This window comes from Scaptodrosophila lebanonensis, unplaced genomic scaffold (genome assembly GCF_003285725.1).
Source record: "Scaptodrosophila lebanonensis strain 11010-0011.00,11010-0021.00 unplaced genomic scaffold, SlebRS2 tig00000001-arrow-pilon, whole genome shotgun sequence".
Classification (NCBI taxonomy): Eukaryota; Metazoa; Arthropoda; class Insecta; order Diptera; family Drosophilidae; genus Scaptodrosophila; species Scaptodrosophila lebanonensis.
The window spans coordinates 13,147,865-13,289,803 of record NW_022060529.1 but is presented as its reverse complement, the minus strand read 5'-3'; the positions used below and the strand labels follow the sequence as shown (position 1 = coordinate 13,289,803).

At 38.1% G+C, this 141,939-nt stretch overlaps 16 protein-coding genes across 19 annotated transcripts; 8 read left to right on the top strand and 8 right to left on the bottom strand.

Moving 5' to 3' along the window:
* Positions 1 to 11,797: 11,797 nt before the first annotated feature.
* Positions 11,798 to 13,123, bottom strand: LOC115633917 (G patch domain and ankyrin repeat-containing protein 1 homolog). Of its 2 annotated transcripts, none has more exons than XM_030531425.1 (2): positions 13,095 to 13,123; positions 11,798 to 12,946 (listed from the first exon to the last, which is right to left on the bottom strand). In XM_030531425.1, the coding sequence occupies exon 2, from the start codon at positions 12,922 to 12,924 to the stop codon at positions 11,902 to 11,904; it is 1,023 nt and encodes a 340-aa protein (XP_030387285.1). In that variant the 5' UTR covers positions 12,925 to 12,946; positions 13,095 to 13,123; the 3' UTR covers positions 11,798 to 11,901. The 2 variants fall into 2 exon arrangements, with proteins under 2 accessions (XP_030387285.1, XP_030387286.1); XM_030531426.1 differs by lacking the exon at positions 13,095 to 13,123 and having other exon boundaries at positions 11,798 to 12,635; positions 12,703 to 12,842.
* A 164-nt stretch (positions 13,124 to 13,287) lies between these two features.
* Positions 13,288 to 14,519, top strand: LOC115633683 (transmembrane protein 183). 3 transcript variants are annotated; one of them, XM_030531140.1, is made up of 3 exons: positions 13,288 to 13,434; positions 13,501 to 14,118; positions 14,183 to 14,355. In XM_030531140.1, the coding sequence occupies exons 1-3, from the start codon at positions 13,371 to 13,373 to the stop codon at positions 14,206 to 14,208; spliced, it is 708 nt and encodes a 235-aa protein (XP_030387000.1). In that variant the 5' UTR covers positions 13,288 to 13,370; the 3' UTR covers positions 14,209 to 14,355. The 3 variants fall into 3 exon arrangements, with proteins under 3 accessions (XP_030387000.1, XP_030386997.1, XP_030386998.1); XM_030531137.1 differs by having other exon boundaries at positions 13,289 to 13,434; positions 13,501 to 14,519; XM_030531138.1 differs by having other exon boundaries at positions 13,331 to 13,346; positions 13,501 to 14,519.
* Positions 14,520 to 15,283: 764 nt separating this feature from the next.
* On the bottom strand, positions 15,284 to 18,927 carry LOC115619986 (sulfhydryl oxidase 1). Its single transcript, XM_030513039.1, has 2 exons — positions 17,222 to 18,927; positions 15,284 to 15,985 (listed from the first exon to the last, which is right to left on the bottom strand). Exons 1-2 carry the CDS (start codon positions 18,665 to 18,667, stop codon positions 15,500 to 15,502), a joined length of 1,932 nt encoding a protein of 643 aa, XP_030368899.1. The 5' UTR covers positions 18,668 to 18,927; the 3' UTR covers positions 15,284 to 15,499.
* Positions 18,928 to 19,110: 183 nt separating this feature from the next.
* On the top strand, positions 19,111 to 20,283 carry LOC115621641 (probable palmitoyltransferase ZDHHC24). The gene is made up of 2 exons (XM_030515344.1): positions 19,111 to 19,376; positions 19,431 to 20,283. The coding sequence occupies exons 1-2, from the start codon at positions 19,139 to 19,141 to the stop codon at positions 20,030 to 20,032; spliced, it is 840 nt and encodes a 279-aa protein (XP_030371204.1). The 5' UTR covers positions 19,111 to 19,138; the 3' UTR covers positions 20,033 to 20,283.
* Positions 20,199 to 22,401, bottom strand: LOC115621628 (protein PTCD3 homolog, mitochondrial). Its single transcript, XM_030515332.1, has 2 exons — positions 21,974 to 22,401; positions 20,199 to 21,918 (listed from the first exon to the last, which is right to left on the bottom strand). The coding sequence occupies exons 1-2, from the start codon at positions 22,289 to 22,291 to the stop codon at positions 20,290 to 20,292; spliced, it is 1,947 nt and encodes a 648-aa protein (XP_030371192.1). The 5' UTR covers positions 22,292 to 22,401; the 3' UTR covers positions 20,199 to 20,289.
* Positions 22,402 to 22,959: 558 nt separating this feature from the next.
* Positions 22,960 to 24,100, top strand: LOC115633800 (glutathione S-transferase E14). Its single transcript, XM_030531283.1, has 4 exons — positions 22,960 to 23,127; positions 23,193 to 23,393; positions 23,531 to 23,653; positions 23,739 to 24,100. Exons 1-4 carry the CDS (start codon positions 22,984 to 22,986, stop codon positions 23,964 to 23,966), a joined length of 696 nt encoding a protein of 231 aa, XP_030387143.1. The 5' UTR covers positions 22,960 to 22,983; the 3' UTR covers positions 23,967 to 24,100.
* Positions 24,101 to 33,363: 9,263 nt separating this feature from the next.
* Positions 33,364 to 34,389, top strand: LOC115629282 (muscle-specific protein 20). The gene is made up of 3 exons (XM_030525720.1): positions 33,364 to 33,402; positions 33,533 to 33,865; positions 33,923 to 34,389. The coding sequence occupies exons 1-3, from the start codon at positions 33,373 to 33,375 to the stop codon at positions 34,112 to 34,114; spliced, it is 555 nt and encodes a 184-aa protein (XP_030381580.1). The 5' UTR covers positions 33,364 to 33,372; the 3' UTR covers positions 34,115 to 34,389.
* Positions 34,390 to 35,704: 1,315 nt separating this feature from the next.
* On the bottom strand, positions 35,705 to 38,126 carry LOC115633782. The gene is made up of 3 exons (XM_030531259.1): positions 36,474 to 38,126; positions 36,316 to 36,412; positions 35,705 to 36,257 (listed from the first exon to the last, which is right to left on the bottom strand). Exons 1-3 carry the CDS (start codon positions 38,061 to 38,063, stop codon positions 35,860 to 35,862), a joined length of 2,085 nt encoding a protein of 694 aa, XP_030387119.1. The 5' UTR covers positions 38,064 to 38,126; the 3' UTR covers positions 35,705 to 35,859.
* A 487-nt stretch (positions 38,127 to 38,613) lies between these two features.
* Positions 38,614 to 40,837, bottom strand: LOC115633725. Its single transcript, XM_030531192.1, has 3 exons — positions 39,214 to 40,837; positions 39,059 to 39,155; positions 38,614 to 39,002 (listed from the first exon to the last, which is right to left on the bottom strand). The coding sequence occupies exons 1-3, from the start codon at positions 40,714 to 40,716 to the stop codon at positions 38,629 to 38,631; spliced, it is 1,974 nt and encodes a 657-aa protein (XP_030387052.1). The 5' UTR covers positions 40,717 to 40,837; the 3' UTR covers positions 38,614 to 38,628.
* A 756-nt stretch (positions 40,838 to 41,593) lies between these two features.
* Positions 41,594 to 43,905, bottom strand: LOC115633387. Its single transcript, XM_030530834.1, has 3 exons — positions 42,265 to 43,905; positions 42,078 to 42,174; positions 41,594 to 42,005 (listed from the first exon to the last, which is right to left on the bottom strand). The coding sequence occupies exons 1-3, from the start codon at positions 43,816 to 43,818 to the stop codon at positions 41,635 to 41,637; spliced, it is 2,022 nt and encodes a 673-aa protein (XP_030386694.1). The 5' UTR covers positions 43,819 to 43,905; the 3' UTR covers positions 41,594 to 41,634.
* A 3,097-nt stretch (positions 43,906 to 47,002) lies between these two features.
* LOC115619980 (cylicin-2) lies at positions 47,003 to 48,550 on the top strand. Its single transcript, XM_030513025.1, has one exon. It carries the CDS (start codon positions 47,153 to 47,155, stop codon positions 48,431 to 48,433), a length of 1,281 nt encoding a protein of 426 aa, XP_030368885.1. The 5' UTR covers positions 47,003 to 47,152; the 3' UTR covers positions 48,434 to 48,550.
* A 2,535-nt stretch (positions 48,551 to 51,085) lies between these two features.
* LOC115629917 (PDZ and LIM domain protein 7-like) lies at positions 51,086 to 55,012 on the top strand. The gene is made up of 5 exons (XM_030526525.1): positions 51,086 to 51,507; positions 53,793 to 53,944; positions 54,019 to 54,110; positions 54,334 to 54,506; positions 54,765 to 55,012. The coding sequence occupies exons 1-5, from the start codon at positions 51,301 to 51,303 to the stop codon at positions 54,894 to 54,896; spliced, it is 756 nt and encodes a 251-aa protein (XP_030382385.1). The 5' UTR covers positions 51,086 to 51,300; the 3' UTR covers positions 54,897 to 55,012.
* A 710-nt stretch (positions 55,013 to 55,722) lies between these two features.
* On the top strand, positions 55,723 to 57,012 carry LOC115619971 (the record flags this gene model as incomplete). Its single annotated transcript, XM_030513007.1, has 3 exons — positions 55,723 to 56,637; positions 56,703 to 56,770; positions 56,830 to 57,012. Coding segments are annotated over 3 exons (1,089 nt in total), but the record flags the coding sequence as incomplete, so codon positions are not given.
* A 3,946-nt stretch (positions 57,013 to 60,958) lies between these two features.
* LOC115624390 (calcitonin gene-related peptide type 1 receptor) lies at positions 60,959 to 109,749 on the bottom strand. The gene is given in 11 exon segments (XM_030519106.1): positions 60,959 to 62,073; positions 62,579 to 62,707; positions 68,176 to 68,299; positions 68,744 to 68,920; positions 68,989 to 69,215; positions 69,275 to 69,401; positions 70,950 to 71,041; positions 71,103 to 71,209; positions 75,404 to 75,514; positions 75,574 to 75,801; positions 109,273 to 109,749. Coding segments are annotated over 10 exon segments (1,815 nt in total). The 5' UTR covers positions 75,701 to 75,801; positions 109,273 to 109,749; the 3' UTR covers positions 60,959 to 61,479.
* Positions 109,750 to 111,291: 1,542 nt separating this feature from the next.
* Positions 111,292 to 112,500, bottom strand: LOC115633695. The gene is made up of 3 exons (XM_030531152.1): positions 111,791 to 112,500; positions 111,537 to 111,733; positions 111,292 to 111,474 (listed from the first exon to the last, which is right to left on the bottom strand). The coding sequence occupies exons 1-3, from the start codon at positions 112,498 to 112,500 to the stop codon at positions 111,380 to 111,382; spliced, it is 1,002 nt and encodes a 333-aa protein (XP_030387012.1). The 3' UTR covers positions 111,292 to 111,379.
* A 2,151-nt stretch (positions 112,501 to 114,651) lies between these two features.
* On the top strand, positions 114,652 to 116,501 carry LOC115619970. The gene is made up of 4 exons (XM_030513006.1): positions 114,652 to 114,928; positions 115,363 to 115,984; positions 116,052 to 116,254; positions 116,312 to 116,501. Exons 1-4 carry the CDS (start codon positions 114,652 to 114,654, stop codon positions 116,416 to 116,418), a joined length of 1,209 nt encoding a protein of 402 aa, XP_030368866.1. The 3' UTR covers positions 116,419 to 116,501.
* Positions 116,502 to 141,939: the final 25,438 nt, after the last annotated feature.

Below are 141,939 nucleotides of genomic sequence, written 5' to 3'. Positions count from 1 at the left end.
GGGTTGGCAGCTACAAAAATGTAATGTACAAGTTGTTGTGGCCATAAACAAAAGTCAAAGTATTTATAACATGCAAACATGCGGTGCGGTGTGCCATTTGCGACCCATAGTCATTTGCATGGCCCAGTCTCAATGCTAGGCCCAGGCAGGACGGGGCGGGCGATGCAAACACCCGACGGCATGTTCACATTCATGGGCGCAACATTCATTCACACACACACACATACACACACATATATATATATAAAGCTGTGAAAGTTAATCACGTGCCGCGCCCGGTATGAAAAGTCACGCATAAAGCTGACCCAACCATGCAGGGCAGCATGAGCGCCTGAAAGTCCCTACAGACAACACTCTACTTACACACAAACATACATACATAAATGTATGCAAATCCAAACTTGGTCACACACACACATACACACACGAATGCACAAGCAGAGCAAGCTGAACATTCTGTAATAAAATTGTAATGAAATGCACGAAACTGACCAAAAGCACGCAAAAATAGGTAATACAGTGCCAAAGTTTCTGAGTTTTAAAGTTTTGGAGGTCAGCAAAGCACATAACCCAACTGAAAATTTGTTAAACGGGAACAACAAATAGCGGTGATTGTGGCGAAAAGTTCAAACACACCGAGTAAATTTCCAATATTTTATTTAGGCATTAAGTCCATTCCCTTTAAAACACTTTACACTATCTTAATGTCTTATATTTGTATTAGATTTAAAAGCCTAATAAAATTTTACAAAATTACAGTTATTTCTCGCTAATCCAGCTTTCATTTGGCATTGTTGCCATTTAAAGCTCTTAAAGTATTAACTTTTCCTGTCACTGAAATAATTCAACTGGGTTGGGATTTATATTAAAAACTGAGTATCAAAGTGGATATTTCCTCGCCATTTGAATAACAGCAATAAACAAATAGAAGAAGTTCTGATATTACAGTTACAAGTACTTGAAATATAAAGTTTCGCTGAGTTCCTTTATATATGTACAAGAAAAATTAGAAAGAAACAAGATATTTGCCTTAGGGAGAAATATAATCCTTATATTTTTTTAAATAATTCGGATTTTAAAGTGAACAGGTAGATGTTCTTTCCACATATGTATTTTTATACTACAGGATTACATATAACACTAATTAACCTAATTAACGCAACAACTTTAAACAAGGATCTGAGGCGAAGAAACATGTAATCTTCGCACTAAAATTTGTTCAAAGATGAATATTATATGCAACTTTTTATCCCGCTAACTACTGAAAGAGTATACCTTAAATATATAAACGAGGCAAAAACATTTTCAGAACAACTGAACTGACTGTAATTAAAAACCAAGGGCTTAAGTAGTTTAATTTGAGAACAAGTTTTTCATTTAGTGGTAATTGAATATACACATGTATAAAATACCGGAGAAAAGTGGAAAGACTGATTTGCCATTGCTTTTAGTTTCATGTTGCAATAATTTCGTACAAATTAAATTAAATTACATCTCATTTAGTCAGCTTTATTGTTAAACTTTCGCAGATATGTACATATATTAGTTGCATATTATTGTTGGGTCTGAATTTAATTTTGGAGCAGTTCAACGGCACAGAAGTAAAATAGATGGCCAGATGGGACAACAAAGGCCAGAAAACTGCACCCAATGGGCAAGTCTGGAACTCAGCACGCCATTTTATGAGCAACATGCCATATAGTACATAAGGCATGTACCTTTATTTTTGAAGCAATATATACAAATGTATGTACTTGTATGTACATACATATGTATGCTAACAATACAAGTAATTTGTCGTTTGCTCAGGCAAGCGTGCGTGCTCTTGGAGCTTCCATTGCTGCCGCATTCACAAAAGGCACATACACACACACACATGTTTAGCCAAGGCAGATACTTAGGTCCAACACATTTCTCATTCATTAAAAATTTAAGACATGCGAAATGGAAGAGAGAAAAAATCAAGGCACATGTTTATGACAAGCGACAAATTTTTTAGCCCACACATGCAATGAAAAGTTGTTGGGGCATTAAAAAATGATAAAGAGGCAAATGATCATAAAATAAGCCACAGAGTAAAAGTAAATAGCGAAGAATTAAGAAAAAAGATTATGCGTCTAGGTCAGATAGTCGGGCACATTACAAGAGCCCACATTGTCAACTGCTTTTTATTGTTTATAGCCTATATTGTGGGGCGCATCTCCATGTGTTCACATTTTTGGCAAGGCTCTGATGTCTGATGTTGGCCTCCAAATGCCAACCACATGCTTACGAAGTCGTGTGTATGTATTATAGGGGCTTGGCTGCAATTCAAAATCAATATAAATAGGGGTCTTACGTGCATAAACAGCCACACAGCAGTTGCCTACCAAACAACATAAATGATATGAGAAGCTAAACGAACTTGGTCGGATCATAAATCGCCAGCGCATGCTTTGATGGCACGACTACATAATATCAGCTTAAAAATTTCAGCAAACACAAATAGCAAATGGGCAATTCACTGAAATTTCAATTCGAGAAATCTAATTTTTCTCTGCAATTGAAACGTTGAAAAAGGCTGCCTTTACGAAAATATTGGTAAATTATCACAAGGAAAACAAACAAGTATATTACTTTTTTATGCTTTCGATATACTCTTAAAAGGGTACATAGTATACGGTTTTGTAGGATGTTCTTAGCGCCCAATAGAATGCGTTACAGACTTTAATTCTTCAATTGCTAAGATGCGAATGGTCTACGATAGGAAAAACTAATTTATCTATCGACAAACAGATTAACCAATGTCCCAAAAACAATTTGAAGAGAATTCGTGAAGTAAAAAGTCAGAAAGCCTATAATATTACAATATTATCTAATAACGAATCCGACTCTTTTGGGGAAAGCACAAGTAATTGAGACACAAAAATAAATTAAGAATGGACACAAATTATGTGAAAAGATAGATCCTATTCTTTTAAACAACAAATAATTATTTATAATTTAAATTAAAATTAATTTAATTTAATGACAAATCAACACGAATAAATTTAAGAGTATTCTCTTCCGCTCTCTAGGACTTCCACCCAAATCTACCATAACTTTTCACTTCTCGATGCATCAATGTACCTGTTCAGATTTGATAACATAAATAGTAGAGTAAACGTAAGGATGTATTGAAAGAACACAAAAATGCGAGAGCATAATTATTAGAGCGTTTATATACTTAGTTATCCAAAGAGTTACAAAATTGAATTAATTTCCATAGCCCAATTTTTGCAACACGAATCGATTACCATCTCATTAATCCAGCCAGGCAACATGCTCAAGGTTGCTTGAACATTCTGATAAAATTACATTTCTATAAAAGTGATGAATATTTAAAATATTATTAAATGGCTTCACCCCCCAGGAATGTTTCTTATTTTTATTAAATTTTTTGAAGCCTTGTTAATTTATTTCTTAAAATCTCAGAAGACACCACTTCTATATATTTACTCACACAAACTAAATACATACGCAGACTGTGTAATGGTCGCCATCACTCGGGGCCAAGACCATTAGGCACAAGTGTCAGATGTTACATGTACGTGTGCATGTATGTGTGTACGTGTATTCCATATAGTATGTCAGATGTTTGTGATGGGGGGCCGGTAAATTGTGAAGAATGGTATTATTGTAGTTTTGACTTTTGGAATAAAGCAGACCTAGGTAGCAATTCATTTCAGTCAGCAAAAGTCAATTGATTTTTTCCTCTGCTTGTCACACTTGGAAAGTATTTTGTGCCGCATCAGCGACATCTGCACCCTACACACACATAGCAGGCAGCATGCAGCACCATCGAGTCATAATCATTAACACAAATGGTCATCAATATTTATGCGACTTACATTTATTTTCGACGGATTTGGCACTTTCTGTTTTTTTTTTCCGTTTTATTCGGTTTGGCCTTCTATCGTCCCAATATATGCTACCATAGGAGCAGTGGCAGTGGCATAAAATGCTAGCTGGTCATAAAACTTAGCAAAGAGATTGGCAACATGTGATAGAATTCTCTGCATTATTTATGTGGTCAGCAGGAGTTGTACTTTGTATGTGTGTCTGTCTGGGAAGACCGTGCGTATACTTATTATGCAAATAAACCAAAATTAAATTTAATTACTCATACGCCATGCACGACAAACAAAAAGTCGATTTTCGTTTTCAGTCAAAAAGAAGCAAAACTTTGCATCTCACATTTCGCATCATTCGTTGCGCTTCACATTTCTTCCACTTGACTTCGACTTGATTTTAAATGTTGACGCAATGGAGCGGAGCAAACACCCACGAGCTCTTGCTTAATATTTGCCTTAGGGCGCATTACACAATTTTTTTATCGCTCTGCTTCTTATATCGGATAAATGAACTTTTATCAGGTTGCACTATAAACAAACGTTTTATATTGTACTCTGGCCCGTTGACGTTAGCAGCAGATTTATGCTGTTTCTTTTTACTCTTGCCTTTTTATCATCTTGTGACTTGAACAGTAAACATCAGACAAATTTTATGGCTTAAACTGGTGGCGCTACAGTGCGTATGCGCGATATTAATTAGCTGCTCAACTGTGTATATTTCAAAACTTGATTAAGTGTACATTCAATGCATACAGGGCTTTTATACATTTAATTGTGACTCGCTGTATTGTTACCATTCCATAGTTGCCCTTTTCTAGTAACAAATATTTGCTTTAATTCCTTAAATTTCCATGGAAATTGTAAGGCATATTGTTTTAGATTCGAAATCATTTCAATCTGTTAGACTTCCTCTTTTTGTGGCAGCTATATGATACAGTTGTAGAGTTGGGAATTTATAAAAGTACAATTCCTGGTATAAAATACCCTGCACCCAAGAAGTAAAGGGGAGATATGAAAAGGTTCCGTTTTTGTACCTTCTTAAAGTATATAGTATATTCTTGAAGCGCATGGCGTCCATGGGTTGTCCAACCATTTGTATGAACGCAAGGATGTTCGGAGGGTATATAAAAGTCGGCCCGCATTCTACTCCTCTGTAGTAGGAAATATTTTCTTTATTGTGAAAACGTGACATTATGAAAACAGCTGGTCTTACAGTTCAATCTTTGGCTAGAAGACTTAAATTCGGGTTCGGATACTCATGCTATGTTTAATTTAAGCCGTTATTCAGTTATCAGCAATAAAAAGGGGTACATTACTTGTATTAGTTCCAGTGCTGACGCAATTTAGTCTGGCACTGACAGTGAAAACACGCTTCAAGTTAAACAAGTAGATCCACTAAATACTTTATCTAAATCACAAAACAGAAAATAAAAAGCTGAACCCACCTCTACCGTGTGCCAGCATTGAGCTGAGCACCTTGAAATTTGTTTGTCTTGTCAGCGCGATTGGTGTTCTCCGTGTATGTGTGTCTAGGGGTGTGCGTACGAGTGCTGTTTGTTTTTATTGTGGCTTGTGGGTGTTTAGGTTGTTGTCGTTTGCAGTCTATCTATCTGCCCGAATAGAAATGAAGCTGTACAATCATGTGCGGTTGCCTCAGTGCGACTTCGGTGCCACTCACACACACTCGCAAATGTGCAATTACTTGCGCTGGTTGTTGAGCTTTTAAGCCACACGAGCGACGAGTCATCAGTTGCAGTTTGAAGCAAGTTGTGCATTGTGGCATTTAAGAAATAAGTGGAAATTGGTGGACATTCGGAAGCTGTAATCCCACCTATTTCACATTTAGACTTGATAAGCCTTGTCTGTATTTCAATTCAAATCACATCATAATGTCGCTGTAGATGTAAATTGATATTTCCACAATATGTATTATTAACATTATTTGCTGTCTGCTTCACATTCGTATAGAATTCAATTGCTAAATTATGAATTGAGTCTCATGAAGCGCAAGTTTTCAAATTTGCACATTATTACTAAAGTATGTAGAGACCAACGTCACAGTCAACAGTCAAAAGCAGTTAATTTTCAATTTTCTTTACAAAACTATGCTTCTATTGATCCGTATGTCATAGTTTTAAATGCTAGCTCCGAAACAATAGACATTGAAAGACAGCTTTGTGCGTACACATGTGTAGGATTGTGAGAGCAAAAATATAAGCACGACTGCACAGACTTTTTTAGCACTTCTTTCCACAACACTTCTCGCATAAGCCACAAATGGTTGCTTTCCGTGCCTTCCTGTGCTTATTTGTGTTTTTGTGCTTTTGCCCGAGGCTTCTGCTTCTTCTAGTCTAATGCATTAAGTCGATTTTGCACTTGAATAGCTTTTGTTTCTCTAACTTTGACATTTTCGACTTGGCTTTTGGCTATAGCTTCTGCACTACTACGCCTTGCTGACGAATATTTTCTCCTTTGAGGCTTTTCTTTACTAGGCCGTAAGCCACTTTTGTACGCTCAATAAAATACTTTCACTTCTCGTACGAAGTAGCATTATTAGTTCTACTCGACGACGGAAAACTTGTGCCGAAAATCAATCGAACGTTAATAAAATGGCCAATTCGATTAAATATGTACTTTTTTGTGTGTACAATTTTCGTACAGGATTCAACACTCACCCAATTTTTTGTATCAAGCCGACAACAACATGAGCTAAATGAATTCATAAAAATAAAAAACAAAAGGAAAAGCCAATCCTTAACAACTGGCTTCTCATATAATGGTTGCCCCTTTCATTTCATTATTTCGTGCAACACAATGTTTATAAGTTTTACAACAACTCTAAAAATGAAAACTAATTAAATTCAAGCCAGCTAATCGAAATGTAACAAAAATAATAAAACCTGAGGCTTGTAAGGAAAAGATTATGCTTAAGATAATATCAGGCACCAAGCCGCAAGGAGACAGGTTGGAAATTAAAGGGAAAAAGTCAAAAGGCAAGCCTAATTAAATTACAAGCATTTCGTTGTTGCCTTTATGTCTAACCTGAATGCCCCCCACTTCATAAAGCAATTAAAATCATTGCCAAATATTGACACAGGGGAGGGAACTTAAATTTGAACTTTAACAAGATTGGTGGGCAAAGTTTGGGTCCTTACCGTAAGGCGTAAACACACAGAGACGCCTTTACAAACATACACACAAGTGCGGGTTACTGTAGACACACACACAGATACATACTTGTACATATTTATATTTAACAACTGGCAAGTTTTTCCATGACTTTTAATGAAGTTGTCATTAAGAGGCAAATTATACCAGAAACACGCCCGAAATTTCAACACAACTGTCAGCAGGTCAACAGTGCTTCTGATTTATTTTGCAATTCGCGGCCTTGTACTTAAGTATTAGAAGAGCTTGAGTGGCGACAAGGCGCCATGTCTAAATTACATGTCTCTCTGTCTAGATATGGGTCTTTGCGTGTCTACATGTGTATTACGCACTAGCTTACACGTTATTAATGTTAATTACTTGTGTAGTAGCACAGCTCTTTATCCCTTTAAGCCGCAAAACACTTTCAAGCTTGGCAACAAACTTCAAGTGTAATTTCAGTTAATTTTTTTGTATTTCAGCACACAGAAATATACATACATTAGAGCATAGAGATATACACATACTCGTACATAATTGAACAAGGGTGTGGACGTGCGACAAATGGCTAAATGCTGCTCAACAACTTAGACTTGGGCATCTATACACCCAGAACAATTTTTTCTTGCATTCTTTTCGTGCCTGTGCTATTTGATTAATTAGTGATGAGTTGGCTCACTTATCCTGAAATAATAATTAAAGAGTTACATCGTGATGCCGATTCGTGGACAGCGCTAACTAAGCACCGTTTGAGTAACAAAAGTTCCAGCAAAAGTCACTGTTAAGGCTGTTTCTATTCATCACCTCTTATGCCGGAGAAGAGTGGTCTCCAGTATTGGTACTATTTAGATATTTTTTGTTAATAGTTTAATTCCTTAAAAGCGTTCAAAACCATTTCGAAAAATTAGAATCGTCTCTCAGTCGGTACCACTATATCTGTCACGTATAGTAAATGGCATTCGGCATTGCCCTTGGCTGAAGGAAGGAGATTGTAAAAAAGAAATTTGAGTCACGTTGCCAAACAATTTAGGTAATTTTTTTCTGTGTACTTATATACGGATACATATTAGGTGTGAGAGTGCGTGTGTGCTTGTATTCGTGAGCCTAATTGTATGCAGTAATTTATGTTAAAAGTTTGGAAAATTTCTCATTTCATGCGCCATTTGGTAGGCAACACTTTCCGTGTTATTAGAAAATTCCACCAGGTATTTGGTATACAAGTATAGTAAGTATATATGTATATACGCCAGCAAGTGAATCAAAAGATTTATGCCAACCATTTGAGTACCAAAACATCACCGAGGGAAGACAGCCCAAATTCCACCTCGCCTTGTGTGCGCTATTTATAGTTAAATTTTCAAGGTGCTGTTGACTTTAGTTTACTTAAAATTTGACTTACCTTTAATAAATGCGAGGCATTTAGTTGGTAAGCCGGTCTAAACAACGTTTTCCAATGTTCTGTGGCGAATATATGGAGAAATTCCTGTTCAAATTCACGAATTTTTGTAGCTGTTGTTATTTTTCTCTGATTTTTTAATACTTTCACAGACGCGGCTGTAGATATGAGAGGTGTTGTATTTATGCAGGTTTGCTTTTAATTTTGTAAATGTTCAATACAGTTCTTTTGCAAACAATAGCTAGATATTATTGTAATCGTTTTTATTGTTATTTTCGCACTTTTCAATGTAGTTAATGTAAACAATGTGGCTTTTGATTTCGAATCGAAAATATTGCATGAAATGAGACTTTGATGTCTAATGACTCGATTTTCCGTTCATTCTTTCAGCGTCAGTATTTTATCGTCAGTTTTTTGCTATTTGGAGTAAATTGGCTTCATGAATGGTTTTCTATCGCTGTGTGCTTAAAATAATGATTTTTACTTGCAGGAACTAAATATATCCGTGCCAGGCGGACCTTGCTTTAAAAAAAACATACAAAATGCCGATTCATCTCATCATGATGCACATATGTATGTCTATAAGTTCAAAATTATATTGATTTTACTTGCAATTGTATTAAAAAAGTTCACTCTATTCTGCATGGTGCTTAATTAAAGTTTTTCCGCATATGGAAACCAAACATTCAAATATACTATAGTATGTACATAAATACATATTGCTCTTTTCCTTCCCTTTACGCTCAAGTGTCTTGTGAAATGCAAGAACATTTCAATTGAAGTGCTTGAAAATAAGGCCAACAAAACAAAAATTCCAAATGATGTGCGGGGGCACGAGGCCATAGGCAATGACCCGGAAATTTTTACCAAAATATTTATCTTACTTTGGAAGCCGCTTTTAAGTGTTTTTTCGCTATACCTGATGAAAGTACATACATATTATATGTATGTGAACATTCATAAAGACAAGTTCTAGTTATTTTTGCTGTTCCGTGTGCCTGCAATTTGTTTCGTTACAACAAATGTAAACAAAATCGTATACATTTCGTGTTTCCTTTTTATTTGCTGTTTCGCTTACAACTTTGAACATTAACTAAATTTCCTTCGAGTATGTACTCGTACATAGGCAAGAAATATATGAACTTAAGAGACTAACTACATACATATGTATGTATGTACATCTAGTTAATGAGCACATAAAGGCATTTATTGAGTGGCCATTCAAAGAATAAAAACACAAATTAAACAAATAAACAAGCTGTTGATGGCAATAATTTACAACAAAACATTTATGAGATTTTTTTATATACTCCTACGTATATGTGTTCCAATTGTTGCTGTTGTTGCTCTAAGCGCATCAATTTATGGTTGAATATAAATTTCGATACGAAACAATTGTGAGAATGCCAATTTATAACAGTAGTAATCACAATCCGTAAAATTATGGCAAATGAAAATGAACAACAATAAATCCCAATACAAATATATTCCAAACGCTGCAAACGACAGACAGCAGACACATTGCCTCTCACCCTGCCCTAAAGTAGAAGTCGCATTACATTTATTTTTTATGCAAATAATCAAATCAAATCGTTACGTGAGCGTCTGGTTTTACAGTAACTTAGAGGGGAGAGATATCGCAGAACTCGAGACATGTTTGCACATCAAGATCAACAAAACGGAAGGGGTAACCTTGTAGAACAGTGCATTTCTCAGTAGATGGTTCAAACGGGTGAAAAATGCTGCTGGATGCTGTGACGAGCGGAATAAACAAAACAGTCGAGGAAAGAGCACTCAAAATCACACACACACACACACACGTTCATATATAAAATATACAGGCGCTCTGAGAGACTGCACGATTATACTATGTTAACATTTTTAATGTAAGCCAAACAAATCACAGAAATAAATGCTGCATGGCTGGTTGTTTGCTACAAAAATAAACCATATACTATTCTATATACATATGTGCATACGTATGTATATATGTAGATATTAACGAGAAGGAAAAAGTAAAAGCACAATAAATATTCAAAATGTTTATTTAATTAAAGACTTTTCAATTGTTCTCATGTTCACAAAAAACCACATGGCGCCATGGTCAAGCCTGGCAACTGAGTATTATACTTTTTGCATACAGATGCAGATGTAAAGATAATGCAAATTGCCCAGCTTTACTAATTCTGATAATATAATTATAATGCATATTTCTACGTAATATTGTTACACTCGTACTTCGTTATTTTATTATGAACTTCCTTGCAGTTTAATTTGCGCCAAGCACAACACACTTTTACTTGTACAAAGCAACAAAAACACACGGAAACACTTTAAAAGCGCGTTTTTGCATCGCATACAATATTTTTAATTAGTTAAAATAAATTTATGTACAAAAAATGCGTCGCAAGCGCAAAATACACCGAACACGTTGAACAATTAAGAACGAATGCGACGCCGACCCTACAGCTCTTTGCAATCAACAGCTGTTGATCCGCAGCCGAAGAGAGCCCACAAGTTATGGTAAGAGTACAACCGCTAAAACACGAACTCTCTCGGAGCAGTGTTGCCCCTATTTAGAAAAATTCGGAATATGTATTTAACTGTTTCTTTTTGAATTTCACTTTCAGCCTTCAAGTTAAATTAATTTCTTCAAGATTCCATATCACTCTTTTATACAAAAGCATATGCTGCACATATAAATTATTTCTGAAATTTAGTTGGTCAAAGGCTGACCTCGATGTGATGTAGGCAATGTTTTATTTTATTCGTTTTTGCTTCTACAATTTGAAACACGAACACGGAATTCGATTATTTTTTATGAGCACAATGCAGTTGCATTTGAAGATGTTGAACAGCCGACACCAGCCAAGCGTCTTGCCACGTCTAAGCATTACCACAGTCCGAACGTGACTGAGTGCCAAAATTAGGAATCACCCTTTAAATACAAGTTGGAAGCTTCGGTTTTGAGGGGGAAAGTTGGTCTGCGCAGGCGCAAAAACCGAAATTGGTGTCACTGTCACTCGTTGCTCCAGGGTGAGAGTGTCCTGCTTCCTTTAAAACTTCAAAGGAAACTCCGGAACAGTCAATTTCCCGCATCGACAGTTATTGGAGCACTCACAATATTGAATCGGTATCGGCACCAATTTGTCAGTGGGTCAGAGTTTTATTTACATATAAGCTCGTACGTATACCTTTGAAGCACGTGGCTTTGCGCAACAGGGGGTGTGTGCATATATATGTGTGTGTGTGTGGTAGTTTATCTACCATGACCTATCACAACCGCCAAAATGTTGACCTCATACTTTTATGGGCAGTCCAAGTCAACAAAAAAATACTATTGATTTTATAATAGTAGTTGCATAAGCTGCAATTCCCATTTGCATATATTTATGAATAACTTACACATACCTATTTAAGAAATTCAAAACAAATTCTTAAATTTCAACATAAAATGCCCTAACTTATATACCATTGTCTCAGTCTTTAACTTAATTCATTGCGTAAACGTCGCTCACGTTTTCTTTCACGCACCTTCTCACGTTGCATATCGTTACGAGTACGTCTCTGCTCCCGCGGAACAGGATTCCGGCGCTTTGTTGCATTTGTATCGAATGCCGAGAAGTGTGTTACGCGCGCAGGAGATTGCTCAATGCCTAAGCCGTTCCGCTCTTTGCGCAAGACCGTCTTTATAGGATATAGACGTCCATTTTGCTGGGGCCCCAAACCGTGTTCGCGATCCCAGCCCTGCTTTACCATTATGCGCAGGCCACGATTCTTCGTGGATATATTGAATTTTTGCAGTTTGTTAAAAATAGCCGGATTAGCATTGAACTGGTGCACAGTAGAGGTCTGATGAGCTCGCCACGTGGATTCACAGTAACTCCTTTGGCAAATATCACAGTAGAAGGGCGTCACAGATGCTTCAGAGGCTTCAGATGCAACTTCCTCATCTTCCATTTCTAAATCATTGCGCTCCTTCTCTAGTAGTTCTACTATGGCTGCGTGTCCCTTTCGTCTAGCCAGCGTTAATGCTGTGTGGCCACTTTTGTCAGCTACTCCGATGTCCGCGCCCATTTCAAGCAACCATGCAGCGATTGTGTCCGCGCCCTCACACGCGGCCATCATTAAAGCCGTCCAGCCGTAACTATCCTGTACATTTAGCTCTGCACTGCTGATGCTCATCTTAGACAGCTCCTCTAGATTGCTGTTGGCCGTTGCTAGGCGGAAAAATTTATTCTTGTCGAAGGGTAGCTGCGGCGACGCTTTCGCTCTCGTTGTGCTTACCGATTGAGGTTTTGGCCGACTCCGACTTGTTGCAGGACTCTCCAGAACTTCCTGGTAAAACTTTTGCACCTCTTCACCATTGACACCGTCTATTTCGTATTTTTGCTGAATACTTTTGGGCTCCTGTCCATTTTCGGCTGCGTGGGTGAAGCGTATAAACGGAATATGGACTTTGGCCAAGCCCTGCCAGTTTGGATGCAACCGCTCACCACTGGAGTCCATTAGCTCGCAATTAAGTTGTCAACTGCAATGTAAATACACAAATGTTAACAAAATGTGATGCTTGTTATTTTAGCTAACCAGTGCTGTACCAACCGAATTTATTATCGGGCTACCGGAGGTTGCACTGAAGTGAGATTTTAACTACTGTTACAATTAGGCGCATAACTTACTTTCTTATTATTCTTAATTAAAATATGGTGCTATGTTATGAATTACAGATAAAACAATATTAGTTTTATGTCGACTTGTAAGCACTGTATGTCAGCTGGGCTGGAATAAAAATTTCTTTCATTTATCAACACTGTATTCGCAACAGAGTTTGCCACGCAAATCAGCTGTTGAGTCAATGGACCAAAAATATAAAATTTGTTTATTTGGATAAATAATAGAATTTAACCTTCAGGAGGCAGCAGTGTCTGCCTGTAAGTTCTGTTAATTCCTATATCATGAATGTGGATGAAGTAGATGATTATATTCATGAAAAATTTCATCGAGGAAGAGGAAAATGCGGCAAGCTTTAAAAATTTATTTTTAGTCCGGGCAATATTTAAAATCGTTTGCTTTTATTTCCAACAGGAATATACGCTCGCGAATCAGATGTCTACGTCGTGGTGAAACAAAAAATCACTGCTGCCCACAGTCCACCTGTTACCACCGTGCTGGCTCAAAGCATGGACTCGGTTCACATAAAACATGATATTTGGTTTCACATATCCATGTATATTGCCCCTGAAGACGTCCAGTCCTTCGCTCTGATTTGCAAGCAGACAGCCAAGTTAGTCAATACACGAGCATTCTGGCGCAATTTGTACACCCGATACTGCCTTTCTGCTACGGGAACAGCCTGGAATCTGGAGCTACCCACTCAACTCCAGCTGGACCAGCTCCGTAACTGTGATACTAAAGCTTTGCGGTCGCTTGTTGTCGAATCACTCTATCATTGCTACCGCCCCTTAAAAGAGCGCATGGATCTAGGCTATAGCCTCGATTGGTTGCTGCAACGTCAGTTTATGTCCTGCTGGCAAATACAGTACCAATGTCTGTGGATTGTGTGTTACAAGTTGTGGAATCAAGAGACGAGACTTGAGGAAATCCCTCTGGAGCAAAATGTGGCTGCGGATATTGTGAGCGATTGGGAAACTCTTGTAGATAATTCTGAGCCCATTGTTAAAACTACTGGCAATTTGAACGAAGGTGTTGTTCTATTAATTGTTTTATGCCGCCAATTTGTGCCCATACCAGCACAGCTTTCTTACAGTTCCCATCAAGCTCGTTACTTTCTAAAGGCAACCCGTGAGCTACTTTCCACCGATATGCGTGCCACAAACCTGGAACTGGACTTTGCCGAAGGCGGCACCAGCAATAACTTCAATAGTAACGTGACTGTGAAATACACGAAAATAGCCAAGTACAGAGTTCTGCCCTGGTGGCATCCAGACTTTAAAAGATTTGTCAAATGATAATATGGTCCAGATTTATGTGAAAATTACAGTTTTAAGACGCAAAACGTTATACAAATTCAGAAAATGTAACATACCCGCTACATTAGCTGGCTAATTCTAATTTATGTAAATAAATTCACTTTTTCAATTTTCCGATTTGCTTTTATACTTTATGCACTAAGGGTAAAATTAATTAAGTATGTAAAACATGTAAAACACTGAAGAAGGCGTGGCAGACCAGTCGAGTCGGTATAGTCATGTCCGTCCGAATGCAACATGCATTTACGATCAATCGAATCTGAACGTGTGAACACCGAAATCACATAAACTTAAGACAACGATATATCTAACTATATTCGGAAACGGATGAAGGGTATACAAGAGTCTGGTGAACGAAACTCTTAACGCTCATTATTCTTACACTTTTATTGCTTTTAAGTCCATTTGCGATTTCTCTCCTCATGGTTAGCTGCTTATTAAGTTCAAGACGTCCGTGCTCTGTCATAATTATAGCAAATAAAATTGTGCATTTATATGGGAATAATATTTGTTGGTTCACTTACAACTTTTAACAATTCTCTATGGTGGGAGGAGTTTCATGGTAATTGTTATCTAGGCGTATGTATCATCATGTTCTCACGATTGTTATCTCTTATCTCGACTACTCACTACACTGTGATTGACAAGTAGCGACATATGTTTATGGCTAGAAACTACTGAATATAAATTCTTGTAACTGCAGATAAACGGACACAGAGGTATTTCATTTATCGATGGTGTATATTTATATGTATGTATGTATATATTTGCGACGCATAGTAAAACAAATCTAATGAGGAAAATAATCACATTTGCGTACATAAAAATCGAATGTCATTGTCATATTATTAATAATACAAAGATCAAAACTGGAAGAATATTATGCATATATGTATGTATGTATGTACACTTTTATCTTAACTATATGTATAATTGCATGTACAACATATGTAAAAACGTTCATAGGTGGTCGTTGTAAATAGCGAATACCAATAGCTGTTGTTCATATGTATGTAGTCGTCGGTGTGCTTGTCTCAGTTGCTTTTGTGATTAAAACTATAAACAATAAAATCCCCATAAAATTGTAGCCGTAATCACACCTTTCCGAGCAGATCGTGTCCGTAAGGCTTCTTGCGGTAGCCCTTGAATGCGAATAGCTTGAACGCAATGACCATCATCACTATGCAGAAGCCATATAGGAGCATTCCCATGCGCATGTCGATGTCCGAGAACACGTTAGCGATTTGACGTTTCTGCCTCAGCTTTTCCGCCGTGGCATGCAACAGTTCCTCACGTTGCAGGCCGTATCGGCTGATGAACTCCGGATTGTATATGTTGTTCAGGAATCCTAGCACAGCATCCTTATTCCAACTGATGTCTAGGTGGGAAGTTGTCGAGCTGGGACCGCGATAGCATTGCGCGCAACTACTGCGAGTGGGAAATTGAGTTTTTGGAAATTCAGGATCCTCTGTGGAATCGCCTGCCAGTCGTTGATTTACTTCGTTGTGGGCTTGCCAGAGCCAGAGTATTGCCTCCTCTTTACTTGGCACGCTCCAGATTTTGCGACGCGAGGCCATTGCCTAGAATCAAAAACAAAAACAAGAGCACGCGTTACAGAAGTATAGCTGTGGGTTGTTGGAACAGCTGCTGAGACAGCGCAACGTTCCGGTTTTCTAAATAGTAAATACAAATGTATGTATGCACATACTTGTTCATACATTCATACATACATATGTTTGTATGTATATATGTATTTTTTATTGCAAGAAGGGGTAAATAAACCGAATATGGCACAAACCCAGACCTATAAGAGGGCTGATTGAAATGTTGTGGCTGTAGAAAAATGTTGAGTCTACAAAAGTTAATACTTTGAGAATGTTTTGACATTATCATACTGTTGTTATCACTGTTGTTTGTGATGTTAAAGAATCTACGGAAACCGATTGATTAAAAAATGCTGTACTGTATGTTTTATCTGAAAAAATTGCAAGCAACGAAAAGTTTGCTGTTCAATCAGGTTCGGCTCTTACTTGTATATTAAAATTATGATCTTTTTCGCCCACTCTTTTCAGAAGTATGTTTTTTATCCCCGTTGTTTTTTATAGACTATTGTACTTATTCTTTCTATGACAGCTATATAACATAGTTTACCTCAGATTATGATGTCGAAATGAACAAGCATCGATTTTAATATTACTGCAGATTATGGAGTGACATTTTTGTTTCCGGTACGAAATTTGATGGTCGCGCTAATCATTCCTATGTTTTAACCTAAATAGGATCTATGAAACCACATAGTTTTGACTTTCAATGTCATGTTTTTGCAAATGTAACAATCGATCCAGCACAAGTCAAGGCAAATATCGAAAATATATAAACGCTCCGCTCCATTGAACTTAGTTTATACTTGTACTTGCGCTATTTTGCAATTCATGTAGATATGTGTGTACATAAATAAATATCTGGTCAGTAAAGTAACAGACGCGAAATAGGCAATACTTATAAGGCTGATTGCGTAATTGAAATGAGCAAAATGAAAAGTTTTGGAACAAAACAAGTTTATGTGTTGCCTTTGTTTTGCTCTGAAAATAGCTCCGAATTCGTATTATTATCAGCCTCCGTGAGCTATTAGCAATTGAGGGTCGCACTGATGTCAGAAATGTGAAAGCCCCGGCGTGAAAATAGTCACAATGCAAACCATTAGCACGTAGCAAAAGCACCCGAGATCTGCCAACGTCTGTCCCCAGCCCCCACAGTCTTTCCTTAATTCAACGATAACCGGTTTTTGAATGGGTCTAGTAGAATTCATGACTCACCTGAAAATGTTCGGCACAATCGGTGCAACCGAAGAAGCCCTTGATGTACCCATGCATGGCTTGCAACACTTCGAGGGGATCTTGTGATTGATCGTTCTGGGCCGCTTGCACCGTCATATAATGGAAGAGCGTCCAGAGCGAGCAGCTAAAGCCGCGGTAATGCTGTTGAGAGCCAGCGCAGCCGATAAACTGAGTGGATGAGTATATGGGGGAATACTGGTGTTCCAGACGCTGCAGTTCTTGTTCGAACTGTTTGCCTGTAATCTGCTGATTAAACTGCACCACAAAGCTACTGAGTTTGGCCACCAGTTCTTGGCCATTGGCGCCCAAGGGATTGTAGCGCTGTAGTACTGCCAAAAAACGTTGCAGCGCCAGCAGACGCTCACCACTAATCTCGTTAATCTTGGGCACTTCGTTGTGCAACACGGTGCGTATGGCCTGCTCCAAATCGGCCTGGTAAACAAAATGTTTGTTCCTATGCACTTCATCAATAATTTTCTTGTGCTCGGCTCCGAATTCATTTAACTTTTCACTGCTTGTCGAGTGTGCGGTTTCAATTAGCTCTGGTCTCGGCGTAAAATGATGTGCCCTCAGAAAATCTTCAATGGTCTTGGAATAGGAGTCACTAGTTTCCTCCGATGGCGCAAAAGGTGTTGCGTTTCCCTTGCGATCGATGAGGGCCAACTTATTTTGAATAGTGTCGATTTTGAATTTTTCGGCTGTTGCAGCATCGTGGACAATACGCACTTGGACAGCTGGCCAATGAAGTAGGAATAGTGCCGTTTCGATGGCAACCGTTGAATTTTCTGGCTCATACACCAGTGCTATGTATTCTCGCTGACTGCTTAGGCCCTCGAAGAGGGAGGACGCACTGTCGTTATCTGTCACCTGCTGGAAGTTCGGCCAGAAGCTGTTGTTGGTGGTCGCTGTCTGATTCTCGGCTGCCACAAATTTGGCCAGCTGTGAGCGAATCTCGTCGGGATTTTGGGTTTGCAAATTTTGGCCATATTGCTTCACGCCAGGCTGGAATCCGGGTCCCATATACCGCATTGTAGGATATCCCATTACCTCGTACATGCGGCATACACCGTTGTTTTCTTCAGCTGCACAATCAATGGCACTAATGAGGACCACATCACGCCATGGTAACAGCTGCTCGGCCACCGCCTTATAAATGGGAGCAAACCTTCGGCAATGTCCACAATACGTATTGTAGAACTCGACCAGAACTGAACGATTCTGCTCCAGCACCGTCTCATTAAAATTTGCACTGGTCATTATAAAAACCTTGTCCTCAACACTATACAGCCCCATGTCTTCGTCAGTTGATTGTTGCTTCATTAACGCCTCATATCGTCCAGGAACGGCAGCCGTTGCCAAATTGGCAATCAGCAATATTAATTGAACTTTTAAAAGTGCCACCTGCGCACGTCGCTGGGTAATCATCTTGTGCTCGTTCCCGATGTACTACAAGACTGAGACGATAACTTCTTAACACATTTGGAATGTGTTGACGGCTTGATTTGCTTTATCGCCTCTCACTTTCTGTTTGTCATTCGCTCGCGGAGCTCTGCTAGTGGAAGATATGCTCAATAATGCTTAGGCAGTCATTTACACGGACTTGCTGCTGTTGTCGCACAGCGGGTTGCTAATAATACCAGTGGACTGCGCTTTCGTCAAATAAGCTGCGTATCTGCTTTTCATTCTCACCAGGTCTCACAGAAATTGTTTAATTACATACATAGTCGCTCTAATAATATGGCTACTCTAGTTTCTTGAGTTGCTGTTGCCAGATCTTCAAATATAGAAACAAAATACAGTTCGCAATGGCCTTGCCAGATAAGTTGCCATAGTATTTGATATTGTAAACACTAGTCAAACCAAACAAATTATGTTATATTTTTAAATTGAAAAACTATGATTTTGCGTCCGTTGAATCGCGTCTTGCCGCGCCGCGTTTCCGATTTGGCATGTTTCCTGCTCGTGGCCATATTCGTGCCGGTAACATATATCTTTCAAACAACAATTGTTTTGCCAGAGCTTCATGATGTCGGAGGATTTTGGTATAGCGCTATATGGGTGGCCGGCCTCTTTCTCGTATTCAACCTGACATCCAATATGCTGGCTTGCATGCTTGTGGACACAACCATAAAGAGCAAGTTTATAATCAGTGCATCACTTACTGGTGATTAAATATTTCCGTTTACAGTTGTTATCCTGAAGCCGCCCATGGAGCCTGACCTGCGCTGCCGCTGGCGCATGTGTGAGGAGTGCCAGGCATTGGTGCCGCCGCGATCGCAACACTGCGATGTGTGCAAGATTTGCGTTCTGAAGCGGGACCATCATTGTCTCTTCACCTGCTGTTGCATTGGCCACTATAATTATCGATATTTCTTCTATTTTCTGGTCTACATGGCGATTGGGTCCCTCTATGTGAGCATAAACACGAGCATCTATTTGTGGTATTTGCATGCTGATGTGTACTGGAGGTTGTACACCTTACTAAAATTAATATTCCCGGCATTGCTGCTTGTCATTGACTCGTCGTGGGCGAATTTTTATCTATTCGTATACGAGCTGAATCTGTTGGCGTTCTCCATGAGCACGCTCTTGCTTCTATTCCATTGGCCGGTGATAGCACATGGGGCGACAGCGAAACAACGACGAGGCAAGGATTTTGATCTCGGCCTACGGGGAAATTTGGAAATGGTGCTGGGCAAGCGCATGTTCTTGACATGGCTGTCGCCCTTCGTGCGCAGCGAGTTGCCTCACGACGGCATAAATTGGATGCCTAATGCTAAAGAAAACTGAATCATCATTTATAGAACTAGTCACCTTTTGGATTTAGTGTTAGTCTTAGAATTGGGAGGGGAAGGCTTTAAATCTAATGCATTAATTAATTCCATTAATTGCATTATATAGCCTGTTGTCTCTTGCGATTTTTGGGCTTTGAGTAAACATAGTCATTAGACATAAGTTGCATCTTGTGGATGTGTAGGAATTTATTTAGATGTACAACAAATATTGCAATATTAAACGTATGTATGTATTGTGTAGCTGTATAAAACTCATTTGTCTAGAAAACTGTCGCCGACCAGCGACTTCAGCTTGGCCAAGTGCCCCTCGTTGAGTGTGAATCCACCATTAATACGTTTTGCTAGTGTAATGGATTCCATGTTATTTTCCACAACATATTGCAGTGCAATGAGCGACTGACTAGGTGATTTGTTCAGTACACACGCATCCACGAATTCCTGTAAGGCGGTCTCGGCGGGCGTTCCAGGTATGCGATGTTGGTTTTTGTCAATGTATGTAAACACTTCGGAAGCCTTCTCGAAATTATCGCCGCGGACCAGCAGCGTCAGAATGTCGCCCAGCATTTGGCCAGTGAATGAGACCTTTTTGATGCGATGTGAAGACTCTTCAATTTTTTTGTACATGTCCAAAGCCACTGAGGCGAATTGGGCAGGCAATTGCTGCTGTTCTGTATTCTCTTTTGGACGATTCTCGATCATAATGCGCAGGAGAATTAGCAACAGACTTTCACGCTGCGTGAGATCGAAGATGACCATATCAGACCACATTCGAGGAACATGTTCCGCCGCAGCATTGATCTCAATTGCCTTTAGTATTTCTTCCATGATGCCCGGTTCAGGAATGTAAATGTTGGGCACTAACAAATCGTAGGTACGCATAAAGTCCTCGATGGCCTCAGTCTGACAGAGCAGCGCTAAATAATTACGATAGTAGATCGACTCTTTGAAAGAGTCACCTATCAGATCGTAGTTCTTGCCAAAGTGTAGTAGCTCGTCGACCTTTTTAGCCAGTGATTTATCGTGCAAGTGATTACGGCACACGTCCATCGCAGTGGCAAAGAAAAAGGTGTCTTTTGGATGTGCAATGCTAAACTCTTTTCCGGCAATATCATTTAAAATGTCCACAATCACGTGTGACACTGGTCCGCGGTCGCGGCAAAATATGATAAGCAGATAATAATATGTGCCCAAGCTAGGGCTCACGCCCAGTTTCTTAAACTCGCTGAGAACCCTCAAGGCATGACTGCGTGCCATTTTAAAGTTGCCAAAGGTGCTAATGCAACCCAGCAATGCATTCAATGTTCCCAGATTGGGGCGGATTTGTTGTTCCGACATTTGCTGGAGTAATTGGGCGCACAACTGCCACCGCTGATCTGCTGTTTCCTTTAGAAAATTAGCAATGCTGATGATGGCATTGAAAGTGTTTGCATCTAGTTCCAATCGCTTTTCGCCAGCTTCTTGAAACAGTGCGTAAGCGCGTTCACACTGGTGATATTTTGCCATGCCACGAATAAGGGCCGCATAAGACTGCGGGGTCTTTGGTTCGATGGCAGCAAAAAGTTTCTCAGCTAAATCACCGTCCTTCCAAGTCTTGCCATGACGTTCGCGTCGCCGACTGTTCTCCATGAACCAGCGCTCTTCTATATATTCTTCTTCCAGAGGCTCCTGATTGTTGTAAAAGCAGACGAGCTCTAGCAGGCTCTGCTTCAGCGACTCACTGATTTCCATGCCCTTCTCTTCCATCACATTGTATACCAAAACTGCGTCCGATAGTTCTCCCTGAGCAATAAGTTGCTCCAGAGTGCTCGCATCCACTTCCGAATTCTCATTGTAGATTACGTTTGGTGCGAACTTCTCAATCGGAGGCTGGGCTTCTTCATGCTACAATGACAGTCAAGTATTGGTGTTGGTTTTAGTAAATAAGGACTCTTTTTACCATAAAAAGTTCTCGGTGTTCCTCCTTGATCCAGCTAGCTGCTTTTCGTCCTGCTTCTTGTGACATGGCGAATGTACGCTTCGCTGCATTGGACATGGGTATCAAGTAGGGATCGTCATGGTATTTGTAGTGCGGGGCGGTTGGATCGCGGCCCACAGTGCTGGCTAGGGCTTGCAGTATGTCTGTGGGCGAGCGCTCTATCCGCTTGGGTATTTCGATCCGCTCTTCCGCAGAATTGGTTGTGTAATGCTTGCGGCACGCGAGTCCACGCACGATGGTAGACTTGGGCAGCTGTCTCAACTGGCGCGAAAGGTACATGGTCAATGTGTTGAGGTCCTATATCTGTTGTAGTTTCAGTTATAATTCCTTGATTCCTCAACTTCAGTTTTAACGCATGGAAACAGGAAAAGTGGCCGTACCTTGCTTACACCAACCACAAAACAGCTGTTACAGAGCTTGCCATAATACGAAAAGATGTTAGCAACGAGACAGTGTTGCCGTACCTTCGTAATTTAATCTATAAAACGTCTGAGAATTCAATTTATTTGAGAGACACCGGTGTTGTTTTAAAAGCAGATTACGTCTTAAACTAAGCAGATGAACAATATATAGAACACCATCACAACGCAATCAGTATCAAATAATGAGTTCATCGCTTGCTTTCGTTTTTATAGAATAACAGAATTCAGTTTCACTTTGTGTGTAGTCCTAAACTGGATTTTAATGTGTAATATACTTATTAGTGTGCCCGCATTTCAGGACGTTGGCTTGATCACACTGCATAATTTGTTCGATAAAGTTTTTTAAAAACACAAATCAGTTGGAGGTATTACATTATTGATATGGAATGGAATACCGTCTGATTGTTCTACATAACTGATATGTTCATTCTAGCTATGCATACCTGTGCAGTTGCCGTTTGTGGGCCTTCGGTTTAGTTGGACGAGGCAAGCCGAGGTAATCAAACGCTTTGCATTTTACCTGAAGCCCCTTTTGTGTGCGAAATAAGCATGTCTAAGCCGCTTTTATATTACGACGATCGTAGTCCACCCGTGCGCAGTTGTCTTATGCTTATAAAAATTCTAAACATTGACGTTGATCTGCATTTTATTGACCTTTTCAAGGGTGCTCAGTTTGAAGCAGAGTTTTTAGCGGTGAGTTGGAATTGTATAGATGGTGTATATATGTATGTACATGATAATATATAAGACGGTTGCAGTTAAATCCGCAACATAGCGTCCCAACTCTAGTGCATGGAGACATTGTGCTTACTGATAGCCATGCTATTCTTATACATTTGGCGGAACTCTACGATGAAGCAGGTACATTGTGGCCCAAAGATCATCGCCGTCGCATGGAGGTGTTGAATCGGTTACTCTTCGAGTGTTCCTTTTTGTTTCGGCGCGATAGTGATTTTATGGTACGTACATACATATATTTCAAGGCAATGTTTCTATTAAAACTAGTGCAGATTTTGGCTTTGAATTACTTACTTTATATGGCATATACATTTTTTAATTAAATAAACGATATAAGACCTAATTTTTCCTATTTTAGTCCGAAATTGTGCGTAAAGGATTTACAAACGTCGATGTCAGTTATCACGAACGTAAGCTATGCGAGGCCTACGGCATCATGGAACAGTACTTGGCAAAGCAACAACACATGGCTGGAGACCAGGTAGGAGGAATCGAAACCGCAAAACCCAAATGCATGTTCCGTAGTTGTTTAATAACGTTTCAAATTTCTGCTTCGGTGTTTTTAGCTGACTATTGCAGATGTTTCCATTGTGACCACATTGAGTACTGTGAATCTCATGTTTCCGGTAACAGGCGCACGTTGGCCAAGGCTGCAGATCTGGTTTGCCGCAATGCAACAATTGGAGGCGTACGAAGTTAATCAGACCGGCTTGAATAAATTGCGGCAAGTAATGGAACACGTTGGCAAGTTCAAGTTTCCCAATCCAGGCAATGACAAAGAAGTCGATATTTAAAGTTCCATTGGCAGGCAATTGATAGAAGTACCAAACATTTGAAATCAATTTTGCTGTAATCGAAACAAGTATTTAAAATAACCTTTGCATATTTTATACATACTACTTATATACACAGATGATATTTAAAGAAATTGATATACCCAAATTGTATAACATCCATCAATTTGTTATTATGCCAACAAGCTTCCTAATAGCACACAATTTGTTTCCGGAAAACTAATAAACGCAAACATTTTGTTACTAAATGTTTTGCGACAGCTTATATGTTATAGTAGTCCGCTTTGGTTTGAATTAAAGTATATTTTGTCTAAATAAGTATCATTAATAAATAATTTTACTATCTGGTATAGGCTATAGATTGTTTATCTATGTGTATCTGCAATGTGGATTCAGCCATGCCTCCTGCTGTGCTTTTCAAACATTAGAGACAGAAAAAGGGCAAAACATATCTATGGGTTGATTAAAAAGAGTTTAATTTTAAAAACTTACCATTATAACTAAATAACCTGTGCACACCCTTATCCCAGCTACATCCATCCAATTAAACAATAGGGTCCGCCACGACCCTTTTTACGTTAAGTTAGCTCTTAGACTTTCTAGTATACCCTTGACCCTTCGGGTACAGTACATAAAATGCTTTATCCACCTCATATGAAATGTATGTTCGATGAGTTTTATATGTTTGACATATTTACGTAGGATAATTATATGCCCAGCCCATTGGAAGCGCGAAGTGCGTTTGTAATCTAAAAGCCGCTAATGATATATCAAACAAATTGTAAACGTTCGCGCCCCTTTCAAGGGTCGTGAAAGCGTTTGTTGGTTTTGACGGTTTCGGGTATTGTTTGCACTTCAAAATGCGTACAGGCCCTTACTAATGACACATGCCACATACCTACCTAATGGCCTAAACGGGCGCCTAGGCAAGGGTAATCAAATCGTTTGACATCACTTGGTGACTACGTTGTTAATTGCATGGACAGTCTAAACAATTTAATGGCTTTCCCAAATACGCCAAACTCAAACAAAGTTATAAGGCACGCATTTCACTGAAGTTGTTCCATTTCCACATAATTCTTGAGGCAAACTTTTCGCGTACGTGCGTTGGATGCAGCAGATCCGTCAGCGGCTGCTCCCCCGACCAGCTAAGGAAATTGCAACAAATGCAGCAACAATTGTTTTCCTAACGACGCGGTGGGCACATGGAAGCAACTTGGCAAGCTGCAAGTTTTTCAATTTTCTTATCAACTTCCCAATACTTTTTCGTATCCAAACGAACCCTGGCGGTGGCAGGACCTTTTCAGATTTGCGCTCTGACATGCAATGTGACAGCTTAGCTTTTCCTGGCAATGTTATTATACCTTGTGTCCAAAAGGCAAGATGGGTGTCAATTTGTTAGATGAAACCTTCCAATGCGGACAGACCAAACAAAATACACCTAATTCTGTGTTTTCACGGTAGATCGGTTCCAGAAACAACCGTGTAAAATAGGTATATAGTATATGCAATTTTTAATTTTCAAACCAAGTTATATCAAAATTGTGTACAAAAAGCTCGTGTAGAAACAAAATTAGGTTTGTTGTATACATATGTATATACGAATATATGAATTCCTTATCTTGAAAATAATTAAAGTACGCAAATTCAAAAAAAAATAAAATAAAATAAATAAAACATAATTTTTTGCAAGACGTTTGAATGAGGTGTTTTTGTTTCAAGATTCCTTTATTGATATCTCGATAAATATTAACAAGAAAATATTGATAAGTGGGGGATAGGTGGGGGAAACATTTGGCAACCCACGTTAAAAAGAGAGCTGGATATAAGAAGAAAAATATATATCTATTAAAGTGGCCAAAATTTTGTGCTGTGTATAAAGTTTATTCGTTTATTTTGTCAACTTTAAACATTTTAAATAAGAAGAAGATAAGATATGTATATGCTGTAATTGTAAAAATGTTGCGATTGCAATTAAAAATTTTTAAAGCTTAGTTGCTTCAAGTATTTGCATGATTTTATCGTAATTTTCGACGAAGGGTCTACCTCGGCGACGACCTTTAACTTAGAAATTCCCGGATCATAATTGTTTAAATCCAAATTGCGCATAATTAGCAGAGACAGTATCGGGGCCATTAACATTTTTCACAAATTCCGCCGCTTTAGTTGCATTTTCTCCCTTATCAAAAAACCATTTGTAAACTATACCAGTTTTTGCTCTTCAAGCTTAACATTTCAAAAATGCCCAAACATGATAGCACACTAATTAAATTAAAGTTGGCTAATTAAAAGAACTGTATGTGTGGAGTAACAACTGCTGATTTAATTTGATTCACATTTGCATTTTGTTTCGAATTTGACTAAAAACATGACAATTTTGATGAATAGCATTACTTCCGTTAATGTGATTTAAATATAAATGTTTAATTCATTCTCGCTATATTTATTAATGAAGTGCTCAGTGCATTTAGGACCAAAGAAAAGATCTATTTTTTACTAAATTGCTGCAATTGGAAACAAAATAAGCATGCGTATATTTTGCAAAAATGCACAGGGCCCATGAATTACAGCCTATTACGAGAACAATGGTACAATGAGGTCGTCATGAAAACAATTGCTGAGTGGGGAAGACGAAAATTTGGCAGCAGGCAAGTCATTGATGTTGCTAATTAGACACATAATGAGGCAAATTAGCATAGCTGTTAAAAATTAGCTGCGTGTGCATACATTAAAACCTAAACAAGTAATCAAGTTATAATGACAAATTTTTAACTTCGGGCCCCGCTTTGGGTCCAAGGAATATAATTTGGCAGCGCAAAACGTTGACGCTCTACAAACTTTTTGGCTACAAAGTTTTTAGCGCTGTTGTCAACGTGAGTTTGAAAAATCTTTGTTTTGATATGCACGCTACCCATGGTGAGTGATTGGGAGGGGAGCGGTTCGGATTGCCATGGCCAGCCTTGTCAATCTATGGCGGCCTGGTTGGGTGTTGAGTTGCGAATGTTGGAAAATACTTTGCACAAATTGATTTACAGAAAATGTTTCTTTGAACTTGGTAGTGCCTGCGCTGATGAAAATGATAGGCTAAAGCTGTATCGCCCCGCATTTGAGCGCTGTCAATCAATTTGCTAAAATTGAAAGTTTTAGCCACTTTTGGAGCGAACGCTTCGGGGCCCAAGTCGGCTGCGAAATCTCATTATGCGCTGCCACAACTAAACACTTAAGTAGCAGAATAGAGGCCAGATTTAAAGTGTTAGCAGGCAAATTAAATTAGAGCGCGCATCCACAGCAGACTACAGATATGGATCGGCAACTGGGCAACTGGGAAGTTCTCCTTGTTTGTTCTGGCCTGTTATTATTACTTTTGGCAATTCTGTGTGTTTCATTTCATGTTCAGTTTTGTCATGGGTCGGATAGGTTTTTCAATTTTTTTTTTTTTCAACAAAAACATTTTCAATGTGGACACAATTTCAGGCACACACATACATATGTACGTACAAGTGCACCAAGAAAAAAAAGTGCGATAAAACTAAGTGGAATGCATTTGCCATTTTTAAAAGTTAAAGCAAAAAAAAAAATGTAAAAAAAAGTTTGAATCGAACATCTCTTATGGTATAATATATATGTAATATATATATATATATATGTAATATATATGTATAATATATATGTACCCACTAATCAAAAAACAATTAATATATTTTTTAACTTATTAAAAATGTAAGCAATTAAATAAAATACCATATAATTATATTTGCATAAGGAAGCATCTCCCTCCCCACGCAGTACAATTTCGACACCATTATCCATAATGCCAAAGCCACATAGACCTCATATTGCACTTGTAATTAATATAGAATTCTCGAGTATAGTCTACAATTTTATCCAAATTAAAAAAATATGTTTTGATTTTGGTAGCTGAACACAAGAAAAAAATAAATAAATGGAATGCAATTCGGAATAGCAAAGAAAAGAGAGTTTATATGATTTTTTTCTGGGTGTATGAGCTGGAAGTGCCAGACATCGTTGAACGAAATTGAAATCGAGGCAGAATTGAATTATTTATTAAACATACGAATGAAATTCAAAGCATTTTACATTTTAGGCTCGTTGTTGGTGTTTCAATTTGCTTTTCGGTTCGGTTTTGTTATCTGCTCGTTTGGTTGGTTAATATACACACTTTTTTGTTCTGCTCTTTGTGGTTTTCCTTCTGTGGACTCCCCCCAACGACTCCAATGTTTTTCAAGGCTGCCTCGTAGACCCTTTTTAAGTGCTTCTATCTGCCGTAGCTGAATTTCTAATTAACCGTTGCTGTTAAGTAAAAGATGAAATAAAAATAACTGGGTCTGATCATTGACGTGAGTGCGAATTTGATGTAAAACGATTTTACCAGTCAAGGGCTTGAGAAGTTGAATGGATTCATGAAGGGTGATGCAAATAAAAAAGAACCTTAAACCGAATTTTGCCAAAAATGGCAAACAGCTCACAAGAAACAAAGAGTACAATATAGTAGAAAAATAATTAATGTAAATAAACGAATGCAAATGAGAGGTGCACGGCTCTTCAAAGTAGCGCCATTAACTTTTTGTTTGGCCCTGGCTCGCTTTTATATTTCGGGCCATTAAAGCTTATACAAATAATTTGTGAAAAATTCAGGCAACTAATGATTGGCCGCAATTAGATATAACCGATGTTATTCATAGGGCCACGTGGCATTTTCAAATTGGAAATTTAATTTGGGCGAGATGTCAATATTCTTTAATTGATTTTTTTTTACATATACTTATGCTGCAAAACGACACAAATGACAAAACAGCAGACCCACGCTATGTCGTCTGTCTAGAAAATGGTGCGAAAATTGTATATAGGTATATGAACATCACATCACACAAACAAAATATAAAGATTAGACATGTTTTCATTTGTTTCGAAGCTGCCGCCAATATTATATAACAAAATGACGACATTGACGCGTGATTTTCCAATTAAATTTTTAAGCTTTTCGCTTTAAGAAATAAATAACATATATAAATGTACGTACGTGTATGTACACATATACACAAATAGTTATTTTTAGACTCTTTCGCACACTATAAAAACTATTTAGACGCTTAAGAGTGGAAAAATTTGGTATTTATAAATAAATGATGTATATACTTGTAATCAATTGAAGATTGCAAAGTCTCTCTCGGTGAGCTAAACTCAATGCTTGACTTAATTTCCGCTTCCGCATAGTCTCTTCCCAAGTTTGTCGCTCTTGTCTGCTCGTGAAGAAAAACGGATATGAAAATGTTAGCATCATTCTCAATCGCGTTGCTTTACAGCTAAGGCATGACTCCGAGGCATGTAGCAAGCTATTACGATTGCAACAACAACAGCTACAAGTGAACCTAAAACTCCAAACGAATCCTTGCTCACTTTCATTTAAATAGGGGCTGTTGAACGACAGCATTTTCGCTTGACCTCATTCTTATATCCGTTGCCATTTTGGTCTCCGCTGCTCGCTTCTGTTGTTGTGTTTTTTTTTTTTTTTTTTTTTTTGTTCATTCTGTGTGTCCTATTGGCATTCATATGAAAACGAACATTTCAATGCCCACCTACTTCTCATTGTGCTTTTTCTCTATTTAAGTACGTCTAGGCCTCGGTGGCCTTTGTTGCGTTTCTGTGTTAATTTATGCGAAAATAATCCTGCCGAATTTAGCATCAAGTGGCTCGACACATTGTTGTCGAGTGCGTCTGCTTGGATGAAGTGCTTCTTATATATATATGTGTGTACATTTACGAACATATACAAGTAGAGTATGCATTATACATAGGGGCTAGTTTGCTTGCTGGCTTTCAGCTTGTAAGTGTAGTATTCACATACATTGCTTGATTCCAGAAAATCAAAATTCCGCCAGCAAACATAAAAGTGTTGAGACTATGTGTAAACATGCAATTTACTTGAACGACATCATAATATTTGATGATGATGATGCACGACTATGTCTGACCTCTCCGAACATGCTCCATTACGAGCTCTCTTTTAGATGAGGGCTTGAGTGGCCGGTCCAGTGTTTGCTTAAATACATCATGAATATAAACAAAGACCGTTGTTTACTCAAAGCATTTTCTCGATTCTATATACGAAAATACCGCACATGGAATGTTTTGTGTGCAGTTTGCCTTCATGCTGCGTATGGGCACACCCCACATACATACATATTTACAAGTACATACATATGTACATTCATATGCACATATGTTCACGCGTGCTAAATAAAATGGCATCATATTGTTTCATATGCCTTTTGTTTATGTTCAAATTACAGTTTCGTTTTGCATTTTCTTGTTCTTTTTCCTTCGAAAATTTAACCTTGTACATTTAGTGCACAACATGGGGGAAAGGAGGACTATACTTTAACGCGATCATTCATAATATAGACCAATAGCTTTATGATGGAGTTATTCTATATGTAACACCTCAAAGAATTCGGCGTAGATTCCACAGGGAATTGTAGATTTGCCTTTCTTTAGTAAGCAAACGATGTCCTTACATTAATTTTACATAAACTAGCTACTTTTCTATATACATAAATTCTCTGGGTTTCATAACAAATATTTACTCCTCCATTATCGTGGCTCGCGAACTATACTTGTATTATCTTCAGTTTTTAACCCACAAGTGGTACAAGTCTAGTCTAATTAGTTATAACTACAATTTTCTCAATATGCAAATATGTTCTTTCTGTAATTTTCGAATTTGCACTTTTAATCAGCTTCTGATTCTTATTCATACGTATTTTATTCGATTTAAACATCAAATTGGATATCTAAACATGGGACAACTACGGATAAAATTTTGGTGATGATTGTTAAAACTTTTTTTTTGGTTTGGTTTTAAGTTTAAAGACTTATACAAGTATACTTAAGCCAACGCTAATGAGACTGATATGCACCATTTTTTTCTGGTCAATTTTTAAACTTTTAAGTCCATTGGTTGACTTAATCTATTTTGTAATACCTTGCCCATTGAAATCTGCAACCATATTATTAAAGTCTCCTATTGGCCATACAGTTTTTCTATGCATAAGTCCTGGCTCATTTTGAATTTATAATAAGTAATATTTAATAATAAGTTTTGCAAATTTAAAATCCCCTTTTCCAATCCTCAATCGTTAAAAAATGCTACGCAAAACACTGTGATCTTGGATGCACCATTTGCTCACAGTGGTGGCCGTTTTGTTAAGGCAAAAATTACTTCAGGTTTTTTTGAAAAAATAAATTTAAAAATGTTTCGCTAGTTGTTTTTTTTTACAATTGTGTATTGGAATAATTTTAGTATAATAAGTGGTGTGCCTGTTTGAATGCATACCATACTTTGTCTGAATTAAGAAAAGGAAATGCAAATTAAATTGTTTCAATTATAATGCTGTGGGCGATTATGAAAAGGAAATCGTCCTTATTCTATGCGGGTGCCGAAACAAAAAAGGACACGAAGAAATTTTAGTTCTGTCACAATGATAGGCCAAATTTTGTTAATTAAAAAATGGCTGCTGTGGGCACTTTTTCATGTCAATCACTGGCCTCTTGCCTTGCTGCTGTCAGAACGCGCTCTTTTAAAAATAAAACAACACGCCATGCTAAGAAAATGCGAAAATGCGGGCAACAACAACACACCGCCACGTTCTGGAAAGTCTCACGTAGTGACGCAGCGCAGCGAATTTCATTTGCCTTTCCACCTGTTCAATGCCTTGAGACTGTGGCATAAAAATAGGCATTACCCAGTCCACATTTTGCGCGAAACGTCGGACGCCCATTTAAGTCGAGCACTGGCCTGCTGATATCGAAATTGTATCTGCTCTAGCGCGAGTTATCGATCACATCTTTCAGAATTTCACATTTTTAGAATGCCATCTGGGTAGTTTTGTCTTGGCAATGCGCGTGTACTTATGTATGCCTGAGTGTTTGTACTTATTTGTTTATGCTTTTCTCGACTGTTAGCCTTAATAATAAATTTGCTGCTTGCTAAGGACAGATGGTTGGCTGGTTCCCCAACATTGAAAATTGTCGTAGTCAGACATGTTTTCAGCTTGTTGTGCTTGTTGCCTTTGGTCATAATTTAAATTTGATGCGCGCTTCATGTCTTTTAGCTGACGTTCCAAATGCCCCGAAGTGGGTTTTGGTATATTAAGGCAGGCATGAAGAGAAAAATAACGCATAAATTTAATTAATAGTATAAAATGAAAAGTGGTTTTGACCTTGCATATCTTAATGTTAATTTATTGAAAATGTGTAGTAATTAAGATAGAATTTAGTTGGTTTCGCCATCAAAGGCCTGGAGAATTTTTTTCACAACTTCATTTCAAATAAACAATTATGCCTGTCTTGGTAAATCATGCTCTTTCCATTGATTCATAAAAACGTGTTGTTTGGGTTCGAAAATTGATGGACGGCATATGTTTGTTAAATGGAATTTGATTGAATGGAATAACATTAAAAATATACCCAAGCAGCCTACTAACACTCTCATGCTAAATTTGATGAGATATTATTAATTGGATTATTGATTAAGTGAATATCTTTCGCTACGTGTTTGTTGGGAATCCATTTTGTTAATAATGGCATTACATCTACATTTTTCACTCTTACGCTTACAGAACTGATCCCAAATATATAACGATCTTGAATATAGTAACCCACACACATGCGACTAGTACTTAGTAGTACATGCAATGCCATTTTTAATTGTGACACACTGCATTCCAATGGAAATAACGAGCCACATTTGCACGCGCAGTGCAAAAATGCATGCCAGCAGCTGTTCGTGGCCAAAGAATAAAGTACAGAATTGGAAAAATGGCACATTTTGTACACAAAATTAATGTGTAACGCATGATGAAATTATGAAATGGACAGCAACGCAAAAAGGATTGTAAAAATTTACTTAGCCAGGCGCGCGCTTCTTGTTTATTATTTTTTTCTTTGCAATATGTGTGAGAATTATTATAAATTTTTGTTGTGGATAGATGGGCTAAAATTAAAACGCACGACTCATTCGCAGAAGCCGTAATGACCAAAATCCCGACGGCGACGACGACGACGACGACGACGACTGCAAAGACGAAGAAGGCGGCCGCACCTATGGCGGATGTATTGCTGCTGCTGAGAAAAAATCATAACACCCACGCCCATAGCGTGAAAATCTCACAGCCTCCAATTTTCACACTACGAGTGCCTATGTATGTATGTGTACAGATGACTCCGAATTCGGAATTATTTTTGGAAAATTCGTGAATATACTGATCGTGCGTTATGCTCTCGCGCTTTAAAAGCGCCATACGCCCCCTAGTCAGGCATCAGTGTAGGCTAGCCATAGCTCTGGTGAAGATCACAAATCCGAAAAAAAAAACAACAACTAAACAAAATGTCTCTTGAGCGTGCTATTCGTGCCAAGGTAAATACAAGTGGTCAACAAAGTGCATTGAAAATGAATAAAATATTAAAGTGAATCAAATAAAAAAAAAACTATAACGTGGAAAGCTTAAAACTTATTGTAATGGGTGGTTGTATGTTTCTGTGTCTAGATTGCCGGCAAGCGCAATCCCGAGATGGACAAGGAAGCCCAGGAATGGATTGAGGCTATTATCGGTGAGAAATTCCCCGCTGGTCAGTTGTATGAGGATGTGTTGAAGGACGGTCAGGTTCTGTGCAGACTCATCAACACTCTGCAGCCCAATGCCGTGCCAAAGGTCAACTCATCTGGCGGCCAGTTCAAGTTCATGGAGAACATCAACAACTTCCAGAAGGCGCTGAAGGAATACGGCGTGCCCGATATTGATGTCTTCCAGACCGTCGACTTGTACGAAAAGAAGGATATCGCCCAAGTTACCAACACCATTTTCGCCCTGGGCCGTGCTGTAAGTAATAAATAGCCATGTGATTGTTCCACTCCTAACTTCAACCCACGTTTGCAGACCTACAAGCATGATGAATTCAAGGGACCCTTCCTGGGCCCCAAGCCTGCCGATGAGTGCAAGCGCGATTTCACCGAGGAGCAGCTGAAGGCTGGCCAAACTGTTATTGGTCTGCAGGCTGGCTCCAACAAGGGTGCCACCCAGGCTGGTCAGAATATTGGCGCTGGCCGCAAAATCTTGATCGGCAAGTAAATTTGGAAGCGCATGTGCGCCAGCAGATCTTGGACTTGTCATTCTTTCATAATTTATTTTAAATATTTTTGTAAAAGAACTAAATATTTTTAAGTTTACAAAACCACATTAAAAAACAACAAAAATATTCCCAATACACCCACACATAAACACAAACACAAAAGGAAAAAAACCGCACACTATAATTACATTAAGTATACGCATAAGTTAATTTATAAAATAAAAAAGATATTGGAGAAAAACGCTTGAAGGAATTAAAAGTTTGTGAAAACATCTATCAAATTGAGAACCAATTAAATATTTTATATTTTTGAATATAATTCATAAAGTTAAACTCTTCTCCGAATGAGCCCCTTAATTGAATTGAATCTTTAGAGTAATGCTAATCACCTCTTTAACCTTCAGCTGCCGCCATATTTTTGCCTTTTGTGTGGGTGTGCTTTTTATTTATAATCATGTCTGATTTTATTTAGAGGCCAGCAACATAAACAACTAATGTGCGCGATTTCGACTGCACGTCGAAGCGATACATATAAACAGATCTAGATAATACATATATTTCTCTTTCATTATACTTATAGTATGTATGTAAGCGTGTATAATGAAATGTTTATTATGAACATCGGCACTTTTTACAAGCGAGTGGGAAAATTTCTACTGTAGCGGGTCGAGGTCATTTTTACCAGCGGAAAAATGCCAATAGAATGCTACAAATTCAACAGAGCTATTCATATGCAAAAGTTATTAAGAAGAAAATTGAATATTTCATTAAAAATAGCCCAAAAGCATTAGTTCTCTGCCCATTCTGACGGCATTTTGCAGGACAATATTTTAGAAAGTACAGGTACTATTTTCGAAATTAAGAGCTGAGACAAATTTTCCACCTGACGTTTATTTCTGTATTTCTTTTTTTGTGATTAATACGCGAGTATTTCTCACATGTGTTTTATTTTTGGCTAATTGAAATGAATTTCAAACGATAATTTCCACAACAAATTTTAAGTCTGTGAAATATTGCTAATTTGAATTTCAAAAATTGAAAATTCATTTTCCACAAATATAAACAAGGAATATTTATAATAAATAGAATGAGACACAACTCTTCGCTTCAAATTCGAACTAATTATTCGGTTTCCCACATAGGACGTTGCGAGAAGATATTTAAAAAGGGGTTTATCTCAATTATGATACATTTATTTGATTTATATTTCTGTTCACCAAGCCTTTCCTATTCATTTAGATACCACTGAGAACTATTTGTATTTTTTTAGTGTACCTGCTTAAAAGGCAGCGCATGCACCTATCTGGAAGTGAGCTTCTTCAGGTTTGAATATGTGTCCTTAGCTTTCAATTATACTCCTTTTATTTATAGTATAACTAAGTTAGAAAATCTTGTCGATTTTTTGTGTAACTTTTTTACAGAAAATATGTAAAGTTTGCTGTGCTTTAAACAGCTGCCAAATATAATTATACATATTATTTTTCAATTTTAATCTAATCAACAATTTCAAATCTAGTGACTTACTAATAAAATATATTTATTATACGATAGTATTTGTATGTTTTATTAATGTATAAATAGTTGTTTTTTTGGTACATAGTTTTTGTGCATTTAATTGTATTAGGGGGAAACTTGATATAAATAAGACTGACACTAATATCACTTTTTATGAAAATCTTTTAGACTGTAAGAAAACTTGAAATTGAACCTCCGCTATCATTCTCATAGCGATTGAAAAATAATGCTATGTAGATGACTTATCTATAATTTGTTTGCTCAACATCTCGGCTCTATTAACACGCTCTATTAATTGCTTCTGTTGCTTCTTTAGTTTCTTCACTATTTCGTACTTTTTTTTTAACTTTTCCACAGTATGGTCGTAGTCGTACATTAGTGAGGGATTGGACAGCAGCCCGCCATTATAGGCTATATCCTGAGATTCATGTCGAGTCTTGCCACGCTCCACTTTCAACTTGAACAGTGTTTCGCGCAATTTGCGTTCATCATTAACAGCCCGATCATATACACCTTTGGCATGCTCCAGAGAGCTCGCGAGCATTGACGATTTTTCCCTCATATGTGCCAAGGCATGCAACTCATTGGTATAGTTGGTACGCATTTTCCTGAGTTCAGTGCTCCGTTCTGAGTTGAACGTGTGATGGGATTATAAATAACATACTAATAATATATTAATTCTTACCCTCTATTTTTTTACTTAAGCTTAGCACTTCAGTTTGTTTAGAAATGAATTGGCTCATTTCGAGTTCATCATTAATATATTCAAATTTTGCAATGCGCTGAGTAATAGAACAAGTTATTTTGAGTAGGAAAAGAAAGCCAATCCGTAATAGAAGTTACCTCATTAAGTCGACCCAAAGTGTGTTTTCTTATAAGAAGATCGTAGCGTGCGTCGCTTATTTCATTACGTACATTGTTCATAAGCCTTAGTTCTCGGTTGACTATTCGACTTAAAAACTCCGAGTCCTTGCGAATTAAGTTCTTGCGAATTGTATTCTCTAAGTCTACTTCGGTGGACATGGCTACGCTTCGTACGGCTGCAAGATCCATTAGTACACTAGACATGAGATAAGAGTTCATTTTCTTAGCCATAGCGGCACATTTTTTAAAATGGTCAAGGGAATTTAGAGCTGAATTGAATCTATCTAACTCCACTCGTTCCTTTTGTTCTGCATTCTTCGATAGCAATCGGAACGATTTTGTCCGTTTGCAATAATCAATAATCTTTGAATGGAGATTTTCATTTATTTGTTTCTCGCAAATAAATAACTGTAATTCCCTAATGAGATTCTTCATTAGTTTCGACTTATCAAGGTTTTTTAAAGCAAACATTTTGGGATCAATACGTTCAGCTCGATCAACAACCTCATTAATAATCCTCTGAAGTAAATCGTTCGCAAGTCTTGCATTCTCTCTGGCTATTCTTCTACTTTCCAAGTCTGTCGTCGATACATATGTAAATTCAACAAAAGATTTGGCCATCATATCAAGAAAATCTTCTGCAGTTTCTTCTGTAGCGACAGGAACTTCAATCTCATCTGGCATAAGTTCCAACTCAGAGCTTTCCTGAACTTGCTCCTCTTCGACTATTTCGGTGACGATTTGTACTTCCACGCTTTCTGAAGATGATGAAGATTCCTGCATACCGGTTAAGGGGTCCACAAAATGGCCGACGTCTACATTTTGAGTTGGCCGTTCTTCTTCGACTTTCAAAATAATAGATTGTGCTGTGTCTAAAACAATTTCTTCTTCAGATATATCTTTCATTTCAGGAAGTTCTGCAAAATCTGTTAAAAATTGTGTCTTAGCTGCAACAGTACATATTTCAGAGTCGGTGGACGAAATAGTCGAAGAAGTTGAAAGTAATGACATTTCTTCCAGTTCTCGCATGAGCTGTTCATCATATGTACCACGAAGAAGCAATTTCCCTCTTTCTTTTAGGAGCTGGTCCTCATCATAATCTTCCTCCATGAGTAGGCTCTTTGTTGTTAAAACTATTGGTTTACTTTTGCGTTCTTTCGACTCTAAATATTTTTGACGGTCTTCGCGTTTCTTTTGCCGAGCTTCTTTACGTTTTTGACGATTTATCTTTTCTACGTACTCAACTGTGATTCTTTCCGGTTCCCCTGTACCTTCTGATAATCCATGATCAGAGGTATTTACCAACTCAGTACTTGTGTTAAACCCCGAAGATCCCTCAACATCGGCCCTGGATTCTGTGGTGGTTTGTGAGGTCGCATCATCCGTGGATGCATCCGTAGATATTCCCACAGTGTCATTTTGCTGAAGGGGAGGATCTCCTCTGGTTTCGACTGTTTCTTCTTGCACTATGGTTTCATTAAATTCTACCTCCCTAATAAATTCAGTACCATCTGAACCTTCTGCTACCTCATCATCCTCTTCTGTTGGCTGCATTTGTTCTTCTTCCATTTCTTTGTGTAGATTGGTTTTTTGTTATATGTTTGTATGTTTGTTTATGTGTATCCTTTGTTTGTAAATGTATTCATTCGATATGTGTTGAGTTTGACATGAAATATATATATGCCCTAAAGCACTTCTCTTGGGTATCTTAGAATATTAAAAAAACCGAAATAACCTCTTCTGCACTTAAACTACACATGGAATCAGTTGCATTTTATTGTGGTCTGTAATGAAACGTTTATGTTGATAAACCACTAACATATACAGTTGTAATAAAGTTACTTTATACTGAAAAAGTAGCTTAAACAAAAATCTATCCCATTCCCATCACTATAATGACAGCTAGTCCCATTGGCCAAATGGTTAAAGCCAACGGCAAAAATATGCAGTTCAAGAAGAGGCTTATCCTACAAAAATCCACACCTACCTGTTTCTGTTTTTTTTACATCACATACAAGTATTGCATCGATGTGGCAAAATTTTCCAAATGGGAGCTTACTATCAATGCATTGCAAATGCGATGCATTTTTCTAACTACTTGTAGTGTTGAAACTTCGAATTGAATGAACCATGTTCAGTTTATTGTCATTGTCACAGTGCCAACACGTTTGGATAGATCTTTGAATGTGTCCCTAAGTTTCTGCACGGAAGCATGCTTCACCTTTAATTTATCCACAGTGTCATCGTAATCGAACATCAGTGTTGGCATGGCCAGTAGGCCGCCCTGATATGTTAGCTCGTTGCATTTTCTTCGAATATCTCCCCGTTCCAATTTTAATTTGAAGAGCATGTCACGCAAGTCGTGTTGTCGTTTTTTCTTCACTTTCAACTCTTCTCTTAGTAGCTGTAGTTTGTTTTCAAATGATAGGGTCTTTTCTCTGTTGTGTGCCAAAAAGTGTAACTCCATATGATAGTTTGAGTGCAGTTTCTTCAACTCAGCGTTTCGCTCTGTAATGGTATGTAAAATAGTTATATTATTTGGATTGCATGACGTAGGCACGTACCTTCGATTTTTTTGTCCAAGGCCTGAACCTCATTCTGTATGCTAATAAAATGGGTCATGCTGAGATCTTCAGTGATTTGCTCAAAGTGTTCAATGCGCTGCGAAATAAATAAATTATACTTTATAGCATTTAACAAATTCCAGCTCAAAACTTACCTCATCCAGACGTCCCAGCGTGTGCTTCCTTGTGATTAAAGCCAATCGCGTATCACTTATCTCGTTGCGCATATCGGCCATCAGCTTGAATTCACGATTAAGCACACGCTTCAAGAAATCGGAGTCTTTTCTTAAGATGCCGTTTCGCATCGCTACTTCAAGATCGACTTCAGTGGACATGGCTATATTTTGAACATATTGTAGATCCATTAGAGTAGCGGAATTAAGGTAGGCGTTGTTCTTCTTGGCAGCTGCTGCTATTTTTTTTGCGTGGTCCACTCGTTGCAATGCATGTATGTATCTGAGTTTTTCGGTGTGCTCTATATCGGGCGGCAGCTTCATAAGTGTTCGGGTGGACTTAATTCTCTTGAAGTAGTCAGTTATCTTTGATAGAATAGCAATATTGATATGTTTTTCAACAATATAGCGCTCTACCACCAGACTTAGTTCATTTATAAGCTTTACTTTATCTAGATTTTTACGTAGACGATTTTGGGGTGCAACTGATTCGGACTTTTTAACAATTTGATCTATAAGTTGTTCTACAGTTTGGTGTGCTATTTCATACAGTTCGAATTCATACTTTAAATCAAGGTTGACGTGTTTCTTTTGTTCGGTTGTTTCCAAAAGACTTTGTGTAAAATTAGTAAAAACATTGAAGTCGTCCTCCTTTTCTATAATGGGCATTGCATGAACGGATTCGGTTTCAGGCTCGAAGAAATCATCTTGCTCCTCAGTTTCCTCTTCCATTTCCTCGAAATGGTGGTCTGATATTTCTGCAGTGGAGTCTGTTGAATCACTCAATATATCTCCAGTCAAAGGATCCACAAATGCACCTTTATCTTCATCTACCTGTTCCGAGTTTCGGTTGGGGCTGGACGGCTTTGATACTGTAAAATCTATACCAATTTCTTCTTCCTCTTCAGATATTTCGGATAAATGAGGGAGCTCTTCAAAGTTGGTTAAGAAATGTTTTTTCATACCGACCGTATCTACTGCTTTATGAGAGTTCGTTGAGTCTGTTGTTTCAGTATTGCTATAGTCTGTTTCTTCAAATGCATCTAAAGCATCATGGGCTACAATATCATTATAATTTTCGTCAAATATCTTAGTATGCCGTGCTTCTTCCATGGCCGAACTCTCAGACCTGATATAGTTTTGACTATCTTCTTCAAACTCTTCGTCCTCGTAATCGCTGTGCACCTTGTGGACTATATTTTTTTTTTCTGAATAACCAACTGAGAATCGAGATTTCAGTGCATCCTTTAAATGGTATCGACGTTTAGGCTTTTCTAGTGTTACATCTTCTTCCATAGGGATATCCATGTAAGTCACCATTTCCGCCGGTGCTTCTTCTTCAATGCCTTCTACCGGCTCAACACTCTCATTTGTAGTTTCTTGTTGTGTTGCCGCCGGTGTATCTTCAATCGGAGTAACTTCCATTGCCAAATTTTCATCCAAATCATTACTTCTAGCATTCGCATCTTCCGTGTTGGTGTCCATGTTGCTGTTGGTGTGCTTGGTTGTCAGTTATGTGTATAACTTCGCCGGATTTTAATGGTGTTTTTATTGTTTTTGTTTTGTTTTTTTTGTGTTTTGTTTTTGTGTACCTAAGTATAAGAAAACTTTAACTTCGAACTAGACATCAAAAACAAAACTATTTGCTGTGTTCATCTACTGTCAACATCAAGCTTTAATAAAAAAATAAAAACTTCTAGCAACGTTGTCGATTTACCAGAAAAAGCAACTCCTACACCTATTTCGCATCTCGCACGAATTGTGGCCAGAATCAATGACATGACGAATGTGTTTTCAGTTCTGTCGATTGCCTGTGCTTGTTCTTCTACTTGTATTTGTGAAACGCGAATCCGGGCCGAATTACATATCTTCTGAAGTCGATTTGCATTACAGCTTCGTTGTGAAATATTCAATCTTCTAAAAATGTTAGAAATATATAACTTTTGCATTGCGCGAGGAAACTTTTTGAGGTCGAGGCGATAAAGAAAAGATATCATAAATAAGACTTTCCATACAAAATGTATGACAAAATGAATTTTCTTCATAAAATTTATTTAAAGAGATTTTCTCATGTTTTTATAGGTTTTCTGCTATTCGAGATGGAGATAAATCCATCGAATCAAAGATCAAGATCAACTGGTTGCGCGATTCTTAGCTTATAAGTGGTTTAACTAACACGAATTTTTGTATATTTATATATACTTAGATTACAAATAATAAAAAAAATAATACCAAAGCCTTGTTTACTTTTGAAAGCTTTTTGTAAAAACGTTTGTTTTGTTTAACGAACAATTAGTTTGGCCAAGTGTGCTTCATACTAAGCTTTCCTCAGAGCTCAGAGAAATTAAAATACATTTAGGGGTTTGATGTTAAAAAATTGTGTTTTTCTGTTATTTCTTTATTTTATATTGTCGTTCGCACAGTACCCACACGTTTGGATATGTCTTTGAATGTATCTCTGAGATTCTGGACGGTAGCTCGCTTTTCTTTTAATTTTTTAATAGTGGCATCATAATCGAACATCAGTGTTGGCATGGCCAGTAGGCCGCCCTGATATGTTAGTTCGTTGCATTTTCTCCGAATAACTCCCCGTTCCAATTTCAGTTTGTAAAGTTTGTCCCGTAAGTCGTGTTGACGTGCCTTCTTGATTTGCAATTCATCTCTAATTAGCTCCAGTTTGTTTTGGAATGAGAGTGTCTTTTCCTTGTTGTGTGCCAATATGTGGAGCTCCCTGTGATAGTTTGAGTGCAGTTTCTTCAAATCAGCGTTTCGCTCTGTTCGTAATTACACCGGATTTATGAATGTATGTTAAATCGTTTAAGTACTGTAATTAAATATGTATGTACCTTCGAGTTTTTTGTCCAAGGCCTGAACCTCATTCTGTATGCTAATAAAATGGGTCATGCTGAGATCTTCAGTGATTTGCTCAAAGTGTTCAATGCGCTGCGAAGTAAAAATTATTATACTATATAGCATGTACTTTAACTTTTTAACTGTACTATATAGCATGTATTTTTCCAGCTCGAAACTTACCTCATCCAGACGTCCCAGCGTGTGCTTCCTTGTGATTAAAGACAAACGTGTATCACTTATCTCGTTGCGCATATCGGCCATCAGCTTAATTTCACGATTAATCATACGCTTCAAGAAATCGGAGTCTTTTCTTAAGATGCCGTTTCGCATCGCTACTTCAAGATCGACTTCAGTGGACATGGCTATATTTTGCACATATTGTAGATCCATTAGAGTAGCGGAATTAAGGTAGGCGTTGTTCTTCTTGGCAGCTGCTGCTATTTTTTTTGCGTGGTCCATTCGTTTCAAGGCAGTTATGTACCTGAGCTTTTCTATGTATTCTACATCAGGCGGTAGCTTCATAAGTGAACGGGTGGATTTTACTCTCTTTAAGTATTCGGTAATCTTGGATAGAGTAGCAATATTGATATGTTTTTCAACAATATAGCGCTCTACCACCCGGCTTAGTTGATATATAAGCTTTTCTTTATCCAGACTACGACGCAGACGATTTTGGGGCTCAACTAATTCGGATCTTTGAACAACGTGTTCAATAAGTTGGGCTACCAGTTGATATACTACAACTCGCAGCTCGTGCTCATGTCTGAACGCTAAGTTTTCTAGTTTCTTTTCTTCGGTTGGCTCCAATAGACTTTGTGTGAAATCGCTAAATAAATTGTATTCGTCTTCAGTGGGAATTGTAGGGGCTACTTCAATATCAGCGTCCAATAAATCATCTTGATCCTCATCTTCCGCTTCCTCTTCCTCGACAACGTGGTCTGAAATTTCCTTACAGCTTTCTGATGATGATGAAGTCAATACATCTCCGGTCAAAGGATCTACAAAGTCGCCTTTATCTTCATCAGGATATTGTGAAACTCGCGTGGAGCTTGCAGCCCTTGACATCAATTTCATATCTGTCTCATCTTCCTCTTCGGAGATCTCGGATATATCAGGGATCTCTTCAAAGTTAATTAAGAATTGTTTTTTCAAATTGACCGTGTCTGCTGGTTTCTCATAATGAATTGAACCTTCTGATTCACTATCGCTGTACATTTCTTCTCCATCGTCTGCTAAAGCGTCATGGGCTAAGATTTCATCATAGTCCTTGTCGAATAACTTGGTGTGTCGTGAATCTTGCCTTGACAAGCTGCCAGTCCTAACATCGTTCCGAGTTTCTTCTTCCACAAAGTCTTCTTCGTCGCACTCTGTATCAAGTGGGGTTCTTACTTCGCTTTTTGAGTCTCCAACTGTGAATCGAGCTTTCAGCGCATCCTTTAAATGATACCGACGTTTGGGTTTTAATATTTTATGGGCACTGTTTTCGTCTTCGCCTTCTCCTTCTTCTTCTTGTTCTTCTTCTGCATTCTTAGGGACATCTGAATCAGTCAACATATCCGTCGTCGGTGGTGCGATTTCTTCAGTGCCTTCCACCTGTTCCACATCTTCAGTTGCAGTTTCTTGTTGTGTTGCTGATGGTGTATCCTTAATCGGAGTAACTTCGACTGCCAAATTTTCATCCAAATCAGTGGTCTTAGCGTTTGTATTCTCCGTGTCCTCTGTGTTAGTATCCATATTGTAAAAGGTGTGTCTTATTGTGGGTTCTAAGTGTAACTTAAGTGTTTTTTAACCTTTTTTTGTTGTGTTATTTTTTATGTTGTGTTTTTTTGTTTTGCTTGTGTACCTAAGCACTGGAATGTACCTAATAATGGAATGACATTATGTACAGAGTTTACTTATACTCTTTTTGGTATCATTGAAAGAATTACGTTACTTTCAAGATACTTCTGAAACAATATGGACTAGCTACATTATTTTAAATCACATATTGCTGAAAATTATTACACCTTCTTGCAAGTTCATTAAAAATCAATAATCGTTTCATTCATAAGGTGTAAATTATAATTGTATTGTACTCCATTGACTTGGAACATAAGTCGGACCTTAATTTTGAACCGATTTCAATATTGAGGGCAGAAAATATTCTGGCACAGTACTAATAGAAAGATAATGCGCAATTAATCGTTGCATACTCTACGGCGGGGGAATAAATTGTATGAACTGCTAAGAAATTTGAATTTGCTGAACCAAGATAACAAATGAGTGTAAAAAATACATCAGGTTAACAAATATGTTTCACCACAATTAATTACAATAACATTGATTGGTGACGCTGTCGAAAACTCTGTGGCATTGGTTAATATTTGATATTTGAATAAAAGCCACACCCATACTTAATATTTTTATTCTTTTCTGTATGTTTTTGTTTTTACTTTTTAGTTATTTTTGCATATTTTGGCAGCAGTTGTCGACTTTGATTCAACTCCTCAGCCAACTGATTTGAATAAAATGCTGCAATGCCGTACCCAGGCTAAAAATCTACTAACGAAATTCGTTTTTGTTTCATAAAAAGAAAATAAGTTGAAGTGTGTATTTAAGCTGTGGGGCCGTGTTACCTTTCGTGTGTTTAAAGTTCAGCTGCTTTGATTTGCGACCTGGCTTAAGAAAGACAAATGCTGTGGTCTCTTTTGTGTCCAATGCCATTGATCCTAATGCTAAGCCTGCCAAGCGTAAAATGTGTAAATTCACTTAAATTATGCATGCGCTTTTGTGTTGCTTAGCTCTCGACTTTGATGTTGCTCCTATAAAATGGAAATATGTATTTGGAGTGAATAACAAACGATTTCAATGAAGCTGCTTATGGAATATAGAGCTTGTGCGTTCATAAATTGGCTTGATTTGACTTATTTCAGCAAACTTACCCTTTCAGTAAAATACTTTTAACAAGTTGCTTTAATTCAAAGAAAAATTTCATATGCATTTCTTTGCTTCATTTTATTGGGCACAATGTATTTTTTTTGACGGCCCATAGTCACAAAAATTTCAGTGCGTTTCGCAAATATAAGCCGCTTGTTATTATTCTGTGCGTCTGTTATTCTTGCCTTCTAAGCGCTTTTGCATTTTACTGGCACTTCCATTCAACACAATGGTGTTGTGCAAAAGGCGTAAAGCTGTAAAATATATTGCGTGCGCAACCAAATAACAATAAAAAGCAACAATGCTCTATGCAGTAGAAGCAAGACACTTGAAACCTTTGCTCCCAATTAAAGTGTTTCACTTAGAGTACAGCTTTGAGTTCTGTCGCCAACGGCACATTAACTGATGTAAGACGTTGAATAAACTGACATATTCCTCGCCATTTTGCATGCACATGTGACCAACTTGAATTTGGCAGGCTGCTCACGTTTTGCATTAAGCTCGCGTTATTTATAATCATTGTGCGCAGGATTGTGTATCCTTTTAGTTTTGTTTTCATTGTGCTCTCGCGCATTATTTCGTTGCCCTTCTCCATGCATTTGACGCCACTGTGTATTAAGTGGTATTTATGGCTTAACAGACTTCCTCTGTTGATGCGTACGAGCTCCGACGAGTTAAGATTGCTATTGGGCTGGCCCATTCAATGTGAACATCGTTCATACGCCCTGTTGCGCAGACATGATAAATTTCGCCTTAAGCTTCATTACAAATATTGTGGCATCTACATGCAAATATTGAGGCACATTTCGCCATTTACAAGGAAGTAGTTCAACCGGCCTTGGATGCTGAAATATTAAAATTATAAATTGCTTTTTATGTTTGATTGTCATAAGCTAGAAAGGCAATTGACGCCAGTTATAAAACGTATTTTTCTCTCTTTGCGGTTTAATTTATATTTTCGTTATTTTTCTTCTTTTTTGTTGTCAATAAGCACAAATTACGCGTCAGACGTTGCTGATCATGTGGATTACAACTGTGCACTGCACAGTGTGAAATTTCTATAAATCCAAGTTGTTATGCTAGGAATATATCTTCTTTTTTTTGCCCAGCTTAAATAGGACCGTGGCTTTTTTTCTTGCAGCATCAACTGCTTGTTACTTAAATCAGTATTAAGAAGTTGAATTTAGCGCGGGCAAGGACTGGCAGAAGGATGCAAATGCAGAGCAGATCCAATCATTTAATCCAATGTTTCTGTTATTATATCTCATTAAAGGAATGTGACTTGATTATCTGAATAACTATTTATTTTTATGTAGACCATGTTATTGTAAGGTGAGATATTTGCCACAGTTTACTTTCTTTTACTCCACATCCACAAAAAAAGAAGAAAAATGTATTTTTTCCATTAGAATATATTTAGAACAAAAACTTGTATAATCGATCTGGAAATCTAGAGGGGAATTCAATGCGCTGTAATCTGGGATGAATGCTTATCAGCTTTGTTTTTCAATGTACGACTATGTGTTTCGCAGAATCCAATTTGTGATAATTATACATACATGTGATTTAATTTGAATAATTTTGCAATCAGAGCCAACTAAATTGCGCAGTCTATAAAAATATGCAAATAAATAAATTGTTCCTACTTAAATTGGGCATGACTGGCACGCAAGTGTTAAATTTAGTTTAAATATAATTTCAGCTTAATTTACACAAATGGCTATCACGTTGTAAGGCCCTTTCTCAACGTTAAAACGTCGGCTTGTGGCAAAATACAAGTATAAATATGTATGTATTTATATGCACGCAATCATGCACCGCATACATATTTGCTTATCAAGAATGATTTGATTTTATAATTACACTTAAAGCCGTCCGCCAGTACGGACTGCTACAACAACAACAACAACAGCTAAATACTACGGAGTGATAATTTGCAAAGCGATTGAGATAGTTCATAAGAAAACGTAGACGACGGCAACGATCGCCAGTTCAAAAACACAAATCGCCGAGCGAGGTTATGAAGAGTGTGCTTAAATAAAAGAAATAACGACATACGAGTAATCATCAGCCGTGACCCACAAACGCAAAATCCAAGGATTAGAAAATAAACGTCATTGTGCAATATAAAACAGTTGCAGCAGCAATTAAAATGCCTAATACTTGGCCCAAGGTGTGGCTGGCAATAGTCCTGCTGGTGGGTGTTGCTTCCACTCTGCCCCTAGGCGGGGACTCCGGGTCCACGGATGCTGCGGAAAGTGATGAACAGCTCTTGGAGCAGTTAGATGGTGCCGCCCCATTGGAATTGGTGGACCAAACTGAGAAAGTTGCGTTAGTTGAATCAGAAGAGGTACTCCATAGAGATGAGGAAGCGCTGAACAGTAGCAGCGGCAGTAGTGATGAGCAAACAGAAGCGAAACGGGATAAAATATATGCCAGCTTGGACCAAATTCGTCGCAAACGCTTCATAGAATTCAAGAAAGTGGACGATGAGTTACGACGCGCAAGGCGCAACCCAATTGAGGATCCTGATCCAGTGTCGACGCACAATCACAATGAGCCTGGTGATCATCCAGACCAAGTGGCACATGAACATCTAGGAGATAAGCATGTGCTAAGATTGCGCCGTGGATCTGATAAAGATGAAAGCGGGTCTTCTGAGGAAAAGGGTGAAAAGAAAAATAAGGATGAAAGCGGGTCTTCTGAGAAAAAGGGTGAGAAGAAAAGTAAAGAACAGGACTCATCAGAGGAGCAAAAGAAGGACGAACACGAACAGGCCAGACGCAGGCGTGCAGCTGAATCAAATGCCAGTGGCTCATCCGAGGAGCCAAGTGACAAGAAAGAAAAGTCGCATAACTCTTCAGAGGAGCAAAATAAGGGGGAATCGGGACAGGCCAGAAGCAGACGTGCGGCTGCAGCAAATGTCAGGGGCTCATCTGAGGAGGTCGATGAAAAGAAAGAAAAGCCGCAGGACTCATCAGAGGAGCAAAAGAAGGATGAGCCTGAGCAGGCCAAGAGCAGGCGTGCAGTCCCAGATCATGCAAGGGGCTCATCTGAAGAACGAGATGACAAGAAAAGTGCCCGTCCTAAACGTGTACCTGATCAGGACTCCAGTAGCTCATCGGAGGAGAATGCTGAGAAAAAAAATAAATCTAATTCAGCAGATTCGTCCGAGGAGCAGCAGAAGCCACAGCAGTTGCAACCAGAAACCGAGGCAGAGACTGAAACTCCGGCCCGACGCAGACGCAGCGTTGAAGTCCAGGATGAACCGGACACACAGACAGACGAAGAAATGCTGAAGGCAATTGGAGAGCCGGGCCATGCCGCAGACGATGAAGAAAAAATGAAGACAAGCATTGAGGACTATGCACAGGGCTGTGAAGTCATGGAGGTGAACTCCAAGGAAGCCAATGAGGCAACCTACATGGAGTAAAAAAAAAGCTACAGGGAACACAATTTTTTATTTTTATTGAGGCAAGAAAATCGCGCAGCTGTACACTTTTGTAAATAAACGAAATAAAAACAAAACCAAATTATGCATATACTCGCACATAACAATGTATATATACTCGTATATATACATACATACATAAACAAATATCAAGCGTTTCGCATCTTTACATTTTGTTTGGCGTACCTTGCTCCTGGGTCTTATCAGTAAATGCCTTTCTGACATGTCTCACCTTTGCAAAGTTTCGGCGTCGTCTTTCGTTTGTTACGAACACAGCGCCCAGAACATTGCTGGGTTATGCTTATCAGCAGCGGCTTTGTCTGTCTGCCTGCAAGGGCTGACAGCCAATTTGATAAAGAGTTTGGCCTTCCTCACTGTACTCTTGCCTTTCAGTGGACAACGTTGAAACTGACATCGACGTTGGCTCCGTATGCGTGTCTGACTCACACCTGTGAACCAAATAATTGTGAAGATGGTCATATAAAAGACACGCTTGTATAATCGAAGTATGCTAGGGCTATTGTTGGCGATATTAGTGCAGTACTGATTGTTAAGATTGAGGAGTACACTTTGATAGCTTATAGCATTATACGTTATAATAACTTAAATGCGGTTAACGAAAGAATCGAATGCTAATTTATTACCATGGACGCTGTATTGTTAACAGAATTAAGAAGGAACTATAGAGCTATTGGTAGAGACTATATATGGGCATTTCTCTAATGTCGATTGAAACATTCGTACGCATTCGAAGTGAAAAAAACATAATTTTATTTTGACAAAAGGCGAAAGTTGTAGCTCTTGACTAGATCTTCTATATAAAAGTAATTGGTGCTTAGTTGGATTATTCCAGATAATTTTAATTCACACGACAAAAACAGAAGTTGCTTTCACGGCGAACACTTCAAACAATGATATCAGCGAAGGAATATTTTAAAAATATATGTGAATATTTTTATGTTATGCATTGACGTATCTTATATAATTTGTTTTATAATTTTTATATATTTTCCTCTTATGTCGACCATCAATTTTTGTCTACATAAAGAAATAAATAATAATATTTTTTATCTTATTCAAAAATATTAAGTAGTTTAATTATTATTTAATTTTAATCACTGTCGCACGTGACATTTTATGTATTTTTTTACTTTACTTGTATATGCAATTAGATGATTATAAATGATTTTAAATATGGCATATATGTAATTAATTTATTTTATCGGAACAGAACGAATGAAACTGGGTTATCGCCTGAAATAATATTTTTTATTTGCCATACCATTACGCTATTTACGAGAAAACTTGTCCAAAATTTTAATCCATATATATATATATTAAATTTGTTTAATAATCTCAGTAAAATGAAAATTTTTGAAACAAGTTTTTTTTTTATACAATTTCCACTAATGATGTCGCATGCGACAAACTTTTAAAATGAGCCAATAGCGAAGCGTTGATTGTTTTTCATTTATTTATAATTTGCAATAAAGATAAATAATAAAAAAATGCGTTTGTAACCAATATTTGGCAGTCTTATACAAATAACTTTGACGCCCTGATAAAAAATGCAACTTTTCATTCCCATTATGAAAACAAAACAAAACGTGTAACAGAAATGTTGAAAACAGAAATTTTGTTCGACTTTCCATTTGAATTTTTCGAAATCTGTTTTGAATTATTGTGCAATTTGTTTACATTAATTAAATTTGATAGATTGTTAAAACATCATACTTTTATAGACTTTGAGTTTCTTTCTGTGGAACTGCCCATATACTTTAATTTAGCAATATAGTATTACAAGTATGTTAGTCCCCATTTATTTTTATTTCGCTGGGTATTGTAAAAAATAACAGACACTATATTTGTTTCCGATGAACAGCGTTTTTCTCCAACTTCAACAAACAATTTACACGCCACGCTGAATTGTAGGAACCAAGGTTCGAAGATTTTACGCCAGCACTGTGAAATGAATAAAAATACACAATCACATAGTACGTACTTATACTATATTTAACCATAATATTTCGTAAAAAGCAGCCACAGCCGGCAAACTTTTCATGGACCTATCCCAATGCCTGGGATGGAGCACGACAAAAAACAGAAACCGCATGCCAACTACAAGTATGAGAACATGCAGCTGAGGAGAACAAAGGCAAACTTCTCGAAATTATTTTGGTTGTGCTTTTTAGTCGCCCGAGTCGAGTGCAGTCGTGTGGAAGCCCAATAAACTGAGTCCGAGGCGTGCCTTTACTTCAGCAAAATAGCTGCTCCAAATATATACATTAAATTTATTTTATGTGTGAAAAAAGGGCTAAATAGTTTTTATCGCCTAATTGAAAGTGCACTTTAATTTAGTTGGGGCGTTATATCTTGAAAATATCTCATGCTCGCCCGTTTTTTTGTTAACAACTAATTCGAATTGTGCAATGCATGACTGATTATATAAGTTGATCACAAAAAACTGAAAGCTTCAACAAAAACTATACCATTGGTGTACTATTCAAATAAAATACTGTTCAACATTTGTGCATCGATGTGTTCGACAAGCCGGCAAATACAAAAATATTTGTGTATACTCGTATGCAAATTTATACAAAAATTTTGACAGCCAGGAAAAAGTTGTGTTGCTGCAAAATAAGATTTGACGCAACAAAGTTGAGAGAGTTGAAGAAGAGAAAAAGAGAAAGAGTATATTATTCAAATTTAAAAATAAAACAAGCAAGAGCGCAGAGCAAGAGCTGCGAACGAAGCAAAAACTTACTTGTACACCTAAGAGCAGCGGAGAAAACATTCTGAAGTAAATATAAGAAAAAACATAAACAAACAGTAAACAGCAGTCAGCCAAAATGCCGGAGCCTTTGGGCCAACTGTGGTCGGTGCCAGAGACGAAAAAGAAAGCGCCCATAATCAAGGTATCCTGCGGAATTGGCGACACCGATGGTTTTCCAGCGTTCGATGTTGACTCTGATGCTTATGCGACAAAGGATGATAGCAAATGGGGATTTCTGATAACTGGTGGCGCCGAATTTCATATGCCTCTAACCGTATTTCAGGTGAGTTAACAATTGGGGTGTGCGTGAGCTCAATTTATAATTTTCATTTATATTTTAATATATATTATAATTTATTTGTAATTTGTTATTGCTACTAACAGGAAATGGCCAACGATGGTCACAATTTAATTTGACTTGAATTTCGGATTCCATGCAATGTAAAAGAAATAACAACTTGGGGCTTCAGTGAACATGCATTATCAGTTTCTTTTTTTGGAGTTTTTGCTGCGAAATCGGCCTGCAGATTTGGCCATAACATGACAGTTTGAATTTTTTTTTTTAGATAAGAGACCACTCTCACAGAATTTTTTTAAGCTGTTAGTAATACTGATTTCTATGATAAGTACTTGGGAACGAACTCACCTTGTAAGGTTCCTAGCAAAAAACACAAACCTTATTTAATATTAGCATTAACAATAAGTTAAATAAATCAATGAAATAGCTATACAGGGTTTGAAAAATGTTGACACTGAATAACAAAAAACACATTAAATAATCGTGCAATGCTTGCTTGAAAGAATTTGCTCACGCCACATCTCTATTGTACAGGGATAAGCGCCATGGCGTACAGCAACAAGAACAACAACTATAAACAAAAGCAAAGCAACAGTTATGAGCGATTTCTTTACGCGCGGTTAAATATGCATGAAGGGCCCGTTGGCTGTGCCACTCCCCTCCAACAGGAGCGTGTGAGCTGCGGCATGTGGCGCTGAAATTAAAAATTGATAAAAAGTCATAATGAAATCTATTTATAAGATATGCACTATACATTGGTACGAGTATGTGTGTAGAAGCTCGTGTACAAGTACATGGGCATGGCAGCTGCATGATTTGTAAACAATTTAAATAAAATTATACACTGCTCTTATAGCCAAAATGTAATATTTGGTTGTTGACGTAGGCAACAGCTGCCACCATTTGCCATCGTCATTGTTAGCGACAGACGCCCCACATAGCCGCACCCGCATCCACACCCGCACCCCGACCCGCATCCGCATCCGCAACAGTGCTCATAAGCATGGGTGGGCCCGAAGCCAATGGCCAATTTGAAATATGCCGTGACGAAAGCGCGCTCTGAAAATTTGTGGGCAATGCGAATGGAAGCGAAGTGAAATGCATGCATATTGGATTATTTTGTGGCTAATGCAACAGGGCGTATGAGTAACAATTGCTGACTTGCGTTTGACAGCCTGCCTGCCGCTCGGGCATTTTTTTCAACTACTGTCGAGTGAATGTACAATATTTGGGTTAGAAAAGTTCTCTATATTTGAAAATATATATATACATATGTGTGCATATGTATTGGTCTTATGTACATATAGATATAAATGTGTAAAAATATATGTAGGCTTGTGGGTATTGCTTTCGGTTTTGTTAAATTTTACTTTTGACGTCTGTGCCATTTGTTTGCTTTTAAGACACACAATTCGTATTTTTTTCTGGGCTAAAAGGCATTGTCGAACGGACATGGTCGACTTCACAAACACTTAGCTATTTGAAGAAAATCGTACTAAACATTTTAGATAGACGATCAACTGATGGTTTTTATTCAGTTATTTTATTCAGTTTCTTGCAGCACTTTAATAATCGTTCATTGTTGGGGGCTAACATTATTGGCTTACATTAGTTTAGCTTAAATGATAACTAGATGTTAAGCAGATGTGAATAATCATAATGAATAATAATAACAAAAACAACAAACAACAATAATTTTATTGTTAAGTATACCTAAATTTTGATAAACAAAAAATAGTAAAAATTAATAATGAATATAATGAACATTTAACTAGAATCTTCAGTCAGTTCTAAGACCGAATAGTTCTCGAGGGAATACATTTGTTTGTGGAAAGCAATTTTCTTTGTAGACATTTTGCATATTCATATATACTGTAGGGTGATCTGCGAGAATATATGACATGATATCGCGCATATGCGTAGCCACTAGCTTGATTCTTTTATATATACATTTTTACATATATATCCACACATTAATCTGTGACTGTCGTTTTCATGTATATATAGTTATGTATATACGAGTATCTATATATATATATAAGTATATATATGTGTTCATATGTACTTTGTTCAATTCGAACTACACAATATTTTGGTCAATTGCGCGTCGACACTCGCGTCGTCTGGTGATCGGTCAGTAAAGCAAGCAAGAAAAGTGAATGACGGCCGAACTTAATATTTAAAATTTAAATAATTTTAAAAATTTAACTATTAGTTATTGTAACTAATATGGCATATTATAACACCTATCGGTTTTCATTGTATGGCAGGTAACACCTGATGGTCTAGCCGATAAATCGGGCATACGTCTGGGCGACATAATTCTCGAAATAAACGAAGAGGACGCCACGCATCTGACGTTGGCCCAGGCACACGAGAAAATCAACGCATCGCCCAAGAAAATACACTTCCTTCTGCGAAAGTAGGTTGCACTTGCACTTATTTGTTGTGTGAGATTCAAATGCGCTTTTTGCTTATATAATGTACTTATCACAGCATGGAGGAGGACGATCCATTGGGAATGTATGAGGCCGGTGAGGAGAAATCGATTGTGATGCGCGTGCCGAAACCAATGCCACCACCTAGTGGTAAGTGTTGCATTTACATACTCCATTTGCATGTGGCCGTTGCCATTGCCATTGCCATTGTCATTTCGATTTCCCATTTTCCATCAACCATATTCAAGTAAGGATCCATGTCTCAGCTAACCGTTTGAATGCCTTATCAGCTTGTCTGAAGCACTAACAAATCGTTATCTCTTTGCACATGCATTTCTCTCTGTACTCACTCGATTGTTATTTCTTTTTGTAGACTTCCACCCAACCCCATTGCTTGGCTCCCGTTGTTGGCATCCAATAATGTGGCAAGAGCCACCAGAGCCACCCAAGCCCAAGAAAAAGAAAACTAAAACCGAAATCGATGAAGAGGGCAACGAAGTGGTGGTCGAATTAAGCGAGGATGAGTCCTCGGACGAGGAAGAGAAGGTGATTGAAATGATATTGCAGTCTATCTGCTACTGCCATTCGCTTACTTGCACACACTCGCTGGCAGCATTTGGCGCTTAACTTAAGTGTTTGGCCAATAACTGCAAGCCCTTTCAGCAACATATTTCATGCCAACAACATTGGAAAGCAATTGAATCAAGCACTCAACCAACTAACACCTTCTTTTCGTTCGTTTCTCATTTCTTGATTTACCAAACCCAACAAACACTTCACCAATCACGATTGGAACCGTCCCAGGAGCTGCCACATCATCGCATTATTAGGAACATAAGGCGCTTCTTTGCGGAGGTCGGCGATAACCAAGAGTTGCGTAGCAGTACCATTGAGAACATGCTTCTCGCCTTGCCCAGTGCCTCGAAGTCGAAGTGATGTGGCGTGCATTGAATCCATTAACCCATTATGCCTGCATAATTAACGTTTCTTTTATATGTACATACTTTGTGCTTAAACCCAAAATGTTTAATAATAAATATCGGAAATGAATATATTGCCATTTGACTATTTAGCCTATGCGCTGAATGAAATGAATATAAATGTACCTAATTCTGTTTTTACGCGGTAGATTGGTTCCGGAAACAACCGTGTAAAAAAAGACGTTGTAAATATGCGTAAATAGGTGATTGGTTCTTTATCTCTACAGAAATATATATGCAAGTTTTAATTTTCAAGCCGTGTTATATCAAAATAGTGTAAAAAAAGACCGTGATGAAAATTAAAAATTGTATATATGGTTGCACGACTTTATTCCATTTAGCACGATTCAAAATAACATATGATCAAGGTTTTTTTACACGACTTTTTCTGGAACCAATATACAGTGTAAAAGCAGAATTAGGTGTAATTCATGTATTTAGAAGAAGCTAGAGTCATTTCATTACATTGAGAGTTGTTGATCAAATTTCATTGGAGCTTAATAATACCCAGTCCTAATAGGAAAACAACAAAGGAAGTTGCAGCAAGAAGTTAAATCTCTGCCAGCAGTTTTGTTACTGCTGCTTTGGTTCAAGTTTGTTCTCCACATATAGGGCTTTAATGTAGCATTCCCTTCTTGTTTAACTACTATTTCTTCAGAAATAATAAATAATAATGGAGAAAGGGGTGCGTATTCGCATGCTGATGTTATATGTAAATACAAGTATGTAAATGTGTTGCATGATGAAACTTATAATCGTTTTGCTTGATTAATCCATGATCTTACTATTTGAAAGGCATAGCAGCTCTTGCATCCCCAGCACTGAAAACAGCACAGTCGGTTCGCGTGACAGCCAGCTCGATTGAGTTTCGGCTCCTTGAGATGCAGCGCAAGTTGTCGCAAATTGCCGAAATACCGAAAATATTGTCGTCAACGTTAGCCACCGTGTCGCAGACCTTCGACAAGTTAACAGCAACGGAACTGGAGGCAGCTGCTTACGTGCGACGCAAGTGCTCCTACGATGAGGATGTCATAGACTATGAACTGAGCGATGTCACGCAAACGGATGTTGAGGCAGCGGAGGACACGGACACGGGCACGGACACGGGCACGGATATGAACACAGATGTGGATGGCAACGACGATGACAACGAAAACGAGCTGAAACAAATCAAGCTGCTAAAGGATGTTACACCGGAATCGGATTATGCATCGGAAGCCAATTACGCGACAAATGAGTCACTGAGCGAGGAGCCAGACACCGCAAGCAGCCTGGCGGGCGACCATGATGTGGACGTCGAAGCGGACGATGTTGACAGTGATAATGCGGTTTACTATATGAAGCTGCCTGCAGTGCCCGCTAATCACGAGGCGGCTTATAGCTCCAACGACGACGAGCATGTGGACTTTGACGATGATGAGGAAGGTGAGAATGATGACTGCGATTTCTTGAGCACCACTTACACGTGGAACCTGCGCAATGTTCCCAAATTGCGTGTAAGCGATGCTGACGAGTACGACGTGTACGATTTGACACTGAGGCCAACAACGCCACCACAAGAGGAGCATCAGACACAGCGGAGCGTTGACAATAGCGCCATCAATGCCGGTGTTCATGACACTTCAAAGGTGCGCGCCGCCACGCCTCTGGCAAGTGACAGCCACGCGCCGCTGGAGACCGAGGTGCCGACGCAGAAGGTAAAGCATAAGGCATTATTATTATAAATCCTGCCATTGACATATTTGTTCGTATGTGTGCACAGCTGCTGTTCAAGCTGGATAACTTGGAACGCAAATGGCCCTGGGCGGACCGTGAGAAAATCATCTACAAGTAAGTGGCGCTATCCAATTGCCATTGATTCATTAATTGTTTCCATTCCTTCTTTGCAGACAATCTACTTGTCATTTGGTGCCTCGCCAGCCCTTGGGTCTTGTAGGACAACGCATTCAGCTACTGGCCAAGAAGAAGTTGTTCGTAGAGCCTAAGACACAATGAGATAAGTGCTATGTTGAAGAATTTTAATGTAGTTCATTAAACATCACATTTTACCTTAATTTATTATTACTTTTGGGAAGATCGATCGTGAATGAGTTTTTAAAATTAAATTTTAAAACATTTGACACCTTTGCTATTTTAACTGTTTTATATTATTACTTGTTAGTGACACAAATACAGGGTGCGCCATCTTTTATGTCGTTATTAGTGAACCGATTGACTTGAGTAGACCAGTGTTGAAAACCTCAGTTCAAGAAATTGTACAGAACCAAATTAAATAAAAATATCTCATACTTGAAAATCGGTTGTTTATTTTCAAAGATATTCAATGTTTACATATCGACATAAAAGATGGCGCACCCTATACTTTTTATTGATTTGTACTCGTATTCTAGAATGTGTTTATTACTTGTATACGCAAAAAGTTTATTAAAAAAATTGAAACTATTTGCTGGTGCTAGGATCATGCAACTGGAATCACACATGTAGTTATGATGGACGCACCTGTAATCTAAATTAAAGCAATGCAAAGCAAAGCAAGGTGTGTGGATGTGAAAAGAGCTGGAAGAATATACATTTCGGTTTCATAATGCGTTTAAAACTTTTGTGTGGAAGATGCTGAGCTGCTTAAAAGTTTCAGTTCTAGTTATTGTTGCCATGTTGAGTGTCTTTTTATGAGCCGAGCCCTGAAGTATGCAACAGTCTCTTGCAGTGCTCGGGTATTTTCTGGAATGAAAGGAGGAATTCACACAAAAATGCGCATCAGAGCGGCAGGCAAGCAAAAGGAATAAAATATGTGTATAAAAGAAACACAAAGGTGCCATGCCAAGTTGCTCAAGTGTAAAGGGGAGTCGCACTTATTGCAATCTGTGTCAATGCTTTGCTATGAAATATACATTTTCTCCTGGTCTTTGAGTAAATCGTCTGATTGCACGCAATTACTTGTAGGCAGCTTAAAGTGCTTAAATATGTGTCTTTTCATGAATAACAAGGCGTGAAAATTATAATTAAGCAGCTCATTTGACGTCTGCCACTTGTGATGAGTACATTTTGCTTGTTACCTACCCAGTTATCCTGCAGTTATCTTTATGAGCTGTGTTGCAGGCAATACAGCCGCTTAAGAAGCACGTAACAGCAATATTTACAAAATATGAAGCTGGCGGCTTGCCTGCTGGTGCTCCTTAAGTACTCATAAACTGCCACTTATCGCACAACTGTACATGCATAAAACATGGCGTCATTTTGTAAGCGTCGCCGACTGCCGTAAAAGCCAAAGTAAGTGAGGCATGCTGCAAAAAACAGAGGCAGCTAGTGGCATATTTCATGTGCCATCTAGAAAAAATTGCATGAGAATGCCACTGCCAAGCTGCAAGAAAAACCATGATGTGCAATAAAAGGCGTTCCTGTGGGGAGCAATGAGGTTGACGCATAGTTGTACTTTAAAATAATGTTGCTTAAGCAAAGTATTCCACATTTGTAGGATCATGCCTTACTTCAGGAGAAAGTTCATATTTTGGAGGTTAAATTAAAATTGCTTTCAATATATTGCTCCATATTGAAATAAAGTATATGATTTTCTAATGTCTCTGTTAAGAGGTCGTGTGTATAGGTCTCAATTCTGATAAATTAAGAAGCTTGCAGCAGAAATCCCTTGGAAAACTTAAGAAGCGGATAACCAGCTATCTTTAGTTGAATTAAGTCGAACTAATAGTCCAAATTTGTAGCCACTTATATGAAAAGTGTTTAGACCGTTGTTTATATTTATATGAGAAATAGAAGATTATCTGCTATTACAAATTTAAAAATTAATTTTTACTTTACAACTTCAACTAATCATTACTTGAGAGCAAAAAAATGAAACTCATAAAATAATGATTATTCTGGGAGTTGTATGATTTTTGATTAAAATTTGAAACAAAACTAAAGCTGTAATTTTGCCTAAAATTTTGTTTAAGGACTTTTTTTTTTAGCAGGGAACTCCATTCTAGTGGTTCGTCTTGGCGTTTTGTTATATGATGTAAATAAATGTTGTCCCTATTCCCTATAAAAAAGGCAGGTACAATTACAAATTCAGGTTTATTTTTGATAAAAAAAAACAAAATTTAAAGAATATTCATTATTTAATGAGTTTTATTTTGTTTGCTCAAATAAACGATTGTTAGTTAAGTTGAAAAGTAAAACCCAAAGTAATTATTATATTGTGAGCGAATGAATAAGATTAAAAAATAACCATTGTTTTGTTACTTTTATAATAGCATTTATAATGATTACAGTTACTAGAATTTTGTGCTCATGGCGACTTAAAAAATACTTTTTGAATGTCACCGGCAATACATATATATTTATTTGCAATTTTTGATTAATAATAGAATCTGGAAAAGAGTTATGTGCTACAAGGCCTTGTACTTCATGAGTACTATACATTCGCGTGAGTTTAAAGCCCTGTTGAAAATAAGTGCTTTAACACAATTCAATGCAGCCTTCTCGCAAACTTTTTTGCTGGCTTTTATATGTGAAGTAGCAAAAGTGGCAGCTGGAAAATGTTGTTGGCGAATTGCAACACAACATCATTAAAATTGCACGTTCAGCCATCCAGGTTGTTATTGTCGCAGTAGTATAATAAAAACAGGTTGAACAGTCGCCGTCAAAGTGGCAAGTGCCAACTTATAGGACAACAAATTTCGCTCAATAAATGTCAACAAATGTCGAGTGGTGCCCATTGTTGTGGTTATCGCTGCCGCCACTGTCGCTTCATTCCCTACTCCCACTACTGTCCTTTTGTTCATTCAACACGAACCTGTTAACAGGAGTCAAATACAGGCTGAATTTATCACTCGTTCATAATAGCGGGCAGCCAACCGGCGAATATCGTTGGGTTGATAGCGCATTGAGATTGTCGAAACAAAAGCTGTAGAGTTCTCGAAACGGCATTCATTAAATCTACATGTGACGCAATTAGCTCGGCGTGCCTGCAACTGCCACCGCCACAAATGTTGGCCTCTGCTCATGAAACCATTTCGTACAGACTCGCCGACCTATACTCGTATATATGTACATGGGATGTATAAATAAAAACATAGACAAACAAACAAAGGAGCATGCTAATTAGCAACAAGCCGCTGTCTGCGACAACTTTTGTGCAAGTTTGTAGCACCGGAATGGAAGTTGACAAAACCAAGCAGACGGCATTGAAGATACATTTTTGGATATGTTTATAACCGCTTATGAGCTGTTAACAACTGTTTTTGTCGCAAAGTCTGCAAAGTATTAAGTGGCTCATAATTAATTAACAGAGACCGTAAAATTTGTTGTAGGATTGCAAGCAAAATAACTTTTCCAAACTACTTAGGTGTAAAGTAACTGATAGAAATGGTAAATTAAATATCATTAAGTTAACGAAAACTGTATTAAATAAAGCAATGCTGTGGATAAATTTAAAAACCTGATTTTCTAGGTAGCAGCTGTTGGGTTCCATAGTAAATTTAAGCTGGTGAACGCTGTGAATGAACTTATTCCCATTGTTGTTGGTTACAAAAGTAATACACAATTTTAATACTTTAACAATTATTTAATGCTCAGAGTTTCTACTTTTTTACGAGCATCAAAAGTTCTTGATAAAAGAATTACTGATTTATTTTATGGGTAGCCGGTTTAAAGGTGCTGTTGGCCTAACTTTTATAGTAGAAAGGATTCACAACCAAATGTGAATTTTTCAATACAAGCTCGTATACACCAGCAGAAGTTACGAATTTCAGGTAGCCTCAAAAACTCAAAACTAACTGCTGATACATTTATTACATTGCAAGAACTGGAACACTGAATGAACAAAGTTGCAAGAGGGTGTTTTGGTTTGAAATAGTCATAAATACAATCCTTTTAATCATGATATTTAAAAAACAAAAAATATATATATATATTCTGGCTTATCTACCCTATGATGGAAAAAATATTATTTTAGCTTACCGTAGGATTTCAAAAAAGAACAATTTTGTTTTTATACATTTATTATTAAAGTGTATTCGTAGTTACATTTCAGCATTTTCTTAAGCGGTCTACTTGTCAGTTTCTTAAGGAGGTGGATCAAGTTGAAATGTGAGAAAGCTAAGCTTACATATCGTAGAAACATGCATGATACTCAAGACGACAACAACATTGATATTTAATATCCACATAAATTCTTAATTTTAACATTTTCATACATTTGGAAAATTCCGCCGTCTGCCCTTATGGGAGGTTCTCTTTAAATACTTGTATTCTGCTAGTGAGTTGTTGAATGGCCTAATTTGTTCTTCATAATGGATAGTTTTATGAGCATGTGCTGTTTCTGGGTCGCCTAGCCTAGCCATTTTGACTTGATTCTGCACTTACACTATGAGATTTCATTGCTGCTTTGTGATTTCATCTAAATGGGCAACGCAAATTAAATATTACATACTATATACGAATATACATATACTACATCTATGTACACAGACATATATAAGAAGTGGAAAAAATTAAAGATGAATTTGTATCTGTGCTGCTTGTTGAGTTAGCTAAGCTAGTTAAAGCGCTTCGTCGGCCATGTGCTGGCCCATTGGCTGTGTGCTGACAATGACAACGCCACTGGGCTGTCGCAATCCATTGTTAATGCTAATCTGTTGGCCAATATGATGCTGTGTCGTTGTTGTTCCTGTTTCAGTTGTTGTGGTTGGGGTTGTTGTAGTTGTGTTGGTTGGTGCCGCTAAAATTTCAGCAGTATCCTCTGCTATTGTCATCATCATTGTCGGCCCGTCTGCGCCCTCTTCGCCATTTCTTACTGTTGGCAATGCATCGGCGGAAGTGGAGCCGCCGCCGGCTGTCAGCGACATGGCCGCTTCCTCCATAAGCGGCTGTCGTATGCGCGAGTTGTCAATGGTCTTGCGGCGCAGTAAATGCATTTTGTTTCGCAAACCATCGATTATGGCGGACGAAGTGGAGGCTGCAGCTCCTCCAGCCCCTGTTGCCATGCTCTGACTCCGCACACGTTTCTGCGTCTGCTGGGACTGCTGTTGATGTTGATGGTGGTGCTGGTGCTGGTGCGAGGCACGCCGTTTGGCCGACAATTCTTTTAGTCATACCTTTTCCTCACCAGGCAGGGGTGGTCCGCAGCGAACGAACTAAAATCAGAAGAACTGAGAATTTGCTATCATGGTGGTATGGTTGGCAAACGGTGCGCTGAATTTATTGGTAGTGTTCTCCACAATTTTGAGGCATATAAGCATACATAAATGCATATACATAATTAAGCGTAAGGTGTTTATGCTTAAGTAAAAGCCACAAGGGCTGCGAAGCACGACGTATGCCTTATATAGTATGGTGTTGCTAACTATGGTCACGTGCGCCCAACAAATGCGCCTGCCAGTTAATTTCGTTTTAATTAAACGCAAATATTTCACCCCCTAGCATCCAATTTAAGCAGAGCAAATAGCAATAACAATATTAGTGTGCAAGCTTGTGAGCCAATTATTTTGTTTTGTGTATGTGTGCGTGTGCGTGTGAGTGTGAGTGTAAGTGTGTGTCAATTTGTTTGCTTCGATGCATTCATTAGTTTGCATTACTCATACGCGCCGTAACCCAGAGAATAGGAAAAATACGCCAAGCACGAAGCACATAAAATCTTACCGAGACCTGAGTAGCTGTGTAGGAGTTCGTACGCGGCCGATTACTGAAGCACAACATTCTCCACTTGCGCTTCACTTGCGCAATCACCTCGCCGTTGAAGAAGCAGAACAGAGTCGCCACACAGAGACCCTGCAATGAGAATGCCACAGTACTTATGTATAGTATAGAGTGCACAATTATAGTTGACTGTGTGTTTATTGGCCTGTCCAGTCCAATGTCTGGCTATCTGGAGGACCAAGGCAAATAATGTAATTTTGTTTATTTTTCATTTGCAGCCTAGCTCAGCACTCAAATAGTACATATAGTCCATGCTTTCCAATTCATTTTATTTCGGTCTGACCAATTCGAAGGACATGACTTTCTGCAGGGTCTAAGCAATGTCACAGCACTACCAATTGACTGGCAAACCCAATTTGCAGCCATTATGAGTGGAACGTGCGTCTAGGATTATCTCTCTCTCTCTCTCTCTCTGTGTGTGTTCCTATTTCTTTTTGGATGACTGCTTTGTTGCATACTATGTCTGGGCTAAGTGTTAGTGCTGCTCATACGCATCTTTACACAGAAAAAAAAAGTTTAAAAAAATAGAAAATGCACTCAAGTTTAAAGCTAAGACATACATTTTTAAAGGAGTAAAGTTGACGCTAAGCCAAATACAAATGATATTGCTGTCTTTTGTAAATAGATGGAAAACATTTTTGTTCGACTTTGTTAGCTTGACAAAATGTTTTTATACTACAAATATATAGCTTACTACCACCACTCTATGTTTATATAGTATACTAGCGTCCTGCTCCTGCGTTTTTTCTTTGCTATTACTTACTAAGAAGGAGTAAAATTTATGTTGGATATTATTATTTTATTGATTTTTTGTTAATTTTTTGTTTTTTTGTTATTCATTATTAGGTCATTCTTTTGTGTCTTGTAAAAGATATTTGATGTTTTATTTTGTGGTAGCAAAATAAATTGATTTTCAGGAGCTCCGACCCTTGATAGGTCAAGATACAGTAAAACGTTGCTTTCGTATGTCGATTCCTACTAATTCGAAGGCTTGGCCTTGGGACTACCGGAAATTGAACCATATAAATGATCAAATGGGATCATCGGTATCCTCGGTATCCTGGTTATATGAGCTAGTTGACCAGTTGCTGGGCCGTTGATAATAGTTGCTACACTTAAATTGTCCTGCAATTCCTTAATAAGCAGTCTCGTCCCATTGCACATACTTGGAAATCTTTAATTTCTCAAAAACATGATTGCAATTCCGAATTTTACCGTGAATTCATGTGGCGGCAGTCCAGAACGGTTTAGTGAATTTAAATGTCTTCAATATCGGTGTCGATCGACTTGTATTTTTTTATTTGGCTGGGAGCTTTTGAATAATATTTAATATTTAAAGTGACAATGTTTCGAGGATGATTATGAACTAACAACATGCTATTCAGGAGTTTTTTAAGGTCATTTTTTTACACCTTTAGTTACATTATTGGCGTTTGAGTAAGGATTCCATTCTTTTTGCAAATATAATATAGCCCATGTTCACCGTCGATAGTGTAGCTTCCCAACAGTGAAAGAATCCATTAAATCCGTCCAGTAGATTCAAACAAACAAACATACAAACAAACAAAGAATCAAATCTTTCCTCTTTATAATATGAGTATAGATTAACTATATATACCAAACAGAGGAATGTGCGACAGCCGAAAACTTTGCCGCAGCTATCAGTCAGTGTTGGCTTTGAAATAAATTTAAATTTTCACCATTCCTAAATTTTTCACAATCAAGACTTTTTTTGGGATTTCCAGTGTACTATATACCTGCAAATATTTGTCGAATCCTATGGCACATTTGTGTCTTGGCCAAATTTAGTTTCGGCTGCTGATTGTGTCTTCTGCGCAAACTTTACATGCATATCAATTGGAATAGGGCTCTTTTGATTGGCAATGCACAAATGGTTTCTTTTTTTGGCATTTTTTATTTACCACAAACAGCTAAAATAAACTTTCGCACATTTACTTGATGCCGCTTTAAGCATTTAAAGCAGACTACTTTGCATTTTTTGTTAGTAGTTGCTAGCAATTTACTTTGTTTTCATTTAATGCTTCTCATGCTGCACACATTTATTTTATTAGCTTGTGCTTTTGTGTTTCTGTCTTAGTTTTAATAATACTGCCAGCTGTGCCCGCTGAGCTCCACGTTTTTGTTATTGTACTCGTATCTGTGGGGCTTAGCAGCATTCTGCATGCATTGTTGTGGTCAGCAGCTGTGCACAGCAGCTATCCAAGGCGGTCAGCACTGACTGCGAGTTGTCTATGCTTGACAGACTTAAGTGTTATAAACCAATTTTTTGCTGCTTGTTAACTATACGTTTCTGAACAACAGAATGGAAATGATATTTAAGAAAGTGCACTGAATATTTTTCAACTAAACACATGCCGTTTATTGCACTTTGGACTTAGGTTACAAATTCTGCGTGTAAATTAACAGATTGCTAAACGGTTTGAAGAAATCATGATGTTTACAGGATATTAGTGCTATAGGTACAAAAATGACGATGGAATAAAGAGCGATGTGCTTATGCTCTCACATGTTTATGTTTCTCACAAGTTGACCAAAAATTGCTCAGAATTCAACTTTTAAAATATATTAGGAAGACAAAAAAGATCAAAGTTTTTTAAACACTATTGTGACTGTTGTTGGATTGTTTTGTTTTCAATTTGAATCAATTTTGAAACCAAGCAACAAAGTGGAAAAACTTGATGAAAAGTCGTTTGTAGAAATCAAAAATGAAGACATAGTTGAAGATTCCTTTATTTTTCAGGAATTCATTCCCCCTGACCAGTTGCTTTATTTTACGTTGGTGGATTGCTTTTGTATAAAGGCTTATACCACCATACTGAAAAAACATTCTAAAACCTCGAACGAAATGCTTTTGTATCGTAAAGAATATTGCATTGCATCGGAATGTCGTTGTTTTAATGAAATTAGTTTAGTTAAAATGTTGAGAAACTAATTAGCAAGACAAACATACGAGTTTGTAGTCTCAGAAATTGAATCGACCTCAAATCACGTCTGTTTTCATTTAAACTTGAAGTCTAAAGCAAATTTCGAGTGTGTGCGTGTGTGTGTTGTGGTGTGAAAATTGCCAGAACATGCTCCTATATTAAAAGTTTGAAAAAGTTGAATTTTAAATTTAATTTAAGCAAGTTATTGTGGCTGCTGAGATGACAAAATGTGTGCTCCCAGTGCTGATGCTTAAAATGTGCACTCCATTTAAAGAAATAGCTTTTTCTTAGAGCGTCGAAAAAGTAGAGCAAATATATTTCTCAATGTTAGTCGGTGCCGTTTTATTAAAATTCCCAGAAGCTGAGGCATTTCATTTGTTAGGCTGCAGAAAATAAATTGAATTTTATTTGTGCAATGCTAGGCAGCAGAATGCGTCGTGGTCAGGATGTTGCCCTCCAGCAGGCTAAGCGCTTCGGGCCAATCTCTTTGTCAGCAAAAATGTCATATCGTTTATTTATCAGTAGTTTACTGCCAATGCCAATTGGCATGTAACCTGCAGCCATTTGCCAATTGCAGAAGAAGATGTGGCAGTAGAAGCAGAAGCCATAAGCATGTTGTCATTGCCAACTTGTTGGGTCTGCCTTCAATTACTGGCGACAAAAGCAGCAGATGCTCTCAACAACAATGACAAGAGCAACAGGAACGACATGTTTGGCTTTTATGTGCACACCAAAACAAAAACATAAATACATAAAAACATAAATTTTCATTTGTCCTAAGCAGAGCTCGGTTTTTCTTTTATTAATGCATTCCGAGCTCAAATTATTTGACATTCGTAGTTATGCCTTTAAGCATCTGCAGATCTTTTTATGACTGCACAATAAAAGCAAATTATATGCGTGACTGAGAATATGCCAAGTTGTTGTTGTTTTTGGCTTTCGTGGGGCGTGACAAACTTTTCACTTTTGTCGTGACGAAAGCTTATTGGATTTTAAATAATTTAAGGGCTTTTCCATTAATTTTTCGCTTTCTCCTGGTCGTTAAAGGGCAAGTTTCTTTTGCCTGCCGCAACAACTGTGGCTGTCGATTTCAAAATGGTTACCAAACTCACAATTTTCGGGCTCGTAGTGCAGTCTGGGTGTGTACGTTTATAGCATTCGTAAAATAATAATTCAACTGCAGCTTAACCACACCCATGTGCCCACAAAACATGCCAGTTTATATTTTTGCATAAACCGTAGCCATAACTCTGCTGTTAGAAGTCAGTTTAGGATTCTCTGCTCTGGTTCTTGTCCTATATAGTATACTCTTTTGTGGCGAAATGGCGGAATGACGAAAGGGCTGGAGTGAGGAAGTAAAATAGTCGCTTTTATGCGCTTACGTTTATTTGCGCTCTTTGCGCTTTGAACTGCTCTTCCCTGCTTTTGTTAGAACTGCATTTTACGCTCAAGTTGTTTGTGGCGTCTTTAGTTTTAAGCGGCAAATTGCACAATGGTGGCTATTTGGAGCGCAAATTGCGCATACGCCATGTTTTGTTTGGAGCAACTTCTTGCAGCACGTGGAAGTAATTTCAGCGTTTTTTATTCGTCAAGGCTCTACTATACTATATACACACATGTTTTTGTGAGCTTTCACTTATTGATTAAATCATTTTGATGTACAAGCATGAGCATTTCAGGACTCTGTTATACGACAGCATGCTGTGCTGCTCTGTGCTGTGTTGTGGGTGATCAGTGTATGTGCCTGGCATTCTAATTAAGTGGCTGTTGCGTATATGATGCCCTGAAAGCTTTCAAATTATCATACCGTACATAGGCTCGAACATATTTATCATAAGGCATAGTGATGGGTATATAGCTTTAGTGCAGACTAAGATCTATCTCGCTTGTAAATTAGATTCAAGTACACAATGTATGGATGCATATAAATAAGGACTTCGTTCGCCGAAAAGCTTCTTCTTTATGCTTCTAAAACTAGGGCCTCCATAGTCACCAATGGATGATTACCAACCTTTGTCCATGACCAAATATGCTAGCACAAAACTATTTCACTGTGCAAACCATTCATGTTAACTATTAATGCCGCACAAGTAGTTCTTGTTGAAGTACTCAGATCATTATATGTTACCAATAAAGTCTATAGGTGCTTGTATTTCTAGAGTATTAACCAGGAACAACAATGTTGGGTATTTAAAAGGTTATTTGTTATAAAAGATTGATAGAATAGATACAATTGTACAGGTGTATAGTTATTGACGAGGGAGAAAACAATTTATATTTTGTTTATTTTGTTATACTAAAAAATATTTTTATAAATACAAATATTCTAAGCCATATCATATTATTTAATAATTTAATAAAATGTTCATCAATGGAACAAAATTAACCTATCAGTTTAATGTAATTAATCTAACAAAATCCACATATATAGTACACAAATATACAAAAATTGTCTCTGATGCTCGTACAACTTCGCCATCCTTATGTCATTTATTTATTTCTGTACAAATAACTACTACTGACATAAAAAAAAGACGAATGCTTTGAAAGCAGGCTTAAGTTGTAAAATAATTTTTTAAAGCGCATTATACTCACTTGAAATGAGGCCGTAAATGCTGAAATGATTTCGTATGTATTCTCCCAGGGATGACCGGGCGCAGGACGAAATGGCGTCACAATGTACTGAAGACCCAGAAGCGGTACCAGAAGCAATGTGGCCCTGTAACAATACTTATGTTGAAAGCGTTGTTGCTGTTGTTGTTGCGTTTATTGCTGCTGTTTTCGTATTAAAATGCAAGTCGACCCGGCGTATGCGTAATTTAAAATGTAAAAACGTAAAATTAAGTAAATTTGTAAGCGAAATGTCGACAGCAAAGCGCCCGTGCGAGCTGTTTGTGAAAGTAAAATAAAATGAATATAATTACGTATACGCCTTGTGGGCCATTATTTTCATTCTTGTTTTTGGTTTTTGTTTCTGTCGCTGTTCAAACTCTTGTTATTGAATTTGCTTTTTGTTTTTAACATGGCTTCCATTCGTGTTGTTCTGCATGTTTTCTCCTATTATATTCGCTTTATCCTGGCCTTGTTGCGATTTCCCATTGTTTTCGAGTTGCTTTTGCTTTTGAATCTGCAATTCACAGTTTCCTTTCATGGAGTAACTTACCGAAATGCCTGCAGCACAGTACGGGAGGGTCCGCAGCTGCCCTGAATGCTGGCTGGTGCATTGAGCTTCAGTAGCACCACACGCACAATGTTGCACAAAAAGAGCAAATTAAGGAACATTGAGATGCAAACGGGCACGACCAGAATGTTGTCAAAGTCCGTGCTGCTCATCCAACAGCTATAGAACAGATATTGCATATGAATGCGGGCATGATTCGATTGTGGCTCGGTTGGGCTAATACTTACTGAACTTTTTGTTCGAGCGTACCGCTCAGTCCACGTGCCATACTGTAGATAAATATGACGATGGCCGGTGAGCCCCAGCCAAAGGCAATCAGCCATTTGACCAGCTTCTTTTCCGAAATAAATGCAGAGACGAGCACTGTATGCAAATAGAAACCCTCACACAGCATCCACGAGTAATTGGTCAGCAGGAAATAGTGCAGGATGATATGAAGCGTCACGCACGAGGCCTATCAAGAGTGAGATGAAATAAACGAATTTTCGTGTGCAATCTAAGCGCCGCTCTTACCGGACTCCGCTGCAGTAACTCAGTGTCCGGCATGACTACCAGATACCATATCAGCCACAGTGAATTGTTTGCGGCAAACGAGGTGAAAAGATTCATGTGAAGCGTAATACGCGCACATTTCAAGGATCTGAAAAATGTAAAGGACATTAGAGTGGTGGTATCCGAGTGAGTAATGTGAAGGTAATTGTGAATACTATGTTTAAAGATGCTGAAGACGAGCTATAATTTCTTTCGGCAATGGGTGTATATTAAATCCACCCGGAGCTTGGGAGAACACAGTTCAGAAGTCGACTCCCCACACACATAACTGCCTATATGTGAGACTTTAGTTGGCCCTCAGGGACGTTGCATAAATTTTGGAAATGAAATGAGTCGAACGTGCAACCATAAACTAAAACACATGCATATGTACATTAATTAATTAAGTGATTATCAGTTGGTACTTGATTAAAATAATGAAAGTAAAACTATGTTATTAAGTTAACATGAACCAAGACAATCATAAAGCTAAAATAGGATCAATAAAAAGTAGGCAAGTTCTTAAGAAAGTTTTTAAGATATCCCAAAAAATAATTTATAGTGAAGAGTTTCTTGATTTAAATAAGGATGCCGTGGACTATGCTAACAATTCTGTTTTCCAATTTCATCTTCATTTACGGAACAAATATTGAAATGCGGATAAGTACATTGATAAGCTACTAACGCAGTAGTTAACGTACGGAACTGCATTTAATTAAAATATAACAGACTGTAAACCAACCGAAAGTGTTTTCCCTGACCGGTAAGAAATGAAATTGTATTTTGAATTACGATGGCTATCAAAGTGCGGTATAAAATCACTTCGAACACTTAATTACTGCAACCGAACAATTTTATTTGCGTTGTCGCACAAACGACTACCAATAAAAAACACTTTCGTTTTATTTCAATGCCACACGTAGACACCTCATCAGTTAAAATGTCACTTGAATGGCTGTCTCCTCTATTTGTTTTTCTGTCTCTATCTCCACCATTGGGCGGTTCTTTTTGTCGAGCTCGATAATAAACAAACCGAAAGCGTACTAATTGCGCTTCAAGCAAGTGGAAATTAATCGATATCCTGCTCGAAGTACTATTACATACACACACTAACACCAACCGATTCCCGCTCGTAAAAAACAATGGCGAAAAACAGCTGCTGCCTGTAGAAAAATACTATTTTCTCATTTCCGTAAACACTCAGACGTCAAATGTGCTCGACTTACTAGCAGATTAAATGCTCGCAAGTAAAAGTCTAATGAAAGTCGAGAGGTGTGACGACACATTCGCACAAATACACACACACACATATATATATATATATTGATTAGATCGCTTGGATATTTGCTGAACAATAAATTTTGGCGCCTCATTTGGCGCCTTTACGGAGCCCGCGGCTTTTTAGTCGTACGTCTCAAACAAATGTCATTCTTCATTACGGCTAAGTGCCATACTACCATGTATGTATATATATAGTATATGAATGTGTGTGTGTGTGTGTGCCAATTTGTAAGCCTGGCAGCTAATTTGTGCAACAGTCTGTTTGCATTCAGCTTGCGTTTGTGCGTTCAAGAGCAAAGATTTTGCATTAATTTTAGTTTAGAGAGTTGCACTTTATTGATGAGTGGATGAGTGGGTGGGAAAATGTATGACTTACTTGAAATAGCCCAGTATGGCAAGCGACAGTAAAATGGCCAAGAGTGAAATACCATAGCCAACCTCATAGATCAAGTTCACGTTGTGTTTAAACTGGCAAGCGAAGCAATTGAGTTAGTTAAGTTGTGAGTCTCTACACGACTCCTTGACTTACCTCCAAGTCATCTAAATTAATGCAGGTCGTGTAATTGGACCAGGTCTTGTTGGTCAGTGGATGCTTGTACCACTCGCCATCAATGCCGCACTCCTTGTGTGCCTCTCCTGCAAATTAAAATGTGGAGTTATTATCGTGATGTTCAGCAATTGATGAGCCATTACATTTGCATACACAATCACAATGTATATTTTAAACAAGAATTTGCATTTTCTGAAACCACAATTTCATTTACAAATAATGAGGTTATACATCCAATTAAAATTGCGAGTGCGTCGTAGCACAATCAAATTTGTTATCAATTTTCATGTTTGGGTGCAATAATAATTACTTTCCATGCCTTGCCACCATCAGAAATAATAACTTTGTGCAAACTTGCGTATATAAACATGGCGCTAGTACGGTTTCACTAATTGAAAATTGGGTCCTGATATATGTTATCGTTATAATTAATTTGTGTGTAAAGGATGTTTTCATAAGACATGTAGGACTGAAAAGGTCTGACGCTAGTTTGACAGCTGTCGATATTTTAACTCGATAAGCTTAGAATATTAACAATGGAGTGCTAGTAAGTAAATTACAAAAAATAAATCGTTCTTGGAAGCAGTGGTTTATGAGCGTCAATTGATGGAGAAAACACACTACCAACAGCATGGAGCCACGTGCCACGGCTACGTAATTTCCTGATTCGAAGATACCAATTGCTGCCAAGATTGAATTTCCTTGTTTGGGGACATTCTTACCCCTTATTAAGGACAACCATACACAAACAAAAGGCTAACAAAAAACGAAAAATAAGCCAAATAGAGGAAGAGTAATCAAAAAGTTCTGTTATGTTTCATAAAAGAAATTTCATCCAAAATAATGATAATCACTTGTTTTCTCTATTCAATAAAAATACCTTGATGCTAAAGCAACTTTTTTAAAGCTGCGGAAATTGGTTCTCTGACAGCGCTTAAAAATAGGCCAAGCGTGCCAAAAACATGAAATACTAAGAATATATGTAAGTATGCATTGGCCGTATTTGTGCTGTTCTTGACAGTTCGTGTGTGGCAAATGCATTAAAGTCTGTTATAAAATCAATGCTGAACATTTGAATTATTCGAAAGGGCTGTCAAAGAAATGAACGTAGACTGCAATTCACTCGCGAACAGCTCAATATAAGTCAATGGGGACAGCAGAGTGTGTCTGCGATTTGTGAGCCATTTGAAAGGTAAAGTTCTTATTGCTTCATTTTGGCACTTTTAAGTTTTTATCGGCAATTGACACGCAAGGCGGTCAGCATTAATGCAACGCGAACGTGGCTGCTGCTATAGTACTATAGAGCACAAAAGCGAAAGCATGCTAGAAAACATCACGTATATGCTCCTTTGTGGGGAGATAAGTACAAGTAGCTACGGAACAGCATGGCTGAAACTCGTCCGTATACATACATACGTGTTTGTACATATGTATTCACAAATACGTATACGAAATCACGCCGCACCACAAACGGCAGCAGTGAGAACCGCTGCCAGTGCTCCACATCCGCCAAGCGGAAGTGCCATAAAAGTTAATGGTGGCACAGTGCAAAGCATATAATCTTGTACAAGTTGGCGACTCGAAGACGTTGGCGCCGACTGTTGAAGAGGACGGACGCGTGGGGTATATGAGAATGTGAAAGTGAACGCATGGCAAAAACGAAAATAAGGCTAACTCTAGTGAAAGCAGGGCTGCAATCCATTTCATTTTTACCAGACTTGGGCTCAGTCGATCCATTCAATTGCCTATCAAAACTACAAGTATACTTGTAATACAAATATTGGTGGGCGAATGCGCAGCATTATTCGTATATTTCAATTGTAACTTTAACCGTTTAGTATTTAGTAGTGAATTTGTAAGCATCTATTAATATTATTTGTTTAATATTTAAATAAAACTGTAGTATTTCATTTAAAAGCTGTTAACAGATAAGATCCGTTGCAAATAGCTGTGATAGCAGCCCTGATTACAATGTTTTAGAATGGAAGCTCTTGTTCAGCGCGTTTGACCCATTTTGTCAACTTTATGCCCTGCAATCGAGCACTAAAAAGTTATATTAGTTATATGCAACTGTTTGTGCTATTAAGAAAGCGTGACTGCACGACAACAGCTAGAATTTATAAGGAATTGGCTTGATGGTAAGCCATTGTGGACATACCTACATTCTTCTTTAACCCAATGAAATGGTGATTTCACTTAAAAATTTTCAAGTTATAATGGTTTTGGTATCTTTGAACATTTTAGAAAGGAAGCTTCTAAGCAGATATTAAATTATATTGTTAAACAACTTTACTTTTAGTTAATACTGTTTGAATTCAAGCTGGCCTTTGGTATTAATTACTGTTCTCTTATAGTTCAAATTTTTTGTTTACGAAATTAATAGTAGTTTGTACCAAAAGACTAAAAGAGGTGACAAGACTTGCCCATCAGTTCAAGCGTTTTCTTTTCATTTGTATCTGTCTAGCACAATGATCTCTGGTATACAGCATCCGTTCACTCAAGAGAAGATTGAGCTTACGATTTTATGAGTCTCTTTTTCAAAGTTATAAACTTGAAATCATTAATTTTTTTTCCTTTATGTTGTACTTGTGTAAAATAAAATAGCACTTTAAGGAACAAAGGATTCCGTGTATCTTTAAAATGGCAACCGGGTACAGGGAGTTCCCTAGTCGGTTTAGTCTAATTTAAGCAAAAATACAATATTTTTTTAGCACGCTCTTAGAACTTTTGTCATTCTGTTGTAATTGTGTTAAAGTTTAATGTTTTGCCATTGTAGAGACAATAATGGATGGGGGCGCTGTGCTGTCCATGATGGTTTTCATTGCATGTAAGCGACATGTTTGCACGTGGCCGCCGACTTCCGGCAGCCATCAATATAACATTGACATGCATGACAGGGCAAATGATTGTTGTTGCTTATATTTAGACATTCAGCCATTTGAATTTTTCGTGGGTGGGCTGTAAAAACAGTCAGCCTTTTAAATGCCCGCTCTAGTCAGCCCTTACGATAACATGGTTATTTTTTCACAATTTATGTATGCTTCGCGAAATAAATATTTTCTTTCTGTAGTGCATGCATGAACAATTACAAACAGTTTGAATAATTGATTGTTTTGAGTGAGTCATGAGCGTCAATTAGCAGCAGCTTTACCGCAAGCCATCAGCGGGAATTGGATAATTCATTGAAATTTACATACAACTCATATTATGTGCAAATTATGTGTATACAATTTGTTTTTTGGGCTTTGCTCTCGGAAGTTTGCGGATAATGATGTTGTTGGAATGAAATAACATTTTAAATAGTAGGTCTCCAGGCTTACAACCGCCCAGTGCAAAGAATTGCTCATTAAATAAAGTTTCATTCAACACTGCTACTAAAAATCTAGAGTTATCATTTCTTTTCAACAGACACCGATATGAGAGTAGAAACAAATAAATAGGGCTTTAAATGCTATACGTATTAGTTGAGTAAAGCTATCAGTTGTAGGTAAATCTAAATTTAAATTGAGTTTCTTTAAAAGAAATTTATATTAAGGATATATGTACTACAACAGGACGATTACTGACAAAGTGTTGTAAAAGAAACAGTAATCAGTGGACACGTCTAATTGATAACTCTGTGACGTCTCACAGCAGCAGTTAAAAACACGCACATACTAGTATGTATAGTATAAGTATACCTGTAACATATAGCTTCTTGTTTCCCCTTGTTGTGTTTTATTTCAAAGTCAAGTATCATAATATATTTTCCAATTGAATTGCCTTAGCTTCAAGCATTTTCCGATTACGTAAAAGTTAGAGAAGACCCTTGGAAACTTCACCAATGAATAAACGGCCAAAGCTACGCACAAGGTGTATAGATGTATTTGTATTACAAGTATGTATGAACACAGCATGGCCAATTAGAGCGGTGCTCGAAAGGCCTGCGGGCCTTGGGTCGCAGCATCAGCATAAAGGAGAGCAAGGAAAGCTGGGTTGGCTTTCATTAGGAGGGTGTTCGTTTCCCTTCCGTTGCCATTTTTGACATTACTGAGAAATGCGCTTGACATTTACTTGCTGCCTTATTTATAGGCATGTTTTTTGAACAAACAAACAGCAGTTACAACAACAGCAACAGCAATAACATGTTTTTGTGGAGGAACTTTAGCTAAAATCATTTTTGGCGTTTGCCTTATTTAATTGTCATGTCAAATGCAGATTATGATATCCCTCAAGCGGAAGCGCTTAGTTGTTGTCGTCACTTTGCATTTTTTGTGACTTGATCACACAATTATACTCACTTGTAGGATCAAAGCCGGTTATGAAGTCCGGACAACGTTCGTAGGCGGATTTACCAGCCATGGTATCTGGCCAACAGAGCCAGCCATCGAAGGTGCCGGCACAATATTTTCCTGCAAGTTATATTGGTTGAGTGTGCTGTTAATCCGTGAATTTTTTTGCATTTCCTTACCTCCTACCAAATTATTGCTACTGCTGTTTAAACGTGCATAGCAGGCAGCGCGCAAGGAATCAAAATCTGGACCGCTTTCAGCTACGCTCTCGGCAGCCGTTGTGCTGCTGTTTCGTTGCTCACTCATCGTTGGGGCTTTCAGCTGAAGTTGCTATCCTCGCCAGCTGCATTCAAAATGTCTGCATGTGTTGGTGGTTAAGCGACGTGATTTTTATTGGTTTGTAGTAGCTGAAAAGCACAAAAATTAATATTGTTATCTTTTTGTAACTTTTTTTTTATGGGATTAAAGCGCTATTGTGTATAACATTTTGGAAAAACACTTTAATATTTATTGTAATTGCTTTTATGCTGGTTTTCGTATTGGGTCTTTGTACGAGTATGTGGGTCTTGTATGTATATTGTGTTGCCAGCCTTCCATTTCATTGCACTTCATATGTGAACGTTTGTATGTATATATTTTGTATTACATAGTTCGCTAGAGCCGAAATATAATTGGTTTCACACAAAGCCGTCGGCACACATATGGACACACGCTCTGGCAAATTGTCATGCATGTACATGCATGCATACGGACATACATATACATATGTGTAGTTATTTTATTTCCATGTACTTACTACAACTATTTCAATTTACGAGAGCAGACTAACAAATTAAAGGGAACGCCCAAAAGTATGCACCAGTTTTTATAGCATTAAAATGCTAGCAGTTTATAGAGATGGGCAAGAGTCGTGACCGTGAGCGGTAGTGGAAGACATTAAAGAAATCTAATATTTTTATTTTTTTTTTTTTTTTTTTTTTTTTTTTTTTTTTTTTTTTTTTTACATATATACAATTTATTAAACTAGTTTTCTACTACCAATATGGCAGCTTAAGCTAGTTGAAAGTTAGGGAATACAAAAGTTGTCTATAGTAAGCATCTATAGGACGCACTTATATCTATGTACATATATACAATATTTACAATGTTTTACATGAAAAATGATTATATTTTATGATATATACTATGTATTTTATACAAGGGCTCTTGTGGGGAGATCCTTTGGATGGCACTTCTTCAGTCTTCTCTTCTTAGGTTTGGACAGGAGCCGCCTCGCTAGTGCGTTGGGGTGACTGCCGAGTCGCTTCTCGTAATTGCTTGCGTGCATTTGAATGACATCGCCAACCTTGGGGACACATAAGTCTCTTTCGATGTCCCTAGTGCGCATATACCAGGGAGCGTTGCATATTTTTCTAAGTATTTTAGCTTGCGCAACTCTTATTTTGTTTAGGTTTGAAGCAGCGGCAATGCCATAAATTGGTAGCGCATACTTCCATATTGGACTTAATATGGACTTGTATACTGTCACCTTACTGTGCAGGGACAGCTTGTTGCATGGTGCAAGCAGCCATGCCATCTTTCCGGCTTTCGCCATGACCGATCGCTTCACCATTGTTGTATGCTTGCTGAAGTTGAGTCTTCTGTCCAGAATTACACCAAGATATTTGTGCGAATTTGTATGACTGAGCGTGGACCCCAACATTGTGATATCTCCGCATGACGACGGCCTTGTTGTAAATGTGACATTCGCACACTTGCTGGCGTTGATACCAATGTTCCAATTCAGAGCCCACTTCTCGAAACTACTTACATACTGCTGTAAGGCTTCCGAAGCTACATCGATATCTCTGCTTCTGGTAAGCACCGCAGTGTCGTCTGCGTAAGTAGCTATTAGTGCGTCATCCTCGTCTACTCCAATGATCTCTTGCGGTGCAGGCATATCAGCAGTAAATAATGTATACAGGGTAGGACCGAGAACACTGCCTTGGGGCACCCCTGCACAAATTGAGCGCCTCGTGGATTTCACTCCATCAACAGCAACTCTGAAGCTTCTGTCCCTTAGAAAGCTTTCGATGAGTTGAAACAATTGAGGAGTTAGCATGCCTTTCAATTTGCAGAGGAGACCATCATGCCACACTCTATCAAAAGCTTGTTTAATATCCATAAACACAGCCACTGAGTACATCTTTTGCTCCATGGCTTCCAGGGCGAAGTTGACCACACGGTGGAGCTGTTCCGGTGTTCCGTGACTTCTTCGAAAACCAAATTGCCATTTTGGAATTCTGCGCGTCACGGCTTCGAGCTGGAGAATCCGGTCCAGAATCACGCGTTCCATCATCTTCCCGAGGGCAGGTAGCAGACTAATCGGCCTATATCCATCTACTTCAGTATGCTGTTTCTCTGGCTTTGGAATCATCGTAATTAGCGCCATTTTCCAGCAGTTTGGAAAGTGCCTCAGCCTGAGTATGTTATTCATGAGCAAGACAATATACAGCAGAGCCCTTGTGGGGAGCAGTTTCAGCGTCCTGTTGTCTAAAAGGTCTTCTCCAGGCGCTTTTTTTACCTTTAGATTTTTTATCTGCTGTACCACTTCTTGAAGTGTAACTGGGCTTGCAGGCAAGGCCATTTGGAATGGCATCTCCAGCCTAAGCTCGACTACCCTTCGCCTATCTGCTGTTGTAAAGTCAAAAGGCTTAAATCTTTCCTCTAGGCTGTTTGCAAAGATTTCAGCTTTCTGCTGACTGGAGTAGCTCCATCCACCTGTAGGATCCTTAATTGGAGTCTTAGGGATGACCAGCCTCTTAAATCGCCTCGTAAGCTTCCAGAGCGAGTAATTAAATGATGCATCTGGACCAGCACTTTCCAATATGTCATCAATTCTGCCTTGTCTGATTTTAGCAAGCTCTTTTTGCAGTCGATTGGACAGTCTTTTGTAGATTTGATGAATGCGAGTATCTCCAGTTCTTGCATATTCTTTCCTGACTCTTCTTTTCAGGCTTAAGAGCGCAGCAGCCGTTGGTGGTAGACTAGCTTGACTATGTTGGGTTGGCAAGCGTAAAGTTTTCGGTGCAGCAGAAGACGCAGCCAGTGAAATGTTCTTCATGAGGATTGATATCGCGTCTTCGATATCCTCTGGGCTGTTAATTTCGACGTTCAGGTTAATTCTTCTTTCGAGATCGGCTTTAAAAACATCAATACGGGAGCCAGGTGGTAGAATATATTCCCTCTTGGGATTATATTGCGGTGCATGATGTAGCGTCGCTACTACTGGAAGGTGATCCGATGCGAGCTCATATTTTGTTTCAACGGTGAGTCTGTTTAGGGCAATCCTGTTGACAATAAAGAAGTCTAGTGCAGAGGGGTTAAGTCGTGTGTTGTAAGAGTAGAAAGTTGGCTCTCCAGTAGCAAGAACTTGGCAAGTAGTACTAGCTATGGCCTCTTGCAAACACCTTCCTCGCCTGCAAGATCTGGAATTACCCCACCATTGGTGTTTTGCATTAAAATCACCGCCTACAATAAACTTATCTCCTAAGGTTGCAAGCAATAGATCAAAGTCGGCCCTGCACCAAGCTTCATTGGGAGGAAGATATAGGGAGGAGACTTTGATGCTTCCACCATTCGTCGGTATAGTTACGCTGGCCGCTTGGATGCTTGTTTTTAGAATTGGCTCATTCTGTGAATGAGCGATACTTGATCTAATGATGACTGCAGAACCACTTTTAGCGGTGCCACTAGGATGATTAGCGTAGTACTGGTCGTATCCTGGCAAATATGCGTTCAAGCCAGGACGCATATGCGTTTCGGTTATTAACATGATATCGATCGAGTTTGAACTTAGGAAAAGCCTGAGTTCATCATTGTTTTTGACCAGGCCCCGTGCGTTCCATAATCCGATTTTTAACAGCGGATTTAACATTTGGATATTAGTTTTTGTACCAAGTCACGGAAGGCTCTATTGGAATCCATATTTTCCTGTATGAGCTTATACATTTGATCCATTCTTGCGTTTAGATCTAAAATCGCCTTTTCCAGCATACTAAATTTGTTGTTTAGATGCCAATCTTCGGCGGAACTGTGTGATCGGGGCGAGTTTTGGTTTGTTGGCGCGCTGGTACGTTTTTCTCCAATTGGCCTAGCTGCATCAGCATAAGAGAAGCCACTCTTAACAGTAGAGTTTGAGATAAACTGTACTTTAGTGCCTTGGTTATTTGGGTAACTCCTATTGCTACCGATAACTAGTCCATCTTTCGGCAACCTCACAGCTGGCTTAAGTTTTTTGGCTAGATCAATTCTTACCTTGCAGCCTCTGAAGCTCGACATGTGGTCTTCGCCGCAATTAGCGCATATAAATTCCCCATTATCATTCAGGTTACATGATTTTGAGCCAGTATCATGGTCCCCCGAGCATTTACCGCAAACCGGCTTTTTAAGGCAATAGTTCCTCGTGTGCCCGAAATCTTGGCATCTGAAGCATTGTACCAGCTCTTTACTCTGTTTGGCCTTTGATATTGTAACCCTGTGTCTACCAATTTGAGTTATTTTTAGTGCCTCAGCAACGTTGGGTGCGTTCTGGAGGTTAACGTAAAACATATTTTGTCTTGTTTTAACATTATTTATGTCCTCACCATCCTCCTCATTAATTTGAATGTTACGCCAGTCCGGTTTTCTGGGGCAATATATATTCAAAACTGTAAAGCCCTTGTCGGTAAAGGTGCGCTCTATTAATTGCCTGGGTACATTGGGATGAATATCTCTGAGCACCAATCTGCAGGGTTTGTTCTCCTTCAACTGGTGGTGCCAGAATTGACAATTTTGATTGGACAATAATTTGATTATTGCACGAAACGCATTCGAATTCTTCGTATAAATACGCGAGATCCCAGATTTCGATGTGCGTATGTCGTAATCGTTAGGGGAGACAGCAGAATTGAGCGCCACCTCCAGCTTATCCAATTTGTTGACTTGTGGCACACATATAGCAGGAGGCTTAGGAATACTACTTCCCTGCTGGAAACGGCTGGCTTCATTTTGCTGGCTCGATGGATCTTCGGAATCTGGCTCTTCCATTTCCATAATGGAATCAGCTTCTTCCGAAAGGGCTGCAAATCTATTATTTTGAAGCGCTGGCGGAGAGGAGGACGCAGTTCGTTGTCCCTGGGTTGTATTGACAGGAGTTGGCTTATTTTTTTGAGCCGATTTTAGTGACTCGACGGCTCCTTTCCGCTTCCTATTAATACCGGGTACTGGCATTTGAAACGAGCAAAATTTGTCCAGAGTTGGATTTGCAACTAAGTTTGTCATTGAAGCCGGTGTACTCACAACGGCGGGTGTGGAGCACAAACTGCCATTTGATGTCGCTACTGTAGTATACATTGATTGAGAGTTCACCACAGAAAATGTTAGGGTACTTGTAGTCGATGTACAAGTGGTTGAGGCAATCCAGTTACTGGTTGAGATTGACGGCTTTAAGTATGGTTTTCCCATTGACATATGCAAGTCCTTGGTTATTTTTGCTCTCAGCTCCGAAGGTGATTTACCAGAAATTTTTCTCATCTCCACGTACTTCGGCAGCTTATTGACTACTTCCTCAGCTGCTCCGAGAGCGGCCGAGTCTTCATCAGCATTCATTTACGTGAGATAAGATGACTTGCAAAACAAGCAAAGAAGAAAAATTCTGGGCTGTCTCTGCTCCGATGACGTGTATACGTCAGCAGAGCAGCCCCATACAGCAGATTAATTGTTGATTGGAATCCAAGAAAATAAGGATACTAAACGATTGCCAAAAAGCCAAGGTGAAACTAGGTTTCCGGGTGGTTTTTTTTTTTTTTTTAACGCACTATACGCGAAATAATTGAAAAAGAGGAATTTATTACAATTTTTCACGGAGCGCACAATGAATATTTTTATAAAACAACTAAATCAATGTTACTATTTATATTATTTAGCCATACTTCATAATATAACTATTCATTACAATTACTATTTAGTGAAAGATATATAATTTAGGTCCTCAAATATAAGGCCATTTGAACTCAATTATCGAAAGTAGCGGTCTCAGTACCTGACACGATTATTTGTATTTACGAGTAGATTTTGGGGACGAAAGTTATAAAAATCTAAAGTGGTTCCAAAGAAGATCGTTTTGTTGCTAGGTTTGGTCAGTTTAATTTGTACAAAGATATCTTTTCCTTTTAAAGCATAGGAAAAGATGTGCAGCATGGTAGTTTATATATTCTTTTTATACTTTTTGGCATCAGCCCTGCTTCCTCATTGGTTGTTACAGAACCTTAAACTAGTTTTTGGGTACAGGCTATTCAAATGTTACAGAGAAAATTTGCTTGAAAGTATTTTTATGAAAAGTGCATTTAATTTACTAGCACGTAGACGTTGTATTTGCTTTCCATTCGTATTTTGCTTTGCCTACCCTTTACTGCTATTCCATTCCATTGCCCAACAGTATGATTTGCATTTAAATATTTAGTTTACACGATTTATAGAAATATGTTGATTTTTGCTCAATAGGAATACAATCGATTTAAATCATACAAATATGTTGTTTGTTGAGCCAATTTTGCACTAAGGATTCCGTTTGTAATTCTCTGTTGTTTTATTTTCTTGTTGTTTTATTTTTGTCCTCTTAGTCCTTGCCGAAATGCTAAAATATGTATTGCATTGGCATTGCCATTGATTTGTAATGCTATGAATGCATTTGTTGACCATAAAGCACTGCATACTCGTACACTTCAGTGCCGGTCATGTCCAATAAATATTTGCATACAAATATTTGTAGAATATTTGCTTCGACAAAATGCTGGAGCCCTTGCGAGTATTCTGGTCATATATGAGCCGGTTGATTCAATAACAGCCAACTGCACTCAACTCAATAAGCATAAAAACGCACTCATGTAGAAAGGACCAAAACAAGCAAGCTTGATGCCATTCAAGCTGACCACTAGTCCATTCGAACTGCGAGGCCAGGGGAGATGACGCCTCATAGTGGCCTACAAAATATATTTATTGTTTTTAAATTTGATTATTAACAAAACATATGTTATATTATTAATAGACTTTTAAAAGTAAAATAATTATTCATTATCTGGTTCTAGGTTGTTACATTCTGGCGATGTACTTGTACTCTTGAACTACTGTGCGGCGTGGCTAGCCGAGCACTCATGCGTGTCATGATAAAGCAGATACATACTTGTATATACAACAACAGCTGTCAATGGACACATGCTCTTTGATTATTTGCTGGCTGGTGTAATTCAATAGACAACAAACTTGACCGCACACGTCTATTGAATGCACTGAAAAGTTTTTTGCATGAGAATATTCATATATTGCAAAAATATATTTTTTTTCATAGATTGTAAAAAATGTTATATAACTCATTTCCAGAAGGTCCATGATTTCTTTAAAGAATATTTTGTACTTAAAACCAATTAAATGCAGGCTAGAATTTCGTTAATAATTCATCAGTAACTAAAAGTCTAAAGGCAACAGTTTTCTAAATATAACAAAGTAATCTGTTTAGTTTATATTCTTTTTAAAATTAAAAAAAGAAGTGAAATCAGTCTTGTTTTCTGTTTCGAATGACCGCCGGCGCTCCCCCCAAATCGACAGATAAATCCATAAAACTGATAATAAGAAATGTTCACAAGCGAAACTATATTTGACATAAGCGTGGGTGTCACCCTTCTAGCTATAATGTTTGGTTACTGCATTGTTTTCGATCCCGAATACTCTGATGATTCTAATACAAGAAGCAGTGTGGGGGAGCGTCAAAATAAATCGAAAGCACAACAGGGAAATTTGGTCGCAAGCGCATCCAGGCAGCACATAAACCAAAGCACCACACGATTGGTCGATGAGCCGGACACGGGCCGGAATCGCATATTGGCCGAACGGTATATACCTTTCTGAATGATACTCATACGATTGTCCAACAACGGAAACCAGTGCCGCTCAGAAAATACTTTTTTTCCGATTTTTTCACTATACTTGAGCACATGTAAGTGTCGCGGGTCAATTTTCTGTTCTATTGACGAATTTTGATTACCACTGCGACCAATAAAATATTCCGTTTTTTTTCAATAATATTTACATAAAACATTAATTTATTTATTAAAGGTGCAATGCTGACTTCTTGTAGCCCTGTTAGCACAACAGGATTATGCCAATTAAATATAAAATCCGCAGACAAATTTCTATAATAAATGGCTTAAGTCATAAATACGAAGGCAATTCAAGTCGCAGCCACTGTAACGACTTTGTGCGCGCAGCCTCGTCATTCAATTTTGAATGCTGCAGTGGTATTCGCCACTTTACTTTTATGACGCTCCAGACAAACTTGTCGTAAATCTTGGGTTGACATTGAACTCGGTCGCTTTTGACTTTGACTTTTAGCGAAGAGAACACTCACATGAGGGCAAGTTAATAAGTTGTGCAAAAACTCGAAGTTGTTTATAAATTTATATGAAGTTAACAATTTATAAGTAAAATGAAAGATCGTATAAACATACACTACACATTCTCACTAATTTTGATGCAAAAATTGCTGAGAAGAGATATTGGAGAAACTAGTTTGTTATATGTTTAACTTTAAATTTATTGCTTTTGTATGTGAAGCGTATATGGTTATATTTAAAACCCGAATAGATTTTAAAATTTAATGGTTCCATAGCCAGTTGCCATTTAAAAATAAAGTGCGCGAGTTCTGATCTATGGGTATGTGAGGGTCATTAAATGCATTGATATTGAATAAAACCCTATGTTCATACATCTACTTATAATACAGATATTGCCAATGAATTCTAAAATTGTGCCTTGTTTTATGCTGAAGTGTTTTAGCCAACCCTCGCAACCCAGGCCAATGTAGCGAGGCAATATACATAAGTGGCTCTTCCATATGTGTTTGTCTGACAAGCAGTTTTGCATGTAAGAGTGAAATTGAAGGTGTCCTACTCAAGATATCATAGCATACTTTCTAGCGCTGCAATTGAATGCGATTTTATTTAATTTTTCATTCGCAGAGTACGTTTGTTTGTGTCTACTTATGTATATATGTACACATGACCGTTGTAGCACGTGCCTTAAGATAATAAAAATATTTTTACGACAACGCGAGTGTTACACACAAAGCGCAAGCAATAACAGCAATTAGCAATAAAAAGCCTAAAGTGTACGTATGTGGGCCTATGTGTGTGTATATGTGTGTGTATATGTGTGTGTATATGTGTGTGTATATGTGTGTGTATATGTGTGTGTATATGTGTGCGTATATGTGTGTGTATATGTGTGTGTATATGTGTGTGTATATGTGTGCGTATATGTGTGTGTGTTCGCTGGGAAATATGCCAAGGCGAACAGTAAGCGAGCGAATGGCAAGTAACGTTCGCGTTAGGCACGCGAGTCGCGCGCAGCACTTAAATTAGCTCGGCATTTTATTTGTAGGCTGCTGTTGCCGGTAAAATGGGGACGGGATGGTAGACGGTGGTGATAATGTGTTTGCTGTAAGGCGGCGCACAAATTGCATTTGATAGAAGAAAGTAGGCAAAGCAATACGCAATGCCAACACACTCTAATAAAAATGGCAGGCCAACATCAAATGAAAATGTGCTTCTGGTGCTTCTGGTGGGTATATGTGTGGGTGTGCATCCAACACCCACATTCATTGCACGTAGCATAGTGAAAAACTTTGTTGTATTACTGTGTGATTTTTTATGACCGTCGAGCCGTCGCAAAATCGCAGACAAGCGCAACATTTGCCACAGAAGAACATAAAATGAAGAAAATAACAATGCGCACAAAATGAAAATTTTTCGCGTTTTAGAGATGTGGCTATGACCTGCATACACCTGCCAACAAATCATCGACGTTTGTGACAGCGTATTTTTGCTTGACAGCGCCAACGTGGCGTATGCGTAATGAAAATGCCATTTCAATGCGCCGATTTCAATTTGAATTTCTTTTCGCTGAATTGATTTCTTCACCTTTAACTCATAGAGTTGAATGCACATACTTAAAAGTTTTCCCATAAGCAAATAAATACAAGAAACTGCTATAAGATTTTCCTTTAGAGTATATGGATCATTAATCACATCGGTTTGCCATAATAAATTGTATGTTAGCTTGAATTTATCTTCATGCTTCAGCACTGTATTTAAAAGCTTTTTTCTGATTTATGCAGCATTCCACGAGCTATCACATTTGTTTGATTTTCATGATGGGCCTCTAAACAAACTGATAATACAAAATTAAATTTTATTGTTTATGCGGGCATGTGGCAACAATATCCATAACAATTAACACTGCTGTAAAACGCAAATAAAAGAGAGTATAAATCTCTTCATGTTGTGTTTTTGAAAACAGCATTAAAACAAATACTTGTATATCCTCCCGCATTCCTTATTCGAATTATTTTACTACCGAGCCGCATCTGTTTATTTTTATGATATTTTGTTTATTTACTTGTGCGGCTGATTGTTTTCATTTTATATGCAAATTTTTACAAACGAATTTGTTTGTAAAGCTGCCGTAGGTACGGGTATGTCAATATTCCTGCAGTCATATTTTCACCTCGTCTCTAGTTTAAAGCTCTAGCCGTGTTTTTAATACTTTTAAGTTTACTTGTATGCTGAATATTTATGGATATGGATATGTAGAATGCATTGGTTCGAGGTTTTGTTTAGTATGCATGCGAAGAGCCAGAGGTAAGCAAATTTTATTTGCTTTTCAGCAACCTTGTGAATTATTGCAGCATTTGTGCACTCGCAATGGTGCGAATAAATGGACTTTCAGGCTTGTTGAATTGCAATACTTACTAAAAGGATTTGGTAAAGCATTTTGGTAACAGCAAAATGTAATTTATGGGTTAAAGCTTCGGCTTAATCGCACGGATGCTACTCGTAACGACCAAACTAATGGCTGCTATTAAAAAAAAGTATCTGTGCAGATCGATTTGAAATTTTTATTTAGTTTGAACAATCTACAATCAATAGCTAAAATGGAATGCTGGGGTCGGCTGGGTTCAACTCTTGAAAACCCTATCAGTGCATGGACAGAGATTTTATTTAAGGCTTTAGGGTTGACATGTAACTATGAAAATTGACTTTAATCCACACCAATTCTATCAAATTTTCAATTTAAAGATCGTATTGAATAAAGGTGTATATGGGGTTGCACATGCCGTCTTCTGCTCGTAACATTCTTCGGACCAACAAATATTTGTTGAAAATATTGTTCTTGTTGATATTTGAAATATGGTCTATATGCATTTATACGTACGTATACGTAATACTTGTATATGATTCGTAAAATCAGTTTCACCATTGGGCTGTGTTTAGATGGGCGTTATAAGCCAATCCTGTTTGCACTAACCTATAGAAGAAAGAAAATCCCAAAATCCCTTAGAGTCTACCAGGTCTATACGTTACAACAAATAAAACTATAATAATTTTGTAATTTTGTGTAAAACGTAAAGCAATATATGAAAGATGCTTGGTGCCACTTTGCACTAGCAAAGCTACAGAGTCTTTAAACTGTTATAAATGATGCAAAATATGAGGCCAATTAGTTGCACCCAAATAAAATGTAGAAAAGTGAAGCAGAATTATATTGAAAAAATAAGAATTAAAATGAACTATTTATCATATCAGATGCTGCCAAAAGAAGCATTATGTTTGAATGTTATTTAAAAACAGTATACTCGTATAAATTTCAGCACGACGTACTTAGTAACTTATTTGTTCCTTATTTTCGAGTCAAAGGGTAAGCTGTAAATGTAACACTTTAAGTGCTTGTCAAAGTATTTGTTTCTTACATGATATCTTTCAGCCTTCTGCGTTGCCAAGCCCTTCAATTACATCCCAAATCGTTTTAATGTCGTCATATTTGAGCATTAAACTCAGCAGGAGTGCTATGCGTGGTCTAATAAATCATGCTATTTCCCATTTAGCAACAAATCATTTGCCATGCGCGCATTTCCAGTGGCTGAGACGATAATGCTAACAGATAGCTGCCATAGCTACAATTTAAAAGCGTGTTGATGATTTATTTCAAAAGTGCACATGAAGTAGCTCGTATATCAAAGAGGCAGCATGTAAATAAATACCAAGTGCAAATATGAAATAACTCACAAAGAGCAGGATATCCGGTGCGCTCAGTGTGGGATCCCAGCCCAATGTCACTGGAGCACAAAATATATATATATTACACATGCCCTTTATTACCAACGCAGTGCCTCGGGTGCGGATGCGCTCATGGATTATGACCGTAGGGCTTCATAAATATGCAGAGCGAATGGGTGAATGGCTAAAATAGAGCGTGGGGGGGAGAGACCATAGCCTGCGAGGTAAAATTGATAAAAATGTTGTTGCAGATTATGTGTACAAGCAATGCGATTTATATATCTCATCATGTTTTTTGTACATACGAACCACGCAGACTTCACAGCAAACGAATCATAAAAAGCAAATGTTGAATTTAAATAGCATATTTTTCAAAAAAGGACTTCACCTTGACTCTTTGTGGGCGTCTATATAAACTCGAGCGTGACAGCCAAAAGGGAAAGGTCAATCAAAAAAGGACCAATGTGAAACACTCAAAGGATTAATGAACCGCATTTGCTTCACTCTTCTGCATGAGTGTCTCGTGTGCGTTCGTCAAAAACTGAAAGGTAGTTCTTTTTTTGGTTTTCTTTTTTTGTGTCAGAGCAGCAAATGAACATCATGAAGTTGTGGCCAACAGCCAAGTTGCACTATAAACTCAAAAAGGGGGAAGGAGCATTTCGAGCAGCTACACTGCTCAAATGATCCGGATTTTCACCAATTCAGATGCTTTTTCATTTGTAACTTGAGCAACTGAGTATTACTTTGCTTAAGCAAACAATAAATTTGTTTACTTTTCACTCAAATTTTTAAAGCTTAAAGCGACAAATGCTGCTACAAAGCAGAATACTAAGATTATTCAGTAGTTGATAAATAGTTATTCGTACTCTTGATAAGTATATAAGGGAGCTTAAGTAAAGACTTAGACAATACTCAATATTAGTAGTCTTTAAGCACTTGCTGGGGGGTACTGGATAGAACTTGTTTTCAGAGTATATGATCCAATTTATTTGGCTTCTGGGTAAACTGGCTGATGATTTCATTAGTTTGTGAGAAGACCTCCCTACCAAACCTTTTAAAAATAGCCCATGATTCAATTGAAGAAAAAAGTAAATCGTGCTTCCTGTTATTGTCTCAGTTTTATTTTTACATAAACAACAATTTTGATTGGGAAAAGCTCTGACTTGGCAGGAATTGCATGTCATTTCAAAAATGATCACATCGATCAACAAATCTAGATTTAATCTTAACCGTACTGTTCCTTCTGTGCAACACAAAGTATGAAATATTTAAGTTTTGCTTTGTTCTTTAGTTTGATGCCTCATTTCCTTTGAATTTTACTTGGCGCTGAAACTAAGGAATATGCACAACTATATTATGTGCTTCTCTGGTTTTGGCTTTAGCTTTGGCTTTTCACTCGTCACTCTGTTGGGTTGAGGCACATTGTTAAGCATACGCCGTGCTGGCCCAAGGTTCATTGCCTGTTGCCAAACGAAGCGTCATCTCGCCAGACCACCAAGGTGCCTGCCTGACTGGGTGCCAGGTTGGCGGGCTGCCTGACTGTGTTTAGAATGAAATACGTGCCACACGTGATAAATGCTTGTTGCGGTTACATTTTTGCTGTCGGTGTTTGCTTTCACGCAACAATTGCACAATTTGTTCAACAAAAAAATTTTGCACATATTCCCCGTCTTCTACAAGCTGGCACCTTCATTTGGCGTTTTTTGTGTGTATGTGTGTGTGTGTGTGTGTGTGTGTGTTGTAAGCGTTGTGATGAAAGCCTCTGAGCTGTGTGTGTGTTTGTGTGTGTCTGTTTGTTTCTGTTGTTGTTGTTGTTTTGTTTGTTTCTCTTTGCTGTTTGTTCCTTTAAATGTCTTGCGGTTACAAAACAGCGATGTACTTAAATGCGCTCAACACGTTCTACACAAAAGGCATTTTATGTGTATCCTTTTCAAAGTGTGACAGTTTTAGCAACAAATACACGCACCCATACACACACACACACACACACACATACTAAACCAACCCACACACAGATAAGCGCACAGATACAGAAACTTTTGTTAAAAGGCCGGCCTACACTTGTGTTAAGTTTTTTATGCTTTAGCAAAAACTGTCATCGCAGTTAAGCGAAAATTTGGCAAACAATACGATCGACTTAACAATATTTACTTGTTTGTACGTTTGCTTTATTTATCAGCTGCCAGGCATAATGTGAAAAGTTTTATGCTATGCTGTTTGCGTCTCAAAGCGTTGAGCAAAATTGGTAACACTTCGTAGATTATTTCACAATAGAACGCTTAAGTAAAAGTATTGATTGCAAAAATTGTTCTTAAACTTTTTTTTTTTTAACTTCTTAAAACAACTTTTTAGAAGTCTTCGGCGAAGCTGTCTTTGATTGGTCAACCTTTCATAAAATTAGGAAACATTTCGAAAATATTTATATTAAACAATCCATGGTCATTATTTCCGTCTAACAATAAAGTAGGAAGTAAATTCATTTTACACCTATAATGACTCAAATGCTAAGACTTATTGAACTATCTTTTTAATAAAGAGTAAGGTTTTACGATAACTTTACAAAAATTTAAAAATGGCATGCGCTCAATGCATTATGATGACAAATAATTATGAGACTGAATAGCATAATAGCATTTATAAAGCAAAGAATTTAAATTTGATAAATAGTTTTTACTTTTGAATTAAGTTAGTTTTACTCTACTTTTAAGTTTTAATTCTGATTACTTTTTAAATGCATAGAAATTAGAAACTATTTTGATGAAACAAACTCCATAGTGACAAAGGCAGGGCTACAACTAATAAACAATATTATACTTCTCATATCAATTTCCATTCTAACAGCGATATGTGAAAAGCTCAGAAGCTCGAACTAGTTATAATTAAAAGAGATGTAAGCCTTTGTTTGATCTGCTACAAGAAATACTCTGGAAACGTTTTGTAAGCAACCTAAACGTGAATTATACGTTACTATATAGTTAAAAACTTGTTTATGTCAAATGTGTTCCTCTTCTAATTTTAAATTCCTTTGCTGTACAAAAACCAAAATTTGTATCAATTTCTTAGATACTCCGAGTATGCGAAAATAAATATTTTTATGTCTTGTACCAGAAGTATCTTAATGTGTTAATATATTAATCGCCGGCATTGAAATGTATCTGCGACCTCAAATTGTGACTTTGGAATCATGGTTGATTAATAACCCACAGAGCATGCGCTTCAATTTGGCATGAACACGCGTTTCCACTTCCGATAATGCCAATACCACCGTAATGAAGTCAATTCATATCAATAGCATTATTTGGTGGCATTATATAGAAGTAGGCGCCCAGTACACAGCATACTCTTACCTACACACACACACACACACCCTCAACACCTACCCCCGACGCCTTGGCAATACAAACAAACTGGGCCTCTTACGAGTACGCACTTTTCTCTACTCGTATTATCAGCAATTTTACGCACGTTTCAGTGAATTTTGTTTAAAATGTGTTTACAATTGACTACACTGTTGTGGACTGGGTTCGTTGTGGGGTCTAAGGCGCAGGCTCTGGGCGCCGTAGACAACACCAGACGGTCCCTGCTTGACAATCAGCCAGTCAATCACCCAGACTGAGCTTCGATAGCATTTCAACAGTTCGCAGCTAAACACCCTTGTTCGATTGCCAAGCATCATTGGTCCTACATTGAAACACCTACCCGAACCGACGCCCGCCTCCCCTACCATCTCTATTAATTTTACCAACACTTCCAAGAACATTTTCATATTTCAATTCATTTCACTTGCCCTTCTCCACTGCGTCCTGCTGAATTTTCTTCAGTGAACAATTGCTGCCATTCATATGGAAATGTTGAATGTGGCCTTCCCGTCGATGTCAGAGTGTCTGTAGAGCTCTGGCATACTCGTAGATGATGTTCAGCTTTTGTTGTTGTTGCTGCTGCTTACTTAATAGGCTCAACGCCCGCTCGATAGTTTCAACAATAAGAGGCGGCTGTCGTTCAATAATTTTCAATGATTTCTTTGCAACCTTTTGTGTCTCCGTCTGTGTGTGTTTAGCTTATTGCCTTTTCGCACTTTGGGTAGCAAACTTTGTTCATCTTTGCTCTTGTTGTGGCACAACAAAAATGTTTAGCTAATTTTGCATAAGTGCACGAAGTATCTATATATTTGTAAACAAAAAGAACTGTACAAAAACTCAAAAGTTTTTGCATTGTCTGATGTAGCTATTTTGTTTTGTATTTTTTTTTTCATTTTGTTGCTTTGTTGACTAAACTTTTTATTCGCTTAGAATATTTAAATTTATTTATGAGTTATTGCAATTTTCTGAGCTTTAAGCAGTTTTTGTTATTGTTGTGGTTGCCATGTTTGCATACTTTCTGAATTTATGCAGAGCTCCTAAGCGTCTTACAAGCTTGTTGAAGCTTTTGTGCAAACAATTGCCATGTTTTTATTAAGTAGAGCATGCAAGGTAATATTTATTTACAGTAGACATAACTAGCTTTTATGAATTGTGATTGATGACAATGCTTTTAATTCTGCCTAATGTGCTTTTAATTCTAGTCTCTAGCCTCTCGAAACTATTGTATAGATACAATTAAACTATTAAACAAAGTTCTCTCCGAGTTAGTTTGTAATTATTTGACTTAGGCTGTACAACTTTTTAATTAAAGTCGAGAGTTGTGTGGTGTTTTGTGCCCAGACAAAGTCGGTTCAAGTGTGTCAGAGTAGAGACAACTGTCCACTGGAATTTGCTGTGAAGTTTTACAGTTTTGTTGCATTTGTTTTATGCATGTAAGTGTGTGTATAAATATACAAGCATTAAAAAAGATAATCTAATCAACAGCAGTGCCATTGTTAACGAGTTGCTTGCCATTGTTAAGATGTCAGTGTTCGAGAGTTAATTAGATAGTGCAGTAAACGGGAATATTCTAGAATAGGATGCCCTGCACTCTATTTTCAATTTTAATTGATCATACTTGTATATATATATTATAAATAAAAATAAAAATTATGCGATTAATTCCGAACGTAATATGGGAGGATTGTAGAAATAACAAACAGATTAAATTTGGACATATTAAATATTATGCTAAAAAAGATAATGCTAAAAAAACAGCATTATTTACATTTTTGTTTTTTAATAGGTATATCTAAGAAACAATTTTGAACATGATTATTTATGTTACGGCTTAAATAATAATTTCGCTTTGCAATCGTTAAGTAAAAGATAATACCTTCATTATTTTTTTCATTATTTATTTTTGTAAACATTTTCTCAGCGTCTGACTGCTGAAGAACTTGATCTGAAAAATGAATAAAATTTATCTTTGGCTGTGACAGCGAAAACTGGAAAAGTGTTTTTAGAACCATGGGCTTTGTAGATTGATATATTGGTTTAAATTAATTTTGATTATAAACATTTCCATTTGCAGTTGTTTATTTTTCTGCAGGTATTGCAATCGAAAATTGAATATACATGTTATAGGTATAGGAAATAAAATGGCGCGATCATTTTAAAATATTATTGCTGATGTACTAGTTCATACTTAAGCAGATTAAAATAGTTGGGTATGGGAATTTTAAAACATGTTTTTTGCTTTTTCCCGTAAGTAACATAATAACTTATCAATTAGTATTAAGTGTTTCGCTTCTATTTACTATTTTTTGGGTAACAATTTTGGTTTTATTGGGTCTAATAATGTCCCTTCAATGTACCGAAGACATTAATAAACATTATTTTAGAATTTGATTTTCCTTAACTATTAATAGTCATACCTTCTTCATGGATGGCAATTGAAAGGGCGCTTGTTCTACACCAAAATTATTAGTGCTTCGTTTTCCAGTTTTTCGTATTAAGTGTTTTTGTAAAGTAATATTAAATGAATACAATTCTTTCGTTCAGAACTTTTTATTTATTTCTTAAATTTATTTATTATATAGAATTATAGGCAAGCTCGCACTATAATACAAAAATTGCCCAGTTTTCTGTTTAACTTAAAGTGAATGAAAAAACTATTTAACTTTGAGTGTGGGGTATAAGTAACGATGACAATTAGATAAACTATCACGAGCAGAAATTGAGCATTTAGTGAGATTGCGTTACAAATTATAAGTGTGCACACTTAAAATTTAATTAAAGATGGGCGTGCTTTGATTTCGTGATCACAGTTAGTGGCCAAGTGGCCGATGCACAGGTTCGCTCAATATATGTACTATATAGCCATGAACTTGAACTTGGCACGTGCTGAATGGCGGACAAGCTATGCATTTCTTTGCAACTTTTCCTCCTGAGGAGCACGTGTGCAGGACATTGTGGAAGGGGAAGGGGGAGCAAATGAATTGTTGTTCTGAAACCGCCAGAACTTTAACGAAAGCGTACTACTTCATTCGACAAATATTGTGTCTTTCTTTCATTGAGTTAATTAATTATCTCGCACTGTGACTTTCTCTGCAGAGTAGCAAACAAACTAAGGCAAATGAAAACATATATTTATATGCTTGCTTCCAGCTAAATATTTAATTAAATAAGTTAGAGTACGCTGTGGCTGAAGGCAACAATAACAACAACATCAGCGACAGCATTACATTAAAGCAATGGGAAATGAGGCAAAATGGGAAAAGATACATGAGCACAAATTGGTTAAAGGGGAGAAACACAAATGTATCTCGCAGATGGTATCACAACTTCATTACCAATATATAGCAATTGTCGTACACATGGCTACATATACAGTAGAGATGTGTATATGTGCATACATAGTGTGCTAAATCATGTGTGTGTGAGGCCATCCAGCTATGCGCTTTGGAGTCTTTGGCCAGAAGCCCGGTTTGTGAATGGGACGCGGTCACTTTAGTTATTTGCTTAGCCCGGGGCATTGTGAGTATTTTTTGCTTTTATCAGATTTGCGTTTACACACACAGACAAACCTACCTACATATGGACATGTGTGCATACATACATACATATACCTACATTCCCTGGGCCGCAGGCATCTGGCTGCGCATTTCAAAGGAAGTTTGCTTTTCGAATATGTTGGGGTCTGCGCTTTGAAGCCGCCTGTACATGTTTGGCTTTTTGCGCTCTTATCGAAATTGCTTTGATTATGCGCTTTCATGCCAATTAAAATAACGTGCCCGATGGTATCGCAGCAGAATTCGTGTGGCCTGCAAACGCAAACTGAGGACACAACATAACATTGAATATTCAATGAGTGGGACACAGGAGGCCAGTAATACAATTAGCCAAATTCACGAGGCTCATCCGTTTTGGCCGGGCTAGTTGAATAAATTCAACAACTTATGAGCCATGAGGTAACTGAGAAGAACACGAATATTTCGACCATACAAAAAAAATACAATATACTCGCACATACATTGAAACTCTAAGAAAATGTATCTGTTTAGTTTAGAAGCCTTTTCAATTAGCTATCTTTGTGTCAAAAAAAGTGGCTAGTAAATACCTTATTTAAAATAAATTGCATATTAATTGCTTGGTTTTTGTTCATTTTTTGCGGTTTATTAAACAATTTTGAGCAAAACTTAATTGGTTTTTGGTATATAGTAGAGTTTTCGATTTAATAAAATTCATTTCAAATCGAACAAATTAGGCCTGTGGGAAAATATTTATTAAAGTATTTCATTTTCCGTATTTTCAGTGTTGACAGTGCGTTTATGTCTAAACGCTAAGGTCGCACTAAACCAATTATCCAATTATTTTATCTATTTTAAGTTCGTTGTATTGCCAATTTATAATTAATATATGACTATAAATTGTTATCTTTCAATGGCTGAACGTATTCGTTTGCTACACATTATATATGCCTTTTTCCCCTTCAGATAATCGCCCGGGCTAAGCCATAGATGCGTAGGAGTTTATAATTTTCTGTAATTTTGTAGAAGACCGATGTTTTGCAAGAATAAGAATACCATTAGCTCGCTTTATTGCATTTGTGTGGTTAGCAGAGATTGCCGGATGAATGCATATTGCCTTCAATTTATTTATCTGCTGGTGGTCAGGCCACCTCCACATTGCGTGTGCGGTTTAGCAAATTATGGCTATTATGCTAAATGGCTATAACATGGCCACAAATTCCAATAACAATATACGCCACGCAAACGTGGAGCATGGCAGAATATGCGAAATGTCTGCAATGCAGCTTGATTTTATGCATACCTGTAGTTATGTATAGAATGTACAATGTACGTACAAGTATAAAGGATAGTTCTATCAAGGCGATAAGCAATGCAATTTCTGCGCAACGGCTTGAAATGGGAGACAGCGTTGCTGGATGGGAAGAGTTGGGGGGAAGGGAGGGGTGGGGGGTGGGGCAGGAAGTGTTTTTTTTCCTATTGTGCTGCATAATTCTGCATATTTCATGTTGCATGCAATAACCGGGTAGTGGCAGTGGCACACCACGAAGTAGGTTAACTAAATGCGCCATTTGCTAATATGCATCAGATTTTGATTGGTTATTTTTGCAGCGGTTGCGATATTTTTATGCAACAGAACATTTATTTATGATAATGGAATATTAAGGTTGGGGCTGTTGTATTAAAGATACGTCGGCATGCATGTGGAATGCGTTGACAAACAAACTAGGCACATAGCACTTAGCAAGTTACCTTGAAGACTTGTCACAGGTGTGGGGAATCTGAAGAAAAATTCACTGAAACTATATTTCGACAAAAAAAAAACTATTGTAATGTTCCCTAAAAATTATTATCTCAATTGCCAAAAAATTTCTAAAAAGAAACCATACATGTCTTGCGAGTTGATCGTGTTACATGAGCTTAATGAACTGCTTAATAAACAATTTTTGCGAACCCAGCTTTTAAACTTATACCACGAGATAATTGATTCAATAAAGGCATATGGCATCGAGTCGAAAAATAAATTTCGTTTCAAAATTATTGACGTCTTCATCAAATAAACTAAAATAAATTAGCTGTTATCGAAAGGTTAATCTTAATATTTATTTTTAGTCTATTTTACTTTTTGATAAGATCTATTTTTTGTTATAATTGTAGAATAAACTTATTGGCATATGTAGGAGTTGAAAAATTAAACAACGCTTTATTTGCAATTCCTATTCTCGAAATACTGAGATATACTAATGAAAAACCGATCTATTATTATTATATAATAGTTATTAGTTTTGAATAAATATTTTGATGAAAAACCGATCTATTATTTTTATATATTAGTTATTAGTTTTGAATAAATATTTTGATATTATAATTTGAAATTTGTATTTCTTAGGGGAACAATTTAATGTTATATTTGTTTATTAGCCATCTCATGCAATAAATAGTATCATTTGTACTCAAACCAAAGAGCATTTTTCTCGAGACAGCTTTCCCCTCGTTAAGAATGTGACTCGGCTTGGGCGACCCAGCGCTTTCTAATTAATACTATGTAGATGAATTGTTTGTAGGCTCACAAATCTTTTGCACGTACTTAATCACGTCATTCCAAAGCCGAAAGAAATCAAACTGATGAGTACACGTGCCACTGTATCCGCCATTTACATTTTTCTCGAAGCTTTGCGTGAAAGTATGTGGAAGATGCCAAAAACTCCGACGACAGACGACAGACGACAGGAACGGCGCAAGTCTTGGGCGTTTGAAAACACTCAACAAATTGTTGATAATTTTAAATGAAATGAATGTAAATACCTTACACGCTGCCTGCCAAGCTGTTCATTAAATTCAACAACTCGCCCAGACAGGACGCCACCTTTTGCGTGTCAAAAGGAAGCATTTAAATGAAATTTTGAACAGAGCTCGTAAATTATGTTGAATTTTCGTGGCTGTACGAGTATCTTAATTACCTGCAATTTTGCAACCACAATATAATACGGTAAGTAAAAAGGAAAAGAATTGAGCACACAAACAAGGACAACAAGAGAAAAGGGCTCTGCCATTTCAAAGGCGAAGATAATGCGGCGACCTAGACAACGGCGCATCCTTTCTCTCGCCTTCAATTAAGCGTTTTAATTTCAATGCTTGATGTGGGTGGCAACTGTAACCAGGATCGAGTATGCTGGACATGCTTAGTCCATAGATTTTTTTGCTGCCTGCAGTGTTGTAATAAAAGTCAGAAACTGGCTCCAATAGATATAATAAGTAATAATTTTGCCATAAATTACGTAGGCGAACGCGGTAATGCCATAAGGATGCTGGCCATAATTGTTGCCATTTTGTTTATGCATATTTAATAAGCTCAGGCAGCAATGTTCAAGGGTAGCCTTAAGCGTGGGCATAGAATTAATTAAAGTGGGCTAACAAAACGCCTTTTTGGCTAGTAAAAGATTGATTAAACGAGTACTTCACGGTCTTCAATATGACCACCATTGTAAGTGATGGCTTCGAATAGCCATAACAATGTATATTTGTTTTTACAGTACATAATTGCAGAGTACATTGTCCTGCATAGAAAACTAAATCACTATTTTTGGTAAGGACTGTAGGTGTGCTGTTAGCTTAATCAGTATAAATTAAAAGTTATTAAATTATTACTTCAATTTGCACATGTTGTTCATTTTGAAAAAGTGAAAAGTCCACATTTTTATAAAGAGCATTTAAAGTTATTTGCAACTAAAGCCTCGTTAAATATAATATGCATGAATTTCAAAGTCTTCTACTTAATGTTCCTGCGCAACAGATCCAGCTGCTACCATATAAGTCCATCTATTTATAATTTTGAATAGTGGGTTGGCAGTTGCGGGCGCCGCCTTAAGTGTTGCTTCTTTGTATATTTAACAAACAAGACGACGTTTACAATTTTAGTTACAATCGACAATATCGTGTTGCTAAAAATACAAGTATATGTCTGGCAAGTAGACGCTGCCCTTGTTGACTGGTGGGCTCATGTTACTGCGAGTAAAGGATATTCATGGCAACGTAAAACGTTAGTGGTCGGAGACAGATTTTCAACTACTCGGCCGTCCAAACAATTTGTCTGCGGGCCCGAACAGCAACAACAAGCATTAACAAATGACAGTCGTCAGGCAACGTGCCCCAATGTATTGTCATGTGAAGGGAGACATTTGTTAAAAACCAAAAAAAACCCAAGAAATATAACTTTTCCTCGAATCGAAGATGAAATACTCTCTCTTCTGCAGCTTCATAATAAGTATAAACAATTCGAAAGTCTTCATTTTATAAATAACTATAGTATATTTATCAGACAAGAAGAATATTTAATTATAAGAATATTTAATTATAGTTGGATGAGAGGTCTCTGATATGTGCTAGCAACAACAATCACAAATGCGGAACATATTGGTTTGCGTTACCAACTCCAGACTAAAGCTATAATGCTCGGCAAGGGTATGAATATGAAGGCGGCAGACCATCGTGGCGAATAAATTTGTTCAGTTTCTTGGGCTTATGTATTCATTTGGCTAACGCACTCTCTGTCGCTCAATTTCGTTTGCTCTGGTTGTTGGCATTTGTTATCATTTCGTGGTGTCTTTCGGGCCCAGTTGGCTTGGTCGCCCTCTGGGTGTGTATTTATGAAACGCTTTGCATTATTTATGTGCAAAAATTTGATGTGGTCTACGTTTTGCCGGGACTCATTAGCTCCAGTTTAATGTAGTTACTCTGCTTGAGTATTCCAGCCACAAGTCACAGAGTCAAAGACAAATTTTGGCCAAGTTTGTGCTGGAATGGCTTTCAGTCTGGTCGAGTTGGTTTGCACATTAAGTGCAGCTGGCGAACTTTTGGCACGACCTTTGCAGCTTTAATCCAATTGCCGTTTCAAAGCATGCCCAGCATACTTTTAGTTTTTAATTTAGTAGCCACTTGTCAGCCCCACAAGCCCGCATTCTGTCACTTGGCTTATCGTTGCCGAACGCCAAACAAATGGTCAAACGAACAAATGGGCTAATTTCTTAGGCTGGCAAGTGGGGTGCTCTGTGCCTTCAGATCGACGCTTTAACTCGCTTTGCATTTCGAGTTTAAATTGATTCGGGTCCTTGTCTGCTCTTAACTTTAATCGGGTGCGGGAGAGCTTTTATTGAATTTTCATTTGGGTTGTTGGGGACCCGTTTGATTAATGGTCCAACCGTATGCGCAAAATGTCTTCTCCTTTCGCCTGTTAACTGAGCCAGCACAATTGCAAGTAAATTCTTTGCAAATGGTTTTCTGTTTTTTGTTGCTCTTTTGGGCTCACAATACTTACTGATTTGCCTGCCTGCCAGCTCCTAGTACTTTTGTCGCTTTAATTAATGTAACATTCGTTGCTAGTTTTGGGCCACAGAAGTTGCTTGTTGGTTTCCTCCTGTTTACAAGTGGCTGACATGTTCTAATACTTGTTGTGACCGCACACTAATTAGCGGTTGTCAAAAAGAGGGAAACTCATTTCCATTTAACGTCGAGCTTGACTCGGGGGCTGCCATAAAACACCATTCTAATACGCTAATGAAGATAAAATGAAATTTGCGAAGAAACACAGATGTGGTCGAGGTATATGCAAAGTGCTTAGTCCAACAACAAATTGGCAATTGAGAGTGAATATAGGATACTCTACAAAGGGTACTATAACTACTCGAAACAACATAGTTCGCAAAATAGTACATCAAAATTATATTTGAAGTCAGAATACAATTTTATTAAATTTATTTGTAGTTTTTTAAATAATTACATTTGCTAATAGATCAAGTTTTAAATGAGCGAACCTTGAATCTTATCTATAAATTAATAAATTGTTACCAATTCTGTTGGGGTTGCTTACCGGGAGTCGGTAACAAAGTCTGCTATTGACGACTGAATGGGAGCTGGCCCAAATAGCTACACAGACATCCTGTAGTTGGCTATCAAATGAATCCTTCGCGCCTGCCAATCTGAGCAAACAATATTTTCACAGAAAGCTAAAGCCAGCCCGGGTTGGTGTGACTAGATTTATTGAAGTATAGGGCTTAAAGCAAGTTCCAGGTTCTCGATCTTTTTAAGTTTTTATAACCTCGGCGAAGAAAGCACAACCGATCTAATTAAGTATATATATTCTGAATTAGTAATACGAGATAATTCGATACAATCAAGTCCAACTGTCTGAATGACCTCCTGGATTTTGGAAAGGGCTGGGCCCACATTGACCAAACTTGGCATAAAGGCAATCCTTAACCTCAGACAATATGAGTTTATTTTATTTTTTCAACATAAATAAGTGCAATTGACAAGCATTTTGATAGGCACTCGACCAAATTTGTTTGAGTGGCAGCAATGCGCGTTCTGATTTTATTTTCTCTACCAGCCGGGGACGTTTATTATGCACTTTTAATTAAGTTACGCAAGGCTCTTAATTGCTCATTGAAAAAAAAAAAAAAAAAAACAAATGAAAAGACAGCGTTATGAATCGCCAGCAGGCAGCCCATTTCGCATACCTCTGAGTACAGTGGTGCCTCTGTAGTTGTGATGATTTATTTATTTATTTATCGACAAAAAGAGCTGTCAATGTAAAAAAAAATCAAAACAATACAGAACTTATACTAGATAAAACTAAATAAAAACAACGCCTATAGAAATAACAAAAACGTCTAATGACGAAGCCGACTCGGTGGGGGAATAGAGAGAGAGAGTAGGAGACGTTATTAGACATAACAAAAATTAAATGGAGAGGAAGAAATAGCAAAAAGAAAAGGAAGTTAGAAAAGAACGATAAAAAATAAATAAAAGCTAAAGGTGGAGAATCGCTGACCCGTAATAATGGTGCCGATTGTTCTTAAATGTTTGCTTTATTTGCTATATCTGATATATATATCTGTATCTATATTATCTGGAAACATTCTAAAATATTAAAGTAAGAGTACAGACATGCAAATTACACTTCGATGCAACATTATTTAAATATTTAATTATTAATATTTATAATTATTGAGTGGGATAAAACAGGTGTATAAAGAATCACTTATTTTTAAATATTGAGAAAAGTTTCTATTGGTCATGTGTAGTTTCCAAACTTTTAAGAGACAATTATAGATCCAACCAATAGTATAAAGACTGTTTTAAATATCGCTGTTTGAATTGGTGCCAAACATTGCTCCAAAATTGCACATATAGTAATACTTCATAAGAAAAAGTTTAAGCATTAATAGCATTAATAGAGAGATGGGTATGAGGGTGGCCAACTGAGGAGGCTTCACTGTATTAAATTGTGAGTGGGTGCCATAGAGTGTGTGGCCCAGAAGTTCTAATGCAATTCTCATGTACAAGTATGTCGGAATAAGAATTCGTACGTTGGCATAGAAATGATGACGAACGCAAAGAGGCAACGCACCCGCCAACACCAACACCAACACCAATTCCGATGCCTATGCCGCTGCCAATGCAGGCGTAGTGGCATGCATCTTGAAGAAGCGGCAACAATACACAATGTGTGTTTATTTATGCCACGCGCTAGGTGCACTTGGACCATTGCCACATGTGCCGAAAGCTGAAAGCGGCGGCAAATAAATCGCGCATATGTCGCCTCGCCGCCTAACCTGATTTGCATATGAAAATGCTTAAGATATGCATTGGCAGCCAGCTGAGAGACAGAAGACAGAGCCCCAGACACATATGCAAGCAGTCCGCACATACACACGAGAACGAGCGTCTAAAGACAAATGTTTCAATTTGTCAGGCGGTCTGGGAGGCGGACAGTGGGACAACGCCCACGCACTTTTCCAAACGTCGAACTTTTCAGTTGTTGCTTCTCGTGTGTGTAAGAAATTGTCGCTCAGCTGCCATTTGGGAAACGCTTCAAACTATGCCCAAGCACTTGGGCATGCTTTGACTTTCTCGCAATCGCAGTTCATTTATAGTAATTGCAAGTGTTTTTCCCCCTCAAGTACTGGGGTAGCTGGAAAATTGTCGCAAACTTAGTATAGAGCGCTTGAACTTATTTTTAGTAGAAATATCGAACACTTTCACACTTATCGCTAATCGCTTACCTCGGTGTTATATTTGGCAAATTTATTTTAGTTTATTTATGGGAGCAAGTCGAGCGTGGCGTTGTTTGTTTTGCGTTTAATGTCTTCGCACTTGGTTCTGATTTGTGCTGTCAACGATTTAGGCCAAGATGCTAATGACGATTGACATGCCACTTCCGTTGGGTTGCGCTTCAGTGATAACAGCGATAAGTATGTAAATGGTGATTGTACATATATACGCGTATGTATGTACTTGTATATATATGTTTTGCCTGATGTGCCAATCAAGTGAAAAGTCGATGGCTTTGTGCCGACAAATTGTACAAAGATTTCTTGCTGTCTCGCTGGGCTTAATGTGTCTTAGAGGTTTTCCGCTAAACCTAATGGCAACAAGTGTGCGGCAGGTGTGCCAGTGTGAGAATTCATGATTTATGAGCCGCCACCGGTTAGAGTATATGAGGAACAACAGCAACATAATGTACTACATTTTCTCTCAAGTGTCGTGGAAATCTCTGCCAGTCGCTGAACTGTAAAAAAATTATGAACTGCTGAGATGCCTTCTAGAATGCTGCTAAGAAGCACTTCCTTTTTATTTCTAATTTGTAAAAATCTGGCAAATTAAGTGTAGAGAAGTTTTCTACCGTCAACCGAATTGCATTTTCGAGTTCTCGTAGTAAACATTCATTTAATATTTTTTCATAGGCTGAATTTAGATAACAATCGGTGATTATTTCAACATTTTTATACAATAATTTTTATAGATTTGATCAAAGATGACACCTCAGTTCGGACCCCAAGGAACTCTGAACTGCTTTAAGGCATTAAATAGGGTTGGCGTTTATTGTTGTGAGCATTTTTAATTTTTAGTACGTGTTAATTCATATAATTTTAAAAATTTCGACGAGGTAAAAAAATTAATGGCGAAAGTATGGCATATCACAAAATGTCTAAAAATTTAATTTTCGATGTCCGAAATTTGTTCGCCCCGTAACAAAATCTTGTTAATATCTTTTGAATATGGCTATTATAAATAAACAGAGAAATTTCGCATTGAAAGTAAAATACAAATTCTAAAGCGGTGTTTCATTTCCTTCAGTTTGACAGCCTTATCGATCATAGTACAGTCAATACTATATATACATATGTAATATACAAGTCCTAGAATGAAACCTTCTTTATTTTAGGAGTTCCCCTAATGTTCCTAAGTTTCTCAAACAAAATAAAAGAAGTAAACATTAACAATCTACAGACTACATCCATGGTTTCAATTTAATTGTAATATAATTGTATATTTCAGTTCCTATTCCAAATGAATATAATTTAAATATAGCTGTAATCTGCTCTTAAAAGTAGGTGTTTTATGTTGATATTTTTATTTTTATTATTATAAGAAGAGAAACCTCAATACATTTTTCTTATTATGTTTTGCTCAAGCATAATGGATACTTTTGGTAAAAATTAGAGGTCAGGAAGAATCAAAACAAATAATGGCACAAAGAAAATGTTCTTAGTAAAAAAAAGTTCTTATGTAAAATGCAGTATAGAGTATGATTAGTAAGATTGTATGATTTTATTTATTATTTTACATAAGTACTTGGGCAAAAAAACAAATGATACAAATTATTTAGTAAAAATAGTTTGCTATTGTGTCCAATATATGGGGTTATTTGTGGATATTCTGAGAGTGTTAACTCTTGATTTCGCCTTAAGTTGTTAGAGAACAGTTATGAACTGGTAGAGCCAGATGGCGTAAGGCACGTGTGTGTATCGGCATTTCCGTTTGTTAATTGTATCTAAAAAGCATATCAATGTACTTTTGAAGCGATATCGCAAGGCGTATTTATGAATGCCAAGCATTATTGTGCGGCGCGCTGTTCGCATCGAAAGTGTCAAAACCACTAAGTGTGGGGCAAAGTCAAGGCACTAGTTGCAGGTGTTGCCTCCGGCACTTGCTCTTAATTTATGACCAACTGTTTTTGTGTGCGGCTCGTGGCAGATGCGACAGCGCTCGCCGCAAAATATGAAAATCCATGGGAGCCTCTGTTGGCCAATATCCTGCTGTGCGCACATATTGCAATTGATTAATGTCAACGACACGGCGTGCGGCCCAAATTGAGGATGGCAGCAGCTGAGCTCGGCTCAGATGAGGCTAAACATCAGCCGTAGGCGTTTTTTGTTTGTTTTGTTTCGAGCTGATTGTTTTTGGCAAGTGAACAAACGGGTTTGGCTGCCTCTGTGCTTATCAAAGCAGGCGCATGCCGCACGATTAAGCCAAGCCTCACAACTTGGCCAACGGCACGTGTGGCATGTACGAGTACAACCATGGCCTTGCCTCAGAGTTGCTGTCGCCGCTTCATTAGCGTTGACAGCGGCACAAAGGTGCGCGAGATCTGCCGCTCTGTGTGCCAGCGGTGTGGGTCATGTGTGTGCTTGTCACAAAAGAGCTAGAAAAGGCAACATGGCCATTATGGCGTTGCCTGTCAGCAGCAAAGGAACAAAGGCCAGGCACAAAGTATTACAGAGTGTTGATGTTGCCGCTGATTGAATGCGAAACCGAGTGCGCAACAAAATCATAGCTTCCATTATCTCTCTAAAGCGACCGTCAAGCAAGATGATTATAGATGTTTTTTATTTATTTATTTTTAATTTTTAAATTCCAGAGCCTTGAAGCCTGTTAAAACTATAAATAGAAAATAATTTAATGAAATTAACGCCTTCAAATTGTTCGGGGGAATTTTATTTGCCTTCCTGCTTTGCCTCAATTCACAGCCAAATGGGGTCGTTGACTCTAATAGACTAAGAATAAGTCTTTTTAATGTATCATAAGTTGTTTGTCATACAAGTATATACGGGTATGTTAAAAAATGTTGTAAGGAGTAGAAATAGCAATGCGTGGATTAACCAGCTTCAGGCACATTTGAAGAACGAACTATTTTTGGCAAATATTATTGAAATACTATTGCCATTATATTATTATAAAGGCAATTTCCAATCTGTTTGTGTTAAGCGAGAAGTCGGCTATCAGTCTGCACAGCTTGTAAAAATTGTTGTAGCATTTAAACGAAATATTGAATGCCGACTGATTGACTGACAAACAGCGGCGTGGCATGCTGTTCATCTGCCAGATATGGACATGGCCTCCGCTATACTTGTAGGCATATCTTGGCTCTCCTGTGAGTCTGCTTTCAGCTGGTTTTCTTGACAGTTCACTTTGCACGACAAATAAGCGAATTGTTTAAAGCTGGACGGAACGTAAATGATACTGACAGCGCCCAGTGGCGGTTTCTCTGGCATTCAGGAAAGATGGGCAAACTTAATTTCTACATTTGCTGACGATAAAAGAGATGATTGTGCTGCTGCTGCTGCTCCTGCTGATGCATCGAATTATTGAACCTGGATGAGTGGGAAAACTGGTAAGGCGGAAAATGAGAAGTAGCTGCAAACAGCTGAAGGCCGCATGCCACGTAGCACGCATATGCGTACATACATACGAATATAGTACTATATATTCCATTAGACGCTTTTAGTGCTTGTTAAATTCCAATTAACAACTTTTGCTGCTGCCACTGCAACTGCAACTGCTGCTGCTGCTGCTGCTCTGCCTTTTAAGGCGGCCATGTGTCCAGTTGCATGTTGCCCGCTGTCTGTTGCCTGTTGGACTGTCAACGAGATGTCTGAGCGTTAATTGAACCCGCACACAGTTGGCCATGTAAGACGCGCATTAGTTGTGTAGTTTGTTGGTTTGTTGGTTTGTCGGTTTATTTATCTGTTTCTCTGTTCGATGCAGCATCCCAGAGTTGCAGACCTGCAATCTGTGCACGTTTCCTACACGTTTCAGCTCCCTGTGGCCATTAATCTTGGCTGAAAAACCGGCAAGAGTAACGTGACTCACATGTGTGGAAAACGCGTGCGCGTTTTGCGAACGTTTTGCGCGCGTTTTTCTATTAATATGCTCGTGTGTGAACGTTTTCATTGCCAATAATAACAATTAATTTTAATTTGCCTATGACTTAGAGCAGAACATCACAGCCAGCTGTTGCGTAGTTATGGCTGCTCAGGCCGATTAAGCTTATTTAATGCCTCGTTCTCCAAATATACCAGAATAATGAAAATTAATTGAGAAAACCGCACACAAAATTGATTGAATTTGTACGCTCTTACAGCTCAATCAACACGCCCAGTTTTCGCTTTTGTTTTTGTTATTGTAATCATTTATACTTGATGCGTTTGCTTTGTTGTTGCCTGTTTGGAATTTTCGCGCCGCTTTCCCATCGTCTGCCGTTTTAGCTAACATTTTAATGTATGAAAATTGCGGTTGTACTCGTAAATGGTGCTCTAAATAAAGGCGCGAACTTGCTTTTGATTGAAATGCCCAACAAAACAAACAGATTGAAAGGAAATTGATGAAAAGTTGTTAATGGCCATAAGTCTAGTACTCAGCTGGATGAAAGGAGACTACGACGTGCCTTTATTTTTGTGCTGTGAGGCATAGCTAAATATAAGTGTGTCCTGATATCGAAATTAAAGAGTATTTCAATTTGAAGAGCTGGTATTTGGTGTGAATAATTGAAATGGTTTCTTTTTTTCTGCAGGAATTTCGGTACTGATTACAAAGACTTAATTAAAACTGCATCTCATCTTTTGATCTTTTAATTTTTGCTTTTTCCACGACATTTTAGCGCAACACAACTATAGTGAAATCGTATAACCATACAGATGTTCCCTTTTTATAAAGTGACACTTTTTATAATAGCTTTTATAATTTAAACACATCTTTATTCATTTATAAATATGCATGCAATATTATATTTGTTAATAAAAGTTCCTTCGCACAGATTTTGACGAATTTTATAAAAAATTTCTTTGCACAATGAATGTTTTGTACATGCAAAGCAACACTATAATTTTCGGTGAGATATATTTTTCGCCTGTCAATTGAAATAAAAGTTTGTGACGGTGGACAACAACCTTGAAATTTTCGTCCTTTTCCTCTTCCCACACTGATGAAAATAAAATAACATATTTTCAACAACGCAAACTCTAGCAAACAAAAAAAGGACAATGAAAAGTTGTTATGAAAACGGTTAAGTATGGAAGTAAATAAAATAGTCTTTAGAAACTCTAGACATCAATATAAATTCACTTTATGCATGTGTACACTAATTATGCGATAATTTATTATAGAGATAATTGCAGGTCTAGCTTAATTGAAGCCTTTTATAAATTCTTTAAAGGACTTATACTTGCATAATACTTAATGCAGTATTAACATAAAGGGGTAGATATATAAATAGGTACATAGATAGATAGACAGGGAATTAAGTCAGTTTTTTTTTTTGGTATTCTATATTATATTATATATTCTTTGAAATCTTTCCCATTTGTTTTTGCAGTGCATTTTTTCTACGAATAAATTATATTTATATTTGCCATCGAGCTGTAGAAAATAGTTCATCTCAGCATTTAATACATATATGAACGATTAGGAGCGTAAATTATTCCTGACTTTTATTTTGTTATTGCTCTTGGATTTATAACCTCATACTTGTATTGTTTCAAAAATATAACAACAATACCCGCCGCTTATACCATGGAACTATCGCACTAGTATATGTATTTGCGTATGGTTGCGGTTTCCCTGTGTACTGAGCCAACAGGCTTATTATCTAAACGAAATAGTAAATGCATTTAACTGATAAAAATTTTAAAGTGAAGCCACAATAACAGCAGGAAAGCCGACACGTAAGCGTCTAATAACAAATAGACAATAAACGGAATGTTAACGTGCAAAATGTTTGTTTTAGCCACACGTTAGGCTTAACTTGTTAGCCAGTGCGAATGACAAATTGCTGTAGATTTATCATGTCGTTCGTGTTACATAATCACCTAAAGAAAATATGAGAAATAATGAAAAAGTAAAAAAAAGTCACACACACTACAATACGAAATCGGTTTGTCTCTTCGATTATTGCTTGATGCTATCTAAACAATTAAAGACATTTGTCGAAGATTTATGGCTTTGTTGCGTGCGTCAGCTTTAGCTTTGATCGGGGGTCGCCTTAATTTTGGCGTCACTGTGAAACGCACTGAGGGGAGCCGAGAGTTTGCGAATTTGCATGCAAAAGGCAACAAAGTATGTTGATTATTTGGAAGCCGAGGAAAGCACATAATGCTAACAAAGTATAAAGCACAGATTTGGGCACTGCATAATACAGCAATAAAAAGCTAAAAAACAAAAGCTAATTTACAAGTTGACCCTTGACATACGCATGGCTTTGCCAACATTCCTGTGTGTACACGTATACATGTGTTTGTGAAAATATGAATTCCTTTGGGCCTTACTGCCAGCTGCTTGTGGAAAACTGCTCGCATTAATCTTTATACCAGTGACATTCGCATAAACTTTTAATCCTGCAGACCAAGAGCTGTTTCAGTTTTTGGATGGCAGATTTAAGCATTTCCACTTTAAGATGCAATTAAAGTCAACAGCGCGAAAGCACAAAGCGGTAGAGGCCAACCCTTTAAAACACTTACTAACGAACTTTGTTTAATTTACTTCAAAATGCTTAGAGTGTCTTACAAAGACCATAAACTGATTCCCACTCTCTGCGCTTGCCGTTGATAATTTCCGGTTTCATAATTGAGGCACAGCACGCAGACCCAGACAGTCGAGAGGGCTAGAAATGCCGGAACATTTGAAAAATCCGTAGACACACATATACTCGTACACACACTCTTTTATTCGCACACACAAACACACACACACACACTCTTGATATGTATGTCGAGCGTGTGGAAGTGCCTTTAAAAAACAATTTTATTATTGTATGAACTTACCAAGCTGTTGACGATGTCGGGCGACTTTCTTGTTGCCTTTAAGCTACACACCGCATATCCTGCGGCACTGCAGCACAGGCAGCTCCTTGGCTTTACTGTCCCTTTACTGCAGTGGCTGCCGGATCGCTCTGGAATCTGCTGCTACCTCGCCCGTTGACGCTGTCAGCATTTAATTGAATTAGTTGTTAATTTATGGGTATGTTTTCACTGGGAATTTTCGAATGTGCCTGAAGTGTATGAGAAATGCGGCACGCGCACTTGGGCGTTGAGGACGCCGCAAACTTGCTGCTCTCTTTTGTGACAAAGTTGCGCTGCTGGCAACTTGATTAAATGCTGGACACTTTAATTGGCTTTTGAAAAGAACGCACTGCAGCCACAGATAACAATAGGAACATCACAAGCGACGAGAAAAACGACATAAGCTATACCAACTACCCGATTAACGACTGCACGATTAACGGCTGCCCATAGAGCACAAAACGGGCGTATACGTAATTTTTAATGTCTTTTATGTGCACTTGAACATATAAAAACTTTTAATGTATGTATTTGAAACAAATCGCTATTTTAAACTTTTTTTAAAAATGTTTTCAAAATTTTGTTTTTATTTTATTTTCGCGTGTGCTTATCGCTAGCATTTGGCGCGCTGTTCCATTTTCGTTCCTATGTTTGAAAAACTCATAACATATACGTCTTGTGTGGAATCATGCGCGCTTCTCGTTTTCAAATCGCGGCGGTTGAATGCCAACTGAAGTCAGCGTGCCACAAAACACACAGCAAAGCGCCGGCTGACGCAACATTGTTGCCAACGTGTTGTGGCTGCAGCAACATACGGTATGCTCAACATCTGCGTGTTGCGAGACCCTTTATCAATAGTGATATTTGCGTTGCGTTGAGTATCAGCTGATATTTTGCTCTTTTCTTACTTTGATTAATTGTACTTACTTATTCCGACAATTTCCAATGGGTATTGTGTCGTTTTTGTTGCGTTTGACTGTTGCCGTCGACTTCGCAACATGCTGCGCGCAACATGCTGTGTTGCGCCTGAGCTGTTGATAAGCATTTTTCTAAGCTCTGAATATTTTTAGCGTTTTGCAGTTCATAGTTCACAACAAATATAATTTATGACCCAAAAAATCTTTTTTTAAATTGTTTTTTGCACTATAATATTTACCGATTGGTAGCAAAAAGGGGCTCGCATTCAACATTTCTTATCTGTATAATCTGCATTGCCAATTAAAAAACCTGTTGCTTTTTGAGCTGAATTAACAATTAAGTTTTCCCATAAGCCCACTTGCACATTTTGATACTGTCCTGGATAAAGGCACTGTAAGCTTCATGCTATAGAAAGCTTTAAAGCTTACACCAAATACTTTTTCTACAGGTTGTTCAACCCACCAAAACCGTTCTAAAGGCATTCGGCTCCATACATTCCATGTGATTGTTATTTGTTAAATAATTTGCAAACAGATAGTATGACATGTTGACAAACAAATTGTAAAGTTGCAGAAGATAATAATTACCTAGGCGCTGCTATTATCAATGATAAGTATTGTCAACACAAAGACAAACTTTGTAAGCACTTGTACAGCTCACATTTGATAAGAGTTTTGCAATAGCAAGTAAGCAGAAAGACATGATCATTATAAAATAATAAAATAATTCATTCTTATTGCTATTTTTTTACAATTGTTCGGTTATTGAATTGACAATCGTCTTTTTCTGCTGGCATTTGTGGAACCAACTGATATACAAGTTTTTAAAATTTTATATCTAAATGCTCAACTTAACCACCGTGAAGGCCTGCGATCCATGTGGTTTATAAGCTACGCAGTTAAAATCTATTATAAGCTCTTTTGGCGCGGAATTTGTGTAAATTTAAATTTTTTGCATAATGAAAACGCATGCATATTACTCGTAGTTTTATATATATTTTAAGACAGTTGGAAATAAAGTGAAACGTTCGCCATATTGAAAGACTACCAAGCTTTTGAAGAGTTGAAAAATTAGTGAGTCAAATAGTTAGGTACATATATGTTTATTTATTGTATTTCATAGAAACCTGTGTAAGCTTCACAAGCTTCATAAGCTTTACAACACAAAAGCTCTATTCAACGGTATAGGTGAAAGCAAATCCTGCTTCTTTTGCCTTGTAGATTTCGTCACTCTTGAAAAGCACCACCAGCGGTCCAGGGTTGTTACCTAAGCGAAAGCTTTTAATATAGCAGGCCTTACATTATGGCAAAAGCTTTGGCCGAACTTACTGGTTATGACCGCATCCTTCTGAATGGCGCCACAGAAATATGTGGCGGCTTCGTTGCTCTCAGTTAGCACAGCCTCGGGGACCATCAGGAAATCATCGCCTGGATTGCTGGCAGCTCCACTGTGGTAGCAAGAGTTGTCCGTCAAAAGATTACCAGAAACTTCTTCAGCGCCTACGTGGAAGTAGTACATGCGAATTCTACAAAAAGAAGAACGATGTGTTTTCCCATTTAAATGCCTTCAACTGTTCACCCACCTGAGAGCGTTGGTGGCCGTAGTGCGTCGGAAACAAATGGCATAATTCAGGTTTGAGGGGTAAATTCCAGCGCCGTCATTATAGTTGAAGGATTTGACAGCGCCTGAGGCTTGTGGGAAGTACTGCAGACAGCCAGGTGGTGCCACAAAGAAGCCATCAGTGATAGTGGCACGCGCCTGTGGATGCAGTGGCTCCTCATCGACTGTCTCGGTCTCCTCAGCCACAGAGCGCACAGAGCTGCCGGCGGGACATTCTAGTTGTGTGACTGTCATGTCCCACTCAGGTGTAGGCAGACCCGTAGAACCAGCACGGTTGGCCAGCGAGATCAGCAGATCGATGCGCGAGACTCCCGACGTGGCATTGAAGGGCACATAGATGTGCTGCCATGTCTCCACGCCACACAAACGCAGGCCATTGACCTCGAAGAAGTCCTGCGTGCACTCGACGTATCTCTGGTCTGTGCCCTCCCTTTCCTGCACCGTCGGCTGAGCCAGGGTCATGGCAAAGTCAATGCGCAGCTGGCACACGTTCTTGCTGTACGCATTGATGTGATACTCGCACTCACGTGGCGGATTCGTTGGCTGCACCAGATTGATGTTCTTCGACGAGGTGGTGCCACCACAGGTGGGCTTCGCCACAGAGGCGGCATACGTGCCGACCACGCCTAGGGCGGCGACGATGACAAGAGCGCTAGCAATATGGCCGTTCATCATGAAAACTTACTGTTGGCTACGCCCTTGTGCTGCTGCTTATATATCGGAAAAATTGCACACTTTCGACGCTTTTTGTTATTATTTTTACATGCCTTCAACCGAGCGCCTAATTAGCATTGTCAACAAGCGCTGATACGCAATCGATAAGTTTTATCTAAGCGCATAATGACAGTGGGGGTCTCTTATCAATTGGCAACTTGGCACTTTTGCAGACATTTTAATTGGAATATTTGCGGCTGCATCAACATCAAGTAATATTTTATGAAAGCGCTTCTATATTTAGAGAGCTTTCAGTTTATCTCTAATGGCGGAGTATATGAAAGGTACTGATTAAAAAGAGAGTGACAAACAGAAGGCAAAAAAGTAGCCAGATTATTTCTTTGCTTAAATATAGAAGTATATTAATTCCTCTTAGAGAGTGATCATGGATCGATGCATTTATAGGCATATTTCAAGGGCATTTTAAGCTTTTAAATCTCGCAGCTATGGAAAAGTATGGCTATATTCTAAATTGCCCGAAATTTCGTTCTTAATGCCTTCAGAATGTTTTAATAATAAAAATTAATAATTAATAATAAACCAAAATATATCTCGAATTAGGGAGATAGAAAGTCTTGGAAATAATTATAAAAAAAGATGCCTTTTTTTGCCTAGAAATTCCAATAAGCAATGTGGTTCTAAAAATTGTTATTGTTGACTTGTGCAGAGCTTTTAAATTTGAATCGAAACTGTGTTCCTGATCATATTTGTGATGAGCTCAGCTCTGTTAGAATTTAGAAAATGCGCAAACATAAATACTTTGAAAATAGTGGAGAATTTAACACTACCGTCGCAGATTAATGTTAAATAATACATATTCAATCAGTCTGCCTGCCTGAGATATTAGCGCACATGTATTTTGTATTTTAAAAAAGTTTTTAATTTTATTATGCAAAAATCGAGGTACGAGCACTCAAATCATTTATGCCAGCTACCTGTTGTCTTAATTCCTTTTGCTAAGCTCTGAAATCGAAAAAATACGATATTTGTTCGCCTTCGAGTTAATCAGAAACCTTATATTTGCTTTCGTTTTGTGCTATTCCATTAATTATAAACGATATTGCGCTATGACTGAAGCGAGGGTGGTTTCGTTAGTGGTTTTGTTGAGTGGTAAATTTGCTTTTTGGATGAATTAGCACAAAATTAGTAATAAAATGCGACACATATACTCCTGTATATTTTGAAACTATTTCAAATCTCATTCTACAACATATGTCTGGCAACCTTTCCATACATCAATGAAAGCAAAGGAGTTCCACACTTTATTTAAACAACGATGGTTGACAGAATGTTTTATTGATGTTCTAACAAAGCTATTTAAGATTTGATTCGGCGAGAATGTAATTTGTTGAAATGTCATTTATCTTTCAAGTTGGTCGTTTCTTGCACCTCTGCATTGATAGCAGGTGTTTCTAGGCCCAGTTGTGGTGCAATTCCTTATCAGTTAAACCTAATTGAATGTTTGTAATTTTCACACACTTACCCACACACACACACACACACACACACACACACACACACAAGCAGACTGTTCAAAATCATCGATACCGTCATCATGATAGTCTGCTCAAAATAAGAAGTTAACAATAATGATCATTGAGGCAATGTGCGCAAACATAACCCAGTTTAAAATTTCAGACACTCTAAAAGAGTACACGCCCTGCACTAATTGTGCGCCATGATTATGGCGGTGTTGACGAATTAGTTAGGTTCAATGACTTGCTATGGACATATAGAAAATTAATATGCACAACTATTTAAAATATTCGAACCCGTTTGGTCCAATCGCCTTGCTGCGTCTTCTTCGAATTCTTACCAAATATTGACTCGGTATGGGTTCAACACGAAAATCACATCAGCATGGGCTTGACAAAGACATCATCATCGTCCCAATCGTAACAACAACAATGTACCAGCAACATCATCATCATCATCATCATCATCATCACGATCAGCAATGCCGCTTAGTCTACGAGTTTGTTGGTATAAAAGCGGCCCGTTACCGAGCAAATGGCTCAGAGTTTTTGTGAAAGCGGTGGCGCAAACAACGCGCAACAGGAGGAACTAAAGTAGCATCTGGAAAGAAAGTTTACGAATAAAGCAAGGATTATGCAAACGCTCAACAATGTATCAGTGTTGCTCGCTCTGGGCTCCCTCATCGCCTTGCTGCCACAAGGGGCGCACACGGAGTCCGACCTGCCACAGACAATCAATCGTACAGAAGCGGACGGAGGAATGTGGCGCCAGGGTCGCCGTCGGAATATTTTGGCCGACACCTGCCTCACCAACAATGGCGAGACGGGCACCTGCCTGACGCGCTTCAAGTGCATGCGTCAGAGTGGCACCGTGAACGGCTATTGCGGCACGTACGGAGTGTGTTGCGAAAGTGAGTTAAGGGTTTTTCAAATGAAGTGCAATTGGTAATTAAACGAAATATTAAGATATGCCAAAACGAACTCCCCAGTCCGTGTTCACATGATCGACTTTCTTTATAAGCCATAAGCTTAAGAAGAATATTGTTTCTGGTTTGAAAAATGCATAGGAAATTATTCCTGTTATCAGCAATTTTTTTTTAATCTTTCTTCTTTATTCAAGATCTGTCATAAGGATTATTAAATTATATGGTAGCATTGGATTGGTTCAATCATGCGTTCTGTCAGCTAATTTGAAATTAGGATAATATCTCCAGGTTAAAAATAGGTTTCCAGAACTTTAATTCGAATCTATCGTAGTGATGATTGAATTGAATTTATTTAGGACTTAGGGGTTTCTGCAAATAATTAATTATAATTAATTACATAATAATCTTGTTTCCTGAAGCCAATATGCAATGCGGTACGACGTCGCGACAAAAACGCACCATCATTAAGAATCCCGCCCAGTTGGCCAGCGACGTTTGTACATATACCATTGAGGCATTCAGCACCAACGTGCAACAGTTGCGAATTGATTTTGAGCAATTCAATTTGCCACAGCCAACCGTATCGGCCGATGATGAAACCGTGTACGAGTGTAAGGACTATTTCGAGGCGGGAGGATTTAAGCTGTGCGGCGTCAACTCCGGCCAGCACATCTATTTGCCTTTTAATGTGGCATCTGGCATTGATCAGATCACGATAACATTCAACATGGCCAGCCGGATGACGGGATCCAGTTGGCGTCTGATAGTTACACAGCTCGAAGGTCCGGGCACCGTACGCAAGACGAGCGCACTTAGCGGCTTTGGAGCTGCCACCAATAGCCTGCAGGACCTGCGCACCATGTTTGCCTTCCACCATGCAGACTACGATCTATTGGCGCCCGCCGGTTGTCAGCAGTATTATACGGAGCCCACGGGCACTATTCGCAGCTTCAACCATCAGTCGACCATAGGTACCATGTACATGCCCGATACCAGCTACACGATCTGCATCAAGTCTGTGGCAACTGCCAGCATGATTGAGTGAGTTGTGGAGAGGAGAGAGTGGGGAGAGTTATCTAAGCGACTGCTGGCAATTGTCCTTTTACAGATATACATTCAGCAAATTTTCCATGTCTCAAACAATGGATGTCGGTGGCACCCCTGAAGGCTATGATGAAGCTTGTCATAGCACCATACACACGACTGGCAGGGCGGAGGATTACCTTTTGATCCCACAATCTATACTGGCACGACACATAGAATACCAGCCGACCTACTATTGTGGTGTTAATGATAACCTAATTGTCTATGGTAAGCACTGTTGAGCCTCAATGATAGCATCCTGATTCTAACCTATAATACGCACAGCTTCGCCGCCCTATTTTATGCACTTCTCCAGTGACGATATGGTCCATGATCCAACAGAAGAGACCGGTTTCATGATGACTTACCGCCTGCGTACGTCAATTTACTGAATAGAGTAAGGATTGAGGAGAGATTCACACTTAGTAGCGTATTTGAAATAAGTTCTTATAAAGTATATGCTTAGATTATCAGATGTTGATTAAAGTGAAATTTGATTGGCGACTTAAGTATTCAAGTCTTGGGAATTTCCAGCAAAACCCGTACAGATTGAAGCACGGTGTGATTGATGATTTAAGCAGCTAGCAAACATCATTTGGGCACCAACTCTGGCCTTAATTTAATATTGCTGTTTAATATTGCTGTCCATGCTCCAGTTCCTGTGCTTTTGCCTTTGCCTTTGCCTTTGCCGCTGCTTGTTCCCGCCGCTGTCGTGGATTAGTGAGCTGATGCTGTTGGAGTTTGTTTGACAGCTAAAAGCTAAGCGCACATATTGAAGGATTTCTTTGGAGCGGGCAAATACAAAAATACTCGCTGCTTAAATTAGAGAAACGCATTAACGACATTTTGCGGTCAGCGACACGATTATCCTTTTAGTTGCGTAATTAGTGTGATTAAAGTTAAGCGCAGGACACACGCTGCGTCCAAGAATGGCAGGCGGCAGGAGGTATCCAGTCGCTGCTCCAGTTGCCCTCGGGCCAACATAAAACACAATGTGCACAACTCACTCACAGCGAGTGCTTAAAATTTACGCACATTGTCGCTTAAGGTGCTTAATTTGCATTTAATCAAGCACTCACCACCTTTCACTTGAAACCAGGTGTGAGATTTTTGGACAACGTGTTCCATCCATCCAATTGATGTGCGAGAGCCGCCAATGAGTGAGTGCCCATGGTATTTGTTGGTACACGTTTCCCAGTTCATTGGAACTACATAAATAGATAATAGATAATTGAGTTGTCCTGTTCTTGAGCATGCCCCTCTTTAGCGCTTTCTTTTTATGTACTTAGGTCGCTACTTCAATTGTGTAAACACACACTTGTAATTCTTGACGCTCGCTGGGCGTCAGTCTGTGACGGGGACGGTGACGGTGACGGAACAAGTCAATCAATATGTTTGCCTTTAATATCAGCACCCAGTACTTAGCTGCCGCTTTTTTTTTTTTTTTTTTTGCCCCGTGTGGTCAATAAAGACACACTAGTAGTCGCACAAGTAGCCGCTACTTATTTAGTCATATAACGGATGATCGTTTTAGCACTTTGTGCCAGAAAAGTGGCCTAAGCAAATAGTAGGCGGATCATTGGTGCTTTTAGTATCGGTAGCGGTGTAAATCTTTTGATTTGCTTTATGATCTTAGCAGTTGGTAATTAACTTGGTCGTTAACAAAGCAATGCCAAATTATTAGTACATTAGCATCCATTCTCTCTCTCGCTCTCTCTCTTGCTCTAACCCCCACTCTACAGGTTTTATGAAACTAATTCTTAGCAACTAGAAACTGTTTTCATTCCCACAATCACACTATTTGTTGAGCCACTGGCACTTAAGCATTATTTGCATATCCAGCTTCACAGTTATAGGCCAAAGCTTTCTGCTCATTGGTGGTTTCTGTTTGGCGTTTTAATCAAATCAACTAGGGAACTAATTTGTCGGTGATACCTAAAACCCATAATTGGTTTCTATTTGCCTATTTACCTTTAAAATGCTAACGCCTGGTGATGAAAGCGTAGCGTTTCCTACAAGTATAACCACCCACTTGATGTCAATATGGTGAAATCTCTATCATGAATATAACGGTTTAAATATTGTGTGTTTGTGGGACTTGTTCTGAATCATGGGCTAAAAATTGCTCAAATAGCAAATCTGCAAATTGTTGGTTTACAGCGAATTTTTTTGGTTTAAGGTGTTCTTTTGTAAATTAAACATTTCAGCCGCATAGAATAGAAAGAATAGCAGGGCCTAACTTATCGAAGTAAAGAAATTTATTAAAACAAAGCACAAACACTTCTAGGGACATAGAATGAAGTATTGTAAGGTCTTTAAAACGCACAAAAAAATAAATAAATAACAAAAAATTTAAAAAAAAAATGGTTTTCATAAATTTGTCAATGAACTTTAAAATTATACCTCAACAAGTTTAGATTTTATTCTAAAATATTACTGTTTAGTTTAATTGAGCCTTAAATATTGTGCAAAGCATAGTTAATTGTGAATCTAATCAAGATATAGATTCTTAAAAAAGAATTCGACCATAATGTCAGGTGTAACGCTGGTAGGAGCCTGTGTATTTCATTTGTAAAGTATGCAAATATGTTAAGCATTAAGTCCTCGGAATATCTCTGTCTTTACTGTGTTAATCTGGAGGTCGTCCTTCAAAAATTCATTGCAAGGGTAGCTTTGTCTGAGAACTTTAGTTTAGGCTCCTTGAAAATTGGCTTTTCGGTGAAACTATATACTTGTATGAAATACAAGTAGGACTTTATTATGCAGACTGAAATCAGAATTTTTTTTTGGTAACGCTTTCTACATTCTGGAACTTCATTAAAATTTTTTATCATATCTTGAAGGTCAAATAACAACGATCACCTAAGATATAACTTTTAGTACGAAATCATTTTTGGTTAATCAATAACTTTCGATTCTTTTCTATATTGTGAGCTTCCATCGAAAACATAGCAATCACTGGAACGATTGGCACAAGAAAGTATTATTAAGGTGCAGGATTGTGGAAGAGCCCGTACCTACATGGTGTACAAGAGTCGGACTCGCACCACTTTAACGTTTCAACTATTTTTGACTTTAATTATTTTTGAAAAATAATTTTCTTGCTACCTTCTATCTGCCTATGTTTCTCTAAAAATATGTACTGTAATTGATGTGATGACGGAATAACAAAAAAGAAAATCTGATTACCAATTTAGTTGCTTTTCCATCCTTAGAGGGTTGGGTGCGGTAGATATATAAGCAGGAATTAATAGATCAGAGCGTATATATAGCTTGTACATATTTTTTGTACATGACACATCCAAGAATCAAACTACTTTAAAACCGTAATAAAGAATGCTTTAAGGGCCATAAAAAGAAGCAGGCAAATAGACTTACAACGAACAAATCGTTTAGCAATCGACAGCTTTGGAATTATAGGAATTTGCACGAAATGCAGTACATATAGTACGTACACGAATCGGATGATATTATTTGAATTTGTAGCAGCACCAGCTACTAAAATATGTTAACTGCTTGCAACATGTAAAAAAAAAACATGGTACTCGCATATAACTCACTTATTATATGTACATCACAAGGGTGAACAAGAAAGGCAAAGTAATAGTTTAAAGACAGACAGAGGGTTGCCCAGGTACAAAACTACTAAATGTTCTCATAAATTAACAACTAAACTGCAACAAAGCAAAAGGAAAAAGAGTGAAAAACCGGAAAATGTGAGCGAGAAAGATAGAAAGCGTTAAGGCTAAATGCTGGCTAGTCAAAGATCGACGACAGGCAAGCGACGCAGCTGCAGTGAAAAGAACGAAAATGCATTTTTTAACCGAAAAACAACGAAAGTGCAGAATATGGGATGGCGCTGGGAGCACGTAGGATAAGAGGCAGAGAAGAATGCCAATGGCAATGGCGGCGAAGGCGAAGCGTGCCAGTTGACTGGCCAGCCAGCCACTTTCTGGACTCGAACCGTTGCGGCAGCGGAGCTAGTCGAGAGGCGCTAGCCGTGGACAGTGCTTGCTGACTGGTTGGCTGGACGGCTGGTCGGCTGGGTGCCTGCCCGGAGAGTGTGTATTTAAGTAATGATTTTGCAAAATATGCGCAAAAGTGCCAACACCACAATATGGTGCCCTAAATGGACTGTAACCGGAAGTGCGAAAAGTGCACAGCTGGGCCAGAACAACGGGAGCGAAGCCTGACCCCAAGATGCTGGCTCGAAAGTGTGACAAAGTGTAACGAAGCGCAGCAGAGGAAACACCGACGACTGTCAAGTTTAAAGACAGCTAACCTTAAGCCAAAACGCATTTCCCTCGCTCTATGTATTAGGTAGTGTGTAGGGTATGTGCTTAGTGTATATACTACATAGCTAATAAGCGTTTGCCAACTCAGCGAGTGTGTCACACAAATGCCGTGCGGCGTTCGCCAATTTGTCATGGTCATGCAGGCCCACACATACACACACACACACACACACACACAAACTCACAGCTAAGCATTAAGTGTGAAAATGTATGCAAAAGTGGATCAGAGTTGACAATAGCAGCAGCAACAACAACAACAACAACAGCAGAAGCGATGAACAGAGCAAAGCTCAGTGTAAGCGCCACAAACGAAAATGAGTTGGCTGCGGGCATATGCCTGCCTCTATGTACATACTTGCATATCTGCATGTATTAGAGATGGCCAAGTAGTCGTTTTTTTTTGCGGCCAACACGACACCAAACATCTAAGCTAGTAAATTATAAAAGATTCAATTTAAATGATCAATATTTAATTATTTTTCTACATTGAATTGATCTTTACTACTGTTAGAAAATAAATTAATGTACAAGTAACAGAACCTGGAACATATTAAATTACGATATGAATTATGATAAATGGATTTTAAATATACTACGTGTAGACATACAAAAGGAAAGCATTTTCTAAGTATATTTATATATCCTGTTGAATCCTATTGAATATTTTTTAAAATTAAATTTATTTAATATCAATTAATAATCAATTTAATATTCTTTTAATGTATTGAAGAAAATATCATTTCTTTCTTGTTAATGGATGGTATTAACTGCTTGGTAGATTACTTGAGAATCTACTTACTTTTTAAGGGCTGATTTAGTTTGTTTTAAATTCAACACGCATATCCGGGTTCTCTACAAGTATATCCGCAATAATTTCGATGTGCCAGTTTTTTTCTTTTCTTTATGACCACCTCTAGAATGTAAATGTGTATGTGGCTGTTTGAGTGTGTGTGCGAAGTTTTGGTGCGTGCAAGCGGCCGGAAGTGGAAATTGTAACAACCATGTAAGGCAGCATGCATGAGAGCATCAATGAGTGTTTGTGTGTCTGCCTGTATACGATGTGTGAGCGTTTCGTCGTTGCCTTATCAACACATTGTCGTCGACAGCAGCCAAGCGACACACATACATACACACATGCACATACATGCACTGTAAATACAGACATATGTATGTATGGACTTGTGTGACTGTGGCCATGAAATGAAATGAAAATATTGAAGCTGTCCTTTGTGGCGCGCCTTTTATCGGCCTTTGCTTGCGATTGTGTTGTATTTTTCCTTTTTTTTATAGAATCACATGTATCTATCTACATTCTATACCCAAAACGCGTTCGCATAACATTTCTAAAGACACAAACAATAAAATCGAAATATTCTCCCATTCAAATATGGAATCCAGCATCCCTGCATGTGCATGTGTGTGAATTTTGTGAATTGGGCGAATCGGCCAGGTCGAAGGAATACTCACGTGTTGGGGGTGCCTACGAGTATGTGAATTTCTGTTGATTTTCATGGCATATTTTCTGGTGCATGTAACTGCATGTGCATGCATGTGGTCGCCTGTATGTGTGTGTTTGTGTGTTTGGATGAGTGTGGTTGCCAGAAAGAAATAAAATTGAAATGAAATATGCAAACATGAAAAATATGCGCCAGCCTGAAAATATGCTACGAAAAAATTGCCAAACACATGCAGCTGCAAAGGCAGACCGAACTCACACATACATTGCAATCACCCACACATGCAGACGTGCCGTTGCCATAACGCACACACAAATAAAGCCCCCCTACACTCACATTGGCCGCGATTTATTGCATTATCAATAAAGTGAATAAATTTTGAGGTTATTGTGGCGTGATAACGGCCATATTTTTTTCCCTTCGTTCATGTATTGTTTAAAGTCGTTATATGTCAGTCAAAGTGCCTTTCTGGGTAAGGGTGTGCAGGGTGTGCAGGGTGTACAGGGCGTGCTGTGCTGCTTTTAATACTGTGTAAATGACGATGTTAATTAAAAAATCTCGTCCACGCATGCCACGTTTGCTTAAGCGCTGGTAATACCAACAATTAACTGATTAAATGCTTGAGCTGTGCCATGAATCCGAAAGTCAAGTCGAAATTTGTATGCGGCTTGCAGTTGAACACTTTATATAGGCCTCATATTTCCGTTGTTTCGCACAAAAGTGATTACGTTTTTGAAACCATTACGAAAAAACGATACAAATAGAAGTTGTCGAAGTTCATTTTACTAGTAATATAAGCGAAAAAAATTCAGAATATAAATATTAGTATTATGTAGTTCATTGGCTTGAAAGAAAACACATCGCGTGAATAATTTAAAATAATTGTTGTACATGAAGCGTAAATGGCAATCGTAAAAAATGTAAAAATTAATTAATATGGCATCTTTAAAAATATGACGAAGCAAACATTGATCCTGTCGCTTAACTAAGAAAAAGTTCCTCAATGTTTTGAGATCAAAATAATTATATTAAAAAGGTCCGATGTGTGAATGGTATACTAGAAAATATAATCGTCAAATGTATGTATATTTTTAGGTGCAAATTCGTTAGATACAACATATTCTCAGGGTCAACTATTGAGCCACACATACACAAAAATTTATGTGTAGACTTGTCTTTGCTATGCATTTGTTTTCTCATTTTTATTTATTCAAATTTGTAAATGCACGTAAAAACAGACTTATCCATAAAATGACGGATGGACGCATTCAATCTGTAGGGTGTTCTTTGATAAAGCTTCTCAATGGAATGATGGAAAAAACAAATAAATTTCGGAAAACTTTTACTTCATTGAAAGAGGAAAAAAAGTTATCGACAAATAAACATGAATGAAAAATTGTGGTACTCTTTTTTCAAAAATTTTAATAAAATTCTTATTATCTTAAAACTTGAATTTGAGTTCTAAAGACGTTTGAATGTTTAATAAGATTTTTTACACTAATGCATTAGTAAAATTTCAAAATATTTGTTCGCGACCAATTGAATTCATCCGCAACGTCTTTTAAATTCGATATTTAAAAGGTGACTATTTTTTCTGATTTCCTTTACCAGATGTTGGTTGTTGTAGCAAAAGATGCTATTGGTTTTTGAAATATTGATGCGCTCATTTATAGGCAAACAAATGCAAATAGGCGATGACTAATTAGTATAGTTTACACACTTGAACACATACACGTATATACTTGTATATGTATGTATATAGCTGAGCATATACAATGTAAACAACCTAACTACACATACATAAAAACACTAATGTACCATATAGTACGTATAGTATGTATGTGCATGTACAAACAATGACAGGTTCATGAATATTTGGACACCTTCTGTGCATGTTGCAATCATACGTAGCTATGTCTGTTTGTATGCTTGTTTGTTTGTTTGTTTGTTTCTCTGTATGAGTTATAATATGTTAATCGCCTCAATTTGCATGTTTGTGTTTGTATTGTGAATAATTACCGTTACGTGAGTTGCTGCCGCCATAGAGATTTTCATTGTGACACTAGTACTCGTAAATAGTGCAACAGTTCATGGCAATGGAATTGTCGTGCGACAGCACGGTAATCAACACTTGCCAGCAACATCAATGTCAGCCAGCTGGCTTTCAAAAAATAGCTACATTCGACAAGCGATGGCAGGAGTAACAGCATAAATGTCGTCATCATTGCCACAGCCATCAACATCATGTGAAACTCTCAAAGGGGGGGTTGCAGGGGGATGCAGAAACGAGTGGAAGTCTGCTGTCTGCATGGGGCGAAAGTGGATGACATCAACCACAGCCACGACATAGACACACAAACACACACCCACACACACACACCTTGTTGCTTTCGCACCACACATATACACACGCACACACCAGCCCATCATCCTGCTGGTAACCTCAGCCACCCGCCGAGCACAAGGCAAAAGAGCGAAGTGAGCAGCGTTTTAATAAATTTGTAAACAGATTTGTTAATTTTACCATAAAATTTTGATGAGAATTTGGCCATGTTGTAGCGTGACTTGTAGCCTGTACGTTAAATTTAATTATTTTTAAAATTTAACGACTCGCCATCTGTTGGTCAAGCTAAACAGTAGCCTTTAACAGGTACAAGGTGAAAGTGAAATAGCAGCAGCAAACGTCAACAAAAGGAAGAAATTGGCGCCTTTCACTGACGCTATGTTAAAAGCTTTCGTTCGCGCCAGCGGTAGTACGTTCGCTCTTTTTTATTCCGAACGTCGATCAAGCCAGAAGTGTATGAAGTGTTAAGTTCAACTTGCCGAAATAAAAAAAAAAAAAAAAAAAAAGTCAAATTTTCTTCCGCTGGCAAGAAAGCAAATGCTTGTGCCTTTTGTGGGAAAAAAAATAAAGTTCACAAATTAAATTCAAAAGAGTGTAATTGTTCTGTTGAACCGCTTTGAAGGGTACAACCATCAAAGCCGCTAAAATATTTGCGGAAGAAGTATCAGACCTCGGTAAGTTGCAGATTGCGTGATTTTTTTTTTGCAACAAGTGTTTAGGCAAGGCAGTCTGATAGGCATTAAATTAATTTGCAGGGCCTTGATCAGCTGCCTGCAACAACAAACCTTGCCTGGGACTTCCACTCGGTCGGCCGCAGTGCCTAGAGGGAGAATAAACGGCAGAAAAAAAAGAAGAGAGCAACTTCCAGGCTAGCTTTCCCGTCCACTCAACACCCGGCAGCTTCTACTTTAATTTGGGAGTGTAGAAAAGGCGGCTATAGCGACCAAACAACGGCGGGGGCGCGACCCTTTTTAAATCGGCGACCAAACGTTAAAATAAGTATCGGAACTCGCCCGGAGGTGTTACCCATTTTTTTTTCTTAATTTTTGTTGTTGTTGGTGTCGGTTTAGTGCCCGAAAAAAAGAAAAAAAACCCGAGTAAATTCGGGTAAGATTGCAGTGGCGCGCAAGCGCCGAAGAAGCCGTATGCCGGCGTATTAGTATTTATAAGGTTAGGCTAGTTTTTTTTATATATGTTAATTTGTCCAAATCAGTGGCAAAATTTTATTTGAAGTGCTCGTGATATGTATGGTTTTAATTGTTAAGCCACTGTTTTATTTTTTTTGCATTTTTTTTTCTTGTTGCCTTATTCCGTAATTCGGAAGGCACCAATTTTTTTTAGTGAGAACGTGAGAGCGATTATTGGTTCTCTCTCGCGCTTGTGCGCTTTACTTTGCTTCCCGCGGTTTTTTTTTGTTTGCGCGCTCTTATTCCAGCGCGGTGTCTTTTTTACAGCTACGCTCGTTCCAGACGGAAAGCGCTTTCTGCGTGGGATCAGCAGCCCAGCCGTAAGTAGACAGCTGTTTATTTATTCTTTTATTTGCATTTGATTTCAAAAAATGGGTCATTGGAAGCGCAATACTCACTAAAGAAAGTTTATATTTATTTTTATTCTCTACGCCACTGAACGGCTGTTTAATGAATTTTTTTTTCTTCGAGCAATATTTATTTTTATTTTAAAAGGTTCAATTTTTTTAATATTGTAATTTTTTTTTCTCTTTTATTATTTTTCGATTTATTGAATTTGTTAGTAATATTGCTGAACATACCAATTTGTTTTATGTTTTCCTTTAACACTCTAATTTTTATTCCCATTTAAATAAATTATAATGTGTTACTAATTTATCATTTTTTTGATTTCACGCCAAACCCAATGCCTTCGTAAGTTTTTGTTTCCAGCAAAGGGGTCATTGTTAATATTCTTTTTTTTTTGTTCTGTATGTGGCTTTTAGTAATGACCAAGGTAGGGAGGGCGTATTCAGACTCGCCAACATCTGAGTTCTGATCATGTGTGTGCAGTTTAGTGTAGGTGCAAGTCCGTCCGAAGTCAGTTTAAGTGTTTCTCTTCCGGTTTTGTTTTCTCGTCTTATGCACGCTTATTTAAAATAAATAATAAGCATGGGACATACATGACGTAGGAGGTAAAGAACACCACCCAATTGCCGACGAGCCAGAGCCGGAACTCTAAGCGTGCCGCTCCTACTCATGTCGACCACCTAGTCCCAAATTCCTTCTGTAACCGTTACAGATATTATTATTATTATTATTTTTGGCGCCCAACGTGATGGCCTCACTTAGTTTGGAGCTATTAGTAAAATTCGTTTATTAATTTTTCCATCTAACTTAGTGTGACTCACAAAACTTAAAACATGACTTCACTTCTTTTCTCAATCCTAATTTCTTTTTTTTAATCTTCGTTTTACTGTTTAGTAAAACAACATATACTATGTATTTTCTTTCTACAATTTAGTCCCAGCAAATCGAATCCAGACGCATAGGATTGCAGCGATGAATTTTTAGAAATTGTCGTCTGACCACGGCTGATGCGTTTTGATGTGACTAAAACTTGTCTTCTAATTACCAACCTGGCAAACAAACGCATAGGATTACAGTATGAATAGCTTTTAGAAGTAATCAGCTGTCCACGGTGGTTTGCAAAGTTGAAATCTTAATTCTCCTCTCCATGATTGGATGTAATTAGCTTATGAGGCGCATAGGACTGCAGATAGGGCAGATTTTTTTTATCTCCTACTGACCACGTTTAATAAGCTAATATAAATCGTTCAAAACCATAAGCAGTTACGGCTGTTCACTTACGGCTGCGTAATGTCTACATTCTTTCATCTATACATTCTTATATATGGCACACACTAGGAAATAAACCTTGTTAAGGCTAGGGTGAAGCGTGAAATCAAATTATATATTTATGTACCTTGTTTAAAAATTGCGAAGAAATTATTTGAAATTAATTTAATTATTTACTGTTCTTATAAAGTGTTCAATGCTTACACTTTTGAAAGTACCGAATTAATAAAAAGGTGTGTTTTAAATTTCTTGCCGACCGAAACAGTAGGTCAAATCGTATAAACTTTATTGATATTTTTCTGTCTAAAATTGTTGCGGTTTGGTACAATTTATTCAATTACTAATAGCTAAAACCAACCGCTTATAAGCATTTACGAAAAGCTAATTAATATACTTATTTTTATTTCTAAAATTATTTATACATTCTTATTATTACTTTTGTTTAATCTTCTGCACATTTTGTTGTTTTGCGTTTTCAATTCAGCTGCCTTATTATTGGGAGGGATTGAGCGTAAAATTTTTTTGTGTCAACGTAAACATTCTCGGCTATTAATCTAAAGTAAAAAAAAAAAAAAAAGTACAAACAAAATGGGGCTAAATCGATCAGAAGAGCAAGCCGCACAGAATTTAAATTGTGTTTTGTGTAATGCGGAAATTTTACCAAGCGACGGTTGTAAAACTAAATGTGGACATACATTTCATAAACTTTGCATAAAGACACATTTTCGTAGTGACAATACATGTCCGGTTTGCAAAGCCATTTGTCTAGATCCTCCAGGCCCCTCAACACGTCAACAAACTCGAAATCAAACTAAAGCAACTGAAAATACTGCAATCCAACCGGAAATCCCCAGACCATCTAGTGTAGCTTCAAATTCTGATACAAATCGAGAAGGTTATCCATCTGGCATTAATATGGAACTAAGTTCTTTTATTAGCAATTCCCTACAAGTTATGCAAAATGACTTGCTTCTTCAATTGACCGAAAGGTTGGCAGCGGCAGTTGAAACTAGTGTTTCCACACATTTGAGTCGACACAACAGTGTTACTCAGCAATCACGCTCGCAAAGTGCAACCAATAGTTCACGCTCGCCTGATCAGTTATTGAGATTGGCCCCAGGTACAACTGAAACTAATTATGTTCCAATAGGGCGATCTGTCAGCAATAATGGCTCAGAGTTGGAAAATAGGCCGGAAAAGATTGGTCAAATAATAAATAATTGGAAGCTTCGTTTTAGCGGGGGCACAGAAGGATTAAGCGTCGATAATTTTATCTACCGGGTCGAAGCGCTTACTCACCAAACGCTTGGTGGAAATTTCGCTTTGTTGTGCGATAACGCTAGTCTTTTGTTTGAGGGAAAAGCTAATGATTTTTATTGGAGATTCCATAAATCAGAGCAAACGGTGCGATGGAACTCATTATGCATGGCCCTCAGAAAGCAATTTCGAGACACGCGCTCTGATGTGGACATTAGAGAACTCATTCGCAATAGAAAGCAAAAAGAAAAAGAGAACTTTGATGGTTTTTATGACGCAGTAGTTCAGTTAGTTGACCGTTTGGAACAAACTTTGGACGAAACCACATTAGTTGAAATTTTAAGGCGCAATCTACGGCCAGAGGTACAACACGAAATCCTTAATATTGAAACGAGGTCAGTTTCTAAGTTGAGGGAAGTTTGTCGAAAGCGAGAATGTTTCTTGGACGAAGCCAGACGTGTACATGGGTATCAAAAATCCACTCCATTTAAAAGAAATGTGGCTGAGGTATTTGAAGAGAATAATTCTGATATTTTCTCAGAGTCCGATTCTGATGGCAACGAAGAAATAGGGGCAATGTCTCTTATCTGCTGGAATTGTCGCAGAGAAGGGCATCGTTACCAAGATTGTGTAGCCAAACGTAAAGTATTTTGCTACGGTTGTGGCACTAAAAACACTTACAAGCCTGCTTGCCCCAAATGTCAAAAAAACTTGAAGGTGAGCACTCAAGGCACTCGTCGTCCTTCGTGTGTTCAGATAAATCAGGCGACGAACACAGATTAAATAAGCCAATTTTAACCAATAACGTCGGCAAAAAGCTAGACGTTGCCAATGAAAATAACATTAACGACTTTTTACACTGGCCACAGAAAATAAATTACTTTCAATCCCTATGTAAAAACTTAAAGCCCGATACATTCCTATCGCAGTCCAGAAATAGCAATAGGCACAAATCATATTGGCGGGCAATCAAAACCATAAATGCAATTCGTAAAAAGAAAAGCGACAAAAGACCTTATGCTTTAATTAAATTATTAAACCGTGAAGTGTGTGGTCTTTTAGATACCGGTGCTGCAGTTAGCTGTATAGGAGGACATTTGGCTGAAGAAATTATTAAAAGTAGGATTCCAATAAAGCGTGTATCATCTAATGTGAGCACTGCAGATGGTAGCCCTCAACAAATTGTAGGTCGTATCACGACTGAAGTTGAGTACGAACACAAAACGCGCGACATGGACTTTTACATCATTCCCACCTTGTCCCAAGAACTATATTTAGGAATAGATTTTTGGAATTTATATGATCTCTTGCCACCTGAATTACAAGTGTCCGAATTAAAAATAGATAGCAGTCAGCATAAATTATCAATGGCACAAAATGAAAGGTTACAAAAAGTGATCGAACAGTTTCCCTCATTTGCTCTGGTTGGGCTAGGTAAGACAAATTTTATTACTCACATTATTAATGTGGGGGACGCAACACCTATAAAACAGCGTCATTTTCCCGTCTCTCCCGCCGTGGAAAAATTGCTTTATGCGGAAGTAGATCGCATGCTTAAGCTGGGGGTGATAGAGGAATCAGACAGCGCATGGTCTTCGCCAGTTGTACTTGTTCAAAAACCAGGAAAGATAAGATTATGCTTAGACAGCCGTAAGGTAAATGCAGTGACACAAAAAGATGCCTATCCTCTCCCACAAATTGATGGTATCTTGAGTCGGTTGCCAAAAGCCATGTTTATTTCTAGTTTAGATCTGAAAGATGCTTTTTGGCAGATACCGCTTGACCCAGCCTCGCGAGACAAAACTGCGTTTACAATTCCTGGTAGGCCATTGTATCAATATAGAGTTATGCCTTTTGGTTTGTGCAATGCTCCTCAGACTATGTCGCGGCTGATGGATAAAGTCATACCACCAGCGTTGAGAAATGAGGTTTTTGTTTATTTGGACGATTTGATTATTGTTTCAGATAGCTTTGAGCCACATCTAGAAGTTCTGCAAACGGTAGCATCACACATACGAGCAGCCGGTTTGACCATTAACGTAGAGAAGAGCCATTTCTGCATGCGCTCTGTAAAATATCTTGGTCATATTGTGGGGGAAGGCGTCATACGAACCGATCCCGAAAAAGTGTCCGCCATCACCAACTTTCCGCTTCCGAAAAATATAAAAGCCCTACGAAGCTTTTTGGGAATGGCTGGCTGGTACAGGAAATTTATCCACAATTTTGCTTCTGTGACTGCGCCATTGACTGACTTGCTAAAAACCAAGAAAAAATTTGCCATGTCCGAAGAGGGAAAGAGGGCCTTTGAAAACTTGAAAGAAATGCTAAGCACCGCACCACTATTACGTAGTCCAGATTTTACTAAGCCTTTTTATATTCATTGCGATGCCAGTAAAACTGGAGTAGGTGGAGTCCTCGTTCAGAAAACAGAGACAGGAGATGAATATCCTATAGCTTTTGTATCAAAAAAACTAAATCCAGCACAAAGGAATTATTCCGTCACGGAACAAGAATGCCTGGCAGCTATAATTTGTCTGAAACGCTTTAGGGCTTATATAGAAGGCTTGGAATTTACCATAATTACAGACCATGCCTCTCTAAAGTGGCTCATGTCGCAAAGTGATTTGCATTCGCGGTTGGCAAGATGGGCACTAAAACTACAAAGTTTTAAATTTAGAATTGAGCACCGCAAGGGAAAGCTTAATGTAGTCCCAGATGCCTTGTCGAGAATAAACGAGGATGAGATTGCTGCCGTTGACTTGAACAATGGGTTATTGGTTGATTTGGAATCGCCAGAGTTTAAGGGCGAAGAATATTCGGATTTGGTGGAACGTGTTAAAGCCAATCTGGATCAATTTCCTGACCTAAAAATCGCCGATGATTTGGTTTATAGGCGCTCAGACTATTCAAATGGGGACAGGTTGCATGATACGTATACTTGGAAGCTATGGGTGCCCAAATCCTTGGTAGAAACGGTTTTAAAAAATGCTCACGACCATCCTTTAGCATCCCATGGGGGAATTCATAAAACATTGGAGCGCATTCGTCGGTATTATTACTGGCCTAATTTGGTAAACGACGTGCGAAAATATATTAATGCATGCGAAACTTGTAAGTCTACAAAATCTGTAAACTGTACTTTGCGACCTCCACTTGGTAAACCGCACGAAACGCAACGCTTCTTTCAACGGTTGTACGTGGATTTCTTAGGTCCATATCCACGTTCTAAAAGTGGTCACGTGGGAGTTTTCATAGTGCTGGATCACTTCTCAAAATTCGTTTTCCTCAAAGCAGTCAAAAAACTGAATGCTGAGGTGGTGATCAAGTATTTGCAAAATGAGCTATTCCACACTTTTGGGGTACCAGAGTGTATTGTGTCAGATAATGGGTCCCAATTTAAATCTATTGCCTTTAGGAATTTGTTGCAAGAACACAAAATTTTCCAGATGTTCACAGCCGTACATTCACCGCAAGCAAATGCTTCTGAACGAGTTAATCGGTCAGTGATTGCCGCAATTCGTTCATACATACGGCCTGATCAGCGAGATTGGGACGAAAATTTAAGCAGAATTTCTTGTGCTTTGCGTTCTGCAGTACATGCTGCATTAAATACGAGTCCTTATTATATGGTATTTGGGCAGCATATGGTGACTTCTGGAGCCACTTATAAGCTGTTGAAATCGCTAGATCTATTAGAAGATAGAGCCATTGCATTTTCAAAAACGGATTCTTTCGACATTGTTAAAAGTAAGGCAGCTGAAGTCTCGAAAAGGCAAAATGATAAAAATGAACGAAATTATAACCTGAGGTCACGCGAAGTCAGCTACCAGGTAGGGCAAGAAATTTATCATCGCAATTTCAAGCAGAGCTCTTTTCAAACCGGTTATAGTGCAAAACTTGGTCCAACTTTTATTAAAGCAAGAATTCGAAGCAAACTCGGAAACTCATATTATGATGTCGAAGACTTGCAAGGGCGACTGATAGGGCGTTATCATGCCAAAGATTTGCGCCAATAAGCATACGCGATTTGCAGGACAAAAAGCTACAAGTCAGATCAGCCTTGTGTGCATTAAGCCCGCTTTATTCCCCAAGTCTGATTTTGGTGAGGGGGTGTTTGTAGCGTGACTTGTAGCCTGTACGTTAAATTTAATTATTTTTAAAATTTAACGACTCGCCATCTGTTGGTCAAGCTAAACAGTAGCCTTTAACAGGTACAAGGTGAAAGTGAAATAGCAGCAGCAAACGTCAACAAAAGGAAGAAATTGGCGCCTTTCACTGACGCTATGTTAAAAGCTTTCGTTCGCGCCAGCGGTAGTACGTTCGCTCTTTTTTATTCCGAACGTCGATCAAGCCAGAAGTGTATGAAGTGTTAAGTTCAACTTGCCGAAATAAAAAAAAAAAAAAAAAAAAAAGTCAAATTTTCTTCCGCTGGCAAGAAAGCAAATGCTTGTGCCTTTTGTGGGAAAAAAATAAAGTTCACAAATTAAATTCAAAAGAGTGTAATTGTTCTGTTGAACCGCTTTGAAGGGTACAACCATCAAAGCCGCTAAAATATTTGCGGAAGAAGTATCAGACCTCGGTAAGTTGCAGATTGCGTGATTTTTTTTTTGCAACAAGTGTTTAGGCAAGGCAGTCTGATAGGCATTAAATTAATTTGCAGGGCCTTGATCAGCTGCCTGCAACAACAAACCTTGCCTGGGACTTCCACTCGGTCGGCCGCAGTGCCTAGAGGGAGAATAAACGGCAGAAAAAAAAGAAGAGAGCAACTTCCAGGCTAGCTTTCCCGTCCACTCAACACCCGGCAGCTTCTACTTTAATTTGGGAGTGTAGAAAAGGCGGCTATAGCGACCAAACGTCGGCGGGGGCGCGACCCTTTTTAAATCGGCGACCAAACGTTAAAATAAGTATCGGAACTCGCCCGGAGGTGTTACCCATTTTTTTTTCTTAATTTTTGTTGTTGTTGGTGTCGGTTTAGTGCCCGAAAAAAAGAAAAAAAACCCGAGTAAATTCGGGTAAGATTGCAGTGGCGCGCAAGCGCCGAAGAAGCCGTATGCCGGCGTATTAGTATTTATAAGGTTAGGCTAGTTTTTTTTATATATGTTAATTTGTCCAAATCAGTGGCAAAATTTTATTTGAAGTGCTCGTGATATGTATGGTTTTAATTGTTAAGCCACTGTTTTATTTTTTTTGCATTTTTTTTTCTTGTTGCCTTATTCCGTAATTCGGAAGGCACCAATTTTTTTTAGTGAGAACGTGAGAGCGATTATTGGTTCTCTCTCGCGCTTGTGCGCTTTACTTTGCTTCCCGCGGTTTTTTTTTGTTTGCGCGCTCTTATTCCAGCGCGGTGTCTTTTTTACAGCTACGCTCGTTCCAGACGGAAAGCGCTTTCTGCGTGGGATCAGCAGCCCAGCCGTAAGTAGACAGCTGTTTATTTATTCTTTTATTTGCATTTGATTTCAAAAAATGGGTCATTGGAAGCGCAATACTCACTAAAGAAAGTTTATATTTATTTTTATTCTCTACGCCACTGAACGGCTGTTTAATGAATTTTTTTTTCTTCGAGCAATATTTATTTTTATTTTAAAAGGTTCAATTTTTTTAATATTGTAATTTTTTTTTCTCTTTTATTATTTTTCGATTTATTGAATTTGTTAGTAATAGTATGTTCAGCAATTTGTTTTATGTTTTCCTTTAACACTCTAATTTTTATTCCCATTTAAATAAATTATAATGTGTTACTAATTTATCATTTTTTTGATTTCACGCCAAACCCAATGCCTTCGTAAGTTTTTGTTTCCAGCAAAGGGGTCATTGTTAATATTCTTTTTTTTTTGTTCTGTATGTGGCTTTTAGTAATGACCAAGGTAGGGAGGGCGTATTCAGACTCGCCAACATCTGAGTTCTGATCATGTGTGTGCAGTTTAGTGTAGGTGCAAGTCCGTCCGAAGTCAGTTTAAGTGTTTCTCTTCCGGTTTTGTTTTCTCGTCTTATGCACGCTTATTTAAAATAAATAATAAGCATGGGACATACATGACGTAGGAGGTAAAGAACACCACCCAATTGCCGACGAGCCAGAGCCGGAACTCTAAGCGTGCCGCTCCTACTCATGTCGACCACCTAGTCCCAAATTCCTTCTGTAACCGTTACAATGTTGCGCTGAAGCAGAAGTTGGAGCAAAAGCCGAGGCACAATTCTTGTTAACCAGGCAGCATACGATGCTAGGGAGCTGTGCGTGTATCTGTGGTGTTAAGTATGCGTGTTCAACACAAATACCGATAAAAATACAACGTTAACTGCAGTTTGACGGACAGACAACAGACAGGCAGGCAGTGCCAGAGCCTGAGCCTGAGACTAAGACCGAGAGGTAAAGAACAGGCAGACGCGACAGATTTTAAATGCTCTTAAAAGCGACAGGCAAATGAAGCTCAGACCATTTGTACAACAACAACAAGAACAACAACAATGACAACGACAACGACAAGGACGAGGACGTGGACGAAGTGCGCAACAAAAGGCGTAAGAATTTAATGAAAATCATCAACAAAGTGAAAGCCACATACACGCCCACACATACTCAAACAAAGTGCGTGCGACCGTGTGCGGCGACAAACCTTAAGGGCGGAGCACACGACACGACAGTGGGCGTGCGGTGTCGGAAATGTAACCAAGTTTATGATCAGCCCCAAAAATTAAGACTACAAATGTTTGTTTGGCTTTAATGAGTTTTTCCTGCATTAAAGCAAATGCTTTTTTCTCTCCCATCCTCTTGAAATAGAGCCCGATTTTGGCCAAGCTGGTGGGTAACAACTTTTAAATACCAACAACAGTTTACATAATGAATGAAGCGGGTGGTCGTGATGCGTCGGGGGTGGTGCCGGGCTTTTACTGTGGGCAGTGCCAGTGTGCGTTTTATAGGCATGTTAATTATTAGATTGAATGCAAAATGAGCTTGTGGAATGTTGCGCTTTCAAAAAATCAAATGGTCAGCCAAATGGTCCTCAACTTTGCCTTCGTCGTCGTCATACCGATTTAACGATTATGTGTATGGCTATAGTGGACAAAACAGCAGGCACAGTAAAGGTCAAGCGTAGGAAATGCTGCTTTAGCCTTGGTATTCTGAAAATGTGGGCAACTGTGGCGCTCAGTCATGGTTGACTCGGTGGTGCGAAAAAAAATATATATGTAATAATGCGCGCTGCAGATAAAACAAACACATGCAGGTGTCGTTGGAAAGTGTTGCATACTTGTAGGCCGTTTGGAAAACACCTGCAATAGAGATGAACCAACGCAAAAATGATTCAAATTAATTACTATAGATGAATACTGCGAAACGCCTCCACTTAATCTGTAAAATATAGTATATAATGGATAGTTTTTTGTATTCCCTATTTTTAATAAATTTTTTATATTCTTTACAAATTAATTAAATGAAATAAATAATTAAATAAGACTAAACTCCTAGTTTAAGCTGTATTTGTATATTTTTATAAGTTTAATTTAAGTTGTTGTAAATAATAACAGTAAAATTAAAGTTTTATCAAAAAAAAAAAAAAAAAAAAAAAAAATAATTACAAATCATTTTAGAATTCAAATGTGTGCATAGCTAAGTGGATGGTATTTCAAACCAAAAGCAATCAAAAATTGTATGCTTAACAATTCTGTTTTGGATTATCTTTACGTTTTCAACTTTAATAATTGTAGGACTATCAGACGGGATGCTTCGAACATAATACAATTTATACGGAAAAAATTAATAAAGGCTGCGAGCTTTCCTAATTAAAAATTTTAATTGAACATATGCCTAATTTAATGATGAACGTTTAATTTGTTTAATTTGAGTTTTTAATAATCTGTTCCATATAACTTTTTTATTATTTATATTATATCACTTGCTTGTTATGTTGCCAGTTCCAGATGCATATATCTACAGACATCATCCGACATGTCAAGCAGTCTCGTTCTGCCGCTTTCTTTATTTAATTGTATTTACGCACTATATCACTCGCTATGTTTCGTGCCACTTCTGAAACTTTCGCTTCTTCGTTAATCTTCAACAGCTAATCGTCTCTTATTCTCCAGCGCACAAATGTAGGCAATAATCGTCTAATTGAAGTACATTTTGTTTTAATTAGTATGATGAACCAGAAAATGTTTGCTTTGCTTCATTTTTTATGCGCCATGATGTTTGCGATTTAAATATGCTGAGCAATTAAATTTACTTTCTTGTGTTGAAGTCGTGGTAGTTGTTGTTTTGACCGCTGTTTTTGTTTACATTTTTTTGGGCTGTGTTCGAAGAAGTTGACAGTTTCGTTCGCTTCGTTTCAATTTGTTTGCTACTATGTTGACTTGTTAGCTGCCCGCTGGCTATTCAGGACGAAACTGGCAGTGTTCCCGCTTGTCCGTACATACATATGTATACATACACTCGTATATAAAGCCCTTAAATGCTGCTTGCGGTCGTCCATCTGTCTGTCAGCAAGTTGTTGTTGTTGTGTGCGTGTTTCCGTTTTTTGACAGAGATTAAAATTTTCCAATTTTAGAGGCATAAGCGCGAGACCATGTCAAATGCGAAGCCTGTTGTTTGCTTACAAAGGACCAGCAGCATATTAGCAATCAACCGGGCGACCGGATGTGCCTGTCCTGTGTGCGTGTGTGTCTGTATGTGTTTGGGTTTTAAAGTGTGGGTGTGTGCACATTAGGCCACTATGCGATAATTTTTGCGGCTGCCCTGTGGTGGTTGTCATTGCTGCTGTAACCAAATGGCAAACGGAGATTAATGTTTTTTGACTGTGGCGCCAACAAAGCAAACAAAAGCGTCCGACCATTGACTAGAGCTGAGCAATGCTGTCCCTTGCTATGTCGTAAAGCTGAAGCTTGTAACCGTAAGTAGCGTAATTTAAGCTCCTAAATCTGAAACATTCTTGAAAATTTAAGCTGACTGCTGAATGCCTATCATCCTGGTAACTGGCTCAATCAGAAAAGTGGGGAGGATGGAGCGATGAAACAAGTCAACAGTCAAATGGCCCCGCTCTGGCTCAGCTTCGTTACGCATTTTTCAATTAACTTAATGTGCATAAAAACAACACTATAAAAATGACACGACTCGACACGGTGTACCAAAAAATATAAAGCACGCTTAAAATGTAAAACGAGCGAGCGATTCGGCAAAAAAGCAACAAAAAACGAACGAAAAAAATGCGTTCGCAAATTTATGACATCTGGTTTTTTTATGGCCAGCTTGGCCATGCCATGGCAAATGAAACACGATACGATATGTGTTCTACCTTTTCCAACTGTACGTGTGTGCGTATCAGTATATTTGCACATGTATACAAACATGCATGTGAGTGTTTTGTTCGCTGCTGTCAATTCAATAAAATGCTTCATACATCAGCGTTGCTGAACGTCCCTTCAGGCAATACTGCATATTTGCTTAACCCTTCACGCACAAGCCGAAGCAACAACGGCAACAACGGCAACAACGACAACAACTGCAAAAACAGTAATAACCAGAACAGCAACAAAGGCAACAACAGAGACTAATACTAACCAAACACGAACGATGCCACTAAGCGCCAGTAAAGTGCAAAAATTCGTGCAAAAGTGCATGAAATACCGATGAAATTCATAAAAACTGCTCACGTTTTATTGAAATAAAATATTTATGTAATGGACAGTGAATACATTGGCTGCGTGCCGGGGGCATTTTGGGGTTAACATTCGCTTAAAAGTCTACCTACACAGCCACAACACACAACACCCGTCCGCAACAACAAACAGCAGCAACGGGGATGAGAAAACAAAACCAAGTTACAGTTCGACATGCAGATGTGCACACCATTATGTGTGTGTGTCTCTCTTTCTCTGTGTGTGTGTGTGTGTGTGTGTAATATGAGCATATGTGCCCATTACCTGGCCAAAAAAAAAAAAAAAAAAAAACAGGGAAAAATAAAGTGTGTAGCGCCAAAGATGGCGCCGCCTGCTGGCAACAAAATGTGCTCCTGCAAAAGCAATTGCAGGTCCAAGACCAAGAAGAGGACAGAAATCCAAAGCAACAGCAACTAAGCGCAAGTGTTGTTCTTGCTGTTGTTGCGGTCACATTATACGTCGTAAATTTGTCGCACGTAAAGGTTTAAGCAGCCAGCCAACCCCCCTTATGGTGCCCAATCCCAACGTTGACTAAAAGGTTCATCAGATAGCAAAAATTATGTATTTTGGCACTGTTTCCCATTGTGTTCTGTGCGCTCTGTTGCTCTGTTTGTCGGGGTAGAAAAGTCAAAAATTCATTGAATTGCGGCCACTGCATTATTAATAAGCCCAAAAATGCTTGCCTGCTACTTTCAGCGTCGGGCAATGTTGGTCGGGTCGGGAAAAGTTCGTCGGCTTAAGGACAAACAGCGAGAGCAATTGAAACGTGCGACGGCTGGCAACTTTTACAGTCGTCCCTGCATTTATTTCAATTTGTTGTCTGCTTTGCTTTCCCCTCCCCCACCCACCTGCTCACATCTAGTTGTGTGTCCTTCCTGCGAGTATACCATATTCCTTTGTCTTAGCTACCGCTTGACTCCTTCCAAATTCTGCTCGCACTGAATTTCCCTAACACACGAAATGTTGCATGCCTTAGTTCGTGGAGACTCTGCGACTAATCCTAAGCTGAGTGGGTTGAAAATGTTGCTGTTCTTGTGTTTTGCGCTAAGTGCACTTGTCATTGGCTGAGCGACACAAAAACCCATGGCGACCTATCACGCATATCTGCATTACATATAAAAAGAAAATCAAGTTCTTTTTCAGACAGTCCGAATAATCGAACGATTAATGCTGCGAAAGTGTCAAGCAGCAGGATTGGACAAGATATTGCCAATTACACACTATTTTGAGGGTTTCTCAATAAGATTTTGCCGTCAGAGTTTTATTCACCATATATATATTAATATTGAGTATGAATAGTTTAATTGCAGATTGAGATTAAGGTTAAGATTTAAATTGTAAATTGTTTTGAGTTAGATTGTAACGCTGGCAAGGAGGAAAGGACAGGTACATTTATGGATAGCTCGATGTAACAAATTCAAAACCGGCCACAGTTTTAGAGCGATTGCCAAAAAACCTTAGTTTAATCCACGAAGATTTAACAGTTATATTTGTTTTTACACCGATTCAATGAGGACACAAAACAAACAAGAAGTATTCCAGCGCAGAACACGCTGATTCTGTTTTCTTTCGACCTCAGTTTTAATAATTCAGATTAAGATTAAGAAAGATATTGAGGATATTGAGACGGATATAAAGATATCGAAAAGGAGATAGATCGTATATAATATTCTTTAAAGTAGCTTCGTAGTAGAAGATAGTCAAAGATTTGTCATTAAAACCATTTAGATTTTATCTAAAAGAGAAGGCAAAGTTTACCAAATATCTGAGAATTGTTGTGTCATAATTAAATTAGATGCGGAAACTGCTTTATGCTTTTAAGTGTATCTTAAAAATATAACCAAGTTTGGATAAATTTTGCTATATCGTAAGAATGTCTCAAAGGCGTAATGATTTAACATTCTTGATCGAGTAAATAAATTTCGCACATTGCTTTTTCAGGACTTGTTGTGGCTAAATCTATTAAATGCAGTTGTCGAATATTGAAGTTTGTTCGCATTGTGTTCAGATAAATTAAAGTCATGTCGTGCCGACATTTTATACATACATGTCACAATCGAAAATGCAGTGCGACTGTTTCGAATTGATTGATTTTTCATTACGTATGAGCGACATCCGGTCGTTAAGGCCATGCGCCAGGCCATTTGAGCGGCATGTGCATTGCATCTTGGCAGGCATGTTTACCACTTCCGCTTGCCGCAGCTAACAGTAGCAACAACAACAACAGCAACAGCAGCATCAGCAATGGCGACCACGATGGAGCCCAAAGAAACGCAAGTGCCAGGGCCCCGGCAGCAGCAGCAGAAGCGACAACAACAGCAACTGTGGCAATGGAACAAGTGCATTTTTGGAGGTCCACACAGACAAACAAGGCATACACTCGCTCTGTGGCTGTTGCCCGATTTCCGCTCGTTTCACATTTCCTTCAATGACCGCCCTTCCCCCCAACTCTCGCCCGCATCTCACAGGACAAGTGCACTGTGCACTTCAGGAGCGTGTGTGCCTTCGATGATGCGCCCATGCCAACTGACTGAACGTAGGCAAACATTTGGCGTTTGCCGTTTGGCGTTTGGGCCATTGCCACTTGACACGCGATTCAGGCTTCTCCTCGACTAGGACGTCAGTGTTCCATTGGTACAGTAATACTCCAATTACCAATTGCATTATTATGGATATGGCGTAATAGTCCGTTCGGAAAGTAGGTCATTTTTACACCATTCATTGAAAGGGGTGTAGTTGAGTGTCACTTATTATCGGTCCATCAGTCCGTCCTTTCGATCGTTTATCTGTGTCTCCTGTTTCAATTCTCCTCCTCCAGTTTTAGAGCTATAGCGATTGGATGACCTGAAGATGTTGCATCACAAGTAGGTCCCGAATTGTGACCATGGATGACCGAATTTATTTATTTATTTAATTATTTACTTACTTAATTATCTATTTCTTTATTTATATTTATTTCAACCAAAATTGACTGTCGACATAGGAAAGAATATATAGAAACTTATTTTATAAAATATACATATATGTATAAGTTAGGGAAGTCTAAGTAGGAGAAATCTAATTACATTACAAAAATATTTAATAAGCGCCTCCGCCCCGGTGGGGGGCCTTTCGGCCCGACGAAGAAGCTTAGGATTAATTAAAATATAATTTATTAAAAAAAAAAAACAAATGGAATGCAATATAGGATGGAACTTCAGCATAAGGGCATACAGTTTAAAAAACAAATGAAAAAAAATAATGAGACTTTTAAAAGACTAGAAGAGATAAAAGAGAAAAGAGGAGACGCCTTAAATAAATACTTTACCTATGTTCGTTAAACAGCAGTACTGTATACATCATAATCTTAGAGAAAAAGGATACAAAAATGTGACTTCTTAGGCTCTGAATTAAGAACTAAATCAACTACTTTGGGCTGCACAAGCAATAGAATTAATCGTGTTATTCCCTTCCTGGTTTTACCGAAATGTGGGTTCAATCATTATTTCTGCATATTTAAGGCCATTCTGTTACCGAAAAATTTATAATTTTGCGTAAATTAATTGAAAAAAGCTTTTCTGTAGATGAAATAAACCAATTACCAGCACAAAAATATTTTCGAAGCTACTTGTAAACAAAAAGTAAAGACTTGTTTTGTATGAATTTTAAAAATAATTGAGTTTTTCGTTGTAGCTTAGATTAAATTTTGATTTGAATTAAAGTTTCTTTTAGTTTCTTATAGAGTTTTGACTGCAGTTCGAATGTAAGAATATGGTTGGCCGCTCACATACAATGGCCAGTGTGTGTGTAGGCCTTTGGCCCGGCATTGCTCGAATGTGTGGCAGGCCAATGCCTATGTACATATGTACTTGCGACACGCGGCGTATACGCAATGTGAAGGCGACATCGGGCATTTTAGGCCACATTTGGCTTAAAGTAACAGTTTGCCTTTCGCTCTTTACGTTTCTGCTTTGCTGTGTGTGTATGTATGTGTGTGTGCTTATGCACAATTGCGTCTCGGCACTGATTCTGATTCGGATTGCGATTCTGAGGCTGATGGTGGGTGTGCTTCTGAATTTGGTCCTGCAATATCCTGTGCGGCAGGCAGCCCAAAGCTTGTCGATCGAGT

Coding starts and splice junctions, on each gene's coding strand:
- LOC115633917 (XM_030531425.1), bottom strand. CDS start 12,924: ATGGACTCCAGTGGTGAGCGGTTGCATCCAAACTGGCAGGGCTTGGCC.
- LOC115633683 (XM_030531137.1), top strand. CDS start 13,371: ATGAATGTGGATGAAGTAGATGATTATATTCATGAAAAATTTCATCGA. Junction 13,435..13,500: donor TCGAGGAAGAGGAAAATGCG/GCAAGCTTTAAA, acceptor TATTTCCAACAG/GAATATACGCTCGCGAATCA.
- LOC115619986 (XM_030513039.1), bottom strand. CDS start 18,667: ATGATTACCCAGCGACGTGCGCAGGTGGCACTTTTAAAAGTTCAATTA. Junction 15,986..17,221: donor ATTGTGCCGAACATTTTCAG/GTGAGTCATGAA, acceptor TTTTGATTCTAG/GCAATGGCCTCGCGTCGCAA.
- LOC115621641 (XM_030515344.1), top strand. CDS start 19,139: ATGATTTTGCGTCCGTTGAATCGCGTCTTGCCGCGCCGCGTTTCCGAT. Junction 19,377..19,430: donor TGTGGACACAACCATAAAGA/GCAAGTTTATAA, acceptor TTCCGTTTACAG/TTGTTATCCTGAAGCCGCCC.
- LOC115621628 (XM_030515332.1), bottom strand. CDS start 22,291: ATGTACCTTTCGCGCCAGTTGAGACAGCTGCCCAAGTCTACCATCGTG. Junction 21,919..21,973: donor AACACCGAGAACTTTTTATG/GTAAAAAGAGTC, acceptor CTGTCATTGTAG/CATGAAGAAGCCCAGCCTCC.
- LOC115633800 (XM_030531283.1), top strand. CDS start 22,984: ATGTCTAAGCCGCTTTTATATTACGACGATCGTAGTCCACCCGTGCGC. Junction 23,394..23,530: donor GGCGCGATAGTGATTTTATG/GTACGTACATAC, acceptor TTCCTATTTTAG/TCCGAAATTGTGCGTAAAGG. Junction 23,654..23,738: donor AACACATGGCTGGAGACCAG/GTAGGAGGAATC, acceptor CGGTGTTTTTAG/CTGACTATTGCAGATGTTTC.
- LOC115629282 (XM_030525720.1), top strand. CDS start 33,373: ATGTCTCTTGAGCGTGCTATTCGTGCCAAG. Junction 33,403..33,532: donor AGCGTGCTATTCGTGCCAAG/GTAAATACAAGT, acceptor TTCTGTGTCTAG/ATTGCCGGCAAGCGCAATCC. Junction 33,866..33,922: donor TTTTCGCCCTGGGCCGTGCT/GTAAGTAATAAA, acceptor CCACGTTTGCAG/ACCTACAAGCATGATGAATT.
- LOC115633782 (XM_030531259.1), bottom strand. CDS start 38,063: ATGGAAGAAGAACAAATGCAGCCAACAGAAGAGGATGATGAGGTAGCA. Junction 36,413..36,473: donor CTTTGGGTCGACTTAATGAG/GTAACTTCTATT, acceptor TCTATTACTCAG/CGCATTGCAAAATTTGAATA. Junction 36,258..36,315: donor CTTAAGTAAAAAAATAGAGG/GTAAGAATTAAT, acceptor CGTTCAACTCAG/AACGGAGCACTGAACTCAGG.
- LOC115633725 (XM_030531192.1), bottom strand. CDS start 40,716: ATGGACACCAACACGGAAGATGCGAATGCTAGAAGTAATGATTTGGAT. Junction 39,156..39,213: donor CGCTGGGACGTCTGGATGAG/GTAAGTTTTGAG, acceptor TTTATTTCGCAG/CGCATTGAACACTTTGAGCA. Junction 39,003..39,058: donor CTTGGACAAAAAAATCGAAG/GTACGTGCCTAC, acceptor ATACCATTACAG/AGCGAAACGCTGAGTTGAAG.
- LOC115633387 (XM_030530834.1), bottom strand. CDS start 43,818: ATGGATACTAACACAGAGGACACGGAGAATACAAACGCTAAGACCACT. Junction 42,175..42,264: donor CGCTGGGACGTCTGGATGAG/GTAAGTTTCGAG, acceptor TTTACTTCGCAG/CGCATTGAACACTTTGAGCA. Junction 42,006..42,077: donor CTTGGACAAAAAACTCGAAG/GTACATACATAT, acceptor AATTACGAACAG/AGCGAAACGCTGATTTGAAG.
- LOC115619980 (XM_030513025.1), top strand. CDS start 47,153: ATGCCTAATACTTGGCCCAAGGTGTGGCTGGCAATAGTCCTGCTGGTG.
- LOC115629917 (XM_030526525.1), top strand. CDS start 51,301: ATGCCGGAGCCTTTGGGCCAACTGTGGTCGGTGCCAGAGACGAAAAAG. Junction 51,508..53,792: donor TGCCTCTAACCGTATTTCAG/GTGAGTTAACAA, acceptor ATTGTATGGCAG/GTAACACCTGATGGTCTAGC. Junction 54,111..54,333: donor ACCAATGCCACCACCTAGTG/GTAAGTGTTGCA, acceptor TTCTTTTTGTAG/ACTTCCACCCAACCCCATTG.
- LOC115633695 (XM_030531152.1), bottom strand. CDS start 112,500: ATGAACGGCCATATTGCTAGCGCTCTTGTCATCGTCGCCGCCCTAGGC. Junction 111,734..111,790: donor ACGGCCACCAACGCTCTCAG/GTGGGTGAACAG, acceptor TTCTTTTTGTAG/AATTCGCATGTACTACTTCC. Junction 111,475..111,536: donor GAAGGATGCGGTCATAACCA/GTAAGTTCGGCC, acceptor GCTTTCGCTTAG/GTAACAACCCTGGACCGCTG.
- LOC115619970 (XM_030513006.1), top strand. CDS start 114,652: ATGCAAACGCTCAACAATGTATCAGTGTTGCTCGCTCTGGGCTCCCTC. Junction 114,929..115,362: donor GTACGGAGTGTGTTGCGAAA/GTGAGTTAAGGG, acceptor TGTTTCCTGAAG/CCAATATGCAATGCGGTACG. Junction 116,255..116,311: donor TGATAACCTAATTGTCTATG/GTAAGCACTGTT, acceptor TAATACGCACAG/CTTCGCCGCCCTATTTTATG.